At 43.3% G+C, this 144179-nt stretch overlaps 1 protein-coding gene and 1 non-coding gene across 2 annotated transcripts; one reads left to right on the top strand and one right to left on the bottom strand.

Moving 5' to 3' along the window:
* Positions 1-83582: 83582 nt before the first annotated feature.
* Positions 83583-113939, bottom strand: ZBTB10 (zinc finger and BTB domain containing 10). Its single transcript, XM_016216072.2, has 6 exons — positions 112992-113939; positions 105811-106702; positions 93940-94038; positions 89565-89741; positions 88991-89163; positions 83583-88729 (listed from the first exon to the last, which is right to left on the bottom strand). The coding sequence occupies exons 1-6, from the start codon at positions 113937-113939 to the stop codon at positions 88424-88426; spliced, it is 2595 nt and encodes an 864-aa protein (XP_016071558.2). The 3' UTR covers positions 83583-88423.
* A 4815-nt stretch (positions 113940-118754) lies between these two features.
* On the top strand, positions 118755-118914 carry LOC148091362 (U1 spliceosomal RNA). The gene has a single exon (XR_015715817.1). It is a non-coding gene; the product is annotated as a U1 spliceosomal RNA (small nuclear RNA).
* The last annotated feature ends 25265 nt before the right edge of the window (positions 118915-144179 follow it).

The raw sequence follows: 144179 nt of genomic DNA, 5'->3' as shown, positions 1-144179 counted from the left end.
AGCCCATATCCAATGGTCTGGATCAGTGATTTTCAACGTTTTTCATCTCACGGCACACATTAACTAATTACTAAAACTCTGCAGCACACCAAAAAATATATTTTTTGTCGATCTGACAGAAAAAATGGTATAATTTTGATTCATTTGCGCCAGGTGGCTCTTGTTGTGTTGGCTGTTGTCATTTTTTTATTTGACCATCAAGGGAAAAGAGGTCAGTGCCCCTGACTAAATAGTCAGGTATTGCATGTTTTAAAAATTCTTGTGGCACACCAGTTGAAAATCGCTGGTCTGGATGCTTTAACAGGTGTATCTATCATAGGACCAGCAATCAAAGTGGGACTTTTACTTCTGGTCCTGATTTGTAAATAGTACCTTTTTTTTTTAAGACAATCTCATATTTTATAACTTTTCTTGTGGGTCTGAGAATCACAATGGTAGTGTGTTGTGTCGAATGTAATCCGAAATACAATAACAATTATAACTTAATTTTCCAAATAAGACAAGAATTACACTGCTTGGATTCCTACAATTCTAAGAGACATACCACTTTTATAATAAGCATTAGTACTGAACTTCTCAAGTTACCAGAACCCAAAATATTTTACAAGATGCAGTGTTTTGTAATCACAAAGAACATGAACATTTTGTGGGAAATGACCTTGGTTTTATACATTGTAGCTTATTTTTTAAAATACAGTATTTTACCGGACAGGAAGTGTTAATATTGTAAGCAATTCCTGCTCTCCAAACTAAGGGCTATGCCTCTTTTAAGCAAGTGTTTTGATGCTACCTTTTCAGTTAACCCTCCAAAGCAGGGGCAGAAATGTAGATCAGATGGAAAGATTCTTACCAGAGCATGAAGATGGCAATGGTGACTCCTTTGATCATTACCAGTGTGTTTTCAAAGTATTGTGGGGGGAAAAGACACTTTAAGAATCATCCTATATATCTTAAGTCTAAAAAAATGTTAATAGATATGCTTATAGGCAGTGGGAGAAATATCCTTGTAAATTTTTTAGTGTCAAATGATAGATTCTGCCAGAAGGCGAGCTTACCAGTCCACCTACCAGAACCACAAACTTGCATTTACTAGCAGGTATTGTTTGGTAGAAATTTCTAACATCGTGGAATGTAAGCCCGAAGGTAGACTTCTTAGGCGGTTAGTGGTGTTTAAAATAATTTTGTCCTTGGCACTAACTCCATAACTTTCATTCCCTTATCAGAACTAGTGATGGATTGTTTACGAGAAGAATTCTCAGGCACACCAGGTTGAGATCAGAAAGTCACAGAATTCCCAAGAGCTGGGAAATGCGGAAGCAACTCATAGAGAGTTTATTAATTGCACAGATAATTCTGAGCTTTGCCAAACCACTCATAGTGCTGTACAGTGTTTTTCTAGCCCAGGCCCTGCTAAAGCAAGAAATCGTATTTTCTTTCTAAGATTTTAGTCATTTGAAAGTTAATTAGCCACATATGCAGATAACATCAAAAGAAAACCTGGGATAGAATGGTCATATACCTGTTGGGCAACTCCTGTGAGGTGTTCGGAGGGTCGCTCGGACCTTGCTTTCAAATCTGTTCGCATGAGGACTAGACGTGCACGTAGTTAGGGAACGACAGGTACGGCCATGCCTCCTGGTGCCCGAGGAGAGGCAGCCTGCAAACCTCTGTCTCCCTTCCCGTTAAAGTTCCCAACAAGCGTTCACTGCTGAATGGTTTTGAACCAAGCGAGCCTCGCTTCATCTTTAACTAGAAGCTTCCTGATGGTATAGCGCAGATACTTTAAAAGGGCCGGGCAGGTTGTGAATGAATGATTCAGATCAGGCAAAAGACAGACACTAGAGAACGGCGGCGATCATGGCCAACAAGAGAAAACACGTCCCCTTTGCAAGGGGGGACTCAGCTGTAGACAATCGGAACCGCGCAGAAATCAGGCCCCGGGCGGCTAGATCTTCTGGCTTGGAAACAGGACTTTACATGACGTTTTAAGTGTTGACAATGAACTCAGATTCTTGGCCAACACTGTGCAGACCAAAGAGAACCTGTGTGTGGGCAGAGGCAGCCTTTGGCCACCAGGTCCAGCTGCTGGGAAAAGCAGAGTTTACATTCCACGGCCACCAGCTCCGCACGCACCTGGGCACTGCCTGGGCAACTGAGATCAAGGAAGGGAAAGAGGCCAGCTCTCCCAGAAATCACTCTCGCGGAAGACTTGAAGAGAGAAACAGCGTGTCCTTAAACTCGCCCTGCCTCTGATCAAAACACGCTGAAGTCTTACCCAGCTCTCTCTCTGCTCCTTGCCAGGCCACGCCCCAGAGCCTCGAGTAACTGTGATCGAACTTGCTCACTGTTTCGCCGCCGAGACCACTGTGATGAGGGGCTGGCAAAGAGCAGCCCTGTGCCCTCGGAGAAGGCAGCCCGAGCCCCCGCGGCTAAGGCAGCACAAGCAGCCTCCTCGAGCTGAAGCCCTTCGCCAGCTTCTCCGCACCCCCCCTCCCTCCTGCCTTGTGACCTTTTGTCCCAGGGTAATATCTCTGTGGTTTCAGCTCTTATATGGCAAAATCCTCGCTTCAAAAACTGGTAGGTACTGGGGTATTTTAGAGTGTCCTCTGGCCTCAGAATGGAATTTTCCCACACAGAAAACCTCAGCATCTGTATCTGAGGACAAAGACATAATAGGAATAAACGTGTCGCGGGGAAAATCGAGGCATCGCTTCCTTCATGTGGACAGACTAAGCGATTTTAGACCGTATCTTACACCAGAGTCCTGATATCATTGCATTTATAACAAAGGATGCCTCTTTCAGGTACACTGCGTTATTGGACCTTCCTAAGAGCACAGGGGAGAACAGGGATATTTAGGGTCATCATCACCCACCTCCCAGGCTAACCCAGAGCGGTCTTGAGCCTGGGAGCCAGCCTCGTGGCTGCCTGAAAGTTCAAGGGCAAGAGCTCATTGAAGCTCAGACCTTAGTCTTCCAGAACAAATCCAGACCTGAGAAGACCCAGTGACCCACCATGTTCTCGACCCATCCTTCAAATCCAGCCTTTCAGCATAGAGGTAAAGAGCCTGCTCACTCAGCTTGTCAAATGCAAGTGAATCACCCCCAAGTGTAGCCTAGGGTGGCACCATGCTGTGTCCCCAAGTTCTAACCACCTGCATGGTCATTATAGGAGCTGGTGAGCTGGTGTGACAGTTTAGACTCCTTGAGAAAGGTTATTTTGCTGCTAACCTGCAGCATTTGTTGTCCATGGAAATGTACATCAATGCCAGAAACTTTTAAACCAGCTCAGATTTACAATTCGTAAGGATCACATCAAAAAGTACCGTCAACTCCAAGAGAAACACCTGGGGATCTGGTTTAGCCGTGTTTAAATACGAATGCAATTTACACAACTCCGGCGATGCCTGAGATTTCTGTCACTGTGAGGGGTGCCGAGGTGGTCTGATCCCCGAGGGGATGTCATCCCACCCTCTCCATGACGTTACCGGCTTCACACTTTATTCAGGGTGAAGCCACCCACACGGAGCTAGAAGGGACCTAAACCATCTGGCCTGCCACCTACTTCATCAGCAGGCTTTTTGATCAGTGTTTCTAAAGTGATACAGCACTGGGGGAGGACTCGGGATCTTTCCCCCTCCACGGGGGGAGAGCCCGTGGCCCTGTGATTGGTACCAAGGCCGTGGCAGTGGCAGGACTTAGGAGAACCCACGCTGGACGGAATGAGAAGAAGCTACCCCTCCGAAAGGGGCTAATGACAGATTTTGAAAGAAGGTGGAGATGGCGACCTCAGTGCTTCGATTACAGTCCTTATTTTTTAAAAATGTGCTTTCATATTAGGCGCCTTCCATGGAATTAACTGCCGCTTTCCAAAGAAAAGGTTGCCTTCGTTTGTATTACGAAAATGTTAAGAATTAATCCTCAAAGCTACCTAACTGCAGGCCTCCCCCGCTACCCGAAGGTAGCGTGGCCTTAACAACCCTTCACAAGTCCATGGGCAACGCGAAGACCGGCTTCCGTAAGGCCTCGGGTTCCCGGCGCGGAAACGGAGCCAGGCAGGGCTTCCGAAAGGCCAGGCGACCCGGCGCAAACTCGCGAAAGCCAGCGGGACACACGCACTACAGTCACTTAGGGAGCAGTTCCCTAGGCTTTCAGTTCAGGAAATTAGTGAGAGTACAAAGCAGCAACTCCTGCAGAGGCAAGAGCGCTGTCGTCGAAAGCGACCCCTTCTTCAAAAGGAAAAAGTTGCTCGTCTGTGTTGTCCTGAGTTCTCCCTGCGCCCTGCCTGAAGAGGAAAACCAGAGCCCAGGAGACATGGAGGTCTGAGCGCCAGAGAACAGCGCCCATCTGGCAGCCACCTTGCATTCGCTGGTGACACCCCCCCTCACCTGCCCCCCCCAAGGCCACGCTGTTGTGATGTATGTTCCCTTCCCAAAGTCCCAGGATAAACATTTTGTCTCTGGGCCGCTGACTTCTCACTCTTTAATAAGGTCCAAGGCGGGGATAAAAGTCGCCGTGACTGGGGTGTGAGGCTCGGTCCGTGAGGCCACCCCCTCCATCGGGGAAGAATCCCATCTGTCCGAGCAGTTTCGGAGCTCACTCAGGAGCCGTCGGTCAGCACACAGCCCACAGCCCACACACTCAACACAAAGGAGCCGCTAAGTCACTGATAAGGACCGCAGACACCTAGTCCTCTCACTCACGCAAGTCCCCCACCCCCCAGCCCCTTCCACATGGACACGAATGGAGGGAGGGCAGAGAGGGAGAGTGTCACCTTCATTGCCCCAGGCCCAACCCCTGCCCACATTATACAGCATGAAAACAGAATTGTTTTTTAAAAGCATGAAAGGAAGTGACTGCTGCAGGGTGTCACCGTTTTAGTTTTATATCCATGGATCTCTAAGGCAACAGCTCCACTCCGCTCACAGGTGAGGCCCTTGCCCTCACCCTGTGTGTCCTCCCCGCCCCCCATCCATGCTTTGAGCACAGATCGAAGGACAGAGTGGAAAAAGGAAGAACTTTGGGGCCATCAGCTGCAGCTGGCATTGGAATGACACCCCCCCAGGGTCAACGGTGTAGCTTCATCATAAACTACACCCACCCCACCCCAAAATAAGGCTGCATCTCCTGCAGATTACAAACCCTTGCTTTGCTCTATAAACCTTTTTTTCTCAGCTCTGCCAATTGGAAATTCATGACTGTGACTTGACCAAGCCCTGTGATAACAAGAAAGCCCCTTATCCGAAGTCTCCCCACTGTTTGGGGTCCCTCCGTGACCACTGGCAGGAAGCTTTAGAATAGAGTTAGATTCTTAGGGAAGAGCTCAGTACCCCCAAATATACTTGTGACTTCAATAGCTGAAAATGCCCTGGGTGTAAAGAACCCAGGAATGTGGATGATATATGTAAAAAAATAAAAATAAAAATGCCATTTATCAATATTTTCCTACAATATGCCCTAAAATTCCTATTTTTGTAATTAATGGTTGAATGACGGTCAGCCATTTAAACATGTGCTCTCTGGAGTAACCAGACGCTAGTGTAGTTTCCAAATCTATATACTTAGAAGAACTCAGGATAAGAAGGAATCGCTAGGTCCCAAAGGGTTCGTGACTATCATCAAATGCAAAGGCCATGCGGCCCACGGTCATCTTCAAACGAGAGGCTGGGAAGAAAGAGAAACAGCCGTTATCACAAAACCTCTGTTGCCCTTAGTCCGTGATAATGTTTTTTTTAAAAAAAGTCTACTTTAAAGAAAAAAATTAAGCCATCTTTTAAATTGTTTTCTACATGAAATCTAAACTATCGAAAGGAAATTCTAAAGCATTTGTAATGGGGTAGTTAGTGGGGATGCTGTGAGTAGAAAGCATTGCTTCTTGGGGCTTGCTCGTCAGGCAGAGGGGAAAGCGGGGTCCTTCCCGTACGACACCAGCCCTGCGGTGACAGGCGTGAACCTGTAACTGGCTCTCGCTCGGAAGCAACCTGGTGGTGCTCTCCAGTCCTTAGAGGTCTTTTGAGATAAAACGTTAGCACCACTTGGAGGTGAGCGTGCGCTTACAAAGGTCGTTAATGTTAGTGAGTGAATGTGTAACATTGCAAACTATGTATTTTCAAAGAGTAATGTTTATTTTGTGTCCAATCCAAGTAAATTCTTTTCACAGGGACTTACCATAACCACAGATTTTTCAGGATGAACTTGAACCACGGCATCTATGGGGAGGGGGGGCTCCCGTTCATATTCTTGCCGCTGATACTTTTAAGGACAGCGCATTAAAACTTGAGGCCGTAAACAAGTTCAGCCATTAAGGTGACTAAATAGAAAATGGTTTATCTTTTACTTCTTAACCAGAAAAGGGACTCGGTGGCTGTCACAGGACATGCCCAGTTCTTTGAAGGTCTGTGTTCCAGTAACTGGATTAACGGTCAGTCACAGCCGCATAGAGTTGATGAGGGTCACGTCGGGTTGTGTCTGGTGCGTTTCATTCTCCATCCAAGAAAACGATATTCATCAAAGGGTTGGGGTTGTATAGTTTCAAAGAACAAAATATAAAAATAAAATAGTGTCACCTGGGGTGGTGGACACACAATACAGTACACAGATGGTGTGTTATGGAATGGTACACCTGAAACCTATACAGTTACATTAACCAATGTCACCCCAATAAATTCCATAAAAAAGGAAATAAAATATTGCCCAGCAAAGCAAATCACTGATCTTCTTTCAGAATTACATGGAGATGACTCATATTTGGGGGAAGTTCGTATAGAATGTGCACATGTTTCTTCAGCCCTCCTGTTGATTTTGTATTTCCATGAAATCTTTTCCACTAATAACATATTTGCTCCTTCATCAAGGCTTTACTACGTTACTCGGCATGAAAACAAAAAGTCCTTTTCTTCCTCTGACAGTGTGGAAATAGAGAAACCCATCTCTCCACCGTCCGTTTCCCCTCTGTGTCCGCTGAGCATGTTTCTCAGCTGCTTGTATGTAAAATACGGGAAAACGCACTTGTAACCCTGGTACTTACGGTTGGTCATACTGGACATGTTCGCTACCTGTTTAGAAGTCATGGGGGGGACGTGTCTTTTTATATGATTTTTAGCCAAATTCAGATGTTCTGATACTACATTTCTGAGTACCTAGCCGACTGTAAATACAGCCTGTGGAGGTTCACACACCTTTTAGTGACTGTTCCTCAGCCATGCTCCTGGCCAGCTTTTGGCACAGTGTACATAGATTTGTCAATGTTTCAATGCTGTTGTTTTTCTAAATGCTGTTCTCTAAAAGCAACTTTTTTGAATGTTTTTTGCTTTCCATTGTTTGGGACTTTGTGTGTGGGTTTAAAAAAAAAATTTGTTTCCTAAATACTTAACACCAGGAAAGATACTTTCAAATAAACTGGTGCTAATTGAAATGGAGGGAAATGTCAGATTGGAGACCTACAACGTCCATGTTCACGCTGGTTAAACTAAGCTGCACTTTCCCGAGGGGAGAGCTGGCACCTCCCGGCAGCGGGCATCAGGAGGACCTCTCGCGTTTACAGTTTCTGTGGCCCGTGTAAGTGTAAAAATATAGAAATGGTGCTGTCCCTCCCCCTCAGGCAAGGATTTGCTACATTGGTCCTATGGAAGCATTTAAGTAGAAGTAAAGGTTTATAGTAAGAATCACGTTAGTAATAGTCTTCTGGTCTCCGGAGTTTCTTGTCTGTAATGCTTCATGTAACAATGAACCTGGTGTCGCCAGTCTAGTCTGATGTCCTTGTTGACCTGTACTCACTGCGTGTATGGTTCTAGCTCGGGCTGCTCGGGCAGTGCCGAGCCAGGGCACAGGACTGTCACCAGACCAGCCTGACTTCTGCAGTGTCCACACACATGAATTTAAATGCACTTGTAACTGGTTAATTACCAGGAGGTCTGACTTCCACTTAATAAAAGTTTTTGTGTATTTGCTTCTATTTGGAGGCTGTTTATTTAAGTAAAGGGTAACTAACTTCTACCCAAGAGAGCTCATTGAGGTTGGAGGGCTTGAGGTTTTACCTACAGTGGTAAAAATCATTTGCAACCAAATGGACATCTTCCCATGTCACTGTTCAAGGCCATCTTTGGAAACACGTGGAAGGCTCCACATCTCCCTCCTAGAGTTCAGCCTGGGTGATCCCAGCTCAAACCCACTCCGTGGCAATGTCTGCCCAGACACATGAGCTGTTCGCCCTGTGCTGCTGGTCCTGTTATCCCAGGCGTACAGGCCCAGCCTGGCAGAGAGAAGGCAAACCAGCCTGGAGGCCATACCCTAGGCCAAGGGGATGTCCACTAACACCTGAAATAGCCCCCTGCAAAAGCCAGGCATATGGTTATGTGCCATAAGGTAGCAGGCTTTGCGGAACAGACTAGGGCACACATCCGAGTTTTGCCTCTTGCAAGATAGGTAACTGGACAAGTAGTTTAACATTTATAAGTCTAGTCTTTTTTCTTTTTTTTTCTCTTTTCCCATTGCTTTTCAAAGAGTGGAAGAGAGACAGAGAGAGAGAGAGAGAAACATTGATGTGAGGAGAGACACATCAACTGGTTGCCTCCCACAGGAGCCCAGACCAGGGCCGGGGGTTGAGCCTACAACTGAGAGCTGTGCCCTTGGCCGGAATCGAAACTAGGACCCCTCAGTCTGTCGGCCTTCGCTCTGGCCACTGAGCCAAACCCGCTAGGGCTAAGTCTGGTCTTTATAATGGGAATGATCATGAAAGGCAGGAAAACTAGTTAGTCTGGCTTGGACAAAATACTTATCTAGTCTTCGCCCTAGCAGCCTCAGCTGGGTGGCAAGGATGATCACTCAGCCTATTCCCTGGCTCGGAGACCTTCCGATGTCAGGGGCGATTGCAGGAATTACTGGAAATAACACGGCACCAGGCACAGAGAAGTATTCCCCAAATGGAAGCCAAAATACTCAAAATGTTGGAACTCTCAGATGTCCAGGACGAGTGCCTTCAAAGAGCAAACTTTCCTCTCTTCAATGTCTTAAGATTCTGTCTAAAATAAGAATGTCCTGCCTCAGTAAACCACTTACACACCACCCCTGAATGTTTTCTTGGTTACTCCTGGCCACCTTGATTTTATCAATTAGTAGACGGCACAGTGGGAACACTTTCATAGCTCAGCCTATTTGAGAACTAGAAGCTTATGCAGTGGGCAGCCACGCCCAGCCCCCAGCCATCCACCCTCTGTGACCCCCTTGTATTCAGCCCGGGGGACACGGAGCCCTTTGGCCTTTCCTGAGATGCAGTGGGACCGAGGACAAGATAACTTTGCTCCTATGTGCTAGGCAGGATGCTGGATGCTTTTGTGGGATCGTCTCATTCAGGTCCCGCCGCAGCTCTGTGAGCAAGTGGGGCCCAGGAGCAGGACCTCTACTGTCTCTGTGAGTCTCTTTCTGCTCACTCCACCTCTGCTTCTCCAGCGCGTGGTGGAAAATGCAACAGAGGCCCAGGCTGCACTGGGCGCATGTGGTCAAGGGTGGGCTGGGATCTTGGCGCATTTATTCCAAGCTCAGGAATCGCTGGCCGCCTGGGGCGCTAGCTGCCCCCACTCCATCAACCGTGCTGAGGGGACGGTGGTGTCATCGGGTCACGCGGGAGGGTCTCTCCTAAAAAGGTGTGTTTGGGAAGGAAGCGATGGGTGGGGGAAATAATTGGCATTCCTCCCCAGTACAGTCTGCAAAAGTAATTGAACTAACAATTAGAGATTATCCAATTTAAGTCTTTTATTTCACAGATGAGATTCATGACCCATGAATGTCACTTTATATTTATGACTGTTGTTCCATGAGAGTTTGTTTTCATAAGGTTTTATTATTTCCTTGTTTTCTGAAAGACAAGGTGGTTTATTTTCTCAAACATAACCACATAAAACACAGAGAGCAGGACCACTGGAACAATACTACCTGAGTTCAAATCCCAGCTCCACCACTGACTAGATATGTGACATTGGGGAGGTTAAGTAACCCCTTTGTGTTTCAGTTTCATGTTCTATAAAATGTGGATAACAGTAGGACCTGCCTCATTTGAGCATTGTGAATTCTAAATGAGTTAACATGGGTAAAGTGTCTAATACAGTGCCTGACACATACTAAAGGCCACAGAAGTATTATCTGAGTCATTGGCAGCAACAGCATCTAAATAGCTGGAGACAAATGCGTTAGCCGTCTTGAAGCATTAGGGCAGGAGCCATTAGTTAAGTTTCAGTAAAGCTAAAAGTGTGTATATTTCTAACAGATTATTTTCAAAATTTTCTAACTTAGAATCCTTCGGCATTATAAAAATACAGAAAAGTAGAAAGAAAATCACTGATAATTACATCACTCAAAAATAAGCACAGGTGGAGTAATGCATTTTTTTTTCAAACTATTTCCATGCATATTCATTTGCATAGTTGCTGTCACGCTGTATATATATAATTTAGCACATTGCTTTTAGCCACTTAACATCATAGCATAGGCGTTCTCCCGGGTCACTAAATGTTCCCGAATGCCTCCATCTTAGTGGCTGTTATACACGATTTCCTGAAATAGTCTCCTCTCTGAAAAACATAGGTTGTTTCCAATTTTAATCTCTTCTAAACTCTTGCTACAGGTTGCCGAATTACTGTCCAAATGATGTGACTCAATTTGCTCTCCTAACAGCAAAGTGAACCAGTGTCTTGCTACCTGTGTTCACCTCAAGTGCGTATTATTTTTTAAAACTTCCCTAAATTGATGGGCATTCTTGGCTTGGTTTATATGCCCTGAACACTAGCTAATGATATTAAGCATTTCTCAACATCAACCATTGATAATTTCTACTTAGAATAAGTCTACTCATGTCCTTTGCCTATTTACCTCTTGAGATATCAACCTGTCCTCATATATTAGTTGGAGTTCTTTATATTGTTAGGATTCAAGCTTCTGTCTCATTTGCCAGGGTAGTTTTCCCAATCTATGTGCATTTTAAATTCAGTCATGAGACATTTTTGTGTGCAGATTTTTTAAATTGTTGTCATTAAATCTGTCAATGTTTTCCTTTAAAATCTCACGTCTTACACTCCTCACATTCAATCAGAAAACATTCCCTTATATTTTCTTTCGGCTTTTATTTACACTATTTTTTTTTTTTACTACCTAGAACATTTTGGTATAGGAAAAGCGTGCATGTATTTTTCCTTCCCAAATACCTAGCTAATTGTCCCCATTTCCTTGGTGATGAGCTCAGCCAGCCTTCAGGTTTGCAGCGCCATTCGTTACTGAATTGTTACAATCATAGCATCTTCTGCAAGCCCCTTTGTTTCTGAGTAAACACAGTCAACCCAAGTTATCTCCCCTCCTTCTGTGTTGGGCCCTTGGCCATGATCCGTCGTGGGGACGGTGAGGACAGCCTCTGGTCCCACTAAGTCCTGTGCTGTCTTCTTCCGAGAGCAGCATCATTCCAGCTGATCTTTGGACTTTCCACCGGTATCATCCACTCTTTTTTTCTCTTTATAATTTTTCAATTAGAGTTGACATTCAATATTATACTAGTTGCAGGTGTACAGAGTAGTGATTAGACTTTTATATACTTTACAAAGTGTTCCCCTCAAAAGTCATGGAGCCGGAGCGTTACCTGAAATATAGCAGGCATTCATTTCTAACTTAGGTCCAACGTTTTGGTGGTTTGTGCATATTTTCACTTCTCTCTTTTTTTGGTGGTGGTGGTGAGATGGCCTAAGATCTCTCTTACCAAATTTCAAGGAGACAGTAATACAGTATTGCCTCCCCATGCCCCCTACTCGTGGGCCCCTGGTAACCACCACTCTACCCTCCACCTTCTGTTTCTATAGCTTACCTTTTTTTTTCTTTTACATTCCACAAATAAGTGAGATCATACAGTATTTGTCTTTCTCTGTCTGTCTTACCTCACTTAGCACAGTGCCCTCCAGGTCCATCCATGCTGTCACAGCGGCAGGATTTCTTTCTTTCTCGTGGCTGGGTAATGTCCCGTTGTGTATGTATAGCAGGTCTTCACCCCTTCATCTCTCAACAGACACTCAGGTTGTTTCCACACCTTGGCTGTTGTGAATCATGCTGCTGGAACATGGGAGTGCAGCTATCTCTCCATGATGCTGATTTTATGTCCTTTGGAAATATGCTCAAAAATGGAATTGCTCCATCACATGGTAATTCTATTTTTAGTTTCTTAAAAAAAAAACACACCATACTATTTTTCATAGTGGCTGCACCAATTTACATTCCCACCAACAGTGCACAGAGTTCCTTTTCCCGTGTTATCGCTTGTCTTTTTTATAACAGCCATGCTAATATGTGTGAGGGGTTATCTCGTTGTGGGTTTGCGTTTCCCTAATGACTCATGATGTTGAGCACCCTTTCATACACCTGTTGGCCATTTGTATGTCTCCTTTGAAAAATGTCTATTCAGGTCCTTGGCCCATTTTAAACTCTGATGATCTGAGGGGTGTTTTTGTTTGTTTCTGGTGTGTGTGTGTGTTTGGGACTCTGTGATTTCTCACTTAGCAGATCTGTCAATGAGAACTAGACATTTTTCATTATATCCAAGGATCAAGGGCCAGAGAGCTTTGCCAGAGAAAAAGCTCTGCCCCAGGGCTGCACCCCAACCACCACTTTAGTACATGGTGACCCTGCTCAGATGGGTGTCAGGGTCTCAGGCACAGGGCAGAGGGGGGACCCTGAGAACAGACAGGTGGGTGCGATGCCCCAGACATCAGGACCATCTCCACTGTCACCGTCCCCGAGCAGAGCGTCCAGGCCCCAGGCAGGGCGTGCCCGGCTGTGTCGCTCCACTCACAGGCCCACGGCGGTGCCCCAGCGCCAGTCCACCCGCAGCCCTGCGATCGCGGTCAGTCTCCCCGGAAGCTGCGTTGCCTGGCAACCCGGCTGGCACTCGCTTCCATCAGGTTTCCAGGCACACAGCTGGAAAGTTAACCCAAGGTCTTTGGAGAAAGATGCTTTGTTAACCTTTCACTCACACATCCCCATCCCTGGACACTCAGCTCCCAAAAGCTTATCCGAAATCACCAATGAGTTGTCTCCGAGGCCCCCTAAGCTCAGCATGTGCAAGACCCATGTAATTCTTTGCTCTCCGCTGCCCCTCGTCCCCCATAAGATTCCTTATGTTCCCTTTTGGATGAACACAATCGACATGCACCCAAATCCTCCCTGCCATGAAATTCTTCCATGGCTTTCCATTCCAGATTCCTGAGCATGCCAGTCAGGGCTCCTCAGAATCTAGATGGTCTGTGCTCCTCCACACGTGCCTTATGCCTTAGACCCGGGCCATGGGTCACTCTCACTGACCATGGTCAGAAAGCAGTTAACACACTTTCTGTGAGTTCAACTTTCTTACCACACACCTTTACAATGAAGGCCTGGGGGCCCGAGGAGAGGAGAGGAGGCAGGGAGGCCACCGTCTGCACAGCACGGAACACAGGACCGTCTGACTGTCATCTTTGGCTTCTGAAGTTCCCTCGAGCCCGACATCACAGAGCCTCGGGGCAGCAAGGATGAGATTACGAAGACCTGACAACTCAAAGGCACAGAGCACTGTGGACGGCAAGTGAAAGGAGCCGGGACAGCCCAGGGGCCGAAAGGGCGCCAGGCCTCTGCAGTGAATTTCAAGTATTCGGGGCTAAGAAAAGCACAGACAAGATGACCCAATGTACGCTTCCCCGTCCTTGTTCCTTTGGAAAATGAACAAAACAAACTCCTCAGTGTGAGGATAACCCTCCCTTCTCCCTTGCCCCACCTGGCCAGGAGCAGGCTGACATTCCAGCCAGTGAATCCCAGAATGGCTATTTTTTTTAAAATATGTTTTTATTGGTTTCAGAGAGAGGAAGGAGAGGGAGAGAGAGAAACATCAATGATGAGCGAGAATCATAGATCTGATCGGCTGCCTCCTGCACACCCCCTGCTGGAGACTGAGCCCGAAACCCGGGCATGTGCCCTGACCAGGAATCGAACCACGACCTCCTGGTTCATGGGTCGACGCTCAACCACCGAGCAACACCAGCCGGGCCCAGAATGGCTGTTAAACTCCTAGAGTGTTCATAGTACTCTCTCTCTGACACTGAGGCAAAGGGGAAAGGGGAAAAATGAAGTTGCTCCCATTGAAAAATAAAACTGAAAAAAAGTTAAGCAGTAAGATATGAAAGATTTCCAAGATACGTTGTCGAACAGCAACAATTTTAAAAAGCAAGATACAGACTGGGGCCTCTATAGTATGCTCCCGTTTGTATGAAAATGCACACAATGAATGAATGTATGAAAATGTGGAATATACACATCCCTACACAGGCATGTCTCTGCATGGACATTTCCTGAACAGTAAGAAAAAATCGTCGCTGGTGGTTCCTCTGAAGAGTACGCCTGGTATGTGGGACGATGCAGATCATGCATCTTCTTATATTGTTTGTTTACCGCGTGCATGTATTTCTTAAATGTTTTTAGATTGTAGACACAACAAATAAAGGTTAAGCAACACGTGTCAAGAAATAACTGCATAGCACATCAACAGAAGAGAAAGTGACACTGAGTGACGTCTGCGAGCCAAGCACACGCACGTGCCTGCTGCCTCCCAAGCCCTGCGCCCACGGGGGTGGGGGGTGGGGGGTGCGGTGTGGCTGTGCTGTTTTGGCCCCTGGAAACCAGCCTGCAGCCCCCCTTCTTCTGTTGGCCACCTCGGGCAAACCCACAGGGGCCCCTGGCTTGGAGGTTTTTCCTCGCCTATGGAATGCAGCCAAATTTGGACAGTTTCCCAGGAAGGATAAATAGTATGTTGGAGACTGAATTAAAACAACCAAGCTCCTTTTTAGCAAACTGGTGGGGCCAATCCGGGGCCTGCGGAGCTCTGCCTGAACTGCGTTCTGTTCCTTCGATTGCTTTTCCATCTTGAAAACTGTCAAACAAACACTCCCCTTCCAGCTTAGGATATGCTCACTGCTTCAAGAACTGTTTTCCCCGTGTAGAAACCAAGCATGTGGAGCTTCCTTTAGTTGGGCTGATGGAAAAAAGATAAGTATTTTTGTCTATTTTCATTGTTAATAATATTAACAAACTTCTGTGATGTCTACAAATTACAGTTGCTGTAGGTTTCTATCAGACCCTTATCCAATGCTGCCCTCCAGTGGACTATCCAGTGAAACCTGTTAAAAATAGATTTCAAGCCCTGGCGGTGTGATTCCGTTGGGCGTTGTCCATGCAGGGAAAGGTGGCTGGTTCAATTCCCGCTCAGGGCACATGCCCAGGGAGCCGGCAGGAGGCAGCGATCAATGTTTCTCTCTCTCTCCCTCTCCCTTCCTCTCTCTCTAAATATCAATTTAAAACTGTTTAAAAAAAATAGATTTCAAAGTTAAATATTCACCATCTAACAATAATTTCAATTACCTCTGTCTTTCATGATATGTTGACATTGTCATAATTTCCTTACATTTCTAAAATATTTACCTTGCTGCGAAATGTTTATCTTAACACAAAAATACAGTCTATTTTCCAAGGCACACCTGAGTTGACCTCACAAATACCACCCCCTCCCCCTCAAAATGTTTAAATGCATGCTGTTTCATAAAAGTTAGTTCTAGAACTGTGTGGATATGCACAATCACTTAAAAATCATGTCAGCAGACTTATTCTGAGTTTTAGAATTGTTAAGGCAGAGCTTAAAAAAGTAACTTTTACAATGAAAGGGTATTTTAGCAAGAAAGCAGTGGGAACACCTGGGTTTGGTGTCCTTGCTCTGGACATATTGGCACCCTCTTGGAAACTTCTGCCTCACTGCCTGGAAGCCGTTCATCACTTCCTTTAACAGAACTTGGGACACACACACACACGCCCACATGCTGCCAAGTTCTCTAAGCTTTAAAAATTATTCTTCCCCAGCCAGGTCACATTTGTGTGCACAGTATACTCTTTTCCCCCTTGAGGAGCCAGAATGCTTTGCCCAGACCTTCACAGGGCGATGCTTAACCCTATTACCTGCGGATGGGGGAGAGAAACAGCTGGGGCCGGCATCCTTTCAGCCCCTGGGGCGGAATCCCTGGGTCTGGTTCCTGCTGTACTTCCCCTGTCATCCATCACAGGGCTTTGACGTCTACCCATCCAAAGATGGTTAGAAAAATACATTTAAAATCTCAGAGAGCCTGCGGTTCTCACAGCAGTCCCTGCCCTTCTAAGCAGCGGTGCCTGGTGCCCTGCTGCCCCGAACAGCTCCGTGCAACGCCTGCCTGGTGCAGGGGACTGTCACAGGCATCCTGACCCAGAGGAGGCGGGGTGGGATGATGAGGTCACCCTGGCATTGAGCGGCCCTCTGGGTCCCTGCTGGGGGTGAGAACAGATGAGCTCAGCCAGTTCCCCAAGGTCACCTTGACAACCTCACACCCAGCTCAGCTGCCCTGGCTTCACACTCCCAATTCAGCTTCCCTCCCCCCCCTCAGCCGGCCATCCCCTGTCCTCACCACGGTCGCTACTTAAAATGGCAAAAGCGTGAGAAAATACCACAGTGCAACCCTTCTGTTTGAAAAGCTTGATTTTCACCCAAGAGTTAACGTAGAAATAAGTTGGAGAGAATTAAAATTCCCTCCTCAATCCCAGCACCCACCCTCCCCAATTTGAACTCCCAGCTTCCCCTCTCGTGCCTGTTGTAGTCGCCTGTTATCAAACCCTCTCAGCTTACAGCCGCCACCCCTTCAGCTTCCCGGGCTTTTCCCTTTGATCCCAGCTCCGTGTGGCTCTCCCCCCAGAGAAGGCTCCTTCGCTGATATGTTTCTACCCCACTCTCAGGCTTTTCCAAGCACTTTATCTGTTCCTTCTCCTGCTCACTTTTCCTCGCTGAGAGAATCACATCCAGGGTGGAAATGCCGCATGTGAGCCAGCTTTAATTTTTTATACGCTTAACGTGTGTGATAAGACGGTGCAGGGGACCACACACAGCGCCCTGGTCCTCAGTCCAACCCTCCCAGATGCTCCGTAGTCCAGCCCTCTCGTCTCCTCAAGGACTTACTTTCCAGAGCCAAACTACTTCTAAATATTCCTCCTCATTTAAAGTTCACCTTCCAAGTAAAAATCATAGCCTAGAGGGATGGTTCTGAAGCGGGGTCCCTGGGCCATCAGTGCCAGCATCACCTGGGATTTGCTAGGGACGCAGATACCTGGGCCTCACCCCTGACGTACGGAGTCAGAAACCGGGCGCGGCCCAGCGATCTGCGCTCAGCAAGCCCCCTGGGTGGTCCGGATACACACTGACGTTTGAGCCTCAATGATCTACGGCTGATGCTCCCCCTTCCCCTCCACACCGCCCCACACCCGTGTCCAAAGGCAGGATGGACCGCCCCCCGGGCCCCGGGGAGAAAGCTCTGCCTCTGGCTCGCTCCTGACTCTATTTTTATTAATGCCTGGGAGGGAGGCTCGGAGAACACACTGATCTCATTAGCAGGGCTGGGGAGCCGGACGGGGCAGAGACGCTGGGTGGTGACATCAGTACCCAAGGACCAGAGCGAAAGTCCAAATCTATCAGCATGAAACTCAATAGGGTATATTCATTAGGATCAGATTCAGCTTCCAATGACAGAAGACCCAAAATAGCTTTGGCTCGGTCAGAGAGAATAGATTTCTCATTCCCACAGATGACATCCGGAAGTGTCAGGCCACAGTGTGGGCTCTGCTCCCCGGGAACTCCCAGGACCCCGGCGCCCCCTCCACCCCGTTCCTCAGGTGTGGCCTCCTCGAGTTGAAAATGATGACACCGTGTTTCCGCCAGTTCCTGCTGTCTTTTAAGGCTTCCTGATGTTGTTTCATCCTTTCGGCTTACATCCTACTGGCCAAAACTTAGCCTTATGGCCGCAGCTACAGTGGAAATTAAGAATTGTAGTCTTTATTTTTCTAGGCAGCTCGGCTAGATATTGCATGGAAGAAAGTGAGAACAAATATTGGGACACAGTGAGCCGTCCCTGCCGACCAGAGCAGAAACAAAGTCCCTTCTACAGGCTCCAGGTGTCGGCAAAGAGGAAGGTAGGGAGTGATGCCGTGCAAGTGACCCTCGTTCATTCCCTTCACAAGGCCAGGCGACCCAAGCCATGCCGGCTGAAGTAAGGAGAGAAGGTGTGGCATATAAACCTGAAATCCCTACACGCAGGAATATCCCCGGTGATGTCATCAGGATTCGAGTCCTCTCCACGGACTTCATACTGGGTTTATTTCTGTGCTTCGGGGCAAGAGGTCGGTCCCCAGGTGCAGGCCCCTGTTCGGTGAGCCTGCGGGTAGACCAGGGAGAAGTCCGAGTTCATTCTTCCCCACCCTCACCGCCTCACCTCCACTCATTTCTCAGATCAGCTTCCTCTAGCCAAGTGGTTCCCAGCACTGGCCGCTCACGGGAACCCCCTCAGGAGACCTTTGAATTCCTGATGCCCAGGCCTCTCTGCCTAAAGCTGATATTTTATTGGTCAGACCAGGACTCCAGCGTTTAAAAAGCTTCCCCAGGACACCCTAGCCAGTTCAGCTCAGTGGTTAGAGTGTCAGCTGGTGGACTGAAGGGTCCAGGGTTCGAATCCGGCCAAGAGCACTTACCTCAGTTGCAGGCTCAATCCCCAGCCCTGGCTGGGGCACCTACAGGAGGCAACCAATCCATGTGTCTCTCACATTGATGTTTCTCTCTCTCCCTCCCACTCTCTCTGAAAAGCAACGGGAAAAAATATCCTCGGGTGAAGATTAAAAAAATAAGCCCAGCCAGTGTGGCTCAGAGGTTGAGCATCCACCTAGGATCCAGGAGATCATGGTCCGATTCCCGGTCAGGGCACATGCCCGGGTTGCGGGCTCCATCCCCAGTAGGGGGCGTGCAGGAGGCAGCCGATCAATGACTCTCATCATTGATGTTTCTCTCTCCCTCTCCCTTCCTCTCTCTGAAGTCAATACAGATATATTTAATAAATAAATAAATAGCTTCCCCAGGTGATTCTCCTGACCATCCAGAGAGAAGAACCCAGATGGAGATACTGTGGGTGAGTAGAAGCTTGCCTCTCCAGTTTCCCTGGAGTCATCTCCCCAGGTGCTGTGTGTGGGTGGCAGGTGTCCCCCCCACCGGGTCCTGTTGCATTATGAGGCCCCCACCGTCCTGCTGGTCACCACCTGGACCTCCGCGCCCGCGCTCCCTTCATCGGACTCAGCTCGTCTCTGCGGAGCCTGTGGGGGAGCTCCGCTTGACTGCCCTGTCTCCCAGGATCTCTATATCTGCATGTCAACGTTGACTTTGTTTTATGGAAGGACTGGGGTGATTTTAAACGGAACATCAATAACGAAAAATAAAATCAAAGGTTTGGGCAGCCATCTGTTCAGACTATAACTGAAAGGTAAGACCAAGACGAACCAGGTCAACACTTAAAAGCTCCATAGCAAGGATTAGCTGCTGAAAGAAGCAACGGGGGGCTGTCCATGCAGTCCCAGGAAACCGCAAACATGGATTCCTGGAAGCCCAGGACAGAGGTTGGACGTTCCAGGGACAGCTCCCACTTCACTCTGTTGTCTGGTGGCCCTGACCTCTTGTTGTTTACCCTGGTGACTTCTTCTTTTAATGAAAGTGAAATACAGTAAAACCTCAATATAATGGACTAATTCGGGGGAAGGGGTGTCATTAAAGCCCAAAGTCCACTATATAATAAAATAAGTTTTCCTAATGCGTATGTTAAAAAATTGACAAATTAGTTAACTGTTTTTACTTATATAAACACGTTTGTGTAACTAAAATTCAGTATGTACTAAAAGTTTAGTTTCATAGAAAAGTTTTTTATATGTATTACAGTAATTTTAAATTTGTACTGAATAGGTCTAGTAAATGCATGCATTCACCTGTCACATGAGTAAACAAATCCGCATGGCAGGGGTGTGGCTTAGCAGGGGGGTGAGGGGGGACATCTGGCAGGGTTAAAACTGATGCAGAAAGTCACACCACTTGATGGCAGAGCCAATTAACTGTACAAGAAGTAGTGTGATTATGTGCAGTCATTCCCTGAACATTGTTTAGGAGCGGAGACTCTTGGATTTAAATATGTAGACTATTGTAGATATGAAATATTAATGTTAGTGAAATTACTACAGTGTTTTTTTCCAACATAGCCTATTCACTAAAGTTTGTTAAAAATAACAGTGAACTAATAACAAAAAATTCTGTTAATTTACTTATAAGCAAATCTTGGTTAAAAGCATTTTAAAATTAACAGGGTGTTAATTTTCACATATGACATATGGACCGGAAATTTTATCGGTTAAACCCGAAGTCCATTAAATTGAGGTCCACGAAATCAAGGGTTTACTGTATTCAGAACAATGGCCACAATGCTCCAAATTTCACATGAAACTCAAATTACTACCTTTTACTGTGTTGGCAGATTTTCCAATTTCTCTACAAGACAGAGGCTCTTGAAAGGCCTTCTCTGAGAAGATCTGAGAAGACAGGGCTCCTCAAATCCTCACAAATGTTAAATCAAAGATCTACAGTTCTGTAACTACGTGTGCGAGATGCCCTGAGTCACCACAGTGAATCAGATGAGCCTTCGGGAGGTTTTTAATTTTTGAGGGATATATGACAACACCATACAAATTACTACAAGTCAGTTTTTGTAACCTGACTACTTAATAATTTAAAGTTTTATAAGTACACATATGTGGGCTTTGGGCCCATGAATACATTTCTGAATTGACTGTAACCGTGAACCGAGAAAGTTTAAGACCCTTTGAAGTAGGTAAATGATCGACTGGAGCAAACCCGTCTTGGTGGAGAAGGGGAAGCAATAAACACGACAGCAAATGCATGAAGGAGAAAACCACAGGGCAGGGTGTGAATTCTTCGCTAATTCGTTCAGTAACTTGGCCGAGTGCTGACTCTGTATCAGATGGAGATCTAGCGCCAGGGACCTGACAATAAACCAAAAGTCTCTGCTCTCATGGAGCTTGTGTTCCAGTGGGTAGGACGGACAACCACACGCAATACGTACAAACAGCCAACGAAGAGCAGAGCTATACAGAGAAGTGAAGCGGGGGCTAAGAGAGGTGTGGCCCCTCCGCCACAGTGAGTTGTCTATTTGGGGTTCCATGTGGAACACCCCCACCCATGAATGGACCTCAATGTTGGGAGTCCATCAGCTTTTGTTGCTTAACAAGCAAAGATTTTCAAAATATGTTCAATTAAACTTTTAAAATTCAGGTTAAAATATGTCATGTGCACAATATCCCACGCCCAAAACTGGACTGTGTGAGAAAACACAGAAGTCCACATACGAACATCCTAACAGAACAAATCCTGGATGTGGAAACCATCCATTAGGTTTTTTTCATTTATGGAAAGTCACATATTTTTCCTAATTCATCTGCAATAAACATTAAACAATAAAAAATAATGTATGAAGACTCTGTATGGGCTAAAAAGCTACATAATTCAGAGGTGCTATACATTTTTCCCTGGGAGAACAAAGATTTATAATCTTCTGAATTTGCTCTTGGGGGAGTCAAGAAAGCAGCAAATTTGGAGCATGTGGGGTGTTCCTCTGGGGTAAGTCTGAGAGGCTTTCTACCTCCACTGCTGTGCAAACTGTCCGTCCTAGGGAGGCGATGCGCCACTCACCTGGGTGAGGGTGCCACCCGAGGTAAGACCGAGAGATGGGGGACATCAGCCTGCTCCCTGAGGCTGCAAGAGAATGGTGGAGCCCCTCTGGCTTTGGCCCAACCACCCAGCAGCAGAAAGGACAAATGAGCCCAGGGTCACTAGGAAGGGAAATGAGCAGGGGACAAAGGCAAGGTGGCCTGGAGATGCTGGGTATTAGAACAATAATCACTGTCATCATCATCACGCAGGGTTATGGAGTTTTAATAAAATTCCAGGAAATGTATCACTTGTGTTATTTCGGGATCTCATTCATTATATTTTGAACCAAGTCACTCATATTCTTGCTACATAGTATATTCTGTTATTTTCACACCTTGACATAGGCTGTGCTAGAGTCACAAGGAAGGTCACGTGAGGGAGGAAACTTGAAGGCTCAGGCAGGGGACGAGCCCAGGTGAAAAAGACAAGTCCCTGAAAGAACAGGCGGGAGCCCCGGGACAGCGCAGGGGCTGTATTAATAATAGATGTATAAAATGATGTCCTATTTCTGGATGGGAAAATTTTCTGGATGGGAAAGAATTCTTTTTCTCACTTGGGAGTTCTCCACTGAGCTCTAAATGAAGACTAAAGAAATAGGCTCCTAAAAGCGGGCAAGTGGGAAGGAGCAGGCACATGGCACGTCACCCTGGCTTTCCGCTCGCTCCGTGAGCGCTGCTTCCATCCTCCCCTCATCTTGAGGCACAGTTCTGAGATCAAAGAAACATCTGCTCTCTGCCAGAATTGAGGGCCGGGAAGAAGAAATGTTAGGAAGTACCTTGGGCCCGGCCGGCGTGGCTCAGTGGTTTAGCGTCTACCTATGAACCGAGAGATCGAAGTTCGATTCCCGGTCAGGGCGCAGGCCCTGGTTTCGGGCTCCATCCCCAGCAGGGCGCGTGCAAGAGACAGCCGATCGATGACTCTCATCATTGATGTTTCTGTCCCTCTCTCCCCCCCTTCCTCTCTCTGAAATCAATAAAAATGAGGGAGGGAGGGAGGGAGGGAGGGAGGGAGGGAGGGAGGGAGGGAGGGAGGGAGGGAGGGAGGGAGGGAGAGGGGAGGATCTTGAATGGCTATTTCTTAAGGTGAAGGCAAGAGAATGTCTCTGTAAAAACAGCTCGGAAGCTGCCCATGATTAAACATTAGTATCTCTGCGCAGAAAAAATCACCACATGAAATGGGAAAAATAAAACAGAAAGAGCCTCAGGTCGGTTCAGGTTTTGTGAGCAGGCTGGAGAGCACCCATCTGCCCCTGAGGCTCTAACCCTTCACAGTCAGACTCTCGTGGCCTCCCGGCGGCTCTACTCGTCTGCACGCCCTCCAGCAGCTCCAGACCACAGTGCTCCTCCACGTTTCAGGGTGCCTTCTTCCAGCTTTCATTTTCAGAGTTTAGCTGAAATTAAGGGATTTTAGTCATGGGGCTCTGTGATTAAAATTTTCACTCTATTTCTTCAGTAAAATATTAGTAATTTTTAAACAAAGCTTGTAAAACTAAACAGGTAAAACAGCAGTTTCTGGCTGGCTGACAGCCATTCCTTCTAGTTGTCCTCTATCTAGGCTCTAAACTAACAAGCTACTGTCTTTTCATTTGTTTTCTTCTGTTTGTTTTCTAGACAACATCCCGTTCACCCATCCCCCCTCCGAAATGACTCGAATCTCCCAGGACTGTGCAGGTACCTTAGCCAGGCCTGCCTTCTGCCTGATCCCCTGTCCTCACTTCTTTTAGGAGCTGCTCTGGTAGTTACCCCCTGCACACACACACACACACACACACACACACACACACTCTGTTTCTGAACTGCAATAATGTGTTTTATGGATTTTTAAAATAACTTTATTTAAAAAATGAGCTACCTCTAAGGATATCAAATTTTGTCTTGTGCATATGACATGTCCTTAATCTTCCTTGGCCTGCAGCGTTTCACCTTATACCCCATTCCTGTTTGTCCTGAGGTCCTATCAGCAGCGCTATCCTCAGTCTAAGGCTGCCCTGGCAGTGTTTCTGTCCCATGTTTGCCCCCTTGCCATCAATAACATTTGTCCCTCCAAATATTATTCTTTCACGTTTCATATGGATTCTTAAATTCAGTAAAAACTCATTCATGGAACACCATGTTCAGTCTGAAGTTGTAATGGCTAGTGTATTAGTCTGGAATTTTCAGAGAAAAAGAACCAATAGCAGATTATATATAATTGATAAATATATAATTTATATATAATATATATTTAAATTTCTTATAAGATTTCTTATAAGACATTGGCTCACGTGATGTTGGCAGCTGAGAAGTCCCACAGTCTATCATCTGCAAGCTGGAGACCCAGGAGAGCAGAGGGTGTTGAAGGCCAATGTTCCAGCTCAACCCATCTTGCAGAGAGAGAGTTAAGCTTACCCAGCCTTTTTGTTCTACTGAGACCTTCAACAGATTAGATGAGGCTCACCCACACTGGGGACAGCCATCTGCTCTAATCAGTGTGCCAATCAAATGTTTGTCACAGACACACTCCAAATAATATTTAACTGGCTATCTGGGTATCCTGTGACCCAGTCAAGTTGACACATAAAATGAACCAGATACGTGGAAGGACACTGGCCTTGGAGCTAAGCAACCAGGCTGCTGGCCTTCCCTGTGTCTCCCAGCACCTCTATGAGCCTGGGCATCACAGAAGCCAGCTGCAATCTGCCAAGGAGGTGTGTGCAGGGCTTCCTCTCAATGCCTTTTCATGTTCAGCTGAATAACCATCTCTGACATTGTCTACCCAACACGTGGGCATTGCCAGAGAGGGGCTCATCTGGGAAAGAGGTCTGTGCTCTTATGGACAAATCAAAGAAGTGTTACATAAGCAATCTGCATAGGCCTTGATTTCCTCAAGGACCAAATACCCATCAGTAGCCCATTTACATAGAAAATTATGTAGTGCTTAAGAACTCTAGCTCTTTTGTGGTCTCGTTGGCTGTGGAGTTGTCTAGCATGTCCCTCAACAGTTCCAACAACCTCTGTGCTGTGCCCACGCTTTATGATGATTTCTCTTAAGACAAAAGGCCCAGGAAGCAGTTCTTTCTAAAACCACTTCTGATGTTTTCTCCCTTAAAAGGAACCCTCTGTCCATACAAAAGGAATTCCCATAAGTGATGTCAGAGCCTAGGAAAGGTCAAAAGGCCACCATACGTGGGGGTAAGGGCAGCTTTCAGAGAAGTTTTAGAGCCCAAGCAGGGTGGAAAGGGTGTCCCCCGGGGGAGGGAGGCATCATGAAGGGCCGGGAGACTGGCTGGGTATCTGGATATCCCGTGACCCAGTCAAGTTGACACATAAAATGAACCATCACAACCAGACAGAGACCATGGAGGAGGTGTCCATGCTGAGGAGGCGGCAGAGAAGTGACGGGAGATTGGCTACACACAGGGAGACTGACCAAGTAAGTAGCTATATTAAGGATACTTGGAGCCAGCTTGAATCCTGTGGTGCTGTGACCTTATGGGTTTGATAAACAATGATAGATGATAGATAGATGATAGATAGATAGATGATAGATAGATAGATAGATAGATAGATAGATATAGATGATAATAGATAGATGGATAAATAATAGAGAGACAAACAGATGATAGATGGATAGGTAGATAGATAGTTTATAGGGCAAGAGGCTCTTCCCATAAAAGGGAGGGGGCTGCCAATAGAGCTATTGAAATCCATAAACAAGCAAATAAACTCTTGGTTAAATAAATTCTTTAATTCAGATTTTTTATTAACAGTTATAGCAGGGAATGAGCAATTAGCTATCTGGAACATCCCAAGTGGCACTAGGGTTTTATACTGTCTAAAGACAAGTTTAATACAAGGTGGGAAAAGGGCTGGAGGAAGGGATGGGGGAGTGACAAAAGGAAAACCCAAAGAGTTCAATTACATGAGTAACAATAGATACACTATGAATTATCACCAGCTGTGATTCTGGTCGCACTCTATGACTTCCTAGACATGCAAAGATCTGTTTCATAACTATAAAAGGTTAATTTTGTGTCAACTCGGCTTGACTATGTTGCCCAGTTGTTTTGCCAAGTACTGGTCTGGCTGTTTGTGTGCAGCTACATCAGTAGACTTTGAGCAAAGCAGATTACTCTCCTTAATGTGGGGGGGGCCTCACCCAATCAGTGCACGGCCTTAAGAAATCCTACAAATTCTCCAGAAGGAAGGAATTCAAGCTCCAGGCTCCCTTTGAAGCCAAGACTGACATCAACTCTTGCTGGAATTTCTAGGCTGCCAGGCCACCCTACAGAATTTGGACTTGCCAGCCTGAGGATTGTGTCAGCCAGTTCCTTAAAGTACCCAACCTCTAGATAGATGATTGATAGATAGATAGATAGATGACAGATGATGATAGATAGATATAGATAGATGATAGATAGATGATAGATGATAGATAGATAGATAGATAGATAGATAGATAGATAGATAGATAGTAGATAGATAGATAGATAGATAGATAATAGATAGATAGATAGATAGATAGATAGATAGATAGATAGATAGATAGATAGATAATAGATAGATAATAGAGAAAAATCTCTGGAGAACCCTGGCTAATACATTCACGTGTGTGTGTGTGTGTGTGTGTGTGTGTATGTGTGTGTGTATACGTAATATACATACAGCATATATTTATATTCCAAAAGAGTCAAGTCAGGCTCTGGACTAAAATAATTTGACAGACTCTAAATCGCCTTAGAAAACACTATTACAGAAAAGGGAATACGGGAGAGGGGTTAGACAATCTTTACATTGGATCTTACTTGAATACTTTACTTCAGCCTCATTAACACCACAATGCTGGGATTTATTTATTTGTTGTATTAGGATAATTCCAAGTGATCCACTTCATAGATTCTCTTTAATTAAAGCTACTTCTGCTCTTAAAGGGAGACACATGACTGACTTTGGATTCTGCTTCTCATTAAAGAAGATTACATTTATCTGTTTCCACAATTTGGGAATCATCTGGAGCACCTCACGCCCTTCTGTTAGGGAATCTATCTCAGTAGGTCCAGGGGGACCCAGCAATCTGTGTTCTTAGCAAGCATCCCAGATTGTTCTTTGAAAGGCGAAACCCTAGGCCAAAGAGTTCTCTCTGTCCTTGATGTTCTTCAAAACCCCGTGTCAAAGCAGAAGTGTGAACCCAACCTGGACCCCTGGGAGTGGGGCCAGGTATTTACACGTTTTGAACATTCACGAGTGATTCTAACACATCACAGAGCAGAGAATTTTTTTAAAGACTCCCAGCAGATTCCAAGGTTCAGTGAAGGTTGAGAACTCTGAACTGGAGTTTCAGCCCCATACCAGTTTTAAGACAAATTTAAAACTGCAAAGCTGTGTCCCCCCCAAGCCCTGTGCTGGGGAAGCAAGCTGCCCACTCCAGGCCCCCTCCCCCTGTGCACGCACAGGATACACTTGGTCCCTAAGGGTGAGGATTCTTCCCCAGCAAGAGGCACCCTGGCCCTTGTCTGACTGCAGCACCCTCAAATAAAGTGAGAAAAGGGGCTCTTCCATCTTCACATCAGGCCTAAACTCATTCATTCACTCATTCAAAGTAGTTACGTTCTTATGAGTCAAGCACTAAACTAGAAGTCAGAAATATAATTAAACAAGTCCCATCCCTGCTTTTGAGGAGCCTATGATCCAGTAAAAGATCGAAGCAAATCAATGCTACTTTGATTCCCATCAACATCCCCGCCCCCTGGGATTTTGGTGACGGACGGGCCACTCTAAACTCACCTCAGAATTAGAACCGAAATACCAGATGTGACACCTGCACTGTGTCCCTCCAGGTGCAGCCTCCAACCGCTACCCCGGGAAGGGGCTGTCGTTGAGCCGCTGTGACCACCGGCATCCTTTGAGCGCCTGTCCCAGGGTGACAAAGCAGCAGAACTGGAAGTTTAATTTTGTTTGACGTGACGTATTGTTTCCTGCCATCTCCATAAACTGAAGCGCCCGGCGGAGGAGAGGTTGCGCCCTGGTCTTCAGTCTAGAAAAGACCTCCACTCACCAAGGGGTGTGAGGCTGCCTGAGCAAACGCTGGTCCTCGCTGCCACCCTCGAGCCACCTTCCCACATGCACGTGGCAGGAAACCACCGCAGCCCGTGGTGCCCGAGGACCAGCCTCGTCTGAACTGGGGAGCGCTCACTCCACGGGGAGCGCACGTGTGGTTCCTTATGCGGGCGTCATCCATCCGTCAGCTGTTTTTGTCACTTTGCGTTAATAAATAAAATACTTCCCAGTGCTTCCTGCCATCCCTCCTGTGACACACGCTGCCTCTGATCACCCACAGCCCGGCTGGGAAACAGCGCAGCCGGCCTTCGACATCTGGGGGGAAGGAGGCTGGCGCGCAGAGTCTTCATTTCACTGAGTTTTCTTTAATGAATCTCGCGTTGGCAGGAGGAAGTCGGGGCAGGCGGCAGGATGCCACCTAATCGGCCCCAACCGTTTGAAAGTTGCTGTTTTCCCCTTTTCTCAATCAATCCTGAGATTCCTTTCAACAGCCCCGAAGGGTCAAGACCCTGCAGCTAGAAAAGATAATATATGCATTGGCTAGCTCTCCTTTAAATGAAAACTGCCACACAGGGCTTCGTCTTAATTTATGGTTGTTCCCCAAATTGTACAATCTGTGTCTGGCTGAAGATAGATCAGGTCTCACTTGGTTTAATGTTCAATACACGCAGTCCGAAGGTTTTGCTGCAAAGCAAATTAATTTTCCGGGAAAACAGATAAAAGGAGCAAGTCTCCACTGAAGCCAGGTTCCAATCCGCAAAGCTTAAGTCTGCACATGGGTCTCTTGGCTTCTTCAGCTTGCTGCTGGGTTGGCTGAAATGGTTTTTAATTTGTAGAACTTTTTGGGGGTTTTTTTGGAAATGAGGTTTCCTCAGGTATGAGTAAAATCAGTGAATGGGGTGCTTGTGAAGAGCGCTCAGCTGCTGCTTGCTATAAAACACCTGGACAAGTCACCTGAGCTCTGTAAGCCTCAGTTTCTCACCAGTAAAATGGGGCTACAATAGTGCTGACATCATGGGGTCATCATGAGCACTGACTGACAGAAGGTAGACACCAGGCTGACAGCCATGCATGGCCCAGAACAGTCATCCAGTAACTGGGGTTGCTGCTAATAGTTTATTATTATTATTATTCTCTTTAGAAATAATAAGGAAGGGTTTGGATTAAGTAATATTCAGGCCACTATTCACTTTCTTTAAATATTTTTTATCCTAAATTGTCAGATCCCGGATATAGGTTCTATTGTTTGCATATAGGTTCTTTCCAGCACCCCTTCATTACTTAGCAATGCCCCCAAAATGAAGGTGAGAGGATGGTGAAGGAGCCTGAAGTCCAGAGTTCAAGTTCTAATTCTGCTACCAGTTGGTGACCTTGAGCGAAATTCAGGAATTCACCAGTGAGAGGTGATGAATTGTGTTAATTTATTTGAAAGAACTTTATAACTTTTAAGTTAGAATATTTATAAGAAATGTGACATTAGCAATAAATATAACCATCCGCCAACTATAAAGAGAATCGATGCTATTTTCCACAGTGACGTTGTCCCTGAATTTCACACTATATGACGAGAGGAAGGTGGCTCTACCGTGCACAGATGAGGGTGCCCAGGGTGGCAGGTGGAGAATTAATGATTCTCAAAGCCGGGTCATAACTGTAGGTGTCCCCAGGACATTCCATGCTGCTGCCTAAAGACAGAGACAAAGATAGTAAGTGAGAGAGAGGGAGACGGCAGTCAATTCTCCGGGGTCACCTCTGGGGTCAGGCAGCCTAAGATGAATGTAAGCTGTTAGCAACATTCCCTAGGGAGTATGACTGAATTTGTGGGTTTGTAAAGGGTGTTAAAATGGAACTCCCCCAACCCAGTTTAATTATAATAAAATAGTCTCTCTGTAGGTTTTGTATCATTTAGACTCACACAGAGCTGTGCTTCGACAGCAGTCTGTCTAGTATTTCTCCTGTGGAAACACCCTTCACTCCCTGGAAACTCGGCCTTGGGAGGATGTGTTGGCTTCTTAAAGTCATTTCACAGGCAAGTCAGTGTGGTTTGGCTCTCTCCCCAAAAGAAAACGATTTTGTGAGAAAGAAGAACAAAGGAAAACTGGTCCTGTGATGAAGTCTAGAAATGGCAGTGGTTTCAAAAGCAATAGTAGATATTTGGGGTTTTTTGGTCAAGAATGACTACCTCATGCATTCAGTTTGACTGAGAGAGAGAACATATTCTGGTCCACGCAGCCAGAGACAAGGAGTCAATGGGCCAGAGACAAGCAGTGGCTGGGCCAGAGTCGTCGATGCTCAGTCAGAGGGAGCAGTCCGGGCAGAGAGGAACCAGTTTGCAGCCGAGCCTCAGGCCAACCAAACCAGAGCAGCTGACTAATTTTCTGACTCACTGTCCCCATACCTTCCAAGCTTGTCCGTATATACACACGAGGTCCCATTAACATTAATTCCAAGTGACAGCGGCTCTTAGCACCACCAGGGTAACGCCAGGACCTCAGCTGCTCCACCCAAGTCTCCCTGCTATTTCTGGGCGTCTCCAGGGTGATGTCTCTGGCTGCCCCGTCACAAGTCCACCCTTGTTTCCTGCTCCTGCTGTCAGTGCAGGATGTCATACCGGCCTTTGCTGCTAGCCTGTGTGGAAATACTCATGTCTGGAAAAATCCTCTCCACACCACCAGGCCTAGAGAGAGATGCCACAGCACTGCTGGGTCCTGGAGAAAGGTGGAGACACAGCCTTCAGGGCACCTCTTACACTTAGGCCTGAAAACTTGGGGGAAGACCCTCTGACAATCACCCATGCTGAGTTCCTTCAGCTTCCAGCTCAACTCCTCTCTCCACTGGGGCTCCCAACTAGACCTGGGGCCTAGATGGAGAACAGACACAAGCCATGTCTTTCCACTGTCCTTGTCCCTTCTGTCCCCTGCTCTTCCCTCCACAAAAGATAAATAAAAACTCCTCCTTTGGTAAAAAAAAAAAAAAAAAAAGGCTCTGGAATATCAGCTCTGTCAGTCAGGATAGGCCAAGTTATGCAGCTGTAACAATGCCCCCGAGAGTGATGTAGCACACAAAGGGTTGTTTCTTGCACTTCCTGTGTGTTCAGTGCAGGGTCCCTGCTCATCCGAATCATCTAAGACACCAAGCTTGATAAGCCAAGCCAACATGACAGGTTCCCATGACTTCTGTGGACTGGCAGCTTCTCGATGTGAGTCAAATCACCTCTAAATTGCCCAGGAGATCGCAGTTTGATGCCTGGGTTGTGAGCTCGATCCCCAGCTGGGGGCAGGCAGGGGGTAGCCGATCAATGACGACTCTCTCATCATTGATGTTTCTATCTCTCTCTTCTTCTCCCTTCCTCTCTCTGAAATCAACAAAGATATATTTTATTTTTAAAAAATCACCTCTAAATTATTTCATCAAAGGAAGTCCCATGGGTGTGCCTGGACTCAAAGCACTGGCAAGTGCAATCTTACCATGGGTTTGGAGGAAAGAAGACAAGAATAGTCATGAACAACCTGATGGCATCCAAGAAACCTGTTCAGATAGAGGCTCGCCGCTCTGCTAGGCACCCACACAGCCAAACTCCCAGTCCACTGGGAGCTCAGCCCGAACACTTGCTACAAGTATGAGAACTGTGAATTCCTTTACCTTGGAAATGCTGTCACCCTAACTGTGCCGGGGTCCACTCTGCAGTCCTCACATGACTGCTGTGGGACCAGGAGGCCCACATGCAACTGGGAAAAGAAATGCTACCATATAAAAAACTAATTTTCAATACCCAAAAGGTGCATGGTTTATTAAAAAAAAAATGCAATTATATCTAGAAAAAAAGTAGCATGCTTTTTACTCCCTGAGCATGTGCTGAGCAGCCACACCTACGCTTAGGAGCTCGCACACTGCTCTGGCACGGATCCCCGGCCAGGCAGCATGGCAGGGCCTGGAGTTGCGCTGCCTCTTCCCCTCCCCACTGCTCTCTAGGAAGCCGGCCTCCTTTTGCAGACTGAAATCAGGGAGAAAGTCAGGGAGATTAATAATTTGCTCACCTTTTCCATTTCATGGATTTTTTCACTTTGCCACCAATGCGCACCAGTCCTTCAAGGAGCGCTATTGGTTTTCCTCTTTTCTTTCTGCTTTGGTTCCCCTGTTTAGCTTGTTGTCTGGAGAAAAGCGCCCAGCCAGTCCCCAACTTCTCTCCTGACTGGCCCTTTGCACTCAGGCCTCAGGCAGCTCCTGTCCGACTCCACCCACCTTCGCCCTCACGCTGCAGGTAAGATTCACCTGCTTGCCTGGCTTCCTAGGAGCTGCTCTTCTAACCCAGCAGGCTCCCCTCGGCGTGGGGAGCAGGTGCGAACACAGAGGTCTGCAGGGCCACCAGGGAATTAGGTGACTGGTCAGGGCTGCCAGTGGTGAGGACAGGGGACGAGATTGGGGAGAGGCCAAGAGACAATGAGGGCGATCGGTGGCATTAGAGGAAAGCTGGCCTGACGTTGCATGATCTGATTTTCAGGAGAAGTCATAAACCCAGATTTTTATATACGAACCCCCCCAACTGTTAAATGTCAGTTTACATTTTTTAAATCCTGTCCTGTACAGGCCTTTTTTGAATTTGTACCATTCTCAAGTGTTACTTGTTCAAAATAAATAAAATAATATTTTTAAATATGTCTATAAGTAAGGCGTTAGCCTTCCAACTGCCTGCCTGCAGCCTCTCTTTTCAACCTTGGGCAAATTACAGAAGACATGTGCACGCCCACGCACTTTAAAACATCTAAAGCAAGAAGTAGCTTAAAACTTTTAATTATACAATGGAGTTTTAAGAATCATCCACTACAAATGGAAGTAAACTGAAAATTAAGAGGTGCCATGTGCAGCATTATTTACAATAGCCCAGATAGGAAAACAACCTAAGTGCCCATTGATGGATGACTGGATAAAGAAGAAGCGGTACATATATACAATGGAATACTACTCAGCCATAAAAAAGAATAAAATCTTGCCATTTGTGACAGCATGGATGGACCCAGAGGGTATTATGCTAAGTGAAATAAGTCACAAGGAGAAAGACAAACATGGTATGATTTCACTCATGTGGAATCTAAAAAGAAGACAAACGTGGTATGATTTCATTCATGTGGAATCTAAAAAAACAAAACAAAAATAAACTCAGATACAGAGAACAGATAGGTAGTTACCAGAAGGGAAGGCAAGTGGGGGGGTTGAAAAGGGTAGAGGGGGTCAATTGTATGGTGATGAACAGTAACAGGCTTTGGGGTGATTACTTTGTAGTGTGTACATATGTCTAATTGTAATGTTGTACACCTGAAACCTATATTTTAAAAAGAGAGAGAAAGGTCCTAGGAAAGCTATTTCACACAGAAGAACGAGAATCAGTAACCCAGGAGGCAGAAGCGCAAGTGCGGAACCTGCCAGGACACTGTGGGGCCACAGAGAAGTGGCGGGATCCTAGTTCCTCAATTCTTCCCCTTGAAACGGATATTTGTAAAAAATGAAAACCAACCTGCCACACGGGGTTCTGCAAAACATGAATAAAGAACTGACATTACTTTCACATCAAGCTTCCTCAAGACTAGAGAAGCAAAGATTCCTGGAATCATAGGCCATCAGAGGCACAAGATCTTAGGAACCCTCCTGCACAATGACCTCACTTTACACTTGAGGGACGAAAGGCCTAGGAAGACTGGCCATGGCCACACAGCTGGCAGTCACCTCAGCCTGGCCCAGACAGCGAGTGGTGATAAGACCAGGAGAGAAACAGCCTGCAGGAGAGACCACCTGTGATGCAGGTTCCACCCCTGACAAAGTGTGCTTGACCTTGAGGCTGTACACCCCTCAGCTATCTCCTCTGGGTGTCAGAGGAATAATGCAGGGCCTGAGCCTGCAGGTAGGGAAACTGCCAGGTGGGGAGTGGACAATGAATGTAATAGGACTCCTGCAAATGGGAAGGCATGACACAATCACCTTTGTTAGTTTCCTTTCTCCATGTCCCTCTGATGTCCTTAGGCACCCCTCTTCCCCTTTCCTAATCACACCCTTTATCTCCCTGTGCTGAAACTGCCCAACAGGCAGATCTTCCCATAAGGTGTCATCAAGCTCCCTTAGGGCCAAGGGCTTTGCCAAATTCCATTTGAGGCTCTCAGTAGACCCTCAATGAATGTTTGCTGAATGAAGGAAGCTCTAAACTTCCAAACTTCCATCCCAAAAGATCAAAAGTTCACCTAGGCTCACTAAGCACTTTTAGGGTCTCACTAATAATAAGACAAATGTGTTCGTATAAATTTGTAAAATTTTTGAGAAATTTTTGTAAAATTTCTGAGAAATGTTTGCAACATTTTACATTTATAACTAGCAATAGTCAGTGTGTGGGGATTCTACTGAGTGTCCGAAAGAGAAGGGTGAGGGACTATAATTCAGGATGTCTCTAGGCCTATACCTTTCCAGATTCCTCTCTATCCAAAATAAGATGTCCACCTAGCCACCTGGAATCAAGTTTTCAGGTCTGAAGCTGCCCATCTGAGGAGTTCATCACTGGGATAATGAAACCTCAGATACTCACTCCAGTGTTCAAGACCTGGCTTTCTCCTGGCAGTCTCTGATTAGCCTGCTGCTAAGCATGGGCACATGCAAAGCTCCCCTTTATGTAACTGAGCATTAATGCCTACTTTATCTCCTACCCCATCATCTGTCACAGTCAAAAACTAGCTGCACAAATTCAAATTTCAAGGGAATAAAATAGTATGTACTGCACAGGAATTCCCCTTTCAAGCATGACCTCAATGAAATCCCTTGCTCTCTGTCTTCTGGATTCAGGGGGATGGAAGGGAGAGAGAAATGGTTGCATTTCTGCGGACCCAAAGCCCAACAACGGCAATTTGGGTAGGTACTGCCCTGTATCCCACATCTCCCAGCACAGTTCAAATCCAAAGGTCTTGAGAACTTTTTAAAGTCAAATTTTGGAAGTTTGAGATTTATATTCATATTATTCTCATATAACAAGTAATATGTTCTCTGCCAAAATATTTGTAAAACCCACCTCTCCCTTAGATGAGCAGAGTGTTAATTTTCTGCTCATCTAATAATCTACTTTTATATGGTACCTATTTATATGTTCTAGAGAAATGTTCAACTATTTTGAAATCTAGCAACTTTTTTTTAAAAAGTCTAAAAAATAATGTTTATCCTAAAGGCAGCAGTTTCTGCCATCAGCAAATGTGAACAATGCTCTTTCAATCAGAATATGAAGATAAACTAACAAGCACAGGGAATCTGGGCTTTAAACATAAGCCAACATAATTAATAAGATCCACCTAATAAACTCATCCAATATTTATTAAGCATTTATCATGTGCCTCTGCCTGGCTAACAAGGATGTAGAATTAAACAAAGCTGACCAAAGTCCCTGCCCACATGGAGCTTTCTGTCTAACAGAAAGAGAAACAAATTTCCAAGTAAGTAAAATAGAGGTCATATTTTGACAGAGGCTGTGTTTGATGGAGTTAATGGCCCCAATTCTTTGCCCTCCCTCTATCCACTCCCTTCATCATGTTTTTTGCAGTGAGCTCGGCTTCATTCTTTCTCCTTGACCTTGAGCTCAGCCATGTGACTGCTTCAGCCAACAGAATGAGGTAGAGATGACAGTGCGTCAGCTCCTGACTCTGTTGACACATAGACCTCTAAGGCCTTCGTGATTCCAATGCCAAGAAACATATGACAAAATGCTCAGTCACTGATCATCAGAGAGATGCAAACTAAAACCACAATGAGGTATCACTTCACGCCTGTCAGAATGGCTCCATCAACAAATCAACAAACAACAAGTGCTGGCGAGGGTGTGGAGAAAGGGGAACCCTAGTGCACTGCCGGTGGGAATGCAGACTGGGGCAGCCACTATGTAAAACAGTATGGAGGTTCCTCAAAAAATTAAAAATTGAAATGCCATTTGACCCAGTGATCTCACTTCCAGGAATATATCCTAAGAATCCTGAAACACTAATCAGAAAGAACTTTTGCACCCCTATGTTCATAGCAGCACAATTTACAATAGCTAAGATCTGAAAACAGCCTAAGTGCACATCAGGAGATGAGTGGATAAAAAAGCTGTGGGACATTCACACCGTGGAATACTATGCAGCTGTAAAGAAGGATCTCTTACCCTTTGAGACAGCATAGAGGGACCTGGAGAGTATTATGCTAAGTGAAATAAGCCAGGCAGAGAAAGACAAGTACCACATGATCTCCCTCATATGTGGAATATAATAAACAAAATAAACTGATGAACAAAATAGGTCCAGAGACACAGAAGCATGGAACAGACTGAGGGATCTCAGAAGGAAGGTGGAGGTGGAGGAGTGGGTGGGGAGAGATAAATCAAAGAACTTTCATGCTTATATGTATAAACCATGGACACAGACATTGGTATGAGGAAGGTCTAGGGGTGGGGTGGATGCAGGGTGGAGGGGATCAATGAGGAAAAGGGAACATCTGTAATACTTTCAACAATAAAGATAAATTTTAAAAAAGATATGCCCAGATTGCTAGTCCCATGAGAAGGACAGAAGATGTGCAGCAGAGCTGCTCCAGCTGAGCTTCTTTAGCCAAGCTCAGTCCAAAGCAGAGCCCCGGAAGCCCTTAGATGCCTGTATAAGCTGAGCCAGCATCAGCCAGGCCACCCAATGTGCCCAGCCTAGGTCAGCTGACCTTCTGCTGACCCCAGATGCATGAGCTATAATAAATGACTAGTTTTGGTGTTGAGTTTTGGGGTTGTTTGTAACACCTCAATAGCTCACCAATACAAGAGCTAGAGAGTAATCAAAATAAAGCAGTAAAGGGAGATAAGGCAGTGTGTGTGTGTGTGGCAGTGGTGAGGAGGTGAATTTCGAATAATTTCCTTGTATACAGTTATTTTCAAAATATAACACATTCTTGGTGATTCTAAAAACTCCCCCTTTCCAAGAATTGAGAAGTTCTTGTGTTGATTACCCAACACTCTCATCACATACTTGGCACTCTCAGCCTAGCACCGTAGGCCCAAGCAAATAGGAGGCAGAAAAAAACGTACCCACTTGATCCGGAATGAGAGGCCGGGCTGAAATGAACTCCACTTCCACTTTCTGTCCGGCTCTACACCCTTGCTCTGTCTCAGTCTGAAGTGCAGTGTGTGAATTCACACTCTCTTTCAGTGTGGCATCCTGTGATTGCTGCGGCTCTCCCAAAATCTGCCCCCCACACTCTTCCTGATTGATCACAAACTCGCTTGGGGCTTGAAGGCAGAGGGTTCAGCCAACAGAAGTCTCCCAACACACTCCCTGAAGCAGAGACCCCATTTCAAGGATTCTTTTCAATGGCGATAAAGGTAGCTAGTGTTGTTGTTCTGTGGAGATCAGAGCCATTCCGAATTAGCCACCTGCCTTCTAGAAGGTGAGTGCAGGTTCCATCATAGTCATTTGTCCCCCCACCCGAAAAAAAAAAAAAAAAAAAAAAACATGAGAGGGTTCCAGTCTAGCTTTGATTTCCCATTTCATACAAATCCTAACCATGCGTTTTCCAGCTTGTCACGCAGCGATATCTCTGACAGAAACAAAGTCACAAGTTCCAGTTCAGGGTTCTGGAAGATTCTAATGGCTAGAACTGGCTCCGATGCAGCTAAAGTTAACAAATAAATAGAGGCTGAGGGGGAAAAACTGTTCTCAGTCCCTGTCTTCTAGGGAGTTACCTGTTGGTGGCTCCAGCGGACCGGTGGAAAGGTTTGAGACCTACTTTCCTGAAGAAGGGTATGTTAATAGGCTCCTAAATCTAGTGTCGTAAAGCTTCCAACTTTTATGGATTTGAACAATTGTGATCATAAATTCCAGGGCTGTATGATCTTGAAAAAAATCACTTACACTCCCTGTGATTCAAATTCCTAACTGGTAAAATAAGAACGGAGTTCCTCCCCGTTCTAACATTGTCATTTAAATACACGCTTTAAATCTCTGATTCCAAAGGAATAATCGCTTTCAGCAGCGACTCAAACCAGCTGAGTTAAAGTAGTTTAATCACACAAATTAATCAGATCTTTCATCAATAATTTTTAAGTTCTAGCAGTCCTCTTTATGCCTTTTTATGTTTAGCCTTACAATTTTTACAAGCAGACCAAAGTATACACAGTAAGGATTTCAAAATCCTCCTCACATCCAAACTGTTGGGCTTTCTGGGTTTCTGGGTTACATGATAAGCTATAAATTCTGTAAGAGAGCATCCGAAGTCCTCGGGAAGACTTTTCCCTTCCATGATCCTAGGCTGACCAGGCTGATAAAATTTCGTTTGTGAACGCCGGAGGCCTCCAAGCCGGACCTAATAGCTACCGGTTCCCAATCAATTGCTATTCACACTCACACATCTGCACACATAAAGCCACTTTAAACATAACGCTGTGGGGTCCTGACATGATGACAGAGCCACCAGCTGTCGGGGCACTGCGCTGAATTGGGGACACAAACCCCATTTTCCTATGTAAATAGGCCTGGACTTTGCTCCACCCCCAACAAAAGGGGACAGTCCTGTTAAATGGGGCCATCTGGCTGTCCCCCGGGCCCAGTGACACCTCCGGGGTGGGGGTGGGGATGGGGAGAAGAGGGAGTGATCTTGGGGGGCCAGGAAAGTAGCTCAGTAACGCGCAGCTGTCACCCCGACCCCAGGGGTCCGGTGCTCGGAGGTTGGGGGGCGACCAGGTTCGCGGTGGTCTGAAGCCTCGCGGCCGGGGCCTCGGAAGGTCCCCCGCGCACTCCCGGGGTGGGGGAGGGCGCGCTTTGTTCCTGGGCCCCGAGGGGGCGAGGCGCCCGGCCCCGGGCAGAGTCACTGCTCGGTCCCCGGGGCCCCAGGGCAGCTCCCGCCAGGCGGCCAGCAGCCGCGGGCGCCTCCATAGCAACCGCGTGGGAGCTGCAGGAGCCGGGCGCGCCGGGCGGAGGAGCGGGGTGGGGGAGGGGGCCGGGGAGAGGGGGAGGGGGCCCGGAGGCGCGGGGGAAGCGGGAAGGCGGGGCCCGGGGGGGCAGGGGACCTGGGGGAGTCAGGAAGGAGAAAGGAAGGGAACGGGAGAGAGGAGGGGGAGCGGGGGCCGGGGGAAAGGGGGAGGAAAGAAGGAAGGGGCGGGAGCGGGGGGCCGGAGGCGGAGTGCAGGGGCTGCGGGGAGCTGGGGGAGGAGAGCGGCGGGAGCGGGGAGCGGGGAGCGGGGAGGGGGGACGGGACCCGGGCCGGAGGGCGCGGCCTGGCCGCCGGGCGGGCCCCCCGCTCCGCCCTCCGGGCACCGCGGCCCGGGAGGGCCGTGCGCCGAATTCCTGCCGCGACTCCCGGGGGGAGGCGGCGCGGGAGCCAGCGGCCGGGCGGGGACGCGGTGGCCGGCGGGTGACCGCGCGGGGCGGAGCGCGGGGGGACCGGAGCCCGCTCTACGGCTGCGCCCACCTTCCGGCCCCGACGGGCTCCGGGACCGAGCAGCCCGCGGTCCTCGCGGAGGCGCTTCCTCGCCGCCGGGGCCGCAGGCAGGCCGGGGGGGGGGGGGGGGGGGGGCGCCTCGAGCCCCGCTCCCCCCGGGCTGCCCCCCCAGGGACCACTTTCTGTTACAAGACTTCTGTGTAGGTGGTGTGGGTTTTGTTTGGAGTCCACACCCCTCCCCGCCCCCCAAAAAATGAGGGGCCTCTTGGAGAGAACCTATGACCCATATTAAGCTCGGAAACCGAAACAGTACTTTCTGATCTCCAGCTGGAAATCCCTGGGAGAAGCCGAGCCGCGCCCCGCGCACCCCTGGGGAGGGGAGGCGCCCCGGGGCTGGCTCCGCGCGGCTCCCGCGAACCCGGCTCGGCACGCTGCGAAATGTGCGAGAAAAAACAACTTCAGACTTAGGGTTTCAAAAGAAAGCCAGTAGGTTTAAGTGCTGTATGTTTTATTTTAAAGTTATTATAAAAAGGAAAGAAAAATAAACTTATGGACGTTCTCAGCTAACATGGCCTATGGGGAAATGAAAATAAACCTAATTGAAAAAACAGTGCTCACCATAAATAGGTTTAGCTTTCAGGCAGGGAACTTGGTTTAAAAAAAAAAAAAAAAAACAACGGCAGAGAATGGACCAATCAAATGTAAGATGTCCGTTTTTTCGTAAAGGTCAAAGAATCCTCTGAGCCTTAAAAACAGTATTTCTGTGTGTAAAGCCAGGGCTTTTATTTTGTGTTGTTTTGTTTTATACTGAAAATCCTAATCTCTAATTCCTGTTTTCAGGTATTACTCAAAGGAATGTTTTTTGGTTTCTTCTACGCACATACTCCCAAATTAGGTACCAATCTAAAAGAAACAGGAAAACTTGTAGGTTTGTAATTGTATGATATCCCATCTGGTTTCAACTTTTTGACCAAAAAGAAGAGAAAAGATGAAAAACGTAGACAAACGTCCCACACATCTATAAAACTGTAAATGCTCACTTACTTGGACATGAAATGAGTGACTTCCAGTCTTTGCTTCCCCACTAGCAGATATAGAACCTTTTTGTTTGTTTGTTCGTTAATCCTCCCCCCGGGGATATTTTTCCCATTGAAACATAAATGTGAGACACATCGATTGGTTGCCTCCTTCATGCACCCCAAATGGGGCCGGGGATCAAACCCGCAACCCAGGTATGTGCCCTTCGTTGAGAATTGAACCCACAACTCTTCCCTTCTCAGGCTGACACTCTGACCACTGAGCCATGCTGGTCAGGGCAATATGGAACCTTTTTGAGGGCTTGCTGCATTCCAAGCAAAATTCTCCCCAATTTATAGGTATTAGTATTTTATTTAAACTTCTTAAACTTAGAAAGCAAATACTAATACAGTATTATCCCATTTTGTGGGTGAAGAAACTGAGGCTTAGAGAGGACCTACAATTTGCCCAGATTCCCACAGCAACAGTCCCACAAATTACCCTTGTATCTTATCTCGAATAATTCTGAATATAACAATGGGTCAGATTTCTTTACAGATTAACTGAATTTCTCAATGTCAGCCACTTTCTGTGGCATTGGGTAGACATGTGAATTTACAAGTCATTATTGTCTTATTTTTAAAGTTTTCCTCCAGTAAATTTTTGTACAATATTGTAAACTTTAGAAATATAGAAAGCAGCAACCTGCCAGGCCCAAATCTACTTAGCACAAGTTGTTCATGTAGGTTCCCATGAGTATTTATAATTCTGGCAATATTTTAAAATATATATTCTGAATTCAATGATAAACCATATTATGTTTTAACTTGCATATATGTTTGTTTTTAATTCTCACCCTAGGATATGTGTTTCTTACAGATTTTTTTAGAGAGAAAGGGAAGGAGAGAGAGAAACATCGATCTATCAGTTGCCTCTCATAGCAGGGATCAAACCCAAAACCTAGGTATGTGCCCTGAACAGGAATTGAACCCAAAACCTTCTGGTATATGGGATGACACTCAAACTAACTAAGCCACCCCTCCAGGGCATACACTTCTGGAGGGTTTTTGTTTTGTTTTTTTTAAATAATGAGTATGATGTCCTTCAAAGGGAACAAGCCACGTGCTGGGGAGTGCAGGGCCTCAGCAGTGGAGCACTTTGGAGGGTGTTGGGGCAGGAGTGAGTTTTATGGAGCCTTAGAAGAGGCAAGGAGAAAACAGGGCAGGACTTACTAGGAGGTGAGGGATTTCCTTATAAGGCTGCAGGTTTGTTTCTAGGGTAAGGGGAGCTGGCTAAGGCTGAGCTGGAGGATTGTGGTTGGTGCAGGTGAGGTTTCTTTGACAGGTATTTCCCCTAAGTAAAGGCTGGCTTAGGTTTAGGTTTGTGACTTGGGCTGAGCCACTGGTGCAGCCTCCATTTTGGGGGGTCCCAGTATACAAATAAATTTTATCAATTCCTTCTTTGATCAATACTCTCAGTTGTACTGAGAGAACTGATCAAAAGTTAAGGTATTTGCCCTGCCAGTGTGGTTCAAGTGGTTTAGCTTGTCCCATGCACCAGGAGGTCACCAGTTTGATTCCCTGACAGGGCACATACCCAGGTTGAGGGCTTGGTTCCCAGTAGGGAGCATGCAGGAGGGAGCCAATCCATGTTTCTCTTTCATTGATGTCTCTCTCTCTCTCTCCCTTCCTCACTCTGAAATCAATAAAAACATTACATATATATATATATACACACACACACACATACACATACACATACTAAAGTTAAGGTACTAGAGCCCCTGGGAGCTACTGCTTCCTGTTGATATGGGGCCAGGTTGGACCTCTGACTGGCATTCATAGGCTAGATATAGATCTCAGTCCCTTAGCTTACTGTTTTCTTCATCTTGTTTGTGGCACTGTTGGCAAAAGGAGATCATCTGTCTGGTCACCGGTGGCTGCAGGCAAGCATTTACAGCTTTTGAGAGGACCCAGGAACCAGGGAAACTATTGCAGTCAACTGTAAAGAGAATAACACCAATGTTCGGAAGGTTCCTATGGCCCAAACCAACTTAGATCAAATAGATGAAAGACAGCCCCTGCTGAAGGAGTCACTTTCTGAAGCCACTGGCTCAGTGATGTTACACAGGTGAACCTCAGTTTCCCCAGAAGTGTTATTCCAAGTGCAGCACAGACGCCTCTTTGCCCATCTAGGCATGATTGAGGGCTGTCCTGTCATCAAGGACAAGCTTGGGCAGAGAGTTTAGTTGGGCAGCTAGTGCTTTAGCAGCAGACCCTACAATTGTCCTCAAAAGGTGAGCAGAGGTTCCCGATCACGGCCTCAGTCACACTCACTCCTACTCGGGAGTGGCAGTCTGCCCAAGGAAGTGGGGTTTTGAGTCATAAATGCCTCCTGGGAATTCCCACTTGAGACTGTGGCTCAGGACTGGAAAGGTCACAGCCATAGAGGTCAGGACGTTGAAGGGTCCGTAGACCGCACAGGTGGTTTTATTCTGTCTCTTGTGTCCCTTTCTTTGCACAGAACCAGGACAAACGGATCCTGGGCTTGGGGTTGTCCTGTTGCTTATACTTTGACTTGTTTCTTTATTACCTGTAATTCTTGGGCACCTGCAAATTAGGAGGCACAGACTAAGCATCACCTGGTGTTTGCACACTCAGTCAAGTGGAGGTTGAGAGTTTCCTGCTGAGTTTGGCCTCTATCAATAGATAATGAGACTCTCCCCATCCCCAAAATCTTTTGCCGGCATCGTTCCTTTTTTCTGCCTGAAACAGTCCTTCGCCTCACTCAATTCAGGGATGGAAGGAGTGCCGAAGACACAAAAGTGGAACATTTGGGATCAAAGTGAGCAAAGGACTGTTTCCCTATTAGGATCTGCAGTGCTGGGGCTGAAGGCTGGTGTGCCCAGGATGGGGGAGAGGTGGGGAGATGGGCAGAGATCTGCTAAGGGTGCTAAGGCCCATCTTTTAGGCTGAGAACGAGAGGGAAGAGCTGCTTTTTCAGTTCGACTGAGGGGTCAAGCTTGATTTTCAGTTGACTTACTGGGGATGGGGTGAGACCCCTGCCCCCAGGAGGTTTCAGAGAATAGGGATTTCCCTTCCTTTTCCTCCCACTGAAAAGCTGAAGGGCATTTGCTCATGGCCAGAGCCACTTTCCCTGATGGCCTGCGCGCCTGTGCAAAGGCCCCAAGAGCAGGGGAAGGAGTGAGGGCCACATGCTTTGCCTGCGCAGACGCTGAGGACCAACCCGTCCTTCCGCTGTGACTGGCTGCAATGTCCAGTCTTTTCCTTTCTTTTCATTTCTAAAAACCCTTCCCCTTTGGAGAGCACTCACTCGTTACTTTAGTACAAAGGTGATTATTTTTTCATTTTACTGAATTCAGGGGGGAAAAATACCCTGTGACTATTTTTAACACATGTGACAACTTTGCTTAAACATTCTGATATTCCCACCACTGGTATTTGACATTTCCCAAAACTAAAAGTAAAATTTCCCAGTAGGATCTCCAGTCTGAATATGATTTATTAGAAAATTAGAATAAAGGAAGGGGGGAGGGGAGGGAAGGGAGAAAACAAGAAAGAGAGAGAAAAGCTCTAAGTGTTTTTCGTAGGATTCTAGTTTTTGTGTCAACAAAAGTTCACTTTAATTGAATTCATAAGCAGCATTTTGCCATAATAGTAGTGCCTGCCTTGTTTTCTTTTTATACCCACAGGCTGATTTTTAGGTCTGAAATTGAAAAGAATACAACTGAATGATTTTTTTTTTCTCCTTATAAAGGAGGTCAAATGGGAAGATGACAATTTAATCAATACAGAGTTTGGGTCAACTAATTCAGAGTGACCAGATGAAAGTCTGGAATGAAAGTTTTAGGCATCCACTGAACAGAATACCTAATTCGTACTGATCGCCAAATAATTCTAAGCACGTGTGCTATTTACATAAAAAGGAAGCAATATATTTTCTGAGAAAAATAAAAGCAACATCACTCTCTCTGGACCTCGTGAGCATGAAGGAAAGAAAAAGGGGCCTTATGGAGTGTGACTCCTGACACTGCCACGAGAGAAGACAAAAGTGTTCAGCAGGACACACTATTTAGTGGAAGAAAAGACAAGACAGGATGAGGGTTATGCTGGCACAAAAGCCTGAACAAGGGCAAGAGTGACAGGCTGAGGTGTCTGACCAGGCTTTTCAGCCTGGATACGAAGAAAACTGATGTTGTTCTGGGTGCGGTAAGGCTGGACACACCCTCTGCAATCCGCAGGGACCCTGTGAGGCCCAGCTGCAGTTGGGGGATTGGAGGGGCCCAAGGGCTGACCCCAGCTCACCGAGATCATAAATGGAAAGTGCGGGATTCCTTCTTCATCGGTCCATCAGAGTGATCCATGAGTGGGGGTGGAGAGGAACCCTCCCTGACTCCCAAACACAAGTGCCCAGGGACGGGCACATTGCAGGCAGGTAGAGGGCCCTATTTACTGCCCTGATACGCGTGTCGCTGGAAGAGGCCTCGGAGCTGGGGCGTTGCTGGCTTTTCCCGTGGATCGAAGTTCTAGGGACCATCATCACTTTCACCTCGAACTGGGTAGGAAGCAGAGGCTGTCTCTTAGGCATCCAGACGTGCTCAGAAACATCCAGAGGACTGACTACAGTTTTCTGTTTTGAACCAAAAGTTTTGGCCTAGTAGAATTGAGGGGATGATTGGGGCTTGCCAGGTGAATTGAAGGAGAAAGGAGAGAAATTTTCTTAGTTAATTGATTAGTGGAAACTTGAAATAAAGATAAAGGACAGTGTTAATACTGTTACTAATAAATCTAATTAGAAATCATCCTTGTTCTGTGAAATTTGCTAATTTGGAAATCCTAAGTGTATTTCTTTATGGCCTAAAGGAAAAGTCAGGGATGGAGGGACCTGGGAATGGGGAGGAAAGGCCTTCCTGACTTTCCAGTGGCCTGTTGGTTAAGGAGCCAACCTGGAGGAGCAGTGGGGGGTGATTCTCAAATCAAAAGCCCACAGGAGCAAGGCAGGAGGCCATCCTTTTGCCTCTGTCTTCGTGAAGCCGCCTAACCTGTAATGTCTGTGACCAGCTCTGCCACTCCTCTGAACATGTGACGCATAAGGTCACAGAAAGGCTCAGTTTATATCACCTTAGCACAAGGAATGCTGCTCACTGGTTATCTCTGAATCTCATTTCCAAATACACGGCAAACACTGGACTGATGCAGCTCAGTTCAGCATCCCTTCTGAGCCAGTCGTCTTTGGTGAGAAGCTGGTTTTAAATGGGGAGCCAGGTGCCTCTCAGTTCCCTGATGCGGGCTGGCAGGCGGCCTCCCCCATCATGTTCTAACTCCGCAGACCTTGACTTCCACGTTCTCTAAAATATGCGTCTCTCCTTGTTCTGTGGAAACTGCTACTCACTCTCATTCCTTTAAAAATAACACTAAATGTGTTCTCCGCTGTCCCCATCTCAGCATCATAACCGTTTTGGTCCTGCCCAGGGATAGAACATTGCTCTTCCGGTGACACCCCACCCCCCATTCTTCTTGCTTCTGGATTAAGGGGCAGGAAGGAATGCTGAATTACTGCCATGCAATCAAGGACAGCATATTCTTTTAAAAACAGATGTGAAAAAACTTGACTTCTTTTTACTATTTGCTTGAGCATCTGTTGTTTTTTCTTGCTTATCTCAGAGACCATTGAGTCGGTCCATTAAGAACTGCGGATGCTGAGTGCCTCACCTGGGGTCACAGCCCACATTTGTGCATAACTCTGTACAGGGGTTTTTCTGATGTAATGTGCCTCCCCCGCCCCACCCCGTGTAAGGACCAGGCACAGAGTAAGGAAGGGAAGGGCAGGAGTCCTTCCCTTGTCTCAGCTGGGAGTGGTGACCTGCAGTGATGAGATCACCCTAGCGTGCATGCCACAGAGCAGATGTTTGGCAACTGGACTGTGGCTGAGCAGGTCTTATGAGTGCGAGTCTCCTGCCATCTGCAGAGGCCTCTCTCAGGAGAAAGGCCAGCGCCACAGTGTCCGGCTGCTGCCCACCTTTAGGCACAATAAACCCTCTTCTGCTGAGGAAGCTGCCGCATCACAGAAACGAGATCTTTTTGACAAATCACATGCAGAAACAACTCTCTGGGCCACCGTTACCAAATTAAATGGCTAGATAAGAACTCGGTGACTTCCAAGACTGCTCACAGCTCTGAAGTCCCACAAGTCCATGATAAAGATAGACAAAGGACAGGAGAATTCGTCACACAATGAAACACGGAAGGGGTACCTGGCCGGTGTGGCTCAGTTGGTTGAGCACCCTCCCATGCACAGAAAGGTCGCCTGTTCAATTCCCGCTCAGGGAACATACTAAGGTGTTGGGCTTGATCCCAGGCCAGGGTGCACAAGGGAGGTAGCAGACCGATGTTTCTCTCTCACATCAGTGTCTCTCTCTCTCTCATTCTCCCTTCCTCTCTCTCTAAAATCAATAAAAAAGCAAACCAAAAAAGCCTCATCAAAGGGGTAGAGAGGAAGTCCTCAGACAAAATGCAATTTTTAAAAAAGACAAGCATTTTGAAAAAACAGCCTGAATAATGAACTGCTTAAGGATTGTAAGAAAATGCTCTTGTAACTCCTGTGTAAGGGAAGAAACAGTTGCAACAATACGTTATTTTTAAAATTATGACATGAAACTCTACATATTCCATCTTTCAGACACAGCCAAGCCATTCCCCTCTGCAGTTTATGAAACTCTTAAACATGGATTACGTCATGGCAACCACCCTGCTCTGGAGCAGGTGGATACCCATGTTTATAAATGAAGACATGGGAATGCGAAGAAGTGAGTCGCTGGCAAAATACATGCTTATGAGACCATAACCCAAGATTTCAAGAGGTGGAAAAATTGGAATTTTTCAAAACCAAGGGAAGCTTTCTTTTTACCCAATGAGCATACCTTCATTTTGCTTTTTCTAAAGGTTAATGAGAAAATCTCAATAGTTAAATGCTAAGATAATTATACAAATCAAAGATGACATGTATGTTTAATTGTATAGTTTTACGCTTACATATTTGAAAATAGGAATAAAATAATTTCCTTCAAATATACCAAGACATCGGTATCAGATAAACTCTGTAAACTTGAAAATTTTTCATGTTTGCCAGTGTGAACAACATCCTATTAGAGAACGTGTTTGTGAATGTGTGTGTGTACTGTGTTTCTGTGTGAATGTGTTTGTGTAATCGTGTTGATGGGGCCAAGTGCGACTGTCACATGGAGCACTGAAGAAAGATCTGAGTTTCATTATGCAAGAAAACATACCCCAGTTTTCTTTCAATGAGAAAATCCCTATGCACTTATTTTCTCATGAAGGATTTCTTCAAAAGGAGCCAGGACGTATAAAAAGGGTATTATTTCTAGGCAGCATTTCCCAAAGTGTAGTAGGGTAGGTAACTGTATGTGATGTATGAATAAACATTTTTACTTGAATAATCATGTATTTATATTTATCAGTCCTCCCCACTCCTCCCAACACTCTGCCTCAGGATCACTGGTTTTATTCACAGCATTAATTTGCCTCCTTGTGTCTGCCACCAACAGCCAAGGCCCGAAGGTCACTCCTTGCCCCCGACGCCCCACTCGACTCTGCATGTCTCTTCTGAGCCCATCTCCCCACCCCCCTTAACTAGAAACCCTTGCCTGAACCCTCTGTAACTCACGAGAAATCATCAGCCAAAACTCAATCCAGAGAAGCAAATCTAGCTGCCTTTCCAGTAAAGCAAAGCTATTCCCTGTTAACCAAGAGATAAGGCACCAGTGAATGGTTAGCTTTCTATTTTGGTTATTTCTTGCTAAGAAACAAATTACCCCAAACTTAGTGGCTTAAAATGACAACCACTTTGTTTGCTTTCTAGCTTCTGTGGGTTGACAGCTCAACCCGTGGTTCTGCTGGTTTCCCCTGGTGTCTTCCAAAGGATGGCTGGAACTGGAGGCCTCTGGAGGCGCCTGATCCCCACCCCCTCAGGAGGCTGGCAGGCCCAGCTCCCAAAAAAGACCGAAAATGAAAACCTCCATGCCTTCTTAAGCCTTAGGCCCTGAGCTGGCACACCATCACCTCTGAGGCTTTCTATTAATTAAGCAGTCCCAGAGCCAGCCCATATTCAAGGGGAGGGGAAATTCCACCTTGGGAAGCTTGGGGCAGGCAGGGGGAGGTGGTGACAAAGAATTTGCAGCCATCTTTAACCCACCACAGTTTCTCAAACAAGAAGGTTCCTTTTAGTTTCTATGCAGAACAACCACTTTGAGGGTTTCAAAACCTGTTTACCATTCTTTGACATAAACTCAAGTTCCTGGGGTGTAAAGAGTATGACGGATGTTTTCGCAAAGCAATGCAACACTGAGGTTAAGAGCGAGTCCAGACAGACTGTGATTATAAAATGATGGACACACAGGTACATAAAAATATTGCCCTTCAAACAACACTCAGAAATCCAAGTTTTATGACAATGAGCCTCACTTTGTAAGTGCTCTCACATTTTCTACTTTTCTAGAAATAAAATTCATTGGTTTTAAATAAATGGGGGGAATTTTTTCCATCTCAAATATATCTAAGCATATGAAAAACATAGTTTACATAGAAACCTTTCCTGCTTTAATTTAACGTTGTCTTCCTCTGGAAAATTTCCCGGAGTCTACAGACACTTTCAGGATACCTGCCTCTATTTTCGGTCATTTCACAACCTGACCCTTTTTAATTCAACCTAAATGCGTAAATGTATTAAGGTAATTAAAGTAAACCTACAGGAAGGAAGCAGTGGGGTGGACAGTTGAAAAATCACATTCAATTTGGTAAATCTATTTGTACTTGTATTTATTAATGGCTGTATGGAGATGTTTTTCAATCCAATCTGGCTGCCGGGGGCCAACTCCGCGCGGTGAGTCCTGTAGTTGTGCTGATGCCGAAGGGGGACTCCGGGAGGTCCGCCTTCCCTCCGGCCTCTTCTGTGACTTGTCTGGGGTCAATAAATGTTCGGGTTCAAAGGGCTTTTCTCTTCGCAAAGTAAACAGAAGGCACGGAGATGTGAAAAGTGCAAGTCATTAAGGAGGAATAGATAGTTCGCTGCCATGCTCAGGTTGGCGGGTCGTTTCCTACGATGTCCTCACTCACCCACGACGCGTATTTCGTGCGCACCGTGCAGCACGGCGGCTCACAGGCTGAGCCACAGCCCAGGGGTTACCGGCAGTGATGCGGGGGCTTATCTACACCCACCCCGCAGGAGTGGTTTGCATCAGAGCTTATAACCGAGATGAGGAACTGATGGGCCGATGATGGAATCGACACTGCAGAGTATGAACTGCACGCATTTTACAGCAGCTGGTTTACACACGGCTGCAAATATATCAACTTCCTATCCCTGCTCTCGCTCTTAAAACTCTGAGCCAGGCGGACAACTGCATCGTCCCGCCGCTGCACGGAGTCTCCTTCCCGCGCTACCCGGTCTCCCGGCCCCTGAGGGCGGCCGCTCCGGGGAGGGCGCCGTCTTCGTTCCGCCCCGTCCCGGCGGCCTCCCGGGGGAGGGGATCTCGCGGACCCGGATTCTCCCGCGGCAGCTCCGCGTCCCAGGCCCTCGCGCCACGGCTTCCCGTCCGCATCCGGCCCCATCGGCCTCCTGCGCCACTTATCCTGCACCTGTGCAGAGGCGCGGGGCTGCGCGGGGCTGCGCGGAGACCCCCACGCCACGCCCGCGCTGGGCTGCAACGCGGGGGCCCGATATTTGCGCGCGAGGAAACCGCCCTCGGTCCATCCGGGACCCGCCCGCCCGCCGGCCTCGCGAGGCCCCGAGGTCGCCCCGCGCCGCAGCTGGCCGTGACGTCACCGGCCCCGCCCACCGCGCGGTTGCCAAGGTCACGGGGGCAGCGCGGCGGCTGTTGAGCTCCCGGCGAGCGTGGCCTCGCGCCTCCGCCTCGACGACGGGGCTTCGTAGGTGAGCGTGACAGGCCCTGGGAGGAAAATCACGAGCAGGCCGAGGACAAACCGCGAAATCCCCTCGGCAAACGGCCTTCCTGGGGGAGGGGGTAGCCCGGCGGTATCCAACCACCCGGGGGCACAAATCCTAAAATGCCGAGCGACCCGCGAGCCCGGCTTCAGGTGACGACCGAGAGACCGAGGGGCGGGTACATTGCCCTAAATTAGCCGGTTACGAATATCCATCCGCGACGAGGGCTTGAGATTTAAACCCAGGCGAGCCCTCGGGGGCCTTAGAGAGCCTAGCGGGGCCAGAGGGGGACGACGGCTGCGGGGCCCCGACTGCACGGCACGTCCGCACCGGCCGAGGTGTGCGGGGTGCTTTGCACCCCGAATCCTGCCCCGAATGCGCTGACGTGTCCCAAGGAGATGCGGTTCCTGCTCTACATTCTGTTGGCGTCATAGAGCCGCCCAAAGAAAAAGGCCGTCGCCGTCGGTCTGGGAGCTTGTGCGTGCGGGCGTCTGAAGATGCCAACCCCCGCCTGGTTTCAGAGAGAGGAAGGGGGCGCAGCACTGACTTGTTCCAATCCTTAGCGCATTCGTGGGTTGATTCTCACGTGTGCCCGACCTGGGGCCCGAACCCGCACACCCGGGGCATGCGGGTGACGCCCCAGCCGCCCGAGAGGCGCCCAGCGAGGGCTGCGGCCGCCGCGGGTCCGTGAGGCGAGGGGGCGCGTCTCAGACGCTCCGGAGGCAGCGCCGGGCTCTCCAAAGAGCAGGGCTCGCTCGCGGGCGGGAGGCGGCGGGCTGGCGACGCAGCCGGCGGTTAGGGAAGGGGGGGCTGGGCGGCGGCGGCGGGGCGCCCGCGGGCCTGGCGCGCGCCGTCGTTTCCCGTGGGTTTCTAGGACCTCGTGCGCCTGGCATCGGGTCACCCCGGCGCCGGGCTGCGCGCGGGGAGAGCTCTTTTGCTCTGTTTGTCCTGGTTCAGGGTGACGTGCATTCGTACCTTTTCCCCTCTCATCGTGCACCTTTTTATTTTTCTCCCCCGACAGATACAGACAAGGTGATAGACACTCATTTTGATTTCACTTTTTATTTTTGTAATGAGGTGGGGTTTTTTTCTGTTGCAGTAATAGAATGCTAAAATGGGAATATTGTCATTTTTTAAAAAAAAAACAAAACAACATATCTATTGATTTGAGAGAGAGGAAAGGAGAGAGAGAGAGAAATGTCAATTGATGAGTCGTTGATCGGCTGCCTCCTGCACGCCCCCTCCCGGGGACCGAGCCCCAAACCGGGGAATCAAACGCAATGTCCTGGATTATAGGTCGATGCTCGACCCCTGATTCAAGTAAGCCGCGCGGGAGTATTGTCATTTTAACAAGACCCTTTAAGCAGTTATCCAGCATTTTGCATTATATTTGGTTAAATAAGAACATTAAAACAAAATCCTTTAAAAAGGAAAAAGATGTCTCCAACATGTGTGTATATGTACATAATGTATGTGTGTGTGTGTGATAAAGTGTATACAAGTAGTTCTTTACTGTAACACCTTACTACTGATATTAACTTGGAGATGTCATGATCAAGGAAGATGCATTGCCCTAACAATGTAAAAACACCATTTGCAAAATTCTCCGTGCTTTCAAAGTTTCACCCACTAAGTCCATAAGAAAACGTTATTTATATACAGGGTGTTCCCCCCCAAAATGTATACTCACTTTAACAGCTGATAGCCCAATTTTAAAAATGAAGTGTATTTTAATAAACACTGCCTTTATAATTATCAAAGTGTATGTATGTATACCTTTTTTGGGGACACCCTATATATGTGTGTGAAATATGGGCCTAATTTGATATTTTCCAGTCTTCACATGCATTTCTGCATAGTGAGATGTCTTACTCTACTGATTGTAAGAACATTATTAGAAATTATATGTTTGGTGTTGCAGTTTCAAATGCAACATTCAGCCTCTCAGTCTCTCAAAATAAGCAATAAAGTTGCAAGCAAAAGTTAGAGCCCTGAGCACTTAGAGAAGCTTTCCCTAAAGTGTGTTCTGTAGACAGCAGTTAGAACCTCTGTGAAAGCCTGTTTTTAAAAAGGTGGAGGGGATTCCTTGTTAAAAACATTTGGGAAACATTCTATATCCTCCCTGTAGGAGATTCACAACATCATTAGCATATTAAAGTCTCTTACATCTATGCTCAATTGAATTTCAACAGAGGTGCCAAAGCAGTTTAGTAGGAAAGGATAGTCTTTTCAACAAAAAATGCTGGGACAATTGGATATCCACATGCAAAAAGATATATTTAAACCCTTCTCTCTCATCATACTCAAATTTAACTCCAAATGTAAAAGCTAAAATTATAAACTCTTAGAAAACATGAGAGTAAATCTTCATGACCTTCATAGCTACAATGAAAAAACACAAGCAATAAAAGAAACTTCATAAATTGAATTTTACCAAAATTAAACATTTTTATGCTTAAACACTATTTAAAAAGTGAAAAGAAAAACCACAGAGGGAGCAGATATTTGCAAATCATACTTCGTTAAGGTCTTGTATCCAGAGTACAAGGAATTCTAGCAACACAATAATAAGAAAATATCCCAACTTTAAAATGGACAAAAAACTTAAATAGATATTTGAGAAAGAAGGTATATGAATGGCCAATAAACACACAAAAAGATGCTCAACATTACTGGCCACCAGGGAACCCAGAAACCACTATACATCCACTAGTTGGTGAAAATGTGGAAGTAACTGGAGCTCTCATACACTGCTGGTGGGAATGCAAGCGATTTGGAAGTTCCTTTAAAAAATAAGCAGGAATCTACCATGTGACTCCCAACTTCAATTCTAAATATATTCTCAAAAGAAATAATAGTGTGTCCATGCAAAGTTTTATACATGAATGTTCATAATAGTTGACAGCAGCCAAGAAGTGGAAATAATCCAAATGCCCATAAACTCATGAATGGGTGAAGAATGTGCTATATCTGTATGCAATACTATTCGTCACTCACTAAAAAGAAAGTAAATTCTGATACATGCTACATACTGAGTGAACCTCAAAAACTTTATGCTGAGTGAAAGGCCAGATAAAATTTCCAGAAGAGGCAAATCTGTAAAGGAAAGGAGATTAGTGATTACCTGGAGCTGGAGGTGGGAATTCAGAGTAATGGCAAATGGGAACGGGATGTTTTTGAGGCGATGGAAATGTTCTAAACTTGGATTTCAGTGATGATTGCTCAACTTTGTAAATTCATACAAAAATCATGTAACTGTACCTTTAAAACGGAATTTCGTATCATGTAAATTATATCTCAATAAAGCTGCTGTTGTGTTTTTTAAAGGAGTGTTCTCTGTTCAAAACAATTTGAGAAACATTTTATATCCCACCTCTTCGAGATTATTCACAATATATATTAACATAGACCAAGAAACTCTGGCAGCTGTGGGGAAGATCCATCCAGCCCAAGGGCCTTAATGTGGCCCTCAAAATCATTTGGTGTGGCCCTGCCAAGGAAACCACAGGTGGGACTCAAAATTCAATAAATCTAGATTTTTTTCATAGCTAGTTTTTAAGTTGATAATTTTGTATGGCCCACGAATGATGTTATAAATATCCAAATAGCCCTTGGCAGAAAAAAGGTTCCCCCCACTCCTGCTCTATGGTAAAGAAACCTACTTAATCTTTTAATCCAGCATAGACCAAATTTATGTGAACCACAGGAACTTTTAAAAATATTACACCAGTTAAACCCTTTCAAAACGAGAGTTAAGGGAAATGTACTTAGGGATTGCTAAGTGTAGTTCCTTTCACTGGCTGTCCCTTAACTTCTCCAAGCCCTCAGGTCCAAGTAAATGGCATAAACTTGACTAATTCCTGTGATTTTATTTTAGCAAAAATAAATACAGCTTATATAATAGTGAGCCTATAGGAACCCACAAGCTGGAAAGGCCTCTGCACCCGTTCATGGCTGCCTTTGTGTTCAGATTTGTGCTGGGGTGTCATGCTGACAGGCTGAGATTAAACAGTAATTATATTTGAAGCCTCTTATAATTAATTACATAATTTTGAGTTGTTGCAGGTTACATCCACTACTAAAATTACATCCTAAAATTAGAGCAATAAGAAGGATTACTGTCAAAAGAAAAGTAGGTGTGAATCAAGCACCTGACTCATGTATGAATCATGTCCGAAGCACTTGGCTCACACTTGAGTCGTGTATAACAGCTGAGTGACAAGTACTTGCTGGATTCCCCATAGTCATTAGTTCAGTCATGGATGCAGACTGTTCACGTAAGAGCCCTGATCATGAGACTGCCATTGGAAAACACGGGAAGCCCCCCACGCCGTCCGTTGTTTTCTATGGGAGTTGAGTGTGGCACAGAAGACGTGAGGAAACTTTGTTTAGGTATTATACCCAATTGAGTACTTTTTGGAGAATTTCTTATAACCATGTTAACAAAGAAGTATGAAAGCCACATGTCAGGACTATGAAATGGATTTGCTATGAGAATGATAGTTTTTAATGGTACTCTTTGGGGGGAAATGACTTCAAGCAAGGCACAGATGTTATTGGCCCTTTGCCTTTATTTCAAATACATGCAAATAATAATGATATTCACAAGACCAAAAGACATCAGCCAGAATTTCAGGAATATTGGTTTTCATATTTGAGAAGTGAATGTAGACTTTTGATGGAATTATTTTGGATGCATGCAGGGTAAAAAGCAAAAGGAACATTTTAAAATGCCATTTGTATAAATTTTGCATTAGCCTATTATTAATCATTTGTAACTAGAATAATTTTTTACACACAAGTATGTATTGAACAGGGAAATGAAAATCATCCAAGATTAAACTTGTTTAGGCAAGAGGAGAAAACTCTCCTTCTTAAAGCAACGGGAGGAGATCAAGAGCTTTGTGATAATCTCTAAAATCTGCATTTGTGTTCCAAATACACATGTAAGCTGCAGCTTCGTAACGTGCAATGACAGAAGAGCAGGCCAAAATGCCGACAGGTATGCGGCCCTAGACCACTTTGGAAACCCAAAATACCCCTTCTCCCAACCACCCCCGTCCAAGTTAATGTAATTTTTGTTTATCGTCTAACTTTTGTTTATACCAGCACTTGTCTGTAAAGTTTGTGGTTCAACTACATCTGTTTTGCAAATTCCACTTCTTACTGGCTTTCCTACGTGAGTTTTAAGGTTTTTCCCTCAAAACCAGGCTCACCTCTGACGGCATCACAACATACAGTCTTCATTATCTTTTCCTGTAGACTGGATCTTGTTTTCTCAAAAACAGCTTTGCAATTCCTGATGTGCATTTTGCTATTTTCTAAATTCAAAAGAAATATTATTCCCTCGTACGTATAAGCAGAATGCCTTTTGTTAACTCTGGGTTGTATGAGGGGTTGAGGATGTGACGAAGTTAGATGGAGAAGTCAAGCAAAGTCCCTTCCTTTTGAGGAACGTTAGGAACGGGAAGAGAGTTTACTTGTAAGAGAACTGTGTCCACCGGTGGAAGTCACCTCCATGTGCCTCGTGGATCTGGGTCGTAGGATAAAGGAGGGGCCGCTGTCAAGACTCTTCCATATTTAGCCGTAGCTCAAAATGACCCCTGTTCTCTCCTGCTGGATCCAAGCATTGTTAAGTATTTAACAATTGTTTTAAAAAACATAACAATAACATAATTACCTTTACGGGATGTAGGGGGGAAAAGAGAAAAGAAAAATACCCCCCTCTATCCTACTGCGCTAGTGCAGCCTCTGTTAGCATCTGAACGTTTCCTTCCCTCTCCTAGGAGCTCTCCCGCACAGCTGTGATCACGGCCTGTTACCCAGCAGCGCGGGCGACTGTCACGTAAGACCCCCCAGTGCTGACCGGCCTGCACAACCCTAATGTGTGGGCTCTGCACGATGCAGTGTACGCGACCGTCTTCAACTCTTTGACATTTTAAAAAGATCACAAACAACACTGAGATGAACATCTCTCTGCATAGGCTCTATCACTATTTTGAGTTTAATAATTCTCTTTACTGAATCTCAGTCCTCCCAGACGCAGGCAGTAGGGCAGAGTGGAGCTCCGGGAGGACATCCATTTGGATGCTAACCACCTCATTTTAGAAATTGGCACTGATTTTAAACCTTCAAAAATATGATTAGGAATCAGATTTGTAGTTTACTTAAATCAGCGAGCACTCGAGATTATAGGCAAGCCCGGCCGGTATGGCTCAGCAGTTGAGCATCGACCTAGGATCAAGGAGATTGGGGTTCAATTCCCGGTCAGGGCACATGCCTGGGTTTTCGGCTCGATCCCCAGTGGGAGACGTGCAGGAGGCAACCGATCAATGACTCTCATCATCAATGTTTCTATCTCTCTCTCCCTCTCCCTTCTCTCTGACAATAAGAAATATATATTTTTAAAAAAGATTATAGGCAAAAAAGAGGAAAAAAACATTGAAAGGATGAGCAGAGGGTGTTCGTGTCTGTTCCTTCCAACTTTACGAGCCCTCCAGGGTGTCTGCCAGAGAGCAGGCGGAAACGCTCGCATCTGTTCGGTTGGCTGTCTAAAGGAAGGCACCCTTGTTAGCAAAGTCAGACTCCTGTGGACTCGACAGCTGCCATTTTCAAAGACAGAAATTGGTAGTTTGACTTAAGTGGGAATAAAAAGAAAATTAGACTCTAATAGCCGTTAGTTCTCAATAAAAATAGTTTACATTTTATCTTCATTAAAGAACCAGGGCAGAGCTACTCAGGGTTCTGCGCTGCAGCCTTTCGTGGGCTGAAATGCTTGATAAGCCCCAAACCGGTTTCTTCAGTCTCATTCTGCACCGCTTCCTCCCAAATAATGTATCTCATTGTTGGTATAAAAGTGCACTGCTGTGCTCTCAGAAGAACTTGGCAGTTCATAAATAATGTGGGGAAAGTATGCAAATCTCTGCTGGCCTCCCAGTCCCTTAAGGTTAATTTAACTGTCACAAGTGATTTCCCAGGAAAGAAAACAGCCTGTGTCCCCTGAACCAGGCAGTTAACGTATCTGCATTGCACACTTCACTCCTGTGTGATTTTTTTCATCACGATGTGGTTTAATGTATCAAAAGCATCGATGAGGTTGGTAACCACATTCTGTTCCTACTGACTCTTCAATAATTTGGGGCAAATCATGCAGCATCCTGCAGCAAGTAATAGGCTCTTCATCACAAGATCACAAAACACTAGCTTTAGAGATTAAAGTTCCCACACCTGTAACAGGATTTTAACACATCAGTAAGATATTACAAGAGTGTGCCACAGTCATTCTGTAATCGCTTAACATATTTTTCTCTGCCTTTTCAAAAAAAAAATTAAAAATTCCAGGCATCACAAATGCATGTTCTTAATGTTTCTGTTTGAAAGTAAATAGGCCCTACTTAATTTTCCAGGGACTTTTGTCCTAGCTTGGGGCCATCCTGCTGTTTCTAACCCTACTTCCATTTGGCCATGTCGCTTCTCACTGCACCTGGAATAAGAACAGGAAATAGAAGAGAGGGCTCCGAGGCCCTAGCCCTTCCCTCCTTCTCCATGGCAGGTGAGCTGGTGGTGGCCGTTCTGGTTACCTGTCGCTGTATAACAAGCTACCTACCTATACCTACTGGTTTAAAACAACCACTGCTTATTTTGCTTACAAATCTGTAATTTGGACAGGGCTCAGCAGGGACAGCCTTCTCCCTGCAGCATCAGCTAGTGACAACAGCTAGGGGCCAGAACCATCATCTGAAGACTCACTGGCATGTCCAGCAGTTGATACTGGCTGAGACTAAGACTTCAGCCTAAACAGCCACATGAGGCCCATCTCTGAGCCTGCTTGGATTCCTCGCACAGTAGCTGGGTTGCAAGAGCAAGTGTCCCAAGGGGGACAAAGCAGAGTCCATTGCATTTTATGACCTACCTTTGGAAGTCAGGTGACATCTCTTGCAACTATGCCGTGTAGATTGAGGCAGTCGCAGAGGTCTGCCCAGGTACAAGAGGAGGGGACATAGGCCACACAACTCGATGGGAGGAGCATCACCTTCCCATTGGACGGGATATATTGTGGCGGCCATTTTTGGAAAATAAAATCTTCCACAGCCGCTAATTAAATTATTCAGATGGAAATATTCATTTAAAAGAAGACCTGCCATTGATATGTAAGTACCATAATCTACACACTGGCAGCATCTCAAGGATAGTCCTGCGTGTGCTGAGCACTATGCCAGGGGCTAGGGTTCTAAGGAGGAATAAGGCATCGTCCTTGCCTGTCAGGGGTGTATCACCTATTGGGAGAGACCCTGAAGTAAAGAATTCCAATTATATGTGAAAAGTGCAATCGTGCCGGTAAGTATTAACAATGTGGAAGGAGAACTGCATCTTGTTCTACCCGAGTGAAACAGGTGCCTTTGCAGAGGAGGACCTGTGTGCGGGCTCTGGAAAATTGTGGTAATGAAAAAATGGGAGGGAGTCACTTACAGCAGTGGGAGCGGGGTACCCAGCAGCTAGGTTTCTAACGAGGACACCCACTTCAAGGCAACTGGCAATAAACGATCTTGTACTTGGATTGTTCTGGCTGCATCTCGAAGTTAGCTTCTAATGTAATATATCTGAGCAAATCGTACTTGGCTTGGCGACACTACTCTCTCATGAAAGAGAATGACATGCTAAAAATGGTAAATTAATACATAATAGGAAATGTTATAAATTCGATAGCTCTAAATACCTGACATTTCCATGAGACACTTTGTACTGGTTTCCAAACCATTGTTTACCAATAAATATGCATTGAGTAAGTGATTAAATAGCCATTTGTCATTGTCCTCAAATAGCTTTGTCTCTCAGGTATAAAGTGTTCCTTATGACTCCCAAAACAAACAAGACATGTCTGTGTGAGACCAAAGAAGGTGTTTTTGGATTAAAAAAATACATACAAATCCTTCTCATCTATGCCGTTTTAACATAAATGAGATGATTTCATGCATATAGCTCTGAGACTTTTTCACTTGCAGATTGGTGGTAGATATTTCCCACATCAGTTCATGTGGCTCTACTTCATTTTTTAACACGTACATACAGGGTGTCTTAGCATGTGTCTACCATAATCTAACCATTCCCTGCTTATGGACATGGGAGTGTTTCCCGTGTTTCACTGTCACACACAATGGTATCTCTGGGTGATGGACTGTGGATTGGCTTGACTTTGCTGTATTTTCCAAAGTTGCATTTTGTAAATAATATGAAAATATATCTTTAAAAGGACACCCATGCGTCCTGACTGGTGTGGCTCTGTTGGTTGAGCACCGTCCTGGGCACCAAGAGGTCGCCTGTTCAATTCCTGGTCGGGGCACATGCCTGGGTTGTGGGCTCGATCCCCAGTAGGCGGCGTGCAGGAGACAGTCAGTGGGTGCTCCTCTCTCTCTCTCTGTCTCTTCCTCTCTCTCTGAAAAGCAATGGAAAAAAATATCCTTGGGTGAGGATTAAAAAAACCATATTAAAAATCAAATAAAAAGACACCAATGCATCAAATGCATGATAGCCAGAGACAGGTAACTTATTGCATAAATCCATGATTCTCACTGGGTTCTAATTCTTCCCATTCCGTTTCAAAATATTTGTTTTCTAAGGGGAGTCTTCCAGAAGAAGAGCCTTCTGATTGGCCTATTCTTCATTCCACTTTTACTCCAACTAGGCAAACAATATAGGATTGAGAGAAACATTTGGGTAAACAGTTGGGAACAGGCTGGAAATAGTATCCTTATTTGGATAACTTTTAAAGAAATACCCTCCTGCATGTGGAATGATCTATTGGAGAGTTTAGATTCTTTTCTTGTTGAAAAGGCCCCCCCATGTTAGAAGTCAGGACGGTGGTTACTCTTGGGTGGAGAGAGTAACAGGTAGGGATCCCTGTCCCGTAGACTTCTGGGGTGCAGGCGGTGTTGTTTCTTAAAAGTGGTGCAGGTTACACACAGATGTGCTCACTACTGAAAACATCAAGCTCTGCACTCCTGTTTCCTGTACTTACTGTATGAACGGCATTCTTTAAGTACACGTTTACAAAGGGCCCGGTGTGAAAGACGATGCCATTTTGGCAGCCCAAAGAAATCAGTGAAATAAAGGGCTGAGGCCAGAGGGCTTGTAACTTAAGGAGTGCTTTCAGGACAAAATGCTATCTACACATCCTTCAAGAAAACGAGAAAAGGTAGTTGATCGCACAGTTCCCACCATGTCAAATCATATTTTTACTCTTCACAATAAATTTAATGCTATTGCAGGCTTTGACTATTATTCCTTTGTTTATCCATAAAGTGGTCACCATGCTAGTGACTTCTCCCAGGTGGATGCCTCCACCTCTGTACTTGATCTCCCATCCCCACCCCCAAATCCACCAACACCTACTGCCTCAGTTAATCAGGCCCTGTCTCTGCCTCTCCCTGGGTTCCTTTCCCTCAACCTGTAAACATTTTTCGAATCTCTTCCTAACCTAGGAAAATCTCTCTGCACAACCAGGCTCCTTGCCCAGTGTTTGCCTTCATCTCCTGTCATTTCCTCCCCTACTTGCAGTCTCCATTTCCTCTGGTTTGGTTTTGTTTTTTTCCCATTGCTTTTCAGAGAGAGTGGGGGGGGGGGAGAGGCAGAGAGAGAGACGAGAGAGAGAGAGAGAAACATCTATGTGAAAGAGACACACATCGATTGGTTGCCTCCCGAGCTGGGGATCAAGCCTGCAACCGAGGTCATGCCCTTGACTGGAATCGAACCCGGGACCCTTCAGTCCTCATGCCAACGCTCTAACCACTGAGCCAAACCGGCCAGGGCCATTTCCTCTATTTTTAACTATTCCTTAATTCTATGAACTCCAAAGTGGTTACGCTGGCCTAATGCATTGTTGCGTTGCGTTGTCATTGTTTGTGTGTTGCCCGCCCCACACTGTCAGAGTAGCAACAGTGAAGGGACGCTTCGCGTCAGCAGAGCCAAGCACAATGTCTTCCTTTAAAACTGCATTCGTGTCAGCACCAGGAAACCTTGAGTAAACGACTCCCCCGGTGCTCTGACGTAAGGCGCATTCCACCTCCTTCCCCACGTTACTGCCCATCCCGTGGGGGTTGGCTCTCCTCTGACTCAGGTTCCCGTAGAGCTGGTTAGTCCTGTAAGCGCTGGAGCCTCCCCTGCCCCCGGCCCCGCTCCCAGTAACCGGCCGAGTGCCCAGCTCGTGGCAGGGGGTCGTGGGTATTCCTCTAACAGATGAGGGAATAGGTGGATGAATGACAAAGAGATGTGGGCATGAACCTGACGCAGGCTGGCAGTTGGTGGGGCTGCTGCAGGGAGAAGGCATTTCTTGTTTTTATTCATTCTGTAGCCCAGGCTAGAGCGGTGTTCTTCAGACTGCTCATTAGGGTCAAGCAGCAATTGTGAAGGCAACTCTGTGAGCCACAGTTGACATTTTAAAATGAAATAGGATAGAATGAAACAGAGGAAGAGAGTAGGATGGACTGGGATGGGATGGAAAGAAATGGAGAAGAAAATAGTGAGTTGCAGGTGGTAAAGAAAAGCAATATTTCATAAGACTTTTTCTCAGTCATGTGTATGGAGGCCATTCCCAGAGCCCACACTTAAATACCTGTGTTTTTGGAGTGTCGATAGGTAGATAGCCATGAGAGAAAGGGTATTGTAATGATCAGCAAAGTTTGAGCTGGTTATTTCTTTATTATTTTTGTAATCTTTTGGTATTTTTGGCAGCACAAAGTCTTCTAAACAAGTTAATCTTCAACTCAAAGGCACAGTTCACTTCGAACTGTCTGGAAATACTTTTTGAAATAGGAGATGGGTAAATCAACTCTCTGTAGAGAATATATTAATGTACCAATGTTTCAAAAACACTCTATACAGGGCTTCCTGTGGAAATAGCATGTGTTACTTTTTTTCTTTGTCAAAAAATAAGTTTTGATATATTTCAGATATATATGACATTTAAATACAGTTTAGGAATATTTTTACTTGACTCAATTTGCAAACTGTTCTCAGGGTTGGGTCTGCCTTCACATTGTCCGAATTCATTAGCAGTCAGTTTCTTAATGAAATATCACTTTATCTAATTCCTAGCTACCCTTCCAATCAGATTGAGCTGGTGACCTCCATAGTGATCTGTTCACTTGGATTCTTGTTGACTATGTTCCCCTGGAGTTAAAAGTTACATTATAGCATCTGCTACTGGGTCTTGCTCTGGACATGCGTGTCTAGAGGCCATTCCCAGAGCCCTAGCAGAGGTGAGGGGTGACATGGTGGCGTCCATCGTCACTGTGGTTGGCAGGGGTGGGTTAGCTCTGCCTGAACCACGTGGACTAAGAATGGGATGACATCAGAGATTTTGAGAAGACCAAAGACCAAACATCATGAACAGAGGCTGCTCCCAGGAGGGCCCCCAGCTCCCAGGCTGCAGCCCACAGTCAGCTGCTCTCTGTACCGCTGATTGGTTTGCACTGATGTGGAAGACTCGCCTGTCACATATTAATATTCAGTTTATTTTAATATTTCCTAAATCCAGATTGCATTCAGGAAGAAAGGAAGCAAGCCTGAGGTGGTCAAGATGTGGAACCAGACCAGACACGGAACCCTAAATACTTTCAGGTACACAAGAGAGCAGTTTTGGGACATTTCCTCAGAACCTATGGCAGTCGTAAAGGTGAGCAGTGACCTCAGGTTTGGTGACCCGTTGTCATTAGAGCTGTTTGAGTACAGGCCACGTGGTTCTTGTCTGAGCACTAGGTGAGGGAGGGAATGCCAGCCTTGGGGGGCGGGGGATGACCCCGCAGCTCCGAGGAGGCCCTTTTATCTCCTAGAACACATTTCTAGACGTTCTTCCAAAGCACACAAACAAGCAGAAGGTTTGTTTCCCAACTCCTTGGTGCTACTCGAGGTCAGAGTCCCTACCCAAGGCCTGAAGCCACTCAGGGAACTCTCTGACAGCCACTGATTTACAGATGGACAGATGACTCGGAGACACGGACGGCAGTCTGGGGCCTTTATCAGTTTGCTCCTGTGCTTTAGGAGGCCTATGCAAGAAAAAGGGCTGAACTCTATAAGCTTTGAGTATGAAAGCCATGTAAAATTATTTCAGGGAGGGAGAAAGTGACCTTGTTTAATGGGTACAGAGTTTCAGATTTGCAAGATGAGAAAGTTCTGGAGATGTGTTTCACAACAATGTCAATATGCTGAACACTAGTGAACCAAATGGTTAGAATTGGTTACGATGGTAAATTTTATGCTGTTTTTTTTTTTTTACCACAGTAAAACACTGTGTCATTATGTATGTTTTAAAAAATACTATTTAAATAGGAAAATTAGATCAACTGTCCTCTCTTTGCTCTTCAGTAGTCCCCAGATTCAACAAGGGATTACAATCAAATCAGGTGCTTCAAAGTTCTGTGCCATGTGGTTGTCACCCCAATAATAATGATGATGGCTGTAAGAACTAGGCACAAAGCTGCCGCCTGGGTGCAAAATGCTATTAGTGACCTCACCCGATACACAGTTGGAGCTGCACGTATCCCATGGGCTAGAATGCAGTTCTCATGAGCGCCTACTCAGCGCTGACCAGTGAAGATCTATGAGCCAGAAGAGGAGCTTGGTGGATTTTACAAACGGAATGTGCCATAGTGATCATTAGATGGTCTCCTTTACCACTCAAAATAGAGTAAAAGAGATGAATATAAATTAGAAACTTCCTCAGTTCTGTAGGTTGAAGTGTGCTTGGAAAGTTAATTGCCACAACACGGTCTATGTTAGAAAGCACCCAGCACAGAGCCAGACGGAGCACAGGTTTCTGTCTCTTCTATTTTATAATACACGCAGAACAGTGCTTGGCACATAGTAGATACTGAACACGTATTTGTGGACTGAAGGGATAGACAGGGCTCAGTAAGTGTTAGCTAACAGTGTCTTAGATCTCCAACTTGAAAGGAAAAAAGCTCTCTGTGGAACACGTGAGAAAACGGACAAAACTGGAATAAATCGTAGCTTAAGTTATTGCACGTGAGGAAGCTGTTGCAAAAACTTCGGACCCAGTAAGAAAGATGGTGAAACCTGTGAAAGATAATACAGAAGGGCAGCTTTGGGGACCCTGAGAACACGCGGAGGTCATACACTGTGTTGTTGCCTAGTGTCCCTGCACCGAGGCACTCGGCTCTCAGACTTCCCTTTCCTCTTAGTGACTCAACTTAGTCACTATTCACTTAGCACACATCTCATAAGTGCCAGCCCTGGGCTTGCTCTGAAGACATGAGCACAGTCGAAACCTAGGCCCCGTCATTGAAGGGTCTCCCAGTGAGGGGGAGCGCCGACAGACAACTAAGTAGCATATTGGGATCAGGCGACACACACAGCACAGCACAGCAGAACACAGGGTGACCTAGCGGGGTGTCACTGGCCACACGGGAAGGCTGTGAGGGATGGAAGCATAGAAAGGGCGTCCCAGAGAAATGTTTTGATGGGAGTGGGGGTTTGCCAGGCAGATAACTAAACAGCAGGAAAAAAAGATAAATGAAAGGGAAAAGAGAAAATACTACTTTTAAAATAAACATCATCATAATAATAATAATAGGACCTATCATATACCAGGCACTGTAGCAGGCACTTGAAGTGCATTATACATTACACATGTATTTCATTGACTTCTCTCTGTGTGTGCGCACACACGTGTGCGTGCACATCTTTGGGAACATCATCAGAGACAGAAGGAGGTCCTGATAGAAAAGAGAGAGGCAAGAAGCTGGCAAGCAAGTTCCCAGGCCCAGTTCCTATCCCATTACCTGGAGCCCCACCACCCTGCTTCGTCTAGCACCAGATTTCCTCTGCCCCCTTTCCTTTCTTTCTTCAGTGCCTGCCCCCCTCTTTACTCATTGCATCGGGAGAGACTCAGACCTGAAAGATGGGGCAGCTCAGTCCAGGAACGGCGGCATCAAGGGCCAAAGTATGGAAGAAATGATAGTGATTCTCACCTTTTTCATGTGGAGAACAATATCAAGGCGGCATCTGTCATTGTTTGGCCCCAGTATTGTGAGCACTCTGCTCACAAATATACATACTCTGCAGAAATGCACTAAGTTATCAAGAGCCTGCAGACCTCAATTACTTGCCTACACCATGACAAACTGGGGAAGAAAAGATGTACACACACCAAATAATCTTGCCCGGCTTTCTAGAATGGACCCCAGCAAGCCTGAGGCTGGGCCAGAGCACTCCAGAGTTGGTGTTGAAGCACAGAGGCTCTCCTCCTCGTCCTCCTCGCCATTCGCTTGGTAATAGTCACAGACCGTGGTCGGTTGTATCTGCTAGCCAGCCTCGCAGTGGCACTCCTGCCGTCACCTAAGAGGGAGCAGAGCCTGACCGGGCTCCTCGTGTGTGCTCCTCCCCCTAGAATTCCACACGACACTTGACTGGGGCTCCTTGGAAATAGAACTTAAAAAAAAAGACTCTGGACAGGTCAGGTTATGGTGCAGATGTTATGTGTGGCCGGTGATGGGAAAGGATACAGTCCTCCCTCTGTGTTCGCCGGGAGTGGTTCCAGGACCCCCGCCAACACCCAAACCGGCAGGTGTTCAAGTCCCTCACGAAAGGGGCAGTGCTTGCACACGGCCTACGCACATCCTTCCGTGTGCTTTAAATCATCTCTGGGTAACTTACATTGCCCACTACAGTGTAATAAATGTTCTTAGGCCGTATTGTTCAGGGAATGACAAGAAAAATGTCTGTACGTGGTCAGTACAGACACAACCATATTGCCTAACTGCATAGTGCAGGTCAGCAACAACGTGACATTTTTTTTCTGAGTATTTTCCACCGACGGTTGGTTGGCTCTGCGGCTGTGGAGCCCGAGGCACCCTGACTGTACACTGTAGACGCAGGGCGGCTGTTCTGACTCACGTGCGTAAGAATCCCCAGGGGGCCTGTTACAAGGCAGACTGGGCCCCACCCTCTTGCCCCACCCTTGCCCCAGTGGACCCAGGATTCTGGATGGGGCCCAGAATCTCGTATATCTTGTATATCTAACAAGTGTCGGGTGATGATGCAGCCTTTGAAAATCACTGGCTTAGGGCAATTAAATTTAGTTGGCCTTTAAACTGGGTGGGGAAGGGATGTTTGGTTTGTGTAGCTGCAGCAGCTGACTCAGCTGTCAGGGGTCGGAACAGTCCCTTTCAGACATCCCAGCTCTGCCTGTGCTTCTGGCCGTGAGACACGTTGTCCTTCCACCTCTGAAGGCTCGCAGAGGGACTAGGGTTGAGGCTATCGGAATACCACTTCTTCAGTGAGAAAATACGGTTTGCTGCTAGCAAAACAGAAAAGGGGTGGGTGGTGGGGTGGTGGCAAGCGTTGGTTCCTGGAGGAGAAGTTGATAATCTGAATCTGAGTGCAGTTTGGTGAGTCAGTCTTGGTGACACAGCACTGGACTGAGGCTTTTCCTGCCAGTGTGCCCAACCTGGGCTGCTGAATGGTCCGTGGAGGCAGATGCTGCTCTTCAGCTCACACGGTGCCAAATCCAACGTGATGGAGGGTGTCGGAGGTTCTGTGTTCAGCAGCACTACCCCACCGAGTCCCCCTAACCCAAGAAATCTTACTTGAGCCTTACCATTTGCAACATGGATGAACCTAGAGGGTACTGTGCTCAGTGAAATAAGTCAGACAGAGGAAGACAAATACCATATGATTTCCCTTACATGTGGAATCTGAAGAACAAAATAAATGAACAAACAAAACATACATACTCATAGACACAGAGAACAGACTGATGGTTGTCAGATGGGAGGCACATTGAGGGGCTGGGTGGAAAAAGTGAAGGGATTAAGAAGTACAAATCAGCAGTTCCAAAACAGTCATGGGGATATAAAGTACAGCACAGGGAATATAGTCAGTAATATTGTAATAACTATGTATGGGGCCAGGTGGGTACTTGAATTATCGGGGGAATCACTTTGTAAATTATATAAATGCCTAACCATTATGTTGTATACCTGAAACTAATATAAAATAATATTGAATATGACCTGTAATTGAAAAAAAATCTTACTTGGACCCCAGAGCACTGAGTCTGAGCCATGGGAGGGATAGAAAACCACTCTCTAATACTGAGCTCAGAAAAACAAACAAACAAACAAACAAAAACCAGAAACAAACTCACAATCCCAGAATCTGAGAGGCACCTCAAGAAAGTTCGAGGTGAACAACTGGCTTCAGGGCCTTAGGAGGGGCATTGGAGGCACAGACGTGGGTTTGAATTCAACCCTGCGCTTTATTTCATGTGAGTTTGGAAAATTTCGCTTAACTCCTCAGCCCGGGTTTTGGACACTGAGCTCTTTATTTTTCACAGTTGCAGACAATCGGTATCTGTACGAACACCCTTGAATTAATCTGCGGTTATGTAGAAGTGATTCCTAGATGCAGCATCACCTGGTCGATGGCATGAGTTTGAGGCATGTGGTCAGATTGCCCTCCTCTCAGCTTCCAGCATTTCCTACACATTGACAGCGTGTGGGAGGGCTTGTTTCCCAGAATTCTTGATATCATGGGATAGTTAATTTTTTAAAAATCTTCATTTTGTGAATTTTACATGAAAATATGCATGCCGCTGTTGTGTTATGTGGCAGTGCTGTAAATGCTTATGAAATCGGATATTTTTCACGTTTATTGCCACTTGTATTTCTTCTTTTGTGACTTGTCAGTTCATGGCCTGTACCCAATTTTCTATTAGTCTCTTTGGATTTTCCTGTTTTGTAAGAATTCTTTGTACACAAAGAGTAGTACACTTTTATCTGCCATAATTTGCAGGTTTTGTCTTCTTCTTTTATAATGGCTTGTCACATATTTAGAAGCTTTAAGGTTTATATGGACTGAACAATTTCTGACGCTATTTGAAATTATTCAAATGTTCAATGTTTAGAAACATATGTATAAACCAACATAGGTATGTATAAACCAAACACCAAGGTATTTTGGTGTTTAAATATTTAAATAATACATTTACAGATAGAAATGATATAACGTGCCTTTCCCTGGAGCTAGCAAATGCACAATACATCAACAAAATATTCCATACTTATATTTATTCAAGCCACAACAATTGTGAATGTGAATGGAGCCTAAGAAACACGTGAATACTTTTTCTATGCTAAGACAGGATGCCTGTGTGTAGGAGAAAAAATATTAAATACAATTGAGATAAATAAAAGTAGACACATGTAGCACTTATATTTATTATCTTCTTTACCCCTTTTCTTCCCTCTTGCTAAAGCAGTCAGAACTGAATCACTAATGTGCTCTTTGATATATTTTTTTAATGTGATATGAATCCTTTGAAGAGGACCCAGAAAATCATGAAAGAACAATCTAGATGAATTAACCCATTTCTAGGCTAATGGCAGGTAGTGCCACCGCCCACCAGTCCTGTCCAGTGGGCCCCTCTCATAAATCATTCCCAGGATGACCGTCAGCACATTAAGGAGGGAACTAAAAGGTTAGAAAGGAAAGCTTCAGAAAAGGTTAAAGGCCGGGCTGGAGGGACTAAGGCTTCAGATTGGCCCAGACCTGTTACTGAATTCCATTCTCCTAAAGCAAGTGATGCTACAAACACGGATGACATTTAGCTGCTAGTGTTTTGTTATTTGGGAGTTTGAAAATGGAGCAGTAGAAACAAATTTCTTTTTTAATATATCTTTATTGATTTCAGAGAGAGGAAGGGAGAGGGAGAGAGAGAGAAACATCAATGATGAGAGAGTCATTGATCGGCTGCAGCCCGCAACCCGGGCATGTGCCCTGACAGGGAATCGAACCCCGATCTCCCGGATCCTAGGTCGACGCTCAACCGCTGAGCCACGCCGGTCGGGCTGAAGTTCGCTTAAGTCTTGCCTGGCTTCACTTGAGCCTCTCTTGGGGCCGTTTTCTCTATATGCTAACTCAGTAAATAAGTTTCCTCAAAATGGCAAAATTATAATCACCAGTGCTTGTGATCAAAGAGCTAACTCAATCTTCTAAATAATAAATACAGAAATCTTTTGGTTTTCAAGCATTTTCTCTCATCCTAAGAAATACTTCCATTAAAAAAAAAAAAAGACAAAGGATGTGAAACAATACTCAGAACCCATACGCCTTCCCACCATTTATCAGTCAGCCGCGCACTTTCCTTTCCCGAGCTCTGGGGTTTTCTTCTTTCCCTACAGTGCTGCTGAATAAGTCAGTGGCTTGATAATTATTTTTTATATTTTTCTGTATTTTTATTTTTGTTTTTACTCAGAAATAAAGTTATAATGATGTCAAATAATGTCTATTCCAATGTCTTTTAGTAAAAGGGAGTATAGGTCTATGTTTTCTTTTCCAAATAATTATTTTCTACTGTAAAAGTTCATGTCAAAATTTTGAAAATAACAAAAGAAAGTGTAAAGAAACTGAAAATCACCCGCAACGCCACCGCTCAGGAAAACCCTCTGCACATTATGCTCTTTGCAGGGTTTTCTTCTCCCGTGGATACAGGCTTTTCTTCTTCTGCACTGAGTTCATAACCTCTCTCAGTTAAACATACTGCTTTTTCTCACTTACCTCTACAATCTACGGGTTGGCATTTCCAATCAGAAAAAACACAAGAAATGTGAGTGGACTTAACCCCACATGCTACTCAGGAGCATTTCGGAAGAAGCTGTGGAACTCCATGAAGAGCCTCCGTGGAGTCAGAAAACACGCAGGAAGAAAGTACTGTGAGTGCCAAGGGCCACCGCCCAGATCAAGCCAGCGGAGCCCGCTGGGCGGACGGAGAATCTGTGACTAGGACAGACGAAGAATTCGGGCCTCGCGGGAGAGACTGAAATTTTAGCCGGTTCCTCCGTAAGCAACGCGTGGAGCATCCACTTGTGTGTCACAGGAGCACAGAAGGCCGTACAGCAGGCAGTTTCTGAATTAAAGTTTCTCTCCTGGGAAATTAATGAGACCATTGAAGAAAACTCATTTAAGATGTGAGCTAATTATTTAGATAGCAATCGAGATTAATCTGTAGGAAAAGAGCAGGCTTCCACACTTCCTGGGCTTCTCTGCAGTTAATAAACATGAGGCTGTTGTTTCAAAGGTAACTGGATCTGTTCAAAAGTGAAGTTAAATTTGAACATGATAAATTCAGATAGCAAGACTGGTAATGGAGAAGAGAGTGTGACAGTAAAATTGTCTAACTTGTTGGGCCTGAAATCAAGGCAAAAGCATACTAGGCTTGGTTTCTCTGATATGGACTTCTACCTAATAAATAGCCAAGCAGTTTTCCAAACGGCCTGGAGATTAGTTTCCTAAAGAGAAACATTTAAAGGAAAATAGATGACTCTTTAAATAATTTTGAAATGGGGAAGGTCTTTCTATACAAGACACCAAAGGCAGAAACCATAAAGAAAATAAAAAAGAATTTATTTGCCATGTTAAAAAATCATCTATACATTTACATACAAAAATCTATACAGAAAAAAAAGATAGTAAATAAAACAATGTTTAAAAGTTTTTGAGTGTGGTATGGTAGCAGGGAAAAATATACCTTGATCCACTGCAGGGTTTTTTAATGTAATTATTTTGTTGAGCTAAATTCATTCTGAGCCTCTGACCATGCTGCCAACCAACTTGTAATTTGTTTTGGGTGGGATATGGGCCTTTGTAATTATATTAAAATAACCTCTAACAAAGGTTTTCTTGAACAACAAAACTTATACTTCACTGAGTGGCAAATAAATTACAGGGATGCAGGCTAGCACCGCTCAAGAGCACTTGTGGCCTTTGAAGGCTCACAAATCTGAGTTTAAATTCTGATCCTGCACTTGGTAGCTGGGCAGGTTATTTACCTTTCTCACCCACAGTTTGTTTGTTTTTAAATATGTTTTTATTGATTTCAGAGAGAGGAAGGGAAAGAGAGACAGAAACATCAATGATGAGAGAGTCAGTGATCGGCTGCCTCCTGCAGGGCCCCTATTGGGGATGGACCCAGCAACCCAAGCAAGCATGTGCCCCGACCGGGCATGGAACCATGACCTCCTGGTTCATGGGGCAACACTCAGCCACTGAGCCACACCAGCCAGGCACTTTTCTGAACCATTGTTTTTAATCTGTGCAGTGGACCTAAGTGCCTACCACACAAGGCTTATATGATGATTAAATGAGATGACTTATATTAGGTTCTTGGGACAGTACTTGGCAAACAAAATATGTCTAAATATATGGTCACTATTAATACTCAGTACTACTTGGTGGTGGTCAATTAAGAAAAAAGAGCAGTATTTAAGCAGTACAAACTGTTAAAAAAAAAAACAAAAAACAGCAAATGTAGAGGCTTGGGAATGTGGCTTCCAGGAGACAGCAGTGAGGCAGGGCCTCCTTCCTCAATATCAAGTCAATTTGGTCTTGGAGAAAGTATAAAAACAATGGGAGGGAGGGAGGGAGGAAGGAAGGAGGGAAGGAAGGAAAGAAGGAAAGTTATAAAGTACACCAGTGCATTCCATGAGCATGTCTGTGTCTGGAAAAGGAGAACAGTTGTGATTCTAAAATGGAAATGAAGGGGTTCATCCTGCCTCTTCATTTTGGCTTTAGGACTTGGGTGGGAACATGTGACAGAAACAGCAAGCTAGGCCAGAGGTATGATTTTTTTCTTTGCTTTACTCCTTCAGGATTTTCTGTACCATGAAAAGAATAGTTTCTGCCCTGGCTCGTTTGGCTCAGTGGTTAGAGCGTCGGCCTGCAAACTGAAGGGCCCCGGGTTTGATTCTGGCCAAGGGCACATACCTCGGTTGCAGGCTCGATCCCTGGCCCTGGTCGGGGCACATGCAGGAGGCAACCAATTGATGTGTCTCTCTCACATCAATGTCTCTCTCTCTCCCTCTCCCTTCCACTCTCTCTGAAAAGCAATGGAAAAAATATCCTCCAGTGAGGATTAAAAAAAAGAATAGTTTCCAAGGATAGCATCTAACTGATGGGAACTCAGTTGTGACACTGATATACATCATAGCAAAAGGTGACAGCTTTGAAGGGAAGCATTCGGCTACAGCAGTCAGCAACGTGTGGCCCAAATCAGACATGCCCTGTTTTTGTGTGACTGGCACACTAAGAGGAGGGAAAATGGTTGTGCATTTTGAAATGGTTGAAAAACACTTTTCATGACATGTGAACATTATATGAAACCAGATTTCCGTGTGCATAAATAAAATTTTAGTGGAACATAGCCAATCCCACTCGCTCGGTATCCCTCGGCTGCTTTTCCACTGCAAGGGTGGAGTTGAATAGTTGTCATGGAGACTGGGTGGTCTACAAACCGAAAATATTTACTGTCAGACCCTTTACAGAAAAAGTCTGCTGACCACTGAGCTGGAGATAAGCTTAACTGGAAAGCAAAACAGATGACTATTTTAATAATTTAGAAGTGGAGAAGGTGTTTCTAAGCACACAAATACAATGCAGCTGTTAAAATGATGAACTGGACCCACGTTTATTCACATAAAAAGATGTGACTATATTGCTAAATGAAAAAAGGGCATAAAAATTTTAAAAAATAAAAAATTGAACCACCAATTGGTTGATCGATTGATCAGAAAAGGGTGATAGTCAACATATTTTGCCACCAGTAGGCATGGAGGCCGGGCCACCAGAACAGTTGCCAGTTGCAAATACCTGATGTGATTCTTTATCAGCATCTATCCCTGAGAACCAGCCCCGATGCACACATCCTTTCATGAACATTCTTTGGAAGAATATACAATAGATGTTAACAATGACTGTCTCTGGGTGGTTCTTTATCAGCACATGTCCGTGGAAACCAGCCCTGGGTGCAGACATCTATGCATGGACATTACCTGGAAGACTATACAACAAATGTTAACAATGACTGTCTCTGGGTGGTGCAGTCGTGGGTAATTCTTCATGTCTCTTTTTCATTTACTCACAGTTTTATGTATTTTCAGATATTTTTTAAACTAACAGCATTATTACTCTTAAAATCAGAAAAAGCACTATGTATTTGGAAAATGAAATAAAGCAAAGGGGAAGAAACCAACCAACTAATCAACCAATAGCACCATTTCCATCAATCATGAAATGGAACTATGTTTTCTAAAAATAATAAGAAATGCTTTGATTTTTTTTTCATATAATTTTCTGATTTAAAAAAAAAACTTGCAGAAAATTTGGAAAATACAGTGAAGGATAAAAAATAGTAAGTTATCCTATGTACTTACTGTTTATACAAAATTGAGAGCATATTACAGTTCGTGTCTTTTTTCTTAATATTTACCCAAGATAATATATTATCTAACGTTCTTTCAAAATATTAATGGGTATGTAATATTATGAGAATCTACTATTATTTATTCCTACATAATTGGTTAAGTTAGTTTTTATTTTTCTCTTATAAATAACGCTTTGAGAAACACCCTTGTATGAAAATCCTCTATGCTTGGGACAGTGTCCTAGGAGCACATTGTGGGGCACGGACACTTGAACGACTCTTGAAATGGATTGTCGGCGAGCCTCTTCCAGAGGTTCCTTAGCCTCAGCTCACCTCATACCGGCCAATTTAGAGTAGTAAAATTTTAAAAAATAACACCGCCCATTTCCTAGAATGTTTTAATTTATATTTAACAATTCATTTCATTGAATTATTTGTGTATATTTATTTGTTATGTGAGTGGGATTTTGAAGGCAAGTGCTATTGCCATAGCACTATACCGGTGACAGTTATCTACTAAGTAATGAGCCAGAAGTTTTATTGAAAGGTTTTCTAAAAAAAATTTAACAATAAGACTTTAAGGGAAAATTTTATACATATGATCTTATTGTTTCCAAAAATGTGATAGCCTTCTATTAAGTCACAAGATGGGAACATTCTGATCTTACAGTATTTTAATTTCAGTTTAAAACGGTATCGCTGTTAATACTCATATTAAGCCTAGATCATAACCATTCAGTATATCATTAAGGAAAAAAAGAACTATATTCAATTTCTAGCTTATGATACTTGCCATTTAATATATATGTTTGCAAAATAACATTCAAAAGGACTTTTTATTTCTGTGGAATCTTTTTCATGCAGTTAGTATGTGGTAGCATCAGATAATGACAGTGGCATATTTGTTTATTAACAAACAAACAAACTCCAAACTTTAACTTGTAATGTTTAGGCTTAGATGCTTTAATAAAGTCACTTAGAAATGTCAAACTTTTGAAACAAACACACATAACTAACCTTTCTCACCAAATCTTAACTGCTACAATCACCATTTTATAACCCTGGTATCATCACCAGTCTTAATTATAATGATCCCTTCTACATTTCTGGGAATCTTAGCATCTGATAGTTACTTAGTTGGCTTTTCTATCTCCACTTCATGTGGGCTGCTAAACCTAATTAAAACGCTTTCACATAATTGAGCCAATGGCTTTTATTGTCTTTTTTAGCAAGCTCTGATGGGCTAGGAATAGGACAACTTAAAATAGGCTGTTCTGTTCTCTCATCCCACAAAAGCAAAAACCGGGAGAAAAGAGGCATGTGGTGCTCATTCCCCAGGACAACCAGGGGACTAACACCCTCATCAGCGGGAGGGAGTCTTTAAACTCCTCAGAGAACTTCCTGCTGAGTAGCTCTAGCCACGCTGGGCCCAGGCACCAAGATTCATTCCCCTTAGCACTGCCCCGCAATTTCTAATTTCACAAGTAACTGGACAGGGGATGCATCAGAAATACTTTTAGGAAGAAACTTTTTATTCATATACAGAACATTTTAGGACATATTCAAACATTTTTATAAACAAGGATTTGCTGGGTTCCATGATAATGGCCGGTGAAGATCATTTCAATATGTACACTAAAGTGTACGCTGAATGAATGTTAATAATTTCACAAAGGGGATGTTCACCCATTTAAGGAAATCTGGGTTTCAATACCAGTTTACAACAAAGAAGATGTGGGTGTTTTTTTGTATAATGAAAATTATAAATTACTTGCTACTAACTCTCCATGTATATTGTATTAGAAAAATTGGTGGGAACAGACAGGTAATTTCATAGCAAGTTCCTAAATATAGCCTTGGGCCTCTTTGACATGTCTTACGCAAGAACTACCATGAGTCACTTAGAAAGTCTTACACCTAACAGGAAAACTTTAATTGCACTCAGCTTTCCCTGGTAAGAATGGGCACATCCCAGGAACTGCCGGTTACCTCCTGGCAAGAGCAACTGAGCAATCAGCTGGGAGTGGGGGGGGTGTTCCTGTTTTTAAAGTTTGGGCATTCACCCAGTGCTGTGGCTCACATTCCTGGGCAGGGCATGCTGGGAGTGGAAATAGCGAAGGTTATTCAAACCACTGAGCTCTCTGCTACAGAGTGGAAATCGGCACCCTTACTCCAAGCCTAGGTGCTCCACCCTCTCCTCCACCTGCCCCCGTCTACATTGGTAGGTCTTTATTCCAGTAGGCATGCAAAGGGAATCTTATTTATTTATTTATTTAAATATATCCTTATTGATTTCAGAGAGAGGAAAGGAGAGGGGGAGAGAGCGATAGAAACATTAATGATGAGTCATTGATCGATCCCACAACCCGGGCATGTGCCCTGACCGGGAATCAGACCCCGATCGCCTGGATCCTAGGTCGACGCTCAACCGCTGAGCCACGCCCGGCCGGGCATGCAAAGGGAAACTTAAAAAAATCTGTCCTGATTATGAGGACTGTATAGTGGTTATAATTACCCACTTATACATTTAGACAAATTATAAATATATAAATACAGAAACAAAACCCCTCTCTTAGTAGTTGGTGAGAATGAGGGTTCTACCATTAGGGGGTTTTGTTCATAGAATAGCTTCATCATGAAAAATGCATCGAGGATCTATGATAATTTGGTATTTTTCTACTACCAGTATCCAAACAAGCCCTTCCAATGGTTTGACTTGTGGTGACTTCCTAATCAGAAGTGTGAAGTCACAGATGTCTCACCTTAAAGTAGGGGCAGTAAATAGGTCTGGTCTTGAAGGCCGACACCAGTGGGTGAGGAGTGACAGCCCATGGCACTACTGCAGTTGGTGATCAGTGAGACATCGTGGAGTCCGGGTGGGGCACACTTACCTTGGATTTGTCATTCCTGACTTAAACAAAGACATTAATTGGCACACCCAGATTTGAGTCCAAAGTCTGTCACTTAGTAGCTGTGACCCCCCTCCCCCCCGGGCAAGTTACTTAATCTCCTTTAAGTCTCAGTTTCCTCATTTGTAAAATAGGGTTAATAAAAATGCTTGATCTCATGGGGCTGGTTTTTAAGGATTAATGTTAGAAAGTATTTAACGCAGGGTCTGGCACACAAGCACTCAATAAACAAAAGCTACTATTACTATTACTGTTGTCTTCCTCCATGAATGTTTTTAAATTAAGTTGGTTAAAACAAGTTTTAAAGCGCGGGCCCTGGGAGCCAGCCAGATGAAAGGGAAGCTGCTGTGGAGGTCTGGCGGAGGCCCAGGGCCCCACCTGCTCTGCGCCAGCAAACCCCACACCCGAGAGGCATCTTCAAAGAACCCCTAGGATCCCAGAGCACAATTTGAAAATCCCTGAAGAACGTTATTTACAAGTGAAAACAATGCCCCTCTTTTGAGGTTTGCTCTGCATTTGTTAGCCAGTTAGGCTTAACTAAGAAAGGTCATAGTCAGGGCAAAAAGGCAGAGAGGAAAATACACTGCGAAGAAAGTATTCCTGGAAGTAAGGTATTCAGAAGCAGGCAGTCAATTCACAGGGTTACCCTTAGAATAAAAATGTTTAAATCAAGATTATTTTTGGCAAATAAAATAGGATTAAAATTCACTTAAGGTTAACTTGAGGATAACATGGATTCTTACTAGCTTTGTATTTATATCTAAAACATGGCTAGATTTAGTTAAAAGAATTCAGCCAGAAAAAATAACTCCCAACAGGTCTGGACACATTTTTCAATTATTCACCAAACTTACCTGCTCAAATAAGTAAAGTTCGTATGAAATTCGTTAGTTTATTCTTAAACCTTTCTAAGTCACACCCAGGAATCACGAAAACTTTTGCTTGTGGAATCAACTCTCTTGAACTGACTGTGCGCCGCGGGACTTACAGAAGTCCCTACGCATGGCTGTGAAGAAGTTTTAATTTCACTTCTTAGAAAGCCTGGCTTTCAACTCTGAAACTAAACTACAAAGGCGTTAAATATGTACCATATTCTAATATTCATCCCGCAGTGGACTACTTTAAACAAACTTATTACAATGGGGCTGGGTTACATAGTACATTAATCCTTAGTTTCTATTGCTTAAGATTTCTCTTTAATGGCATGATTAAGTTTTGCTTTCTGTGTGTACATGTGGCTACAAAAATAAAACTGACAGTCTCTTAGGATATACAAAACGTCAGATTTTGCCTTCGCAGTTGCCTCATTAATCATCTCCAACAATGAATTATATTAATAGAGGTGGGAATATAAGAAAAAGGGTTCTATTAAAAAGTAGGACATTAATGACAGTATGATATATTGGAAAAATTCTCAAATCTGATTTTTCAAGTCACTTCCTTTATATTTGCAGAAAATGGACTTTTACAGTGGCAAAACAGCTAATGCAATTATTCACTTTTTTACTTGCAAAAAAGACTATGTCTGCCTCATTGATGCTTAGTTTCCCAAAAATTGCCATTCTGCGGTATGGATTAGAGTCAGAATCATACTATAAAGAAATTGCTTCCATTAAACATCAAAGTTATAGCTACCAGGCATGGTGTCAGTGAGTGGTAAGTGCTTAAAGAGTAGGCCATCCCGGATCTCTTCTGCTCTCACATCCATGACCGGCTGAAGCTGGCAATGAAGGTCATCACCTGCGGGCCCAGGGTGCTGGGGCTCAGTGCTGATGTTCTGGGGTTTGGGGTTTGGCTGAGACAGAGATGAAGGGTGTCTTGGTAACTTTCAAACAGCATGCAGCAAGCCTTACAAAAGGCATTTTGGTAACTATTTTTATGGAGTTCCCTCACTCATATTTTTAAAGTTCAAACATTGAGGAAAAAGTACTGTGCTAATGAGCATTTAATAATTTTTAGGACTTAAACTGGCTACTAATAAGGACACTGCTCCCATTCTCCCATCTTAGTGACATAAATGCACATAAATGCATAATCTTCTTCAAAACAAGGCTAAAAAATAACAAAGCAGCCGTAATTACAAATCTGTCTTGCTGTGTAAAGGAGAATGGCTTGGGCCTGCGGGATCTGAAGTTTTATAAGAATTTAATAGAAATGAAATACCTCTCATGTCTTTCAGAATATGATCTAAAATGCGATTAAAATAAAAAATAACTCTCATCCTCCTTGTAATACATTTTCTAAAGGGAGTTGAATCATTAAATTTATATATGGTAAAATTATACTGCATTAAGAAATCAATTATAGAATTCTTGAAAGCCTAGGATTAAGCAACATTAAAATTTTTATATCAAGCTGCAAATTTAATCTTACCTTGGAGAAGCAAGTTTAATCTTATATTAAGTGTAGTGCAGGCAAATTAACATTATACTTTTAAGAAATATTTCTGGATGCTTTTCTTTAAAAAGTCTCTCTTTGGGTATTAGTATTCTGTATTAAATATTTGGTTCTTAGCCTTAAAGTAAAAAGTGAAACATTAAACTGGAAAAGGGTAGACAAGCATGGGTCTCTGATACTCTTACAGAAATGAAAACACAAAATACTGCTTACTAGGAATGAAAAAAAATGGAAGGCCCTAAGCACTCCTCAAATACAGTGAACCCCCTTCCAGTTTCACAGACCATTACGTGGACATTACGTGGCACGGAGAGAGGAAGCAGCAGGTTTCACCTCCACGCTGCTCAGAGCGAGAAGAAGAGTCTCAAGCTCAGATGACCTGCTTGAGAACATCCACAGAACGAGTTCAGAGGCTGGAAAAACGCACGTGCAGTCCTTGTTTCTAAGGACTATTAGTCTGTATGGTTAACAGAGATATATATGTGCTGATATGACAGAATAAAGTCAGCCAGACACCACCTCGTCACATAGTGTGGACGTGGCTGGCATGCATTTCATATCCTCAGAAAAAAATCAAGGCTTTAATTCTTCTAAGGGTGACTTTCCTAGGCAGTGTCAGCTCATGGCGAGACTCCATAGAGTAGAATGTAAATCTAAGAGGTGAAAGAACCGAGACCCAATTAGGATTGTGACTAAAAATCCTTTGTGCCTCAAACAGTGCATGGTGTCAAACAAACATTTGTAAACTTTGAAGAGAGGTCAGTGATGAAAGTCACCAAGATTGAAGTCCCTGTGATCATTTGGGACTGAATAAGAACTCCCAGGGAAAGAACACGGGGAGAGTGCCCCTCAAAGAATTAAGGGAATACCATGCTACGGAGTCAGGAGAGTCAAATGAAGGAAATTAAGATCTCACCTGCTCTCAAAATAGAAATTTAACGAGAAGAATTGTGCTCAATGCTTGGCTCGTTTGACATGTACTAATGAGCGCCTCCTATTCCAAGAGACTGAACAACGAAAAGGCTACCAAGGTGTCCTCAGTGGGGTCACAATTGGGGAATCAGGGTGTTTGAAACAATGGCATAGATCTCCAGTTCAGTTTGATAGTCTTTGGTCTTGGGGATTTATTTCAGCAGAGGCTTGATGGAAAGTGTTGTTCAGGTCAGATAAGCTGGCTTAGTTACAAGCTCAGCATTTTCAGGCTACATCCAAATGACTGACAAGTCCAATTTACTGACACCTTTTATGAATGTAGACATCAGTGAAAGGCTCCCAAGTAGTTTATATTCCAAAGGCTATGGAAGTCATAGTGCTCAGTTATGGCTGAGGCCTAACGTCAAATAAAAGGAGCTTTTCGCATAGGACATACTGGCAATAAAAGGGTCTAGATTAGAAAAAGACACAGTTTTATCAGCAAGCGGAAGTCCCTTCTTCCTCAGCTCTGGATGGATTTCTGAATTGGATGTATTCCTTTTTTTTTATTTAGGCACCAGGGACTATGGAGGGGCAGCTTGTGTACTAGGATGTGGGATTTAACTGAACTCTTACTTATGAAGGTCTTATTGTTTAATCAGACAAGGTTTGTACACCTCTCGGCTAAAATGACACCACCAGAGTGTGAAATCTTGCTGCTACTCCAGATTTGTAATTCTGGGGAGGACAGAATCCACTGATGTTAAGGCACAGCCTTCTTCAGTGTATGTACTGCAAGGACAGAAGGGTGGGGGAGAGATGGGTGTAGTGAGAACTTATAGAGCAGGGGCCAGCAGACAGCAGCCTGCTGCCTAATGTCCTAAGTGAAGTTTTATCAGAACACAGCCACGCTATTCCCTTACAGTTCACGGTTAGTCGTGGTACAATGGCAAAGTTTACTAGTTGTGATGGAGACCTTCTGGCCCACAAAGCCAAACATATTTACTATCTGGTCCTACCAGAAAAAGTCCGCTGACTCCTAGACTATTAGAATCCTAACTGAAAGTAAACTGTCACACACACACACACACGAGACTGGGATTTTGAGCCCACATTATATCTGCTATTGAGAGATTTTGGTGAGGTGCATATATGCTGCGCTTTAAAAAGTATATGGAAATTGAGTGAAGATACTTAAGCGACCATGTTCCTTAACCACCACCCCGGAGGGGGGCTCAGATGCTCGACTCCATCCTTTGAGAGGTGCTCTTCTTTCCCTACCCAGTACCTCCGTGGGATGAACATGAACTCTTTCTGAACTGCTTTATTGGCTAGGAAAACGGAGAGGTCACCGCCCCTTCATTCATCCAGACCCTCACATCTACGCAGGCTCTATTAAGGGTCAGTTTCCCTGAGTACATAAACGGTTCTGGAAAAAAAGAGCTTGTCTAAACCTGAAGAGTGGTCCGACAGCGACAGAGAACTAGGAGGCACCTAGAAAGTAATGCATTCCTGTCCCAGAAAAAGATACAAATGGCTAATATAAACATATTTGTTTACCAGTTAAGACAATATTAAGGTCCATGCAAAAATTACATAGGTAACAAATCATTTTCCCCAGACTTTATATTTTCAAGGTGAAAGTATTCTTTTTATTATGTTGAAGGGGGAACAATGAATGCAAAGTGCTGTGTGTGCATTAGCTGGCCTTAATATGCAGTTCTATTTTTAGTTATCCTACCTGTCCACTCCTCCCAATTACTCCTGCTTTTCAAAACTGCTGAAAGGAAGGGCCTTTCTGATCAAGTTCCCTGCTTGTTTAATCTTGTATCTTGCCCCATTCCAATGGCTTGTAGAACTGAAAGCAGAATGTCCAGTGTGATCTCACTAGCCATCACAGGTATTTAACATGCATCTGTTGAATACATGTGCGCCCACAGAATGAAATGAAGTCTCCCTTCTGAGTGTGGCGAGTCACCAATAGTAACAAAGAAGGGCCCACGACAGAGTAGAGCAGAGCCAAAACCTGAAGTCTAACGTAGGATTCTAATCAACACATTTAAACCTATTAATAATAAAATCTTAAAAGGCAAGTTTAAGACCACCAATGAAAGAAAAACCATACCTACATATATAAAATTCTAGTTGTTTACAGTCTTTAAATAATGTCTTAAATTTTCTAGGCCATAATGAGGATGAGGCCCTGGACCAGGATTCTTGGATGATGACCCAATTCTATAACTGCCATTCTTTGGAATGAGCTAGTTATTTTATTAAGCGATTTAGGTGACAATTACTTGAAAAATTAAGTGTGATAACCTGCTTTAGAGAACTGCCTGTGCCTTTACATAAATACCACCATCCCAGTTTAGTAATTTAGTTTTAGAGATGGTGTATATTAAGAAAAAACACAAGACTTTTGCATTGAGACTTCTACATATTTGTTAGATAGGGTTTGGACACTGTCTTCCGGTATGGTCACCTATGGGTGTATTGGGGGAAAGGGTCCCAAGGGCCCAGGATGCATGTCACCACATCCCCTGTGCTTTGCAACACAAACTAATTCTAAACAAAATTAGCTTGGTAACTACAAGCCGTTAGATACTAGCAGGCAAAGTCCTTAAGTTACTGATGTCTTTAAATAATCATTCACTTAATATGGAGCTCAAACTATACACCAAGTATTGTATTTGAATATACTTTGTCGTCTCTAATCTCAAAGTTTTCTGAAATCTAAAACATGTATTACATATACTGAACAAGTTCGATGTGGGGAAAGAATATTACAGTATAAGTTCAGCAGCCCTGGGGCCTAAGATTCATGGTCAATGTCACTGTGGCGACCTCTCTGGGAACTAATTCTTTGTTACGCTTAGAGTTTCTTTCAACCTAAAAATTTCCACAATTACCTTGAAACCATTTTATGCATTTTCTCTTACCAGCTGTTGGGACATGTGCCAAGAAGATTCTTTCACTAAGATTCTAACACGTACCTAATCATGTTGAAAGATGATGTTTTCATACTGCCCAACTTTGGTTGTGTTGGAGAAAAAAATATCTGGCTGATGGTCAGAAGGTAGAGTGTTCATAGCAAGGAAGGCACGGCACAACGAGGGAGCTGGTTTTCATTCACATTACCTCACTTGACAGGTATCCTGTAGTGCACTTTTTATTTCCTTCTTTAGTACAAAAACCAGACAGTTATCACATAGCCTAAGGCTTGAAGGACCTTTGGTTTCTTATCTAACCATCAACCCAATAATTAAATTGCCTACACCAGCTCCCACATATTGGTCTGTGATGACTTGTAGTGGAAAAGCAAAAAGCTCAAGTAGCAATTTTCATGAAGTGAAACATGATCTCTAAATTTTAACCGTGCCCTTTTTGATGTCAAAATATCCTTCATGAGATAATTATGCATACATAATCTTAGCAATGTTTAGTAAAGTAGAACAAAAAAACTGGCAACTGCAATGGTCTGAAAATTTAAAACAAAACACAGCACACTTCAATGGGAATGTTTGGTCAATACTGCCTTAGCCGTACCTGTCAGGTAATCCTCCACTTTATCCAGAACATCTCTAGGAGTATATGTGGGTTTTTCTGAAGCAATCCCATTTCACCTTTGGGTAATTATTTAAAACTGCCTTTTAATCTTGAGCCAAGTGGTCTCAACCTCTTGGAACCACACAGAATGTATCTAAATCTTCTGCCTTGTGACAGTTCTTTTACAAGGTTAAAGGAACTGGGCATTACATGCTACCAGGGCACCCACCCCTTCTTTAACTCGCCCTTCTCCAAACTAAATTGTGACTCTCACTCCTTTAGTCAAGCCTAAATATCGGGTCCTTCTGTGACTTCCTTTGTTCTGTTAACACCACAAAAACCTAAACTCAATAGGTATGTCTTCTCAGTATTATTAAAGTTTTAAAGACTTGAAATTTATGTTTACATAAATCCATTAATCTACTAATAGGCAATAAATATGGGATGAAGTGATTTAGCTTTGCTTTTCAACCCATTTCCCAAATTAAGCACAAGTGTAAATTACAGGGGAAATATTTTAATGTTTTCTAAAACCTGTAGAGAATCCTTAAAGTTACCACGATAAAAGACGAGCTGATTAGAAATCACTGCTGTTCACAAGAGCAGTTCTCCAAGCAGTACTAGGAGGTAGTTTGAGTCACTTATGCACTTCATATAAAAACATACAAACAAAAACCCTTAGAACAGTCTATAATCCAAACTTGTAAACCTTAAGTACAAAGATATCTGAATTATACATAAGTCAAAGTTTACAAAGGTGTTCCCCTACCCCAATTAGTCGAATTTTGTACACTTTAAATGCAAAAAAATCTGAATTAAATGTCAGAAGCAACAAAATTCACAAGTCAGAAGCAGTTTAGTGCTCACAAGTTTATATTTTTAGGTTTGATAAAGATTCTTGTGTATTTTCTAAATACACAGACAAAACAGTTGTGGAAGTTTACATACATGTCTTAGGACACTTATACTAGGTAGGTAACTTACATTAAAAAATTGGTCTTCGTAAAAGATCTTCCCAAAGAGCTTTTACAAACAGCAGGCAGAAGAAAGTGTTCTTTTTATGTTTACAGTGTTTAAATGCTGATTCTCCCATTTCATAATGGCCTCAACCATCCCTCTCCTCAACCCAAAACTTTGTTCTCAATAGCCAGTGTACTCCAAATCTAAGTACCCAATGTCATAAAATTCAGGGCTTCACTGAATTATCCCTACCCAGCTGAAAACGACCTAGAACGGTTCCACTTCACTTGAAAGCAGGGATACAGCAGGAACAAAGCTTTCCATTTTAAATCCTAAAGTGACTAAGAAAAGTCACCTGTACCATAGTTAAGTTTAAGGATCTGGGTGACTGAACGGCACAAAAACTGGGGTTCATAGCTTGTTCTTCGTTTAAAAATGAAAATGCCACAGCCAATCATAGCATGTGCCACACTGAGGCTGGGTGTCTTACTTGTAGTCGGGTGACGAAACAAAGGCTGCATCCGGAGGAAAGAGTAGTGAGGATACCTGGGGGAGAAAGGATTAGACACTCCAATTCCTAACAGCTGTTTTAAAGGGAAAATGTGTCTCCATATTAGACTCCTTAAAGAGCTGAACTTCTACAAAAGCTGTTGAACGAGGCCGCAGTGGAGCCTCCCAAAGAGCGCCTGGGCTGCTCTGCCCCTGCTGCGGGGCTGTCACAGCAGGCGGGCTGCTCGGAGCCTTCCCTCCTCTGTGAGATGGAGACTAGCACCGACCTCAGAAGGAATAGAGAAAATAAAGCTTAACGGGCACGTGTAGGCACTAAAAAATGGTAGCTTTTGGAATCATTATTCAGAAAAATAAACTCTTCATTCTATGTTGACAAAGTCCTAAAAATATAAATAAAGCTTATCAAAGTTTTAAAATTTATGATTTTTAAAACCCATCTCATCACTTCCCCCATGATTATGCTGCTCCAGTTATTTCCGGGCCTCTTACACTATAACGTAGTAGCAGAAGTTTCCAAGCCCTGATCCTTTCATTTCCTATTTGCTCCCTTTCTCGCTTCTTCTCTTCCTCTTGGTTCCGGTCTATTACTGAACGACTGCCAGACAGTGTCCTGAGCACTTGACATGAGCCTACTCAATTCACCCCGTGCTTCTCATCAGGATGGCTCTACCCAGACTAGCTGATGTTTCCCCCCAAATTTCAAAGCTACTCATGACTGTTCAGTTCCCCTTCCTGTAACGTTTCTTCTTTCTTCAGCTCTTAGTTGCAAGGGTACTAAAATTTAGCGAAACATCTAGTGACTATGAAAAATGAGAGCCAAACCCAACAACAGCGTGGGGACCACGTGGAGGCAACTGTCTGAGAAGCCTAACAAACAGTGCAGGACCTCGGTTTATCTGAGAGGGTCTGTATTATAGAGTGAGCAGGAAAGAGACGGTTTATGCTCTTCCCCTTCATTAAAATTAAAAGCTCTAAACATTTTTCATTTAAAATATAAGTTACAGAGAAAAGTTCAGCAAACGTGTAACACATAATTCTGCCAGGGCTCCACAGACAAAACTATGAGTCTTCCGTGTTACCTCTGAGACCAACCACAAGTTTTTAGTGTCTCAACTTCCTAAAGTTGTACTGTAAGTCAGAAAAAAAGAATATACTTAAAAAAATAGAAACGTCCAGTAGTATACCTTAGTACTAAAACTATTTTTTTTAAAAAGATCTAGAAGGGTAAAGGCAGTCCCTCAAGATCATGAAACAAAATAAGTTAGGCAGTCAGCAAGTAGAAAAGTCTGTCAGCTCTGTTTCTGGTAAAACGTTTACTTTAAAGAAGAAACTTTTATATAGGCTGAGGCTAATATATTCAAGAGTATAAACATGTTTCCTTTGGATTACCTTTCTAAAAACAAAATTGTAAAGTATCATATTTCAGTTGACTAAAAATATAGCCCAATCTGTCACAACACAACATAAAAGGTAATGGACAATTATAGAATATTTTAAATTAACAGTAACAAGCATCTACATAAACCTTGTTCCAACTAAAACCAAAACAAAAGCACAACAATCCCGTAGTGTACCACATGTATTTCAATTCACTGTATGCAATCTAACAAAAATTTGGTCATAATTTACCAGATATACATAAATGATTTAAGTAGTAAAAAGAAAATTCAGCTTAAAAAGAGCAAGTTCATATCTTGGGAAAAGTAAAGTACATTTACACAAGAGTGTAAAGCCCAGTCCAGTTTCTATGCAATAAGTGACCCTGCAGTCTAATAAAGCAGATTTAGTGACTTTCAGATATATATCTCTTCTCTTTAATATATATTTATATATAGACAGATCTACGAATTGTAAACTATGGTTTATTTTAAAGGAGGGGGATAAGTGGGATGAAAGAAATCTTTATACTATACTTACATATTCACAATGCAGAACATTTTACGCTTAAAATACTTCTTCATTCATAGTATCTTTGCCCAACTATCATCTACTTTGGACCCCACCAGAACTACATTTTACTCATTTATCTAGAACACTGAGAATAAGATGTACTCTTCAGTCTTAAACAAAAATCAAACCAAAACTATTCATGTCAGTTTTACAGTTATGTAGAAACTATAATAAAGTTTAGATAATGAATGAAGCATCTGACCATGTAACTATACTTTATATTTTTTATTTATCCCGGCAGAAACATCACTAACACTTAAGCATCATTCTACTGAAATCAGAGACAATGGGAAAGCCTGTCTCTTAGAAAAGTATCGATGTTTCAGCCCTGATCAGATGGAGCACCAAAAGGGTTATGTCTGTGAAGTATGCTCTGCAGCTTCTCACATGGGGAGCATAACTTAGTGACCTGATACACAATAGGAAAATAGACTCACTTTCTATTTAAAAGAAAGCTGAAAATATGATATCCCTCACTCTCATATACTGTACAATATGTTCCTGATAAATGCTGTGCATGTTAATATTAATTACATGAAATGCTGCTTTGAGTTTTATAATCAGCTAATTCATCTATCATCGGGCTAAATCAACCTGACAATTTCTACTTTGTAATACACATCACCCCTTGTACCCTGAAGAATTTAGTTCATCATAAATTGTAAAGCCTCTTGATATTTTATTTGTAAGACTTTTGCAGATCACTGAATCAAAGTGACTACTAGAAAGACTGTCTATCAAGGTGTAGTGACTTTAAGGAATTGAGAAAATAATTGTCTATCATAATTTTAAAACACTCAATATCCCAGTAAGTATGAAACAAAAGAGAATGCAATTTTTGTGTTAATTTTAATGATAAAAGGGCACAAGAGTAAAAACCTGATATTTCACTTCTATTGCATAACAAGCTAACCAAACTGGACATGGAGGATCAATCATAAAACAAATCATTTTACTTTTGTTTCTATGACTTTTCTTTCGATCAGATTTCTGTCTTCAAATAGGACTGAGGTATAGTACACTGGCAAAAATAAAAAGAGGCAAACAAGAATAGTGCCAAAGTAACAGATACCCAAAACCGAATACCATGTCAGAAAACGTCATATAGTAACCATTTATCAGATTAGAGCAGCAAGAGGAAGTGACCTCTGAATCATAATCATTTAGTGGTATTTGTCGACTTCGCCACGGTAACTTTGCAACATCATTCTTCATCTGTGAAGTAGTAAAATTCATGTCAAAAGGAAGGGGGAATGGAGGAAGTCAGTTAGTTCATTCCAATAAATTACCTCTCCAGTTCTTATAAACATGCCCATCAGCACAAAATTGAGAAATAATACCTAAGACTAGAAGAGACTTGGTTTAACTTATGAAGCAAATCAAAATGGAAAATACAGAAAAGTACAACCAATGGGGTTGAAAAGGCCCCTCACTGAAAATCTGTATTAAAAAAAATAAAATTAATAAAAATAAAAATAGAAACAAAACTCTACTAGTACAAACTAGCCTGAGTGGTTTGGTGGACAAGAGTACTGGGCCAGCTGTCACTGTATTCTCGTAACTGGATTTTCTTCATTCATGTTAAACTGGTACGTGAATGTCAGCTCTTTAAGGACAGGTACTCCATTTTCATAGGACCCAAACAGTTACTGTATATCCTATAAATAAAAAATATTTTTACTTTGATAACTGACTGAAGATGTGGGGACTCCATGTAATCCAACCACAAGGTTGTTTGCTGTACAGTCCTGTGCAAATATAAAAAAAATTTTTTGCTATAAGGCTTTGACCCTACAGTTTTCACAGCAACATAACTACCATCCAGCATGTACCATATTTTGCAAGCCTTCAAGTTCAACAATTCAAACTGTCGATTCGTATTACGTCCAAATGCAGCATCCTTGAGGAGCAGAGTAGGCCAGTTAATCATCCAGAGACATACAAACATCTCCCGGCTCATCCCAGCGCGACGGGTCGTTCTGATCTTCCCCATCGTCAGCCAGCTCTTCGTCGGCTTCCCCGCCTTCGTTCTCCTCATATTCCTCATCCCGAGGGAAGTCTGTGTCCTGTCCCTGATCCACACCTTCCTGCCCTCCTGGCTGTGATTTATCCGCACAGTCTACACAAACACCATAGCGTCGAGATCCATGTCTTATCCCAACGCTGGCAGCTAACATGAAGATCTTCTTACACACCATACATTTGTATTTCTTATCCTTTTTATGCACCTAAGTGAAGGGGGAAAATCCCATAAGGACGGCACGGACAACAAAATGCACTGGAGCCACTCAAATTAAATCACCCGGTGAACCGTGACCCATTGTTTTGCTGTATTAAGTTCAGTATCAGGCCATAAATCATATTCTTGTTTAAAACTATTTAATAATCAACCTTCCTTAAAACTGCAGGCAACAGTGTCAAAATACCTTAAACTTTACTGACATAAACATAGTTTAAGCAAAAGATCAGTTATATTTAAAGTTACTTACCAGGGAATGTCTTTTTACATGCTCTCTGCGAGTAAACAGTTTTCCACAAATATCACAGCTAAAGGATCGGACTCCCGTATGAATGAGCAAATGCCTTTTTAGTGTTCGTCTGTATTTGGCTACATAGGTACAATGAGGGCATTTTAACTTGTTCATGTTTAGAGATGATTCACCTTTTGAGAATTAAAACAAACACACAAAAAAGCACTTATATATCAACAGAACACTTGCTATCAAAAGCTCATCTATGCCTGAGTACAGGGCTCTACCCTCTCTCGTTTTTAATCCTCACCCGAGAACAGCGGAAACTTTTCCCATTGCTTTTTCAGAAAGAGCGGAAGGGAGAGACACACAGAGAGAAACATCGACCGGGTGCCCCCTGCATACACCCCAACCAGAGCCGAGGGTGGAGCATGCAACCGAGTTACGTGCTCTTGGCCCGAATCGAACCCGGACCCTTTGGTCTGCGGTCTGACGCTAACCACTGAGCAAAACTGGCTAGGGCTCTCTTGATTTAAAAAAAACAAAACCAAAACATAATAATTTTGTAGATGTTTAATTGACTAATACTTGCCATTTTCCCAAGTTTCTTGTTTTGGCCAAGATTCAGGCAATAATCCATACTTGAAATCGTTTGCAGCACCTGGTAGCAATCCATACTTGAAATCATTTGAAGTACCTGGTAGCAATCCATACTTGAAATCACTTGATGGGCCAGGCATTAGGCCATACTTGAAATCTTGTGAAGTACCTAATACAATTGAAAAGTGATTTTGATATAATAATGGTAATAAAGACATGTCTCTTGCTAGAATCAAAACCAAAATAAATATATAAGCATTATGATAGAAGAGCTTCATATAAAATAGCTAAATAAAAAGACTTTACATTTAAGTCTAAAACTGAGATGTCCTCACATTTTATTATACTAAGTATAATATCCTGATTGGCAGGCATGTTAAATAGAAAACAAACTACAGTTTAAAATACGTTTCAAATGTAGGGTAAATTCAGTGAAATAAATCTGAATACTATTTAATGATGTGTGGAGGCCACATGAAACTACTACTTTTAATACTATATTTCAAACATATTCAACACAGAACCCTGTTTTAATAGTCGCTATTTCTAACTATTCTGTCAGTAGAGACCACCCCAAAGCCCAGCTGTGGAACTGGACAGTCTCCTTTTGTCCCCAAAACAATCCCAGTCTTAAGACTAATTGGTATAGAAAAGTGAACTAAGGATAAAAATATAAACAGATAAATTGCAAATAAAGTTCTTGTACTATTAGACTCTTGTCTGTGGTTTTAGACACATTGGGGCAAGGTAGCTGAATGCCCTTTGGGGGGTTTTCATCAAAACCTCTTTCTACACCCATCCTTAAACAAATGAAAATCAAGGAGGTAGAATCAAAATAGAATAGTTGAAGTCCCTTAGGGAATTTGTGCCTGAGGATCTTCAAACTAGCTAAAATAAGAATCCTCCCCTTTGCACTCGATTCCATCTTGAATACTCCTTGCATCTGGGAATCCTTTGGCAATGTGAATCCAGAATCCACCATGGCTACTGCCACCATGACCCATTCAACCACAGACTCTTGCCTCTGGATTACTTTCAATAGCCATCAGCTTATCTGCCTTCCTAGAGTTTAGTTCAACACAACAATTGGGTTATTTTTTTTTTATTTATTTTTTTTAAATATATCTATTAGTTTCAGAGAGAGGAAAGGAGAGGGGGAGAGAGAGAGAGAAACATCAATGATGAGAGAGTCATTGATCGGCTGCCTAGCCCGCAACCCGGGCATGTGCCCTGACAAGGAATCAAACCCCGATCGCCTGGATCCCAGGTCGATGCTCAACCGGCTGGGCCAATTGGGTTCTTTTAAACTTTTAGTCACAGCCTGGCACTCAAAAGCCTGCAAGGACTATCCATCTCACTCCAAATAAAAGCCAAGGACTCCCAATCTCCTCGAAGCCTTACCTGACCTGGCCCTTGCTTCCAACCACTCTCCTGGGTGCTCTGATCCAAACACACTGCCTTGGTGCTGTCCCTCTGGAAAGATACTTCCTACCTTCAAGATCTTTGCCTTGAATAATCCCTTCCAGGCTGTGCACACAGCTCACTGGTGCAGCAATTGATTACTTTCCCTCCCTAAGAATGCTTGTCAAAAAATGGGTTTTGTAAGAATTCATTTCCCTGTATCTATTTGCAGATACACTTGCCTCTCTTAAAAATTAAAATAACTTAAGACATCAATATCCAGCAATGCAAAAAGGTCTCTGAGGTACTTAAAAAGTGCACTTCACGACCATTAATGTAAACTGTTTTGTACTTGGAAAGCCACCCATTGTTTTAAATGTTAGGAAAGCCCTCTCAAAAACAAAAAGAGAAAAAGGAAAGCCCCCTGAATCCATAATTACATAATTTAACTATAATTATGTCTTGCTGTTTGGGGAAAAGTTTTCAGAATCCTAAAGTGAGGCAGCATATATGTGTGTGGGATGGAACAGACCACTTTCACATTTCTAAAGTTTGAACTTTGTGACTCATAATTCTTGTTCAAATCAATGCAAAACAAAGCAAACTCTAAGAGTAAGGTTGGTGCCTGTTTTACCTTTGTATTTCTAATGTCAAAATAGACAGTCTTCAGTCATTTGTTGAATAAATGTATCTGGCAAATGCTAACATGTACACGGTATTTTTTACTTGCTCAAAATACTTGAAAAATTAACACAAGAAATGTTAGATATACTGATATCCTCAACTAAATATTATTCACTACATAAAGGAGTAGAATCCAAGAATCAGAATTAAAGATTTTTAATACCTGAAATTCCATGTTTTTTCTAAATAACCTACAGTCAAGATATAATAAAAATCATTCATGTTAATAGGTGAGAGAGACCATTCTGAAATTCAAAATAATTCCAATTAAGAAAGCCTTATCCCAAACTCCTGTCATCTCTCCAAATTCTTACAACCAATAGGGTATCTTGTAGAAACCCTAAGAGCAGCATGAAGAAAGGTATCCTTTGTAATTCAATCCACTGACAGATCATTAAGGTCATTGGAAATCTACCACATAATTGTGCTTATTGTTGCAAACTAAGAAAGCAGCAATGTTCTTAAAGTCAGAATTGTAAGATAAAGGCTGGTCTCAGTTGCAAAAATTCCAATGGATCAATGTGCTCTCCTACCCCCAAAGGAGAAGTGATTCTAAATCAAGGGTTTATTTTTTTTTGAGAATGAGATAAATTATATAGACCATTACCCCTGAAAGAGTGTATGTGTAAATTTAAAACTTTACATATGAATTCACATAGCCCAACTGAACCCATCCATTCTTGAACAGATTTCTACACCAAAAGAAAGGGCAATGAAATATTCCTGTATTCGGTGGTTCTCTGTACAAATAAGAGGTCCTCAAAATTCAACCCATGTGATCTGCAAACTGCTCATGGCAAAACCTTTTCTGTAAAGTCAACAGTTAGGAGAAACCACCTTAAGGCAGCTTCTTCACAGTTGTGGCTAAGTTTTGGTCAGTGTGTACTGTATTCAGAAGCCCAACTGCTTTCTGTAAGGAGTGCCCCTAGTTGTCCCCTTCCCATCAATCTTCAAGAATTTCAAGGCTACAGAAGATGAAACAATGAACATCTATATGCCTTTATGTATATTCAACAAATGTTCGTTTTACCATGTGCTCTATAAATATACATATACACACCTTTGATGTCTATTTAAAACAGGCTGTACACCCATCACTTCACCCCTAAACACGGTGTGCATCTTCTATCACATTCAAGAAATTTAAAATTGTTCAACGACTACATTTAACCCATAGGACATATTCAAATATCCAGCTGTTCCCAAAATGCCCCTTTAGTCCTTGTTTGAACCCTTGATGTAATCAAGACTGACACAGTGCGTCTGGTTGGTCTCCTTCAATCCAGTGGTGCCTCTGCTTGTGTTTCCTGGCACTAGCCTTTTAGAATCTGGACTAGCTGGGTTTCTGTCCATCTGCTTCCTTTCCCTTGTGATTAGATCTGGATGAAACATTTTGCAAGAACACCACATAGGTGATGTTGTGCACCAGCTCCTGCACTGCATCAGGAGGCAGGTGGTTTCAGTTTCTTTCACAACTAGCACTACATTTAATCACTCAGTTATGGTAATGTTCACCAGATCTCTCTATTGTACAGCTCCCTTTTCCTTTGTAACTGAAGATGCTGAGCACATGTAAAACTGCCATTACAACACCCCTGTGCTCAGTCATGGAAGCCACTCAACAGCGGTTACCATCTTGAATTATTTCCAGTGGGGGTTCCAAAATGGCTATTTTTACAATTCTATCATTCTTCTATATTTATTAGATTGGCATTCTTCTGTAAAGAAAGCTTTTCCCTTCCTAACTGACTCAAAGTGTACTCCTGTAATTCTGTGGAATATTCATGAATTCTCTGTCCTTATGTTTAGGGTGCTTCCCCCAAAGTAGAGCTGATCTAAATATTCAGAATTAACATTTTCTATAGCCATCAAGAACCATACTATTATTTTACATCAAAGCTAATTCAAAAACATGAACCATTCTGATAATTACCATTCTCATTCCATCTATATATTAAGCAGGAAGCCACCATAATTACTTTTGATATTCAAGAGTTTTAAAACATCCACCAAACAAACAAGAAATGCCTACTGATTTGTATTTAACAGGTTTCCAAAGTCTATCATAATCATAGAGGCCACAGATGAAACTATTTACATATAATACTCTCCCCTTTAAGGAAAAGAAACCACAGTAGGTCCTTAATAAACAAGTACACACACACTTCCCAATCCCCAAATCCTCTTAAATGTATTCTGTATGGGGATGTGGGGGAAGGGGAGGAAATGGGGGGACATCTGTAATGCTATTTACAATAACAAAAAATTCCTGCTTTGCCTACCAGCATCGCCTCCATCCTGCCCCAAGCTGGCTTCTGCCAGTAAGTTTGTGTTCACACTCCTATCGCAGTCCGGCCCTGAGAGCAGAGCACCATCCAGATCTGAAAGAGATGGATAGTAATGTTATTACAACCATACCACAGCCACTACCCACACCACTCTCTTCTGCAACTGTTTCTTAGGCACACACAGAGAGGCTATCTGCAAGTGCTGAACACTTGCTCAATACCATAAGGCACATGATTTTCAACCACAAGAATAAATGCACACCCAATGGTAAGTACAGTGTGCTCTACAGGAATGAGCTTCAGAGCCAGGGTGAACTGGTACTCCAGCTCCATTGTCACTATGAAAGCGTGTGCCACAGTTTCCTCATATGCATCCACCTGTATCAGATTTGATAGAGAAATTAGGTTAATGCAAGCCAAGTGTTATCATTATGATGCCTGGCACCCAACAGATAGCGACTACTGCTGCTGGTACTAAGTACTAGAAGTATAAAACATTGTTTCTGTATGGCTCAGAGGTGGGAAAGACGGTTTAAAGTTAAAATAGAGAAGAGGTCATTCTCAAGAGCTCATCTTGAACTATGGAAAGGATGTGGGGAGGCAGCATTTAAAAAAAGGGGGGTGCAACATGATGTTTACTTTTGCTTCCAATCTGTTGATTCCCTTTAAATCTGTTCCATCTCTTCCATTTCTCTACCACTGCCTTTACTCGGGCGCTTGTCCTTACTCCTTGATTAGTGAGTATGCAACTCAAACAGCTCCTTGGTCCCCTTGCTTCCCAAACATAGTGCTCCCACTGCCACTCACTTCCCACATGCTGCCCGAGAGATCTTCTGAAAACAACTCCTTAAGTTGCTCCTTTTCTTAAAATCTTCCACAGTTAACCACAGCTTTTATATTAGTCTTCAAACTCCTTAGTTTTAGAGCATAAGGTAATGTTCAGGTTCCTGCTTATAAATCTAGAATCACCCAGTGGCACTATCTACTCTCTGAAATGAATTCCAAGTTTCTGAAGAGGGTTTTGAAATACCGCTTACTATGGACAGTCTCTCTTCTGCCTTCCATACTAGACTCACCCTTGGTATTACCATCCTGCACTGCTCTGGATTCCCAACACTGAAGGTAAAAAGTTTATGGTGGGCAAATAAACTGGGTTATAGTCCTACAACAAAATGCAACCTAACCAACACTGGTTAAAATACTCAACAGATCTGGTACTTCCATACTAACAGGCCAGTAGGATAACATACTTTCAAAACAACTGAGAGAAGAATAGTATAGCTGATCTCAAGTAGGCACAAAGAGTTAATGTAGAATCCTATAGGCTTCAGTAAGGAATCTGGCCTTTTTTGTTTCTAAGAGCAGTAAAAGGATTTTAAACAGGGTGGTAATCTCATTTCCCTTTTAAAAAAAATTATTCCAGGTGTTGTAAGAATGAGTTAAATAAAGGAGGAGATACAGGGAGACTGGTTAGAAAGCTATTTAAATACTTCAGGTGAGAGCTGGTGGTAGCTGTGACTTCAATGAATGGCTGTGGCAACTGGAGAAAAGTGGATGACTGAGTGTTTTTGTAGGGGGGGGAGACTGATAGGGCTTCGTGACAGACTGGGTGTTGGGGCAGGGGTGAGGGTAATAAGTGAGTTTCTAGCCTGTTACTAATGACTGCACAGGACCCTAGAAGAAAATCAGTTTTGGAGGGAATAGGAGGTGTGGAAAATTTAGTTATGAACTTACTGAGTGTGAATACTTTAGAAAAGGTTTAATAGTATGTTTGCAGTGTGGACAGTGGGTTAAAAAGGTAAGCTCTGGATATTTCCTGGGACCAGCACTGCCACTTCCTAGCAGTGAAGCAGGTTACATTGCTTCTGTGACTGAGAACCGCTGCACTGGTCCCTAGTGTGGTCTCTGAACCAGCAGCAGTATTAGCTGGGTACTTGCTAGAAATGTCCATTTTCAGGCCCTATCCCAGACCTACTCAGATACTCTGGGGGTGGGGCCCAGCAATCTGGATTTTAATAAGCCCTCTAGCAGATTGATACTTACTAAAGAAATACCTCAAAAAGAAATGGTCAGATTTCTAAGATTCCCAGGGAGCCTGTCTTGGTAGCTTAGGAAAGACAATGACCTATCTAGAGAGAAGTTTGAAGACAGGCACTTAGGACATTCCAGTTTACTGGCTCTATTTTCTCTGTCCGGTAGAATGTGAAGGTGTTGCCTAGAAGAAATGGGCTGCAAGTCAGGAGGATGACCGAGAAGTTCATGGGCAGTAAACAGACACAGGCTCCTTTACCTGTTCCTTCAAAGCAGGGACACTGTTTGGGTCTTATTTTCCCAGAATTTATCAAAATGGGTGACAGATAGAAAACTTTTCAACAAATGTTAAATGCTGGCTTAAATACTCTGCACTTTGCAACTGTATTACTAACTTAGTTATAATTAACGGTGTATGAGCCTGGCCTGTGTGGCTCAGTTGGAGCATCATCCCACGCACTGAAAGTCTGCAGGTTGATTCCTAGTCAGGACACATGCCCGGGTTTCCAATTCTGTCTCTGCTCAGGGTGCATACAGGAGGCAACTGGTCGATGTTTCCCTCTTTCCCTCTTTAAAAATCAATAAAAACATATTTTTTAAAAAGTGTTTGAGGGCCTGGCCGGGCGTGGCTCAGCGGTTGAGGGTTCGACCTAGGATCCAGGCGATTGGGGTTCGATTCCCAGTGAGGGCACATGCCCAGGTTGCCGGCTTGATCCCCAGTCAGCGGCATGCAGGAGGCAGCCGATCAATGACTCTCATCATTGATGTTTTTATCTCTCTCTCCCCTTCTCCTTTCCTCTCTCTGAAATCAATAAAGATTTTTTTTTTAAAGTGTCTGAGGAATAATTTCTCAGTTTTCTGGTGTACGATCACACTAAAACACATCCATAAACTTAAAATAATTAACTGAAATTCAGTAGCTTTGTTTTCCTATAAAAAGTTAAATGTATTCTAAAAATAAAAAATAAAACTCAAATTATTACTCAAACAATGTTACTAAGTTTCCAGTATCTTTTAAAAACAAACATTCTGAAGTGTAGTCTGTCAAATTCTCCCACATGGGTTTGTAAATACAGGGTATTTCTACTTATGTAACATTCTATAGGGATTTGAAGGCTTTCCTCTGCTGGTTCTTAAAACAGACATTTCTTGTCTCCTACTCTACCTGGAAAGTATTAGAATTTATTTTGTAATCTTTAATCCTACATGGACACTAGGCACAGAACACCTTACCAAAGAACTTGATAGACGGCTAGTGTATTCTTCCTGTGCATAGTATTTACTCTCAAACCGAATCACACCCATGCTGCACACGCTAAATCTCTCCTGAGAGGTACCAACTACTTGGTTCTTGATATCAAAAACAAACCTCAACACAGGTGAGCTCTGCCAGGCTGACATCACTTTCATAAACACACAACGCAGGAATCAATATACCCTATCACTTCTGGACCTTATGTGACACCAGCCAAATTGCCTAGCAACTCATTTCTCATCAGTTTTGTTGATGTGAGTGGGAGAAAAGCCAGGCAACCAACTGTTCACTTGGTACAGTAAGGGATTTGCTTCACTGGGAAGCAAAAGCACTAACTCTTGCTCACTATCTTTTTCTCTAAAGTTATAAGATTAAAAAATAAACTCTAACATACTTACTTTTTAACATTCTTGACTTTGCTATGGAAATCTTTTGCTTCACTTAAACTTAGCAAAAAGGGCTAAGATCTCTCTACAAACGATAGACCTTTTTGAAGAACTATTAAAACATTGGTTTCACAACATAACAGCTTTCTGAATGGTAGTAGGTATTAAGTGTACGTAGTATCATTCAAATCAGAGCTAAATGATAAGCCATGTATAATTTCTTCTATTTTTACAAATGTCTTTCTCCCATGAACAGGTAATAGCAGACCCCTCCCCAAAAGAAGACACAAAGAACAGATTTTATGCATCAAGCAGTAAGTCCTTTTGTATATGCTTTCTCATTTAAACTTTCCATGTTAATGCAATAATAGCAAGAATGATCTTACTGTCACTGTAAGAGGGAACTAGGGTAAGCTAGAGGCCAAGTGCTGCACTGCTTGTTAACTGTATTCAATGGCCCCGTTAATGTGTTATGAGCACCAGACGTGTGGCCTGGCACACAGCAAGTGATCAAAAAGGGTTCAATCCATAATGCTGGAAGTGAATGTAAAGATATCCATCTTAAACTCACTTCCCAAGAGATACCTGATATACTTTTCTGCGAAACAAACAAAAATAAACCTCACCTACACTCTTGGTAAACCAGTATTCAACTTTATTAACCTTCCCTTTATTTAATACAACTGTTTCCACAGTGGACCTTAGATTTCAACTATCACTGTTCTTTACATTTGTCTATCTTTAAAGCAACCTCCTCCTTAGGATTTTTTTTTTTTAAATACTTCTCTGATTAACCATGTACTGCATTTTAAAAAAGTGACTTGTTCATGGGTTTTTAAAATATCTGGTTAACAAGCAATGGAAAGAGAATGTTTTTATAAACAAGTACAGATTATTTTCTCTTCCTTCACTGTGATCAAGGTATTTTTCCCCTGTACAGTGGGAGTAAATTCAGTTGCAACGTGTTATATAAAGTGCCCTTGAGTTCCAGTAGCAGCCTAGAGACTCAACTAACAGCCCTTTCCCTTCACCCAGAACCTGCAGACTCTTAGCCTAGGCGCTACTGTTTCTTTACACTACTCAAGGCTGTTATTTCTACCCTGACTAGCCCTTCACAGGGCTCCCAGGTCGCTCCCCACTCCATGAACACCCTGCAAATGTTTCTGTGTTAAAAGCAAACATAAACAGATCGAATCTCTAGTTAAAACGTCTCATTGTCTTAGAGTCTGTAAAAAAAAATTCACAATTTATTGCCACGTCAAGCAGAGAATCACAGTCTGGACCTAACCTATCCACCCAACCTCATCTCCCTGCTGCAGGCGCCCTTTCTATTCTTTTACCCACCATTCCAACTCCTTGTCACCCTGCAGTCAGTGAATGTTCTCCCTCTCCTGGCAAACTCTGAGATAGGAGAGCCAACCGCACTGCCACCTCTCTGGTAGGCTTTCCCCAAGCTTCTTAGTGAACATTTATCTCACTGCACTGGGTACTTGGCCATCCCACTGTGATCAAGTGCTCAGGTTTAGTCAACATCACCTGGCGTGTTGCTTTAGTTTCTTGGGGTTTTAAATAAAAATTTTATTGCCATGTGGAAAACTACTCTGGAGTCCCAGAAATGTAATATTTGGTTAAAACCTAACTTTTCTGGAGAGTAAAGCTTTGAAAATTTAAAACTATCTGTTCTCCAAGAATATCAAAGCTGTGTCAGAAATCAAACGTTCAGTGTTACAGAAACTCAGGTTTGACATTTTAGAGGTTTAGAAAACGTCCCTCAGCAGGTGGAAACCACAAAGAGGCTTTTCTTACTGGTCCACACAAGCTTCCTCAACACCCAGCTGTAGTCTGGGCACACCGTCTGTTTCCTCAGGGGCTGTGACTTAGGTTAATACTTCTTGGGAAAACAAGTATGGCAGACAAGGAAGGAAAGAAACACAGGCAGAGGAAAACTAAAAATGGGGAAAGAGATGGTAGAATAGTCTTACCACCATATAGTTGCCTACCAACATTCTTTTAAGATTAAATATTGAAGATTCTTAGGTATATTCTATAGCCCAGTAACTACTGGCAGATATTTATTTTTTTTAAATGAGTATCAGAGCCCTGGCCAGGTGCCTCAGTTGGTTGGAGCGTCACCTGGTACACCAAAAGGCTGTGGGTTCGATTCCCAGTCAGGGCAAATACCTAGGTTGTGGGCTCAATCCCTGGTTGGGGCACGAATGGGAGGCAACCAATCCATGTTTCTCTTCCAAATCAATAAACATATCCTCAAAAAAAAAAAAAAAAAAATTAAAATGAGCACCAGGCCTTCAAACTACTATTTAAAAGCTGATGATTATAACAGTTTCTAAAGAAAAATGACTTAAACATCATCACTTGTAGCTCATCCTTTATAATACACTCAACCAAAGGTTGCCAGAAAGGTGGGGAAGAACATCTGGAATCCTTAGAGGAAACTAGCCCAAGATCCAGGCCCATAACCTGTTATCTGAAACACCCGCGGTGAGGTGCAGAATGCAGGAATTTCAGATTTTAAAAAAGACATTAACTATGACACTCCCAGTAGCATCCTGTATTCAAAACAGTATTCCTGAAAAAAAAACATACATTCACATTTAAGGATAAGTAAAGAATAAGCTGGTTTTGCTGCCAACTGAGTATCAGGTTTTGTTACCAAAATGATTAAGAAAAAGCTTTGGGTAGTTTTTACAGCTTTCAAGATTTCAGAATTATGACATGTTCCTTCCTTCCTTTCCATTAGAGACATTATGTGGGATACACTCAGGGCTAGTTAAGTGGCAAAACTGAGTTCAAAGCCCAAGCTCCATAGTTTCTGAACATTATTTTAAATAGTACATACAGTACATGGCATGGTCAAAGTATTAGAAGTCTCAAATCTGATGGCCATTTTTCAAAACTGTAAAAATGTTTAATAATTTAAAAAATACAATCACGTAGAAAGCATTTTAAGATATGAAAGTAATGCCAAATATCAATTACCACCCCAAACATAGCAGGGCAGAAGTGCTGGTTAGCAGGTAACTAATTAGTTTACTCTAATTAGAAGAAATAATTCATTTCAAATATGTGCCCCATTAGGCTATCTTAAAGATACTGAGTTTGAGTATTTTATTTAGCCAAAAGACAATTATAAAAATTGAAAATGTAAAGCTTAAACCTGATTCAACTCTACTTGTAAGGATTAATAAAAACTTACAAATGGTGTACAGATGTTTTCCCATCAGAAGTACAGATGAGAGGAAGGAGATTTTAGATTAATTCTATATTCCTTGACCAAGTAAGACCACCTTGCACTGAGTATTTGTACAGCATTAAGAAAAATCCAGTCATCAGTATAGGATTCTGTCAGCTTTTATGAAAGATAAAAATCAATTACACGATCCAATGCTGCATTACTAGAGAATGCTTTTGAGGACACTGTCCCCGTTATAGCAGTTATTGTCAACTCGACAAAACCACACTGGAGAGATTCCTTTCAGGATTCAGTGCCAGAAAAGTTTGTCATCCTGCAGAACTGCTGTTCCCCTCCTTTGAAAGAAGCTGCTTAGACTATATGACATTTTCCAAAAGGTAAAAGAGAGACATGAAAGGACCAGTAGCTATCAGGAGTTTGAGGACAGGGAGGGAGAGAGGGAGGGAGGAAGGGATGAATAAGTGGAGCTCAGGATTTTTAGTGCAGTGAACTAGTCTTTATGATACTGTAATAGTAGATGTATGTTAGGCATTTGTCAAAACCCACCGACCTCTATTACACAGTGACCAGTAATATAAACTGTGGACAATATATTAATAACAACTCATCAATATTGGTTCTTTTAATGAAGATAATTTTTATCTTTCACAACTGGGTCCAAGGGAGGAGAGACATACAGGAACTGTACATTATCTGCCCAATTTTTCTGTAAATCTTCTTCTAAAAAAAAAAAAAAAAGATCTAGTCAGTTAAAGGGGGGGAGCTGCTTAGCGCAGGCACCTCATTGTACTGCACTCACAGACAAACTGAATGAAGCAGGACGATCCACCAGCAAAATTATGACTTGTTTTTTTGAGGTGTTCTGGAACCCAACCCACAATATCTCCAAGGTGTGCCTGTATCTTAGAGCCAATTAAAAGCTTAATTAGGGCAACCATATTAACACACCCTTGACTAGCACAGTGCACTTAAACTTTATTTGCATTTTACTAATTTGTTTTGAGTCATTTCACAATCTTCATTCAAAATGAGGTATGTATGCAACATAAATAAAATGTACACATACATGCCAAGTAGTTATTTACAATGGGTGCACCTTGCTAGTTTGACTACTAGTAATATAATCTGGAGTGAGAAAAACATGGTCCATTAGCCTGAGCATCAAAAGACCAAAAATGGATTCAAATCTGATTTGTGCAGATTAAAAGTAACAACATATGAATACACTTTGAAAAAAAATTAGGCATAAATTATTCCTGTAATTGAAATTTACATTTTTATCTACTTATTTGCCTGAAATTTGTTTTCTGGTTGTAAATCAGCAAAACAAGGACTTAATTTTTTTATATTATCAGAGCAATTGACATCTTTTTTCCTATTTTATTACCCAGAATTTAGTTTTTCCTGTTGGTCTTAATTATCCTATAAACTCCAATAAAACAGTAAAAAGGAAAGAAGTTTCTAACCTCTCCTGAGTTCTACTTCCAAGTATCCTCATACAACAAATGATTCAAAGAGAATCTCAGTAGTAAGTCAAATAACAGATACGCTATATAAGATTAAAAACACCATCTGAATAAACTCCCTGATATTTGTAGGTATATCTTCTTACAACATTTCTTTGAGGCACCCATACATCAGCTTCAACAATATGTGGCAAAAAGACATTATCTAGAGCTGTGGTTTACAAGCTGTAGGCTTAAGAATCTGGGGATGTCACAGTTCCTACAAGGAACCCAGAAATCCAAATATGCCAAGCACTGCTTGGAGAAAAAGTGAAGAATTCATGATTACTCTCCAGACATTTAGGTACAGAACCTTAAATTCATTTAAAAGCATTTATTTCATGGAAAACTTTCACTATCTCCTCAATAAATTGAAATGAAAGTATAATCAGTATTGTGGGGGTTCATAAAAATGTTGGAAGTTTTAAAAGGGAATCTTTTTTTTTAAAGACTATCTACTAGGCAGTCCTAATAATACATGAAACCTTCCTCCTAACAATACATGAAATCTTCCTACTAGCTGAATGACCTTGAGCAAGGCCTGACCCTTGGTAAACACAGACCCACTGTGTTCTCTACTGGTCAGAACTTGCCTGAAGAATTGTAGTCAATTCTGTCCACGAAAACTTCCAGGTGAAACAAGCCATGTCATGTCTGTGACTGGAAGAATCCACAAGGGAGGTATATAGCACTTAGCCTAGAAGACGACTTCAGGAAATTTTTTAAATGCCTAATATCTGAAGGGTTATCAGGCAGATTAGAGATTAGGCTCAGATTATATTACCCAAGATGACAGAAATAGGAAGTTAAAGCGAAGCAATTTGGGGCTCAATATAAAATAACTTCCTAATAATCATAGTCACCCTACACTGGAATAGGCTGCTTATAAAAGTATTCTAAGTATTCAAACAGAAAGTCAAGCTGAAGCTATAAGACCATTTTATCTAGAATTTGGTGGCAAATACACTGCACTGGAAAACTTATTTTAAATAACCTCAATAGTCTCCCAACTTTAAAGGGTATTCAAATGACGATAGTTGTTGTATTTTTATGTACCGTATTTTAAAAATGAGGAATCTGAGGGCAAAAGTTAACTTAATTTGATCATGGTCACATAGTGGGTAAGTAGAAGAGCTCATTTTCAAATCCTGAATCTACTGGCGCTCTTTCCTCTCTATTAGTGGATCTCAACCTTGGTTCACTGTATAATCACCTGTATCCCACCAACCAGGCCACATCCCAGACCAATCATCAACTCAAATCACTAATGGTGAGACCCAGGAAAGTTCCCAAGTGATGCCAACATACAGGCATGACTAACACCCACTGCTCTACACTAAGGGTCGGCAATCAAGCTCTGAAACACATCCATGTGCACTTGTTTCCATATGTTATGACCACTTTCGTGGTACAATGGTAGAGTTAAGAAACTGACCTTACGACTAGCAAAGCCAAAAATAGTTACTGTTGTTTGGCTCTTTACAGTAAAAATTTTCCAACCCCTGGCTCTATATCAATTATGTTCTAACCGTAATACTCTTATAAGACCCTTTTTTCTACCACTAAATAAAGTGGGAATTAGAGGGACTAAAAAGTTGTAAAAAAAACAACCAACAACAAAAAACCCAGATAGAATGTAGCACACATCACTGATAGAAACAAATTTTTTCAGTAAGCAATGTTCAGATACCAGCTTGATACCAACATAACAGATTTAAGAGAAACTGAAAGCATATTTGACTGGCAAAGATTAATACATCCTTACATCAATACAACCTTAGCTAGAGTTGCTTGCTAAGATAACCGCTAGTGATGTTGTATTTTCTTTTAAAGTATGCATTGTGAATCAATATTAGCACTTTCCTTTTCTTTGGATTACTCCAATTATTTGTGGGATTAATTTTAAGAATGGTGCTAGCTCTGATGAGTTTTTGACAATCAACTACCGCCCAGAAAACCTGCTTATCCTTTAACTGCATGTACATTTATGTATTTAAAAAACAACAACACAATAATGTTCCCACTGTGCTATTAAACAATCCACGCTACAGAAAAAAACAAATGTAACTACATTTTGAAAACTGCTTCAAGGTCTTCAGTATTAAAAAATTAAGCGAAAATGAAGTGCTGCTACTTTAAAGAGACAACCTCTGGAGTTTTTATAGCTAAAGGTTTATTTTGATAAGCAAGATGGAGAAGAGCAGCAGTGTTCATTATACATGCCTGCTGATTTTCAAACAAGTAAAATTTCTACTGACGAAAACTAAACCCAAATCTAAAAAGCCAGAAGAACCATTTCACAGGATTGCTATGGCATTTTGCCCTTTCCTCCCAAAGGGAAAAGGAAATAAAAACAATTCCTTCTTTTTAACAGAAAAGTACTCCATCCTCAGATGATCACCATCATGGAAATCAGACACTGAGCAGTTACAGAGCTTCAGGGCACAGCACGCATTACATCACCCGGCCCGGCCGTGCCGCACAAGTCTGGGATCTGCACGGAAAACCTCCAACCCACCGGGCCCCTGCTTCAAATAAAAATAAGTTAGACGGGCAATTATCTAGTTACACTCTTCAATAATGCCCCCTCACCCCATTTTTTAAAAAAAAGCCACACAACTAATGTGATATTAAAGTGTCTCAGAGGTTCCTCTTAACTAAGAAAAATGAGGTGAGCCCTGGCCAGTTTGGCTTACTGGTCAGTGCGTCAACCTTCGGATGGAAGGGTCTCGGGTTCAATTCCAGCCAAGGGCGAGGACCTCGGTTGCAGGCTGGATGCCTGGCCCTGTTGGAGTGCATGCCAGAGGCAGCCAATCAATGTTTCTCTCTGTCTCTCTCTTCCCCACTCCCTTTCACTCTCTCTGGAAAGCAATGAAAAAAATATCCTCTGGTGAGGATTAAAAAAGAAAAAAAAAAGTGAGGTGCTAGTGGGACAAACTTAAAATAGACCAGCTTCTGTAAAATATAATGTGAGAACAGCAACTCTAAACAAATTAGAATAATACCATTACTATTTGCAAAATTCTATAAGCATCTGTAAATGTTTAATTAACAAAAAAAATCAAAGTAAAGGATGTTAACTAGATTTCAGAAGTGTTCTGAAATGACAACATATTACAACTAAAGAGTTTATCCTTCCCAGCACTGGGTGCAAAAAAGGTGAGCTCGGAGTCCAAAGATCAGGAAAGTCAAAGAACCACACACTGAGTGGAGTCCACATGACACACAACATAGGCGAATGCCGGATTATTAACATAGCCTTTGCGAAACGCGTATCTGCATGCCTAGAGAAAAAACTAAGATACTAAAATTAAGTCCTTGAATAATTATCCCCCTTCTACTTAAGTATTCAAATTTATTATTACTTCCATGTATTACTTTTATAATATAAAAAAGTTAAAAGTATACTTCAACATTATATCCAACTAGATAGAATTACAATGAAAACTGAAATAGCTCTGTATGCACAGTATTTACCTGGTTCTTCCTTAATGAATGACATATCTTCTTCTGGGTAGGCAACAGGAGGCTGCATCACTGAGCAATCTTCTAAACTTGTTTCATTATTAGGTGGTATATTATAAATAAATCTCTTTGCAGTTTGGTTTTTCCTCCTTGTTTTGCTGCCAGTTTCTTGAATTCCCTGGGAGCCCATATTATTCCAAATAAACACTTTTGTCTGACCTTGGGCTTCATTTTCAGCCAATTCAGGTGAACCATCCTGGACCCAACTACTGTCATTCATTTGGTAGTTTTCTATTTGGCCCTCGTCGACATTACAGCCATCATTTTCAATTTTTACATTACTTGCCAAATTGGTAAGATTCCGTGTTGCCCAAAAACTGGCAATTTTTTGATCCCGTGATGAAGACAGACCATCTCTATTAACTGGCTTTCTATTGTTATAGTCCACAACCACAGACTCTGGAGCTTCGGATTTAATGCTTATATTTAAGGCATCTTTAATGAAATTTCGGCAAGTTTGAACAACTTCGCTCATCTGCAGATAGCTGGCCACGGTCATCACTTCAATGGCATTTTGGCTTGTGAGCACCAGGTTACCAGAGTACAGGAAGTCCAAGATGACTGAGAAACCTTGAACTGCAGCAATATCTAAATGGGTAGTATTGTTTTGGTTAGGGCTTTCTTTGTTTGAAAAGCAATATAAAGTCTTAAAGAAACGGCTGCCTGCAACCAGGATATTCTTATGAGCTTTAAAGATTTTTCCGCTCACCACAATGCTGACATCACAAAGAATACCTTTCTTTCTCTGCTCATTTAGTTGTCGAAGAAGTTGATAGCAATAAGAGTTCTCATTTGGCCTACTATTAAAGTCACAGTATCCTTCTTCTGAAGGTATTTCAGATTCCTGTTAAGTGAATGGAAAGCATTAATATTAAATTTTTAAAGCACCCAAAACAAGAAAAACAAGTATCATCATCAATGTAACTTTTTAAAAGCACTGATCAAAACAGTTATCCCTCAGCATTCATGGGGTTGGTTCCAGGACTCCCCCATACCAAAATCCTGGATGCTCATGTCCCCTATATAAACGGGTAGTACTTGCATGTTCTTCCATGTACTTTAAATCATCTCTACATCACTTACAATACCCACTACAATGGAAATGCTGTTTAACTAGTTGTTATACTGAGTTGTTCAGGGAATAATAAAAATGTCTGTACATCTTCAGTACAGACTCAACCACAGCAGGTGTAATACCATAGTGCGTATCAGCAACAACGTAGTATTTTCTCCCAACATTTTTGACCCAAGATTGGTTGAATGGGTGGATGCAGAACCTGCAGGTGCAGAGGGCCCAATGTACACTGTTAGTAATCATCATGAAGTGCTCACAAGTACGGAGGAAAAGGGGGGAACAGCTTGTTCAAGTCACTGCTAGCATAAGAAAAATTAAACATCTGAATGAAGATCAGCAGAATTGCATTTACAGGATAACGTGTCATGTCATTCTTGAAATATAAAATAAGGACATTAAGAATTACTTAAAATTAAAATAAGACACTTTTCAGTGCATTAGCCTTTGCAAGTCACGAACTGCTTCACGTTTACAGCTGCACTTCAGGAAGGAGGTGGCAATCATTTTAGGCTTGGTCACTGTGTTCTCAATTTCCTGGGCTGGTCCCAAGTTCTGAAATTCTCTGCCATTATCAGACCAAATGTCCTAATTTTTAAAAATAACCCAGACAAAAGCCTGTACACCAAAACATTTGCCCATTCTATTTTAACACAAACTACACAAATCAAGCACAATTATTCAACTACTATTTTTTCTCATTACTATTGTATAAGAACAGTAATGTCCCTACTTTTGTAAGCCACACTAGCAACTTCTTTTGCACCACCGATTAGAGCACTGAGCTGTGTTTTGGAAGCACCTATTAAATATGCTCTTGGCGGCAATGATTGCTTTATAAGTCAAGAACATGTATACTCTCCAAGGGGAGTGTTACTTGAGGATTTGGGTGAAACAGAGCTAAAATAAATGGCCAATATTATTTGCTGAACCAAATAAGTTAAGAAAATTCTTATACTAAAGACTAAAAGTTATCATTAGTGGGCAAGAGTCCTAAAGTACTGAAGAATATGACAAGGGTGTTATGAGAGCAGACGGGGTGGATTAAATCCAGGTCAGAAGTTGGGGGGGGCGGTTTGAAGGGAAAGATTTGAGCAGAACCTTCAAGGATGCAAGAGTAGGATGGCCCAGTAGGGGATGGCTCAAAGGTTGAACACTGACCTAGGATCCAGGAGATGGCAGTTCAATTCCCGAGATTAGGGCACATGCCTGGATTGCAGGCTCCCTCCCATGATGGGGGAGGGGCGGCAGGCAGCCAATCAATGACAACTCTCTCATCACTGATGTTTCTCTCTCTCTCTCTCCCTTCCTCTCTCTGAAATCAATAAAGATATACAAAAAAAAAAGTAGCCTGGAAGGATGTGCATTCTAAACAAGAGACTGTGAGAAAAAGAACCAAGATGGCCTACAATATCCTTACAATTCCAGATTCATGACAGAACTTCAAGGTGATCCAAAATACCCAAGATATGCAAATGTGCACTTACAAACATTCTGAGGTGTCTATAGCTTTCATCAGATTATCAAGAGATAAGAATCCCTGCCCGGCCAGCATGGCTCAGCCGTTGAGCATCCACCTATGATCCAGGAGATCACAGTTCCATTCCCGGTCAGGGCACAGGCCCGGGTTGCGGGCTTGATCCCCAGTCGGGGGCGTGCAGGAGGCAGCCCAACCAATGACTCATCGCTGATGTTTCCATCTCTCTTTCCTCTCCCTTCCTCTCTCTGAAACCAGTAAAGATACATTTTTAAAAAGATAAAAATCCCTGACAAGACTAAGAATCACTTCTGTAGGCAGAGGACAGAGCTTTAGCACAGTGGGCGGTCTGATTCGATTAGCAGAAGAGATGACTGGCAGCTAAGTAGGGACTAGTACTGGAGATACTCTGACCAGGGGAAGCTACTGTTAAAAAGTGCAACATACTTGCAATAAACAAGGACCTTAACTAGGGAAGACGGATAATGTTAATAGGGGGAGAGGTGGTGAGGCAGAGTCTTGGAAAAATATCTGGGAGGTAAAATCAGAACTTGAGCAATTAACTAGATTGTGGGGATTAAGGAGAAAAGAATCACAGGCTCTTCAGCATTATAGCTTGGGGAGCTAGATAATGCCACCAATTTGTAGGGAAATCTACACCACCCTTCTGAGGGGGAGAGTGGTAGAGATAACTTCAGTTGCAAATGGTGAGCTCATCTGTAGTCAATCCATAAGTAAGAAAACGCTATTTAGCTAAAAATCAACAAGTAATTAGTATTTACTTCCGTACCCAGAATTATAGTCCTCTTTCAATAAACTACAGAATCAAACACAATGAATGTTAGAACCTATATAATATTCCACAAAGTGGTTATTTAATGGGCCATAGGCTCATCTTTAATATTTCTACTTCTTAGTGAAAGGTTTTTCAGATTTTCTTCCTAAATCGTTAAAAAGAACCAACCTTGAGCCATATTTTTGCCAAAATCAAAGAAGGGTGGTAGACTTGTTTCACCTTTGCTTTAGCTGCTGACCTCAACATATTCCACTTAGTAATTTCAATCAGACCACTGATCTGAATTCAGTATTACTTTCTGGAAAGGCTAAATAAATTTATAACACCAATCTCTGAGTGTATATTTCAGGGTTAGCAAACTGGAAACGGTTGACTGAATGTGTGTGTGATTCAGGCTATGAAATTTCACAAGTTGGTATAAAGTGAACTGAACCAACAGACAGAGGTATAATCACTGTTAAAGAAATTTTAAAGTCCTCTAGGCCAAATGGTCAAATCCTGTATGAACTAATTGTTGAATTTGATTTAATGAAAATAGTCGATTGTTACTCAAACTACAAACTATATGCTGTCCCTTACATCCTATATTCACAAATCCTTATGAAGAATACAGCAATATTGCCTGGCCGGTGTAGCTCAGTGGTTGAGCATCAACCCAGGAACCAAGAGGTTTCATTTCAATTCCCTGTCAGAACACACGTCCAGGTTGCCGGTTGCCGGCTCCATCCCAGGGAGGGGGGCGTGTGGGAAACAGCCAGCAGATGTTTCTCTCCACCCCTCTTCCCTTCCTCTCTCTAAAAATCAATAAAAACGTATTGCAAAAAGAAAAATACAAGGATCACTTTGAAACAGGAGGCTCAGAACAGATTCTGAAAGCTTATTTACAGATTCTTCCATGAGAAGTCCTTAACAACAAACATCTAATTAACAAGAATATCAGACGTTTAAAGAAGATGCTATAATGTTTTGGTCACCACCACGGACAAATGAAAAAACTTTTCTTAGTTACACAAAAAATAAGAAAAGTAACTTGGCAAACAAGATTTAGCCAAACTCCTTTCAAAAAACAGGATTCCTTAAAACTAAAAAAAGGGTGTGTGTGTGTAATAAAGGGAGTGAATTACCCCAGCCTCCAACTGAATTCTTGCCTGAAACTCCAGAACTCTCATTTCAGTATTTTTAAGAGAAAGTTGGTGCAAGGTATTTTTATTAAGCTGAGAAAAATCACACATATGATGAGAAAGTCTCAGAATGTTCAGAGAACTAGATGGCTAAAGTCTCTGAAGGTATGAAAAGGGAGCCAGCTTGCTCTCTTAGAATCAGTGTGATTCATGAGATAAAGTGGTTTCCAAACTGATAAAATTGGTAACACTGAGACAAGAGAGACACCAGGCCACAAAAAGCATCCTGTTACACTTATCTGTAAAGAAAATAATTACGGTAAAAAAGTTATTTACCGATTATGTGCTGCCATATATTCTTTGCATACATGAGAAAGTTTTGCCTGCCAAGAAAGAGGATTAGGGCTCAGGTCCTCCTAACCTTAAACCCAAAAATGCTCTTACAGGCTATGTTATACTGCCTCCTACAGGTGACCAAAGACTGCAGGACAATGATGAACTCTCGGGGGGAAAAAATAACTCTGCCCACAGGAATGTCAGTTCTTGAACCTATCACTCATATTAACAGGAGAAATGTAGGCAGTACCTGCAAGCACACACAATAGCAAAGTAACACCCCAAACTAAGGTTAGATAGAATTAAAAGAGAGAAATGGTTAGGATCAATTCAGAGTGGGAACATTCAAAATCCAATCAAGGGAACCAACAACATACGACCTCAGACAAACTAAACTTGTACCCCCTCAGTCTGATATAATAGTGTCCCAAGAGAAAGAAGATGGGCTACAGATTAGATCTATAAAAAGGGAGCTTCAAGGGGGGAAGGGGTTGGGACAGCAGGGATAATTCAGAGATCAAGTTTAATAATGGTTTTACCTAGGAATGAATTCCCTGATCCAGATACATGTCTGGGGGGGGGAGGACACATGCACCATACCAAGTCTGTCGTAAGGTGATCCAACTAATTCCCCTCCCTCTGATTTCAGGTTTACTAAGCAGCTAATTATAATCTGCACTCCCATTCAGCTTTGCCTACAGGGAGAGACTATGCTGATAAGAGGAGTAACTGGTGGACTGTTTATTAGGAAAATTCATTCTAGTGGTCTTTAATTTTGCTGAATAACCAACCTACCATTATTTAGAAAAGTCTACTTTCATTTTCACAAGTCACCCACCCCCATCATTTTACTAGTTAACTTCAGAATTACATTACTTAAACCTTTAAAGCCTCAGACTCCTGTAAAATGAGAGCAAAATGATTCTTTTGCAGAGTTAAGGTAAATGGGTATTTGGCATACTGAAGACAAGGAAATGTTAGTTGTATTTCACTCCATTGCCCAAGTTCACAAAGCTAGTAATTGCTGAAAGCTGAGATCTCAACCCAGGTTTACTCTAAAATCCATTCTTTTCCCATTACAACATTCCTTACCGTCTCTAGTCTCAGTTGTCACCAAGGGCTCTAAGACTCAGGACAATTTACTTAACCTTTCTGGGCCTTATATTTTTAAATAACTCTCTTTTTGGGCTTAGGCAGCTAAAATTTGTGCAAAAACTATTGCCAATGTCCACTGGGAAAAATAAACCTATGCTTTCAAGTTCAAGCCTGAACTTCTGAGAAGATTCTGGGCTATGGGGTTATTAGATACTGCCTAATTAACTCCAGTGTAAGAGTTCTGAGCAGCAAGACCACTCCAATAAACAGAGGGGCTAATATGTGCAAGTGGACTTTCTAAACCAGTAACTGGCTACCAGTACAAAAGAATGAATTCCACCCACCACCACAGGTTATCTAAAAAGTCTTAGAGAACTAATTAACGTCGAAGGGCTTGAAAGGACTATCTGAATGATAAAGATGACTCTCTAGATTGGAAATATTAAAACAAAAACAAAGAGCGTGCAGCTTGCTTTGTAACTAAGGACTTGATTTCATGGAGTTTGGTAAATATGTACTCTACCTGTCCAAATCAACTTTTGAAAAAGGTGGATTACATAAAATCTCAACACAGAAATCTGGGTAAAAAGAAACAGTTTTGTAAAAACTACAATAATTTACCCGAAGCAAAGTTCTAGTTCAACGGAGATGAATTTAGTGAAATTATTCACAAGAGAACGTAGTGTTAAGCAAACAGCTTCTACTATATTTACATACTTCTCTCACATTTCAAATTATTCTGACCTGATATAAAGAATTTTCTCAGCTGGACGTTTTCCTAAAAGAAATAGCGTCAAAGGTTAAGGAAATTGTTTAATTCATTCTTCAAAGGGCTGCCAGATTTGCCTTCCACCAGGCATGCTATAAGATACTATGAACCTAAGGAGCTTTTCAAAAATCACAGGCAATAAAACTTTTGACCGCAAAGTCAACCTTTCAGGGTTAAAACCATCAACCCTGCTTTACTAAGTTTTCTTTCAGATTCAATCTGATGGGCAAAGAAATCTGAGCCATGAAAAATTAAACAAATCCAGCGCCGCGATTAGTAAATTGTCATTTCCTCGCCCTCCCCCCAACACACAGGCAACTTCTGAAAACTTGTTCCCAGGCTTTCTAACCTCCCACGCATGTTTCCCGCACCTCTCCCGACCGAAACGATGCTTCCCCCAAGGAAAGCGGCGTTTTGCGATAACCGCTTCCACAGGATCTGAAAAGGCTGGACAGGATACACTGTACCTGGGCGTTGGCTTCGTGGAGTTTGTGCTCGGTAGAGACGTGGTGCCTCAGGAGGAGGGTTTTCTTGTAGTTGCGGGTCCCTCGCGACAGCTCGTCGTGCCCCACCGGCGGAAGGTCGCCGCCGCCGCCGTCCTCGGGGGTCTTCTGGCACCATCCGCAGGACATGAGGCCGGTGTCCTTGGAGTACCGCAGCCAGGGGAAATCTTTGAGCCAGGCCGCCTGGAAGGAGCACTGGAGCTTCTGCATCAGGGACTTGGGCCGCGCGAGCGGGAAGTGCTGGACAGTCTCGCTGTCGCCGGCCCCCGCGCCGCCGCCCTCCGCCTCGTCCCCGCCGTCGCCGCCCGACCGCCGGCCGCTGCCGCCGCCTTCCGCCCCGCTGCCGTCGCCCAGGCTCGCCCCCTCCTCGTCGTCCTCCGTGCTGTCGCTCAGGGACGCGCCGTCCGGCACCAAGTCCTTCCCCTCCAACGCGTCCAGCTCCAGCTCCGCCGCCGCCGGCCCTCGCCCATTGAAATGCCTCAGGGGCCACGCCGGGGGGTCGGGCCGGCCGCGGCTGCTGCCATTGTTGCCGAGACCCCCCCCGCCGCCGCCGCCACGGAAGGCCAGAGTCCGACGGTTCCTCTCCGGGAGCAGGGGGCCCCCCGCGCCGCCGCCGCCCAGCGAGCTGGGGCCGCCCGCGTCCGGGGGCGGCGGCGGCTCCTGCGCCTCCTCGGCGGCCGCGCCGGCGGAGGCCTCCGGGTCCTGGGGCTCCGGGCCCTCCAATTCCGCTTCCTCGTCCGCCCCCCGCCCGTTGAGCTGCTGCGGCGCGGGTGGCGGGGGCTGTCGCGGCGGGGGCTGCTGGGGCCAACCCGAGGCCTCCCCGCCGGCGTTATTGTTCGCGGAGCCGCCGCCGGCGAGCAGCCCGCCTCCTCGGAACGCCAGCGTCCTGCGGTTCATCTCGCTGAACGACATGGCGCGCGCCGCCGCCGCCGCTGCCCGGCTCGGCCTGCCTCGGGCCGCGTCCCGCGCGCTCCCCGCGCTCCGGTCTCGCGGGGCCCGGCCTCGCCCTCCCGCCCGGCCGCGCTCGCTGCCCGGGCTGCCTCACGCGTCCGCCGCCGCCGGGCCGCCGCCTCCGCCCGCCTCCGCGTCCTGCGCCCCCGCCCCGCCGCGCTCCGGGCCGCGTCCCGCGCGGAGAAGGGGCGGCGGGGAGGCGAGGAGCGGCGGGAGCGTGCGGCCTTGGAAGTTGGGCGGAGTGCGGGCGCCCCTCGCTGCCCCTCCGGACGCCGCGCCGATCTGCGAGCCGAGAGCCTGCCCGGCGCGCCGCCCGCCGAGCCCGCCGCCGCCGGTCCGAGGCGCTGGGGGCGCGAGGCTCGTTAGAGCGCCGGGCTCCGCCACATAACGCCCGACAATGAAGCCGGCGGAGCGTTTCCGTCCGACCAGGCCCCGGCGGAGGTCGAATGGCAAATGAACAACGGACCGTGCGCCCACAATGCACCGGGGTAGCAGCCACCGCTGGAGGGGGAAAGGGTGGGGGCCGGGCGGGGAGGGGGCTGGGCTTGGGGCCGGGCCTCTGGGGTGGGGGCGCCGGGACCCGGGCGGGCGGGGGCGGGGGCGGCGGCGAAGGCCCGCGGGGGGGCGGGGGCGGGGGCCGCGGGGCCGGCGACGGGCCGGGGTCTCGGGAGGGGCGGGCGCGTGCGGCCGGGGCCTGGCTCCGCGGGGACAGACAGCTGGCGAGTGTCAGGGGCTGGCCGCCTCCCCGCCGCCCGCACGCACCTACCCGCGCCCGGGACGCTCATTTTCCTTCCCTCGCCGCGCGTGTACCTGGGACTTTGGAAATGACTGTGGGAGCGGTGGGAGCGGCGCTCCGGCCGTGTCATTTGCCGGGGGCTGGCGGCGGCGCCCGAGGAAGTGAACTTATTTTATTTTGCTCCTCGACAAAGGCTGGCCCGGGCGTCGCCTTTCGCGCGGGGAGGCTCCAACCACGGACACCTCCGGCGGCGACGCCTCGTGTGTGTCAGGCAGCACCTCGGCCCCAGGCGACAATCGTTTCACTCGAAACGCACCGCCCCGAGTGTCTTATTGCTGTGATGAAATGGAAATTTAAATAAAAGGTCGAACACGTGCGTTCACTGGGAAGTATTGACATGGGTGTTACATCACCAGCAGCCAATCAGATAACCGCAGTGGTGTTTATACTTCTACAACCACCTTGTGAGTATTACACTGTCATAACGTTATAAATATTAGGCAGGGTTTTCCCCAGGAGCGGGGAGGAGTCTGCTCACACGGACGTCATGTGGGGCTCTGATCACTGTTCAGACACAGGAATCCATTTCTAGGACTTTTTTAACTGTTTACATTGCATATGGAATTTAGAATGATTAGAATAGATGGAGCTGGAAATGAAATTCATAATCCTCATCGAGTTTTTCAGAAAAAGGCTTTCCAGTTTAGAGCCCTCACTAATTTAAAAAATTTTAATGTGCTAAACTTAGCAAATTCTGAAGTGTTTAGATTCATTTTACTAATTTTAAAATGTGAAATCTCAAATTACTTTTATTCAAACCTCTTTCAGGTAAAAATGATGTTATCAAACTATGAAGGGGCTTTTTACTCTTTTAAGAAATATATTAAAAGTTTAATTATAAACTAATATAAAACATATTTAAGATAATTATTGGGTGGAAAAGGATATTTATTTACATTTTTACATTAATATATGTATATTAGGATGTGCAAAGAAAAAATGAGACATACATATGGACTCTGCAGTTATAGTTTACCTAGTGTTAGAGGTTTTAATTTTCTGTATTATATATTAATGGAAAGTTGCATGTGTTCTATAAAGAGCATGTGCTACAATATTTAGACCTTCTAGTTTTATGATTCTGTTAAGATTCTATTTTTAAAATAACAGTGTTTAAAGCTTTGAATATATAATGTAGAATATGTAATATGGTATGTTTTTCAAGATTAACTTTAGAAAACAGATTTCATGGACATGGTATTATAAAATTTATCTTAATATTTTTACTTTTTAAATATATTTTTATTGATTTCAGAGAGAGAGAGGGAGAGAGAGAGAAACATCAATGATGAGAGAGTCAGCATTGATTGGCTGCCTCCTGCAAGCCCCCCACTGGGGATTAAGCCCACAACCCAGACATGTGCCCCCTGACCTGGAATCAAACCAGGATCTCCTGGATCCTAGGTTGATGCTTAACCACTGAGCATGCGCCGCCAGGCAGGCTGTCTTAATATTTTTAAACAGACTACACCCACGCAGGCACAGCCAGATTCTACTGTTGATTGTATAGATTTACTCAAAGCAACTTCTACTTAATTCACTGCAATTTTAGTATCTATGTAATACACAAAATGTAATTTTAATGTAGAGACTGATACTACTAACCTGCCAAAGAAATATTTTGGTTTTGGGTAATTTTTCCAGTAATGATCATATTGTCACCTGGCCACCAGTGATCATCACCTTGAAATTCCAATATAGGTCCTCAGATAGTACAGTTTGTGGGGTTTTTAAAATTTTTATCCTCCTTTGTGTTAGTAGTTGGGAAGTTTAGGGCAGTAGAATCTCTGATGTTGACCTATTTTGTACCTTGGAGAAATGAGAGGATTCTGCCTGCTGGGATGCATTTAATATGTGCTTCCATGGAATATATGGAAGAATGTAATAATAATGCTGTGCTTTGTCCTTAACGCATTTTTTAAATTCCAGGCACTTTGCAAATAAATGCATTGTTTATTATATTTTAACCAGCACTGCCTCCCCCATAAAAAGAGGCGAGAGTTACTAAAGTTAATTGCTTATCTAGGACTAAGGTAATGGGAAGTGAAAATGGACTTGAGAATTTTGATTTCAACTTCAAAGGTTGTTTTCATTCCAAGACTGTTAAATTCATATCTTTACTTCTTTTCATCTTATATGTCTAATACGTAATAGGCACTAACTAAGTTTAATGCCAGCAACATTATTTTTGTTTCCTGGTGGTCCCAGAATCATCAATGTTGGGGTCCAGCAAGGCCAGCATGGTTCAGTGGTTGAGCGTTGACCTGTGAACCAGGAAATCATTGTTAGATGCTTGGTCAGGGCACATGCCAGGGTTGAGGGCTCGATCCCCAGTAGGGTTCGTGCTGTAGGCAGCCAATCAATGATTCTCTCTCGTCATTGATGTTTCTCTCTTTCCCTCTCCTTTCCTCTCTCTGAAATCAATAAAAAATAAATAAAAATAAAAATAAAAAATATATATATATAATATATATAAAAAGTTAGAATCATAATGGCATTGTGTCAGCAGTGAATTTTTCTCATACATCTATCTTACCTTACATTATCTTCTGCCTGGAATTATGTTTAAATGTGGACTAATTAGGAATGAACAACAATTAGATTCCAGGGGTACAAATAAATGACTTCAATTCAGGAACCACTGAACTCCTAACAGCCAAGCAGTGTGCTTGTGTGGTATATGCCCGTGTGTGTATTTATACTTCTGTCATTCTATGCGTATAATTATATATTCAGTTGTCTTCCTCTAAACCCTGAAGGAAGATGGAATCACAAACAAAGTTCACAGGGATAGTAACCAAAGATGTCTCAGAATACCCCGGATGAGAATACCAGAAGGGGATCTCCTATTCTGTAAATGGAGTTTTTAAGAATTCCCCCACCCCTTCCAGTCTTCTGCTAGTAAGTAGGGATCTGTTCTCCCCTCTAGCCACTATGCTTACTGTTGGGGTTCCACCATATTCAAGGGGATTCCCCCTTATGCTTACCAGGGGAACCCCTCAAGAATGGGGCATCCCCAAGCAATTTATCCCCTAATTTCACTTTTGGCTGAGCAAAACTGCTGCAGGCCACCTTGATACTGTCCCACCCTCGCTCAGTAATGAGGCTGAGCTCCCACATCTGGCTCAGCTGACCTTGGTGGTCAAACTTGACTGTTCTTGACTGCCTTGGAAGAGGCTCTTTGCCTCTTTAGGGTCTCAGGATGATGGCCCATGATTCTGCCTGTGGGTGGACATGTGTCATCCTCCACAGTGAAGTACCTGAGAAAAGAGACTGTGTATTATGCACTCTTATAGTCCTGCACCCCAGCCCCAGCCTGGCTCACGGTAGGTAGTAAATGCTTGTTGACTATCTTCTCTTACCACCTATTTGGTAGGCAAGTTTTTTTTCCTTAGTTAATTAAAATATCTTTTAAAGGTATCAAGCTAATGTTTTCATTGCATTTACATTAAAAGCAACTTTAAAAAGACAGAAGTCCTGCCATTTGTATCAACATGAGTGAACCTGGAAGACATTATGCTGAGTGAGATAAGCATAAGCACAGAAGGAAAAAAATACATATAATACCACTTATATGAGGACACTAGTCAGACTCAGAGAAGCAGCAAGTGGAGTGGTGGTTGCCAGGGGCTGGGGAGAGGGAAGTGAGAGGCATTAGTCAAAGGGGGCAAAGTTTCAGTTACCAAGATGAACAGTCCTAGAGGTCTGTGGCATAGCACAGTGCCTAGAGTTAACAATACTCTATTGTGCACTTAAATTTTGCTGAGACGGTAGATCTTAAGTATCTTGAGCACAAAATAATGAAGTGGCAGTAGAAAACCTTCGGATCTGATGGATGTGTTTATGGCATAGACTGGTGATGGTTTCACAGGAGTAGACTTATTTCCAAACTCCTCTAGTTGTGTACAATGAATATGTACAGCTTTTTGTATGTCAGTCATACTCAGTAAAGGGGTTTAAGTCAAAGAAAAGCAATGAATACACTTACCTGGCAGGGGAGATGCCATGATCACGAAGGTGGTTTTCCCAGGGTGAGGCTTATCAATTGCACTCTGGATGTGCTGGCTCCTTCGAGTTTCCCAAATGTGGGAAACAACTGCGTAATTTGTGGTCATGGGGCTACATTTGTGTTCTGCCCTGAAAAAAAAAAAAAAGAAAAGCAATAATAATCATAGTTGAATGTAAATAATACATTTTTAGCACCATTTTCTATGTAGCTTACAGTGTATTACAATTTACACAACGTCCCTGTGAGTTAAATCAAGATAGGTATTATCTTCATTTAACAGATGAGGAAAGCCAAGTACAAAAGGGTGAACTGACTTGGTGATACTCTAGTCTACCTACTAAAACACGTGATATACTTAATGATGTTATATCTGCATAGTTATGGGCTACACTAAATTTTACACTTTTATTATTCAAACATGCTCATGAGAGAAAAGAAAAAGAAGGACGATCACCCATTATTCCCAGTGCCCAGAACTAATCACGATTATGTAAATAGTTTTCTTTTTCAGTGCCTGCCTAAATTGTTTTTTGGTGTTCATGAATTGAATCTTAGCATATTAGTGCTTTTAGCAATTAATGTTTTAATATGATTAAATCCTTTTAGTATGTTAATGGCTATGGATATACCATAATTGGTTTAACCAGCTTTCCATTGTTGAAGTTTTCATTGTTAACAGTATTTTTGCTTTTTTTTATTATGAACAACTCTTTAGTGAATATCCTTGAAACTAAAACTTTGTATTTATTATTTCCTTAGGATGGATTCTAAAAAGGGGAATCTCTGGCAAAGGAAATGAATATTTTAATAAAATTTTACTAGTGTCCCCTGATTGCCCTCCAGAAACACTTCCAAAAGTGTGAAAGCACCCTCGGTGGCAAGGCGAGTGAGGGAGGCAACCAGTCAGTGCATCTCTCCCATATCCATGTTTCTCTCCCTCGCTCGCTCCCTCCCTTCCACTTGCTGTGAAAAAGCAATGGAAAAAAATATCCTCGAGTGAGGATTTAAAAAAAAGTGTAAAAGCTACCCGAAGAAAATACTACTAGGGACGTATTTTCATCCTGGGGAGCAAAAGACCTAGTTCTAAGGAGAACACAAAAGCCAGAAACCTTAATGGAGAAGGTTGATAGAATTGACCATATAAATTATAAAGCTTTTGTTTTTCAAAGACATAATCAACAAAGGTGTTTTTAAAGTGAACTAGAAGAAAGAAGGCTGGGATATATATGACAGACGAGGCTTTAGATCCCTAATGTACAGAGGGCTCCTATAATCAATAAGACAAACACACATCTAGTAGAAGAAAAACGTACAAAGGACATGTATTAGAAAATCACACGAAGAAATATAAGTGACTGTAAAATATGAAAATAAATATAGTTGTGAATGCAGATAGGAATAACTTTTCTGGCTGACTGGCTATATGCATAAAAATTTGAACTATATATATATATATTCCCCCAGCAATTTCATTCAGTTCTAAGAATTTGTTCTAGACAGATGTGTGAAGGTGTCTGTGCAAGGATGTTCACTGTAGCACTGTTTATCAGCCTAAAAAACTTGGAGTCCCATCAATGTGGGGTTATTTACACACATTATGGGACATGCCTATAATGAATTATTGACTGGTCATTAAAATATTTGATGTGGCATTACATAAGTCCAAGACTTTTTGTTGAGTGAAAATTAATTGGATGGAATCAATTCATCCAATTAATATTTATTGAGCACCTGCTTTGTTGAGCACTGGGCACATATACCTTGCTGCACAAAACAGCTGTGGTCCGTAGAGCGTATGCATGATGTGAATACAGGCGTGGGAGGAGTAGAATTTCAATTTCCAAAAAACTTTAATACTTTCTGTACTGTCTTATGTCGAGCATATAATCTCTATAGAATATATAATCCCAAAGCCCCAGTAAAGCAATTTTCATTTTGGAGGGAAAAAGTTAACTTTGATAATTGATGACGTGTTTTTCCCAGGACTTCTGGGAAGGGAAGGAGTGCTGTGCATTCTTTTTTCTCACTGTGACCAATTTTGCCCTGCCCCGCCCCCCCCAAATAAACACAAAAGGTTTAAAACATAAATACCAGTTGTATCTTTTCTTAGAAAATTCCAATCCCTTTAAAACATTTGTTTTCAAAAGCTTAAGTTTACATGCGTATGTTCAAGGAAGCCTCTATCTCAATAAAGCCCATGTTCTGGCTCTGCCCTCTAATCCATTCCTGCAGTGAAGCCAGTAATCTTTTCAAAATGCAAACCTGGTCCTATCACCCCACCCACACTTAAAACCCTACAAAGGTTTCAATTATTTTTTGTTGGTCTACATATCAAAACACTTTTTGCCTGCAGAGCCTAGCAAGGTCTGGCTGCCTTCCACAACTCTGGCCTCATCTCAGGCCCGGTTCCCTCCTTCCTCCAGCACTCCTCCTTCTGTCCTTCATGTTTGCTTTGATCCCTGTCTGCACTTTGCACAAGCTGTTCCCTGTCTGTAAGGCCCTTCCCTCCCTTCTGGTTAATCCTTAGATCATGTCCTCCAGGCAGCTTTCCTTGACCACCAACCCCCCCAACCCCATCCCCCAACATTCAAACATCCTGCCCAAGATTCTCCTAGCATTTTTAACTCTCCTTCACAGAACTTGTCACCATTGCAGTTTCTACACATGTGTAATTAATTATCTGATTATTGCATGCTCCCTCAATAAACTGATAGCTTCAGGAGGGCAGGGCCCATTTCTGGTTTTGCTCAATATTGTATTTCCAGCATCTAGCAACAGTGACTGACATAGCGGACCATTGGTAAGGATTTGTTGGATGAATCAGTAAATGAATGTGCGAATTTGCAAGCACTAGGTACATACAACCTTGAACTTTCAACAGAAGATGAAAACAGATGAGAACTTTACTGAATAAACTATTAGAACGTGGAATCGTCTAAGTGTTGATCAATGTTTGCATGTAATTCCCTGTAAGGCATTTCCATGGAGTGTACAGTTGTAGGAAGGTTGTTTTGAAAATTTTTAAATTAAAACCGGTGAATAAAAATAATTCCAATTAAAACTTCTAGGCCATTAAAAATATACACAAATAAACATTGCTTTATCTGTGAAGTTGTGCTTTTAATTTAAAATTTTTGAAAATTCCAAATTTAACAATAGCTAACCATTTTGTGAGTGCAGTTTCTCTGTATTCTAGTAATTGCAAATAGGAGTTAGCTCACTGTGTTTGTAGAGAGATGAAGTAAAAAAATGCCTCCTTTGTATACATGAGTTGTACAAAAATTGATTTTTTTAATAGTATGAATTTTTATATAGGCTACAAAGAATGAGAACAACGGATTTGATATTTCTTATTGAAAACTGAATTATTAAAGCCACACATACATTACTGATTTCTGTAGGAGACCCACCCTGGCTATTTAGTTTGTGGATTCTGTTGGTTCACAGACTTATTTTCCCCATAGGCCGATTACCTAGGCTCTGTTCGGTTGCCCCTGACTTGACACTCGTCCGCCTCATCCACAGATTCACAGTGCAAAGCAGTTACCTTGGGCAGGGCCGAGTGGAAGGGAGAAAAGGTGCCAAAGCCAGAAAGACCCGGTGCTGTGAAGAAACACCCCAGAGCAGGGCTTCCCGCACAGTTTCCCGCAGCAACCTCACAGGGGGCTTCAATTCTCATTTAGGTAACTTCCTTCCCCCCAGAATTTGGAGTTAATGTCGAGGTCAGAAACTAAAGCTATGGAATCAGTATAAGTCATGAGATCGGTCCTTACGAAAGAAACCCATCGTCCCAAAGGTGGGATCAGGGCGACTCTCCCATATGCTCAAGACTCAGGGTACATCGGGATTAGAATATAACCACTTTAAAGAAAACTGATACTTTCAGGCTAGCCCAGTGCTCTTCAAACTGGCGGGTATGTTCAGCGCTGGAGGAATACAAAGAATTTCCAGGGGGTGGATCAGCTCATAGGCAGTTTTTAAGAGAATTAGATGTCAGGCTTTTGACTTCCAAGTGCACTCTGCCCCAAGGCTGAACTGGTAAGAATGCGCCTCTCAAGCAGGCTCTCCTTTCCCCTCTCCCCTTCCACAATCCCCCTTCTCCCAGTTCACCAAAAAAAGGCAGCCTGCCTCCCATACTGGAAAGGGACACCAGAGGCAGAGAGGAAATGTCACTAATCATGGGAGTCGCTCTGTGGCTCTCATAGTTAGTTTCCAGCTTTTCCTTCAACAAAACTGAGGAAGGACCTAGTTGAAGGGTCAGTTGGTCATTAAAAACAATTTTCAACAATAGATCACAAGGCGTTTTTGCACGTAACTTGGAAGGAGTTTAAGGAATGTGACACGGCTAAAACAAAACCCCTTCTATTCCCGTCATCCATAATTTTTTATGACCAAATGTTCTCAACGTGTATTCAAAAGAATAAAAAGGGGAATGAAATGTATGTCAGTCCGTTTCTCACTCCAGCAAACAAATTCTTGGCACATTAATTAGTTGTAAAAAACTCAACTAATTAAGAAAGGTATCTCTAATAAATGTTTTTGTTCTGTTTAACATCAACATATTTATGCTGTGCCTAGCCAGTTTGCCTCAGTGGTTAGAGTGTCAGCCCATGGACTGAAGGGTCTCGGGTTCGATTCCCATCAAGGGCACATACGTTGGTTGCAGGCTGGATCCCTGGCCCCTGGCCGGGGCACGTGCAGGAGGCAACCAGTTGATGTGTCTCTCTCACATCAATGTTTCTCTCTCCCTCCTTTCCACTCTCTCTAAAATTATATATATATTTTTTATGTTGCTTCGACCAAATGAAGATGACATATCCATCAGCCTCCCACCTCTCAGGTGTACTGAGAGTTCCATAGTCATGATGGCAATCGTTTCACAAATGATGGTAATAGTACTTTTAAAATCCTTAACTTCCAGAAATGAAGACGAAGCTCTTCCAAACAGTCATGACCAACCAACATAAAATTTGCCTCAAACTTTTAGGTGTTACTTCTGCAACAAGAGCCATAAAGATGACTGTGCAGTAAAGCCTCTGTTCGCAAAAGGAGTGAACCAGGCAGCGTGGACAGAGAAGGAAAAATTCGCAAATACCCTTCAATAAAGGCACAACTTACACACCGTGGCTCAGCAGGGTCTCCTGCATAGTCAGAGACAGTCAGCAAGAGTGAGATAAGTTGCTTTCCTGCTGCTGAAAAGAGATGTCATGAATTTTGCCTCGATAAGTCCTTTGACTGCCCTGAGAGAGATGTCCCCAGGCCGATCACAGTCAGTGTCCATACTGTGCAAAGGTGTTATGCCTCACTGGCCAGGGGAACAATTAGGCTCATTGAACGAGTACAATTCAGGTACAACCTACTTTTTTCTTCTGTTTGGGCAACCTAACCTAACAACAGTGATATTCTGTTGTTGACTTTTTTTTTTTTTAATTTTAGAGTTATGAGATAAAGAAAGAGAAAGAGAGAGAGCGATTTGTTGTTGCACTGATTTATGGGCTCGTTGGTTGATTCTTGTGTGTGTCCTAGCCAGGGATGGCGCTCTAACCAACTGAGCTACCCGGCTAGGAGGGCCTGTTGTTGACGTTTAAATATTTCAGGGTTTTCAGGTTCACTCACAAGGTATAAATGATCATTTTGTGATTTAGAGATTTCTCCCTTCTCACATGCTCAGTTACTTTAGCTAATGTGTTTACTTCTACGAAGAAATCCACAAAGGATGGGTACCAGTCACACGTACAGTTTTACTGCAGAGGACTTAGGCTTTTTTATTGTGAGACTTGGGGAAATTACCTAATATCTCTAGACCCTGTTTTTCTCATTTGTAAAATGGAGATGCTCGTAGAATGGTAGTAACCTCATAAGTCTGTTGTGAAAATTGAGTGAGATGATCTTTGTAAAGCACACCTGGCTAGCTCAGTGCCTAGCAAATATAAACCAACCAGTTAATTTATTCAACTTCTCAAACACCGACTACATGCCAGGGGCCATACTGAGTCCTAGGGATCAAATGGTTAACAAGGATATAGGCACAGTTCTTGCTCTAGGGAAGCCAACAGTCTAATGGAGGAGATTGAGGCTCCAGTAATCACAGAAACAAATGTAAAAAGGGGAGGGAAGAAGAACAGGGTGCTTTGGAGCTTCAAGTGGAAAGATTTGGCCCCACAGGGTGATCAGAGAGGACTGCTCCGGGAAAGTGGCTGTCGGGCTGGCCTCTGAAGGATGGAGAGTGACTTGGTGAAGGGGAGAAGATGGCTTTCCAGCTGTGCACAGGCCTGCAGCAGAAAGAGGCTTCACAGGCCAGGAGGGTGGAAAGCCTGTGTGAGGCGGGGCAGCTGCGGGGAGCAGGATGGCAGGTGAGGCGAGTGGGGTCCACTACCCAGCCCTGCAGCACTTTCAGGTTGGCCCCTTGGACAAGAACAGTGGAAGCTGCGGAGGGGCTTTTGAGTGAGGCCAGGTGACAGATTTGCACTGTGAGATCCTCTTGGCTGTAGGAAGTGACTAAAAAGAGGACCAGAGGACCTGGAGGCTGTCACAAGAGGTGATGAAAGCTTGGACTAGGTGGCCACTCGCACAGGTGGAGAGAACTGGACACATCTGAGAGCTATTTGGGAGGGGAAGTTTGGATATGGGCACTAAAGAAGAAAACGAAGACGACTCAGGTGTCTGACACCATTCACTGTGACAGGTAACATCAGAAGAACAAAGTTTGGGGGTAAAATTATGAATTCATTTTTGGAAATTTGATTTTGAAGTTCTTTTGAGATATTTAAGAGGGCATGTTAAGTATGCTAGAGCTCATAGGATACATATGATAAATGAATACATATATGTGCAGACATACATGCACACATATGTCATCTGCATATATGTGGTGACTTTTTCCTGGTTTAAAGGAATGTTGCCCTAGCTGGTTTGGCTCAGCGGTTAGAGCATCAGCCTGTGGACTGAAATGTCCCGGATTCGATTCCTGCCAAGGGCAAGTACCTTGGTTGCAGGCTCGATCCCTGGCCCCCTGTTGGGGCGCATGTGGGAGGCAACCAATCGATGTCTGTCTGTCTGTCTGTCTGTCTGTCTCTCTCTCTCTCTCTCTCTCTTCCAGTCTCTCTGAAAAGCAATGGGGAAAATATCCTCGGGTGAGGGTTAAAAAAATAATAAATAAAAACCCCCACAAAGGAATGTTGTAAGAATTGAGTTGGAGATGAGGTACACAAAGTACCTAAGCAGGTATAGATAACTACGCTAGGCTAAGAGAGAGCAAGGAGTACCCAAGGGAAGTTTTCATGAAAATTCATGAGCATTTAGTGAGGGTCACTGGTCCAACGTGGTGAAGTCAGAGAACAGTTCCTGGAACTGGAGAGTAAAGGTGAGCACGGAAAGAAGTCAAAGGCGTGTTGTAGGAGGGCAGAGTGCAGGGGTTCACTGGAAAAGCAGAGACAGAAAAGCAGAGATGGAAAAGCACAGTGGGACGAAAGAAGTGAAGTTATCTTGGAATCACTAACATTTGGGGATGATATTGGATAAGTCAGGGGCCAAATGATGGAAAACAAGTGATGGGGACCCACTGGAAGATTTTAAGCAAGGAAATGACTCGATTCGACTTGCCTTTAGACAGAAAGGTTCAGACCACCCTCTAGACCAGAGAACAGGACTGAAGACTGGAGAGACGGACATAGTCATGATGCTATTGCAGTGGAACAGGTAAAGATAGAAGCCAGGTGCCCAGTAGGAAAGCAGTCTGGATTGGAGGTATTGAGAGATATTTGGGAATTATCAGCTCATAATGGGTAATTAAAATCAGAGTAAATGAAATAACCTAAGGAGAACATGTAAAGTAAGAAGAGAGAGAGAATTTTAAAGGAACCCCATGATGTGTTGTAGAATTGTGCACTTGAAACCTATATAATTTTATTAACCAATCAACCCCAATAAGTTCAATAAAAATATTTTTTTAAAAATTAAAACCCCATGAAACAGCATCATTTAATGAGCAGGTACAAAAAGAGGAGCCTGAGAAAGTTTCTCATCCAATAATCCTAGTTCTCAAAAGTCCTTTTTTATATCTAACTTAGATCTTTCATGCTGCAGTCAAAGTCCATTTCTCTGTTCACTCCCCAGCTGAGATAGAAAGCAGCTGTGCATCCATGGTCATGTATATAACCACCCTTCCCATGCTTGAATACTGTTATTAAGAAACCTGGTAGTCTTCTCTAACTTAGGCTAAATAATTTCTAGCTCCTATTTTTCCAACCCTTTAATCATCTCTGTGGCTCCCTGTTGAGTCCCTTCCACTTTCCCCACATCCCTCTTTAAGCTGTAGAGTCCGTTTCTGGATGCTGTACTTTTTGAGATTCACTCTGAGTATCATGGAAGAATTTTCTTAAATACCTTATATGACAGCTTTACATATCCCAGTGCTGGACTTGGATTTGCTCCATGTTAAATACAGGATTTCCAGTAAACCAGCTTCTTTTGTCCGTTTATGTTGAACTGGCTAAGTTTTTGTGTTTATTTTTCACATGAAATCCCTGTTGACTGTGACATTTCAGAGATAATTCTCAGTACCCTTATGTGACTGAGTGAAATAAGTTGATCTGCCACTGGACTCATGCATATCAGTTTCAGCAGGAGGTAAGAGCTTTGTACTTGCACAGGATGACACATAGATTAAGAGTATTTTTTTAAATCTCCCCTTTTTTGTTTTAACTGTAAAATCAAATTAAACTGTAAATATGAAGGAACCTCCCTTATTTCACTTATCTCACATCTGTCTCCCTTACTCCACTGTGAACTCCTTTTGATTCAAGGAAAACAGATTCAATGCCTGCCTTAAGCCTAGTGGGAAAGGAAGGAAGGCCTGGGCCAGCAATGGCACTCTAAGGAGTTGGTCGTAATTTGGTTATTGCTGAGCAGGTGATTAGAAGGATTCTGAAGCAGAATCCTGCATCATCAAAAATGCTGTGGCAAGTTGGACTTTTGGGGAATCAGAATTATGAATTGCTATAGCAAATTGTGTGCCACGGATATGGGCCATAGGAGAGGAGGCACCAGTAGCCAAACTGGCCATTAAAAACAACAGGAGTTATGCCTTCATTCCTATGCAATGCCTGGGCCTCACACTAGTAATGAACTACTCCTATAAGACAGAAAACAGCATTTTGTTCAGTTTATAGATCACAGCGAAGGCAACAGAAAACCTCAGAGGTCATGGCCCTACTTAAAAAAAAAAATCTATCTACCCACTCATTTTGCACAATTGCACACGGTCTATTTTTAGTAGCTCTTGGAAATGGTGTGAGTGCTAATCTGCATGGTTGCCACACACAGTTCTGAAATGTCATTGCAACAGTTCATGGTTCTTTCCTTGAAGCTGTTCAGAAAATAGTTTCGATTTAACTTAAAAGTCAACAAAAATAATAGAGACTTTAAAAAATTAATAGAAGGATTCAGCTGCCACTTTAAAAGTTCCCCCAAAAAATCTCTTATGGTGCTATATTGCTAATTGTTATCTTGACGGCATATTGTCCAGTGATACTGGATCACTAAAAAATTAATGACACCTTTGCTAGGCAGAGGTAGAGTTTGGTATAAAGGCTGAACTAAGGGGTAAAACGAACTGAAGAATGTGTGTGTGGAGAGGCTTGTCTGCTCCATCAAGCTATGATATTTACCTCTGTGTACATCGCACAGTAGCATTGTGCCTCACACTGCTAATCTTTCTATAGATGTCACCTGAAAAAATGACAGAGCGTAGCACTATTAGTGAGCTTATAGTAGCACAATTAGAAGCTTATAACAAGATTCTAAAATTATGCAAGCACATGACGACGACTAAAATACCGATCCCCCATCTTTTATTGATTAGCAAGGATATTGGATCAATGCTAGTGCCTAAGAGATTTCAGTGAGAGAGACTAAGAAGTCAGAGACCATAGTTGCTCAGCTAGAGCTCTTTATTTAATTTTTACCATAGATGCACTTAAAATGAGATCGTTTCATGTGAGCTTTACTCTTCATGGCTAAGGGACAATCTGAGTAAAAAAAATGCCCCTTTCTTGAACCCACATGAAACAAGAAGATGCTATTTTCTTAAATATTATGTGCATTTATGCCTTCTGTCTTACTTTCTAAAGGATATCGATGTTTTGAATATTCATTCAGTTTGATAAAGTCAAAAATCTTTAGGGGTTCAAGAATTTCACATAGGTTTATGTTTCTTTTATCTAACTTTTACAATCAGAATCATTGTTTCATGAATATCATACACTCTTGGTAGGTATGTATTGATGAGTAAACAAAGCCACCGTTAATAGATGGCATGAGAGTGATGCGCTTTAGATTTTTCTGTGTAAAGTTTGAAGTATGTTCTGGTGGACATCTATTGTTTTGTCTACCAAGTTAGCCTTCCTCTGGGATAGCCCCTCCTTGGATTCCTAACAGAGCTGCCAGGCCCCCACCAGACAGTGCTGGTCACAACGGTGGGTGCTCGAAACAAGCTGGGCCAGAGTCTCAGGCTTCTTGAACTTTGGATCTAGAAAGTAAGATCAGTTGCCTTCTAATGATTGAGATTACAAGATGTAAAGTTTGGATGGTGCTAGTGGTAGTACCATGATCTAACGTGTAGGCCCTGAACTTAAAGAGGTTTCCCAAAGATGGGACAATAAGAGCATCAATAAAAATAATAAGCCCAGTAGATTGAAACAATCAAATATGTTAGACTCTATGAGTTCATCATGATACCAAAAAATATTAATCGGTTACTTTCGATAGGGAACCAACTCATTATTTTGAACAACAGTTCATAAAGGAAAAGCCTCAAGGATTTATCTTGCCTTCTTTGAATTTACTGTGCATTAGGGCAGCTAAACAGTTAATGAAGAAAATGTTTCTCTATAGAATTATTCCAGCTAGTAAATGAAGAAGGAATGATAGAGTAGGTTACACTCATTTGCAAACCCCCGGTGGGCTATGTAATATAATATCCACTAGCCACACATAGTTATTGAGCACTTGAAATGCGACTGGTCAAAATGAGATGTGTTAGGCGCAGTGCTGGGCTGGCTATGAAACAGCTAGACATTTTACTGTTGTCTGGATAGTTGATGATACTAAGAAATTATTGTTAATTGTAAGGTCTAATAATTGGTTTTGCCATTGTGTTAAAAATTCTCTTTTCGAGTAGGCACTGAAAAATGTATGGCTGAAATGAAATTATGTATGGGATTTGCTTCAAAATAATCCAGTGCCAACGGGGAGTAACTGGTGGGGGTAGGTGGGGTGAGGGTGGGGGTGTACCTGAAGCCAAAGTGAGCCTAAACTGATCGAGATAACTAGCTGATTATTCATGCACGGCATGAATGTACTAGTCTCTCTGCTCCAGTGTACCTTTAAAATAGTCGATAATCTAAAGTTGAGTGTGGGCTCTGGCAGTGGACTGCTTGGGTTTGAATCCTAGTTCTGCCCCTTTTTATTTTTATTTTGAGAGTATGTTTTTTTTAAACTGGAGACAGTGAAACAAGGAAGGGCTTAGCATAGAAAAAACAGCAGGCGAGAGACTAGGCGGGGCTGCTTTGGCTCTCTAGAAACGTTATGGGAAAGAAGTGGGCCTTAGTTTCCTCATCTATAAAATGGAAATATTAGTTGTATCTGCTTTTTGTTTCTCCAAATTACAAGAGAAAGCTCATTTAGAAAATTACAGAGGTAGAAGTGAGCCGGCTGGGCTGCATGGGCTCAGGAAACAAGCTACAGAGGCTGAAGGGCCCTGGGAGCTCAGGAGAAACAGAGGCAGAGGTGTTCCCCCGGGAGGAGAGGGAGGGAAAGGCCGGGAGCTCCCAGGCAGAGCCGGCTCCGCCCCTTTTTAACCTTATGACCCTGAGCAAGACCCCGGCCCTTGGTTTCTTCATCCATAAAATGGAAATATTGGTTGCATCTACTTCATAGGTTATGGAAATTAAATTAATTAATATAAAAGGAAGGGATGTATAAAGGAACAGACTCAAGACTGTGGGGACTTATGTGATTCAAGTTCCTGGATCCAATTCCCCAAGATCCATTTCCATCTCTTCAGGTCTAACACACTCCAGAATCCTCCTAATCAAGCCCCCTTTTTGCTGCAACAGCTTCAAACTGTGTGTGTCGATTGCAATTGCAACTAAAACTGTTCCAACTAATAGATAAACATGCACTTTCAATCCAATGTCCTCTAAGATTTGAAGTTTACTGTGTGTGACCAGTTTTCTAGAGTTACTATTTAGCCTCTCAGTTTGGGTAAGGTGTTTAGCTCAGAATTTGGAAGCCTTCCTTCTTTTCATTGATTGATTAATATTAAAAAGATTAAGGTTAACTTGACTGCTCTATAATTTCATTTAAAGTCAAAGATTTAATGTGGCTTTATCTATTACTTGTGCCCTTCATGCTCCATGATTATTCTCAGCTTTCCTCCTATTATTAATTTTCTCAACCAAGGTGTATGGCAGGAGGGGAGACAGCCAAGTGACCAACCAGTGAACAGAGTCGAACCCTAAACTGTCAGTTATCGAGGCTTAGCTCCTGTGTGGCTCACCACTGAGCAGCACGTGGTCATCGGTAAGTTGTTATGTCCTTCTTTGAAAAGCTCGTGGACCTCACAGAGCTTTTGCTCATTTCTCACATAATGAGTGTTTATTGCCTATTTACCACTGCCCAGGCCCTGTGCTAGGCACCACACGCTCACCTGAACAAGATGGGCATCGACCCTGTGGCCTTGGGTCTAGCAGGGGAGAGACAGAAACACCAAGTACACTGAAAATAAACAAAGCAGTCGCAGATTGTGACCAATGTTATGAAGAGAACAAGAAAAAGAGCCTTTACCAAAGGATGTGTATGATATTTTAACCCAAAATTGAGAAGGAACTAGCTTAGGTAATGGTAGGGAATGAGCTTTTTAAGTAGAGCAGCATGTACAGAAACCATGGGAGGAGAAAGGCTTTGTAATGTTGGTGGAATTAAAAGAAGGGTCGGGCGGAGTGAAGTGTGTGAGACAGAATGGGCAAGGTTATGCTGGAGGTGGGCAGGGCCCGATCTCTAGGGCCTTATAGGCCATAATAATACTTAGGGATAGTGATCTAAGGCTTATGGGGTAGCAGAGGGTTTTAAACCAGGGAGTGACATAGTCTGACTTAAAATGTTCTACCAGTGGTGTGGATAATGGAATAAAATTTAAAAATCAAGGGTAATCCAAGAGCAATGACGAAGGCCTGGACTAAAGAATGGCAGTGTAGGGAGAGGGAGATATAGACACACTTAAGACATACTACACTTTAGAGGTAGAAATTATGAAAACCTATAAAATCACAATTGAACAAACTTAGTAAATATAAAATACCGCATATACTTTGAGTTTTGCCATCACTGCCCCGAGTCACTCTGCCACCAATGGGACTTCATCGAATCTGCTTTGAATCTGTACTGCATTACCTGTCCTGTCCAACTAAACCAGCCCTTTTACAAATTTTACCTTTTCTTGAAACCTCAGTATAAAATCCATGTATTCAAGAAATATTCATTAAACAACAAATATTGAGCTCCCAGCATAAATCTCTATAGGTAGAAGATTTGAATATAATTTGATCCAAAATGTAATTCCTATATTATTTTCACGTAAAGAGGAACTGCCTCTACAAATGGCTTTTTAAACACAAAAGAAGCTCCTCAAGAAACAATGAGAAGTACATGCTGGCAAGTAGCGTGTGCTGATGGAAAACAACCGAACAGAATTATAATCTGCACTGAATTTAAGGCTGCAGAGACTCGGAGTATTTTATAGCTAAATAAATAATGACAAGTTAACTGAGTAAAGAAAATTAAGAATAACCATTGCATAGAAATATATCATTGATTTCAGAATCTTTCTTTTACTAATAAAATGTACTACAGGAAATTAATCTTAGTGAATTTTCTATACCTTAATGAACCCAAATTTGCTTCTATACAAATAGGTCTACTTACTCACCAGAACAAAAACTCAAAAAAAAGCTGCTTATTTAACCCTAGCATTCTTTTTCTTATTTTTATGTTTTAATTTATCTTTATTGTTGAAAGTATTCCAGATGTCCCCCATTTCCCCCCACTGATCCCCTCCACCCAGCGCCCCCCACCCCCTTCAGCCCAGCATTCTTTGTGGAGGTCCTGAATTTCAGATAGATCCAATCACTCCCAAATAATAGCACATCTAGCCTATCTGCCTGCTTCCAGTCCCAGCCTTTGTGAAAAGTAAATGGATTAGCATTTTCATTGTGGAGACTTTCTCCAATCTAGGTTTGATAGATTATCAGCAATTAACGCCTCCTCCCCAACAGCCCCTCCTTAGCTTTCTCTCCTTACCCTCCCCCTCCACTCCCCAAAACCCATTTTTTTCCCACAAGCAGATGCTTCGATTCTTTTTTTTTTTTAAATGCAGGCTAGTATCTTCCTTTAATCACACAGTTGCCAAGTATTTTCCTGGTTGAGAAGCTTTTCATAAATGTTTGCCGAATAGTGTTTTTAAGTCCAGGTGTCTCCTTAAATTTTTTAATGTGGGAAGAGTTTATGATTTGATTCAGATCCTTCCCTATTGCCTTTTCAGAGCACTTCTAATACAAGGCAGACCAGAATCAGCATTCTGAGGGTTCCCAGTGCCATCACCTCCACGGTCCCTTGGCACTTCACGCCCAAAGCTGTGCTAGGACTTCTGAGCATCTGTGTTTTCTTGTGCAATCTTTGCTCATTAGCTGGATTGCCCCCCCCCCCAAAGAAAGTGACCTAAGTCCTCTAACAGGTCCAACCCTGTCATTCAGGAACAAGAAGAGAGTTTCCATGCCATGATCAGAGTTTGCCATCAAGGCACTTTCTTTCTTCCAAAGACATGCTCTTTTAAAAATTTTTTTATTTTGACAGGCTTCATTTTAATTCTGATCACAACTCTGAATATTATTGCCTCTTGAATTATACCCCTTCCCCCCACGTCCCCCATTGCTTGACTATTTGGTCGAGTGTATGTTCTCTGAGTGTTTCCCCAAACACTGACATTTGTAGGCTATATAATTTCATTATCTCATCAGTAATGGGAAATTGAAAAACAATTATGGTAGATATTGATCTATGTTCTCTGATATGCAAGATAAAGTCATTATTTTATGTATATAGACCTATAAAGTATATACATATATTCCTTGAATGTGCCAAGTTTTCCATGGATTCCTGACTCCCTCCTCCATCCCTTCTGACCAGATCTCACGTTTACCTCAGCCTTAGTAGAGGAACCATTTCTTACAGGAGGTGATACATCTACATTCTGACAATAATGGTTTTCTGGGGATGGTTTTTAGTCCTGAACTGAATCCCTGACTCTCCATGTCCTTCCCCTCCCAGTGGTACCAGAACTTTCACTGTCAGCATGGAGGTTTGGGGAACTTTGGGAACTGGGGAGGCGGCCCAGTGCAGCAGAAGTGGCCTGAAGCTGAGTCTGGGCACTGGGCTCCTTCCAGTCTGGGCTGACGCTTCCTAAGCAAGACACTTGGCTTCTCTGAGCCTTGGTGTCCCTCTCTGTTAAATAGGAACAATACCTTACAGGTTCAAATCAGAGCATTTCATCAAGTGATGTACTAATGCTAATTGTTGCTGTGATTGAAAAGTAAAGGCAGAGGTTGTTAACAAACAAAAGTGGGAATTTGAAGAATTGAACTTTAGAGGCCCTGGTCCCAAAATACCTTGCCCTCACCTGAATTTACCCCCTTTCTGTTGTCAAGTAGCATTATGTTCTTCCTCCCAAAACATAAACGTTTGAAATAATATATATTCCAGGTCTTTTTAAAGATGTGCTCTGCAAATGTTCAAAATCCATTAGTCATTCGCATACGGGTGTTCAATTAAAATGTTTTAATGGGAAGTTAAGCTAACTACACTGAGGGCGTGGGAGTTTTATTAGGAAAGAAAGAAGCCATCGTTAGGAAATGGGACATGTTTAAGGATCTGGAACAGGCCCAAATGGACGGAAGCAGAGAGGACTTGGGACAGCATGGGGCCCTGGAGAGGCATCAACAGGAGGGAGAAACGGAGAAGGTGGCAGTAACACAGACTTTACATTTCTGGAATTTTCCTCAATACGTAGAAAATGGGGGGTGGGGCTCTTTTTATTCTCTTCTCCTCAGTAATGCTTGTAGGTCCCCCAATTCTAGTAAGTGGTATACACCCAGGGTTGAGCAGGCTTTTGTGCACACACCTGGCAACTCAACCATCACAGTGTTTCTGGAAGGAAAGTATTCCGGCCAACCTTCAAGTGCATTTCTGAAATGCAGTCCTTCTGAAAGTGAAATGACTAGGCAGCCCGCCTGTAGAAGGTACTTTTTCCAAAAGAGTTGGCAGTTAGAAACATATCAACTTGTATGAAAAACTGGTTGCAAGTGGGGGCTGAGTCCTTTGGGGCTCTCCCGAAAAGTTTTTGGAAGGAGAAGGGCTGTACATACATAATTGAAGTGTGTAGGTAAGAAAACATTTAAATAGATTTTGAGATTTTTTTAAATGTATATTTTTATTGATTTTAAAGAGAGGAACACAGAGATAGAAACACTGATGAGAGAGTCATTGATAGGCTGCTTCCTGCACACTCCCGACTGGGGATTAAGCTCGAAACCCAAGCATGTGCCCTAACTGGGAATCGAACTGGAGACCTCTTGGTTCATGGGTCAACATTCAACCACTGAGCCACGCCGGCTGGGCAGATTTTAAGATTTTTAAGTCAGCTATAGAACAGTTTTATTGTGTTCAGACACCCTGGAAATCTCCTGACAGCCCTAAAGTTAACCATTCACTTTAGGATACAATGGGGCTTCCTCGAGTATATCCTGAGAATAATCTCATCTATGGAAAGCACATCTATGTGAAAAAATATTCTTCGAAACTTTAAAATGCTGTAGCCAGGTCCACAATTTATTAGACTGCTATGGAATAGTTAAAGTAACTTATACTCACAATTTAAAAACTAAACTGGCAGGTTGGGGTGAACTAATGATCCAAGTTCAATAAGTACTTGAACTTTTTTCATTCGGGATGGATACAATTTAGAATTTCTTGTATAGTAATTTTACTCAGATAAATGAATAATGAATCATTTAGTACTAAATTATTCCATCCCTCTTACACAACAGCTTATGACAGCAGCCTCAGTAAAGTTTGTGTTCCAGAAAAGAATAACTTATTTGTCCTTCTAAGGGCAATCAGTCTTAAGTAAGGTCACTGTAATTTATGGTCCAGACCAGGACACTCTTCTCTAGAAAAATGCTAGACCAGATGAGGTACCAGGGTTATAGGCATAAAACAAGGCTGTATTGGGAAATGATGACTATGGTACCAGGTCAGAGCTGTGTTCTGGCTGCCCAGCTCTCCCTCTCGGCACAGTGAGGAGAGAGCCTGGCTTAGTGCAAAGGACACTGGCCCAGCGGACTTGGGCTCCCTCCCGGAGATCAGACGCACCATCTCCAGCTCTTTACACCAGAAAACCCGGCCACCCGGGCCTCCTTCCAGCCAATCGTCAAGTCTCATTATTTTCACTTCCAAATTCCATCATTTCTACCCACTTCACAGTCACCATTGTAGTCCAGGCCACAGTTATCTATCACGGGCATTACTGCAAAAAAGCTAAAACTGGCCGGTTGGGGTGAAGTAATTATCCAAGTTCAACAAGTACTGGAGCTTTTTCAATCAGGGTGGATATGGGCTTGCGTTGTACCTCCTGGCCCCTCCAATGCGTTCTTCACGCTGATGCCTAATCTCTCTCAGTTGATCAGTCTCCTTAAAATTGTTATTGGGTCCCCGTTGTCCTCAGATTAATCTTCAGCTTGTCCCGTAAGGCCTTGAGTAGCTGGCCAGACATCTCTAGCCTGCTCTCTTTCCAGCCCCAGCCCTGTCCACTGCTCACTCCGCTCCATGTTGAATTACCTCCAGTTCCTCAGTGCACCTCCCATTTCACTATATTTTGTGTCGTCCCTTCCTCCCCCTTGCTGCCCATTTTCGCCCACCCCACCCTGCTACAGTGCCTGAAATCACGGTCTTCACTCTGTAGATATCAGTTAAGAAAGGACTTCCTCCAGGAAACCTACCTCTCCCCAGGCCCCCAGGCCCCCAGCCTCCCCCGTGCTATCAGAGTGATTTCTACTTCCCTCCTCACAAACTTGGTCACTTCTCAGTGTGAAATCCCGGCAGTGTGAGCTCAGTGAGGGCTTGCACTTCAAAGGGTCCTGGCCTTGACCTTCCAGAAAACTATTTTGCATAATAATTCGAGAAAATCCACCTACTTTCAAGAAAGCCAGCCTGACTTTGTGGAAATTCCTCATCCCCAAGTCTCCAGTCCCAATTTTTATATCCTCCTGCATAGCAGAGTAAATAGCTGATTGTCTCACTCACCAGCCCCCTTACTCCATCCAAGGCTTCTCCTTCAGGGGAGGTAATTCCCATGTCCCTTACGAGTGCCCCAGGGCAAACAGCATATGGAAAGGAAAATTGGCTTACTGCCATAAAAAACACAAACCCAGCAGATTTTTCTTTCCTCCTAAATTTAACCAGAAGGAAAGTGCTTATGTCACCAGAGCATTGGAGACCCCAGGGAAATCGCTGACAGCTGATTTCTCAGTCTCTCCTCGGAGGGCCACGAGAGCAAAGGCCTCCACCAATGGGCGAAGGTGCTTAAAAATCATAAAATACTCTATAGATGTTCGTTAAGGCCTGTGTATGATCACTGCATTCTTATTTCAAGTTTACAGAAGGATATAGAAAGGTGGCCTCCCCCTCGTTGGGGAGAGTTCCTGGGGGGCGCAGAAATTCAGCTGATGTGAGAACAGTGAGAATAGACTTGGAGCAAACAGCACAGTGACCTTGTGGAGTTTAAGTGTGCAGACAGTGACATCCATCCCTGGCTTCAGTGCTTCTGCTTCCTCAGGCTCCTCTCAGTTCAGACCCATTGGCAATTTCATGGCCAAGACAACAACCAACGGAAGAAAATGTTGCCATTTGGACCCAGTGTTCCCACAGTCAAAGAGAAACAACATTGCCCTTTGGCTCCTGATTTCAATAGCCCTTTTTTCTCTGTGGATATTGTTTAAGGTTGGTTGAGAAGGGTGCCATGAAGGGTCCAAGCTTCTATCAATCAATACACAGTAAACGAGACGAGCTACATTAGAACAAGCTTCACACGTTGGGGAAATGTTCAGTACGCAGTGTTCTTTCTGTATTCTGAAAGCTCAATATTTTCATAAATATTGCTTATCTGAGAAACACAAGTGCTCGTTTGCATGTGGTGCAACTTAGCACTGTAATAAGTACTTTAGATAGAGTAGCCTACCTACCCCTCTCCCCGTTCCTCCTACTGTGATTAGAAGGAAATCCTGTACTTCTGATGTCCCATGTGGAGTGACCAGGTCTGCCTACTTCTCTAACTGCACTTCTTTCCTTGCCCAGTAAGCTGCCTTCACATTGGCCTTACTTCAGGTCCTCCAACACCCCAACTTCTTTTCTGACTGGACCTTTGCATATGCTGATCCCTCTCTCTGGAATGCTGTTCCCTCACCTCTTTTCATGCTGGCTGCTTCTTAGACCTTAGATCTTAGTCTAAAAGTCACTTTCCTGGAAAAGCCTTATTTGCACATCTGTTTCCTTCTCTGCTGTTGTTTTCTAACATAGCTCCCAGTTTTTCCTTCCCTAGGGCTCCCCCGTTTGTTATTGTTTGTTTGTTTGTTGTGTCTTTTCTACTAGACTGTAACCACCTCGAGGGCAGGAACCACATCTAACTTTTTCACTGAGTTCCCAGTGCCTGCACAGGGCCTGGCACATACTAGGCTCTCAGTATATATTTGTTGAATGAATGTATGAATCTGTGGATTGAAAAAATATATAATGACATTGGTTCTGTGCATTAAGTATTGCTTTAAGTGGATATATATTTTATTAATCTTAAATATCTGTACATTTAAAAATATTAATATAGCGTCATTATTGAATTAAACATGCACAGATGTTCAGGCCACAGTAGAAGAGTAAAGATAATTTCAGTAGTTTTGAGGAACCTCATTTCTCTAAGGATTGGTGGCCACTGGAAGAGATGGAGAAGGTTTGGAAGGTTGTGTGAAATCTTGCTTATGCTATGACATACCCTAGAAATTACCTTCTCATTCTTTCATTTATTTTAAGAGATCCTTGCTAAAAATGTTTTCTTCCTTCCTGAGATTTTTTTCTTTTTAAGCATAAGCGGTGTAAATCTCTCTTCAAAAATTCTAGCAAACTCAGACAATTAGTTGGTTCTAATTAATTGAGGCTTTCTTGCATGTAACAATCACTGAAGTCTAACCTTTGCTTTTCTGTAATTTCATTTTCTTACGCAAATGCCTTGCTTACTGATTTATCCTTTATTGGACTCCTACTAGATGCTGTAGAGACAAAGATGAGCTCCCTTTAGTAGTCCATGGCCAACAGGAGAGGGGCATAAACGGGTAGTTATAGTCCGGCGTAGTCCAGTGAGGGACTTATGCCCCAGGCACTACCTCACCCAACGTGAGGGCATCAGAGATGGTTTCCTACAAGAAGTGGCGCCTGAACTGGAAGACTGTGAAGGACTCAGGTGGGAGAGTGGAGGGTTAGGGCGAGACGTGCACAAGGACATCAAAACAAGAAGTGTTCCACTGTGTTCCAGGAATTACAGGCCGGTCACTGTTCCTGGAGCTTAAACTTTGGAGGACTGCAGGCTGTTGGGGTTGGAGAGGTTGGCAGGGCCGGAGGCAGGCAGGGGAGCTAGTACCTCATTAGAGCCCTTGGACTTTATACTCCAGGACATGGGGATCCACCAAAGGGTTTTGTGGGAACTGTTGTTAATAGTTAATCTCCAAGAACATGTGAATGGAAGAATTTTATGGAAATTACTTTCCATTTTTACACTACTCGCAGTTGGAAGAGACATATCTTAAGCAAAAGCTTCAAAGGGCGTACAATCTGGCACCCTTTTAATTGTGTTTATTCCAAACACTCTCCACATCAGAATGGATGTTTAAAATGAATAAATTTGATATTGTGGAGCAGTCCAGCTTTAGTCCTGATGTTTATTAAATAGGAAGACTCAAAAACCCTCCAATTATTCTTGGAAAATGTGCATGAATGTGTGGTATTTGGAACTCTATTTTAGAACCCAAATGTCATAGACATCTGGACACAGAAATTATGCAAGAGAGACCTTTAGAAATGTGTTACTAATTATTGACTCTTCCCTGCAACAGCACAACCGAGCCTTTGTTGCAGGCCCTGTGTGCAGCACTGCTGTGGACTGAGGCTGTTTTCACATGCGACGGTTTATTTTCATAAGATGTTCTTCGTAACTCGCACCACAGAGCTCTTCATAGAGTTAATAATAAAGTCAGTAAGTCCCAGAAAATAAATGAATTATGTTAGCACTGATGAATGAACAAAACAATAGCTTAGAAAAAAAATGTATGAGGAAGGAAGAAGAGAAATATGAACAAGCTAGCTGAAGAGTTAGGGAAAATGGGGGCTTTAGTGGGGAACTGGGTTCTTGCGCTGGCCTTATAACTTACCAAATATGTTTTCATCTCTAATGCGCTCTCATTTTTTTTTTATTATCCAGAACATGAAAAGGTTATACTTTATAGTGTTTAAGGCTTCCTTCTATTCTAAAATATAGTTTATAAGAGTTAAAAGATCATGAATTCAGCCCTGGCCAATGTGGCTCAGTGGTTGGAGCGTCGCCCTGTACACCAAAAGGTGTTGGAATCCTGGTCAGGGCACGTGCAGGAGGCAACCGGTCAATGTTACTCTCTCACTTTCTCTCCCTTCCTCTCTAAAAAAAAAAGTCAAACAATAAATCTGCTATTAATTGCTATTTGCACCAGGAGCAGTCCTCAGGGATGGTGTCTAAGAACAAGGCAAGATCCCTGTGAGCTTAAATTCTAGTGGGCAGGGAAGACCAACAGAGAGACAGCTATAAATAAAATAATTGTAGATACGAGCAAGAACTATGAAGGAAGCAGGATGACATTCCATAGAGGGACTCATGGTCAGGGCCAGCGTCACAGAGATGAGCAGGGAATGGCTGAGGCCTGAAGAAAGAGAAGAGTCCAGATTTGTGAAACCCAGGAAGTCCATGCCAGGCGGAAGTCACAGTGCTGGTAGGGGACACGCTAGACTTCTTTGAGAAACAGAGTAGCCTGTGGGGTTGGCATGTAGAAAAGAGGGAAGGAGAACAGAAAAGAGCTACACCAGGTCATGTGGGTTCCCATAGGCCATGAGAGAAGTTTGAATTTTCTTTTCAGTGCAATGGTCAGCACTTGGAGGAGTTTAAGCTGGAACATGAAACCATTTCATTGATTTTAAAACGTTACTTTGACCATTGTGGGCAGACTTGATTGCAGATGGCAGTTAAAGCAAAGAAACCAATCTTAGAAGCTATTGTAAAATGCCAGGTGAGAGATGATGGTAGTTGGGCCCACGGCGGAGAGGGAGAGGCCTGAAGTGAGTGGTGATGTATTGGTCTGAATTCTTGTATTCAAATAAATGGCTTCTGTGGTAATGCGATACTTTAGAAGCTGACTCAGATTAACTCCTAAATTTGGTCACCTTGATGTAAACTCAATGAAAAATGAAGGAGGCCAGCTAGGATACGGGTTATGCCAAATAAATGTCATGTGCTCTGATAATTTTTGTACTGAATTTGGGGCCAGGCATATGTGGGGGTTTTCACTCAGGGTTGCAAATGAGTGAAGGAGAAATAGGATATTGAGAAGAAAGAAAATCAAGAATCTTTAGAATACCTTGATGACAAGCAAGGATTTCCAATCGATGTTGCTATCCAGGTCTATAAAATAAAGCAAATGAATTTATGCAACAGTCCATTTTGTGAGGCGTTAGGTTAGATATTTTCAGACCTTGATCACCTTACTGTGAACAATTCCTCTAAACCAGTTTGATGTAATAACAACTGAAGTTATCCTTGAAAAATACAAAATGCAGTAATTTCTACTGCTTTTTCATTACATTTAAAAAGTAATACAGAAAAATACTCTGACTAATAACAGTAGAGAATCAAGACATGTGTTGTGTTTGGGGAGAGTTCAGGAATTAAGGGTCTTATAACTACCTGTTTCTTAAGATATTAGCACGCTATATCAATATCTACAATATAAGCATAGGCACGTCCCAAGTTCAGGAATGTCATTTGTAGGCTGCTTACTTAAAACTCAGGAATCTTGTTCCTGTAGAAACTATACAGCATCCCAGGCCAGCCCGCAAATATCTGTTTAACCATTGCACAAATAGTAGCAAGTGGTACTGGGAGCTAAGGTTGCAGGAAGCGTAAGGGCCCCCTTGTGCTAGAGGAATGTGAAGGGGAAAAATATTTCCAAACTTTCTCTGGATATAGGCATAGCTCTGGAAAATTATTTTTCCATACAGCAATTTTGGGATTCTACCACAGGCCTCCGCCCTGAAGTCCTGTGCTCTCAGGTCACCGGGGCACCCACTGGTTGATTGGGCCCCATGCTGCTCCTCCCCAAATTGCTCTTTACCCTCAAATTACCTGCCTCCTCTCCTGGCCCAAACTCTCCTGTCTTCTTCAGTGTCATTTCAAAGGCAGGGAAGCAATCTGATTAACCTGTAAATGGCTGGCAGGTAAATAAACTTCAGAACTATGTGCACCTTAAACATGGCTGCCTAGACCCCAGTGAACCCCTAATTAATGCAAATCCAGGCAATCCAGCACAGTGGAAGTGTTTTACGCAATTTGGGGTAGGATACACTGAAGGGAGAAAGAATAGAGGTGCATACCTTCTTTCCTATTTTCTTTAATTCTAGAGCCTCAGCTTCTACAACAGCTCCGTGTAGAAATCCCTTTATGCATTTTACCCAAGATAATCTTTCTTAAAAATGTAGTTGGTATACGATATTATATTAGCTTCAGGAGTACAATATAGCGATCCCACACTTATATACCTTTTTATGTGATCGCCATGCTGAGTCCAATAACCATCTGTCACCGTGCAAACTTGTCACAATGTTATTGACTATACCCCCTTCACCTTTTTTACCCAGCCCCCTACCCAAGTTCATCTTTATTAGTTATGTGAGAGGGTAAGATCCTCAATTTACAGGAGAAATGGATAAATCTATCCCCTTAGAATACAGCTCTGGTGAGATTTTCCCCAGGCAGAGCTAAGTACCAACTCTTCACCGTAGCTAAAAGCCACCTTTCCCCACCATTTAGCCTTGAAATCTTCCATGTTTTCTGTAAAGATTTCCTAGGCTGCCAGAGAACGGTAATTGCTTGCATGATGTCACTCTGTCTGGACCCTAGATCGCCTGTGACTGTGCCTCCTGTTAGGCACGATAGTTGAAGGAGCTCTGGACCAGTTTTTGTAATTTGTACTGGTGCTGGCCTGCCTGGAGCAGACCATTTCTGTTTCCTGTGCCCCCGTTTCCTCGCCTAACTGAACGGTGAATGTGGTGTTTGTGTGAGGGGTGTATATACCTGTCTCATCTTCTCTGCCGAATGAGTGTCCAGGCCAAGTAAGATGATGTATCTGAAAACTCTTTGCATGAACGCAAAGCGCTGTAATTCTAAAACAGCTCTCTGTTGAGCTCTCGCTATGTTCAGGCACGGTGCTCAGCGTTTTGTACGGTTTATATCATAAGAAGGTGTTAGTAACCTCATTTTACAGAAGAGCAAAGAGAGGCTTAGATCAGTTAAGTGCTAAAGGTCCAAAGGATGTGGTCACATAAGTACTCACATGGCAAGTAGGGGGTGGACCTGGGCTAGGAGCGCAGCCTGTCTGGCTGCAATGCCCACGCCCTCACTACTGGACTAAAGGGCCACCCGTCCCGTATGTGTCAGTCGGTATCATCAGCCTCATATATTTTTATGGACCCTAAATACACTTCTCCCTAATGCAGATGTTCTAGGTCTAATTTACTAATTTTGTAGTGACTTACTCTACTTTCTTTGCTGTTAATATGTTCCATACCAGTGTTTTGTATAAAATTGTAAACTTATTAAAGATAAGGCCCGTTTCCTGTAGGGTTCCCTGTATGGTCCCTATCACGGATGTATAAACAGTCTTCCTAAGTTATTTTATGATGAGAAAGAGGAAGAATCAGGAATCACGGTTGGGGGGATAGGGTGTGAGCAAAATCTACTGAAAAGGGTCCACAAAGGAAAGGATCCTCCTAGGAACAGCTGAGAGTTTTATTTAACATTTCTAAGTGGTCAGCTATATGCTTATATTGTGTAAAGATAATTTTAAAATGTGTCTGTGGGTAGAAAGACGTTGTGAGTCACATACCAAAAGAGACTTAGGATAGTTTTATTATTATTACAATATAAATAACTAGAACCACA

Source organism: Miniopterus natalensis, chromosome 16 (genome assembly GCF_054644295.1).
Source record: "Miniopterus natalensis isolate mMinNat1 chromosome 16, mMinNat1.hap1, whole genome shotgun sequence".
Lineage (NCBI taxonomy): Eukaryota > Metazoa > Chordata > Mammalia > Chiroptera > Miniopteridae > Miniopterus > Miniopterus natalensis.
Note: the sequence above shows the minus strand (reverse complement) of the source record. Positions and strands in the feature narration are given on the sequence as shown.

Excerpts from the sequence above, each read along its gene's own strand:
- ZBTB10 (XM_016216072.2), bottom strand. The coding sequence starts at position 113,939 with ATGTCGTTCAGCGAGATGAACCGCAGGACGCTGGCGTTCCGAGGAGGC. Across the intron at positions 106,703-112,991 it reads TCCACGAAGCCAACGCCCAG|GAATCTGAAATACCTTCAGA; the intron begins GTACAGTGTATC and ends TTCACTTAACAG. Across the intron at positions 89,742-93,939 it reads GCAGGATGGAGGCGATGCTG|GTACTTCACAAGATTTCAAG; the intron begins GTAGGCAAAGCA and ends CAATTGTATTAG.